Below are 140,294 nucleotides of genomic sequence, written 5' to 3' on the forward strand. Positions count from 1 at the left end.
AAACTAACAACTCACTGATGACTAATGTTCTCTCATGGTGTAAATATGGTAAACTCAAAGGACATAAATATAAGCTGGAAAATGTTATCAAAATGTATTTGGCAAGCAGCCCCCAGGCCATGCCTGTTCCTGACAAAGGAGTGTCATTCCACCTGCTTGAATGCCTTTCTGATATAAATTAAGAAAGGTGTGCCCAAAGAAAAGCACATTTACATGCAAGAGATACAGTCAGCAGGAGAGCAAGTAGGGAAAGATGACCACTTAATGATCTTGCTGTGGGATAGAAACTCCACCCCCAGGAAGCCCTCCTGCCCCTTGAAGCAGAGTCAAAGATTTTGGAAAGATACAAGGAGTGAAAAAAAATAATTTTAGCTTTCACCAGAGGAAACAAAGGCACCAATCATTCTGAGCTCTGTGGAGAGTCAGGGCCAGAGTCTAGTCAGCTGGGCTGGAAAAGGAGACTTGGTAAGAAACATCTTTGAGCAAGAGATGAGTTTGTTATATCAGGGTGTATCTTAGTGGTGTATTTTTACTTTTGTTTTCTTGTCACCCTTTCTGTCTTCATTCCTTATACCTGGTATCACTTAAACCTCTCACTTTTTGTTTAATAAACTTGTTTTACATCTAAATTCAGTGCTTTGATTAAAAGGATGTGTGTTAATGCCACTTAAGGTAATAAGCTGCTAGGTACTGTCTCTTTAAGGGAACAACAAATGAATAACTTCTGTAAGCATTCAGCAAGAGAGCTGGACACTACTGGGCAGATGATTTGGGGGAAATTTGGGACTGGGAGGTTGCAACGTTCCCCTCTGGTGTTATCGGGACTGGTGATCTGTAGGTCACTCCAATCCTTGACTCTGGGAGCCAGCTTTACCCTGCTCTGCTGTGAGAACCCCCACTCCTGGGCTGCTCCCAGCTACTTGCAAGCAAATGACACTAGCACATGTCTCCAGTCCCAGACACAGCCCTAGAAACCTCCATCTTGCAGTGTCTAGTTATGCCTGCTGGATGCTGCAAGCTTGTATGAGTTCATCAACTTAAAGAAATTGATATGTAGCAGGCTTGTTATCCCAAGGGGAGTCTCTGACACACTTCAAACCAAACACATTGCTTCAGGTGGAAGAAAAACATTTATTAACTACAAAGATAGATTTTAAGTGATTATAAGTCAAAGCACAAAAGTCAGATTTGATCAAATGAAATAAAAGCAAAACACATTCTAAGCCGATCTTAACAGTTTCAATGTCCTTACAAACGTAGATGCTTCTCACCACAGGCTGGCTGGTTGCTCTTCAGCCAGGCTCTCCCCTTTGATCTTCCCTTCAGTCGCTTGGTGTGGGGTCTATAGATGTAGGGGAGAGAGAGGAAGAGCATGGCAAACATCCCTCCCTTTTATTATGTCCTTTCTTCCCTCCTGGGTTTGCTGCCCCCTTCAGAGTCAGGTGAGCATTACCTCATCGCAGTCACAAACTGACCAAAGGAAGGGGGTGACTCACTCAAACAGATCCTTTTGTTGCTGCCTAGGCCAGCGACCTTTGTTCCTGTGAGGCTGGACTGGGTTTGTCTCATACCTGCCCTGATGAGGTGTGAACTGCCTCTCTGCTCTTGGAGAGTTTTTGCCTGGGCTTATTTTAAGCCATTGGGATTCATTTTCAGCCTCATAACTAGATACAGTAATGTTATAGGTTATAATTTCATGTAACAATTACTATAACATTATACCAACAATGCTCAGTGCATCATAAGCCTTCTGAAGACACCCAACATGACAAACTTTGCATTGGATACCACACAATCATTTTACAAGGATGAACATGGGGGTACTGGGTGTTCCCCCAAGGTACAGAGCATCACAGAAGTGCGTTAGGGTCACCTTGCGTGATGTAATTCGGCAGTGGAAGCCAGGGTACGCCTTGCATGCTTGTATGCTAGTTGTTGGTGTCACGGCTGTGCGCAACACCAGCACAGCATTTAAGGCACTCAGAATGGCGGGGCGGGCAGTGACACAACCCCTTACTGGCCTGGATTGAACACCAAAGTGTTACAGCTGCACTGCCTTTTTGTTATTGTTTGGTTCTGTATATATTTAGTTATTTCTAGGGGTTTTTTCCCCCAGTTTTAAACACAAATTGTGCTTGGGGTGTGTGTGTCCCCCTACAAACTTCTTGCTTGAGTGCTTTGGCACTTCCGTGGGTTATGCCTAAAACTACAAGGTTCAAGCCCTGTCACATGCACTCTAGTTGACTCCATTGTCTGAAACACTCGCGTCCCATTGAAGTGTAAAGTCTCTGTGGGGTTTAAAGGCAGGTCTCGTAAAGATAGAGAGGTTAGGTTGAAGCTCCTCTTAGTGGAACACTCCCTAGTTCAGTGGGGTCCACTCACTTGCACCCCTGAACATTGGCCTCAATCTCTCAGGCTACTCTGCTGACTTCTGGAGCCTCAGAGGTGGTTCCAGAGATGAAGACCTCTAAAAGTAAGAAGACCAGAGACTCTAGAAAGAGGGCTATGTCACCTCATCAAGCTGACTCTTGGGAGACCTCAGATCCCATAATGTGTCCCACTGAGGCTCCAGCTGATGCCAGTACCGAAGCTTTTGTACCACCTAAGAAGTCCTAACCAGAGAAGCCTTCAGCTAAGCAGCACCAAGAAGCCCCTATCTCAGTAGCATCTCACATCTTTTGGCACCAAGATGCATCTAAAACTGGAGACCACCAAGACTGGCACTTGGTTCCCTCCCCAGTACCATCTTTGGAGCATCAATTCTCCAAGCTCAGAGACTTAGTCTCATCAGCATCTCCAGTACCACATGCAGCATTTGCAGCTCTACACTGATCCCCATTCCAGGTTCCTTTACCAACTCAGGCTAGAACTGTAAGCTACGACAGTCCTCCAGCACCCTTCAGATTCTTTTCCCCTGAGGATAGCCTCATCTTGTAGGAACCAGAGTCCTTTCTTCTAAGGAGCACCACAAGGGCTCCTTTCCCAGTTCCACTCTTGGCATCTGACAAGAGAACCCTCCTATATCACATCACCTTCCCCACCCCCCTTTTCAACTCAGTGATGACATTTTCAGACTCTAAGGTCTCCATACAGGGCTCTGTTTTGGCATCATATAACCATATTCCTCTAGGAATCTACACTTCCCAGAGCCCATCAGATGTCCTCGGTCCCTTGTACACTAGTACTATTGGGGACCCTTCCCCTAACCACCTCCTCAGTGGGTTCACTGGAACCCCTGGGCATGTTACAGAGACCAATTTTATAGAGCATTACCCCAGAGGAAATACAATCAGTCAGGACCACAACACTCAGAGGCACAGCAAGATCACCTGCAGTACCATGTGTCCCCTTGCTATCCGATGAGATGCAAGAGGAACAGGAGCCACCAAACGAAGGCCTGCCCCCTTTGGACAAATCCTTCTCATTCCCTGAAGAGGCAGTAATACTGCCACCGTCCACCCACACTGAAGATTTTGGGGCCTTTCAGGACTTAATGAGCCATCTAGTGAAATCTCTCCAGATTCCTTTAGAGGAGACCAGAGCCTCAAGATTCCCTGTGTGACAGGTTCCCCCCAGGGTGCCACCTGGAACTGGGGTACCACTGAGTCCCCTGACCAATGTTCCCTCTAATTTTTTCCATCCATGTGTGGAATAAATTTTGTTATGTGCATCAAGGTATGTGCAGATTTGTGCCACCAGTAAAAACAAAAAACCTAGATATATATATATTTTTTAAAAGTTACCATAGGGATATTACTCCAGCCAGGACCGTTTAGGCATTTTAGAAGTCACTACTCAAAGAATTAAATTTAAGTGTAAGAGAAATAAAAATTATGAAATGCACAGACCAGTCAAAATACTAGAACAACACACTTTGAAAGAATAAAATTACAGAGAATATATGGTTTCAGAGTAATATATGTACATATATGTATATGTAATATATGTACATTGCAGGAAGTACCAAGAAATAACAACAATAATACAAGTATGTGTTGGGAGAGGAGTGTGAAAGAGAGAGAGAGAGTGTGTGTGTGTGTGTGTCAGACAGACTATGTGAGCTGGCTGCTTGGGAAATCTCAGAAACAGTGCACTGTCTCTTTAAGAAAGGCAGTCACTCATCCTTCACCACAGCAGCTCCAAGTCTTGACACAGGCTGTATCCCCGTTCCCTTGCTCTGTGGAGATGGGGTACAGGGGCAGGGGGACATCCTGACATCAGCACCCTCCCTCCCCCACTCTGCACAGCCAGCAGAAGGGTCCCGGGAGCAGCTGCAGGATGAAGCAATGTGGGGGGAGGGGCACCTGAACACATGCTGCTGGCCAGCTGGGCGGCATTTGAATCTCCCCTGGGCAGCCACACAAGCATGTAGCTTACAGGGAACACAGCCCCTGACCCACTGGCCTGGGCTCCCTCTCACACTGTACTGCACTGTACTTAATATACTAAATAGATGGGATATGAAAAGCAGATTATTACCCTAAAAGATGATACAAGCAGGCTGCAGATTCTTAAGGGGCAGGCTGCACTTGCTTTACAGCTTGGAATCCCCAGGTATCTCATTCACACACTAGAAATCCCATTAGCCTGGGTCCAGCACTTCCCACAGTTCAGTCTTTGCTTGTCAGGTGTTTCCCAGAGTCTTCTTATGGGGGGAGTGAAGAACCACAGATAATGTCACTCTCTCCCTTATATAAATTTTTGCATATGGCGGGACGTTTGGTTCCCAGACCAGTTGGGGAAAAATACTGACATGTGGTCTGATCAAATGTCCTTCTGGAATCATATCAGCCATTACTTACAGGCTATTTGGAGCGTTCACAGGAACGCTCCCCAGGTGGGAGATAAGCTTCTCCTAAGGTCCACTGTTTTTTCCAAATGGCCCATTGCCCTGAATAGGCCCTTCCCCACCAACTATCCAGTCTGAAAGCATCTTGTCTAGTGGTTGTTACCCAGGTGTTACCCTCTGCATTTGAAATGCAAAGACACGGTCAATATTCATAACTTCAGATATGTACATGCATATAAATAGGATAATCATATTCAGCAAATGATAACCTTTCCAATGACACCTCATAAGAATTATCTTGCATAAAATACATCATAATTATATCATAATCATATCATATCACTATGAAGAATATGGGGTGCAGGGTCACACCGTGGTGGACATTTTACACACCACCTCCCAAGATAAGATCATCCTACCCACTAATAAGGCACCATTATCGCCTGCATGCACTTCATGGTAACTGACTGCCACTATTTCGCCCACTTGTAAGTGGGCAAAAAAAAAATTGTTACATTCCAGCCAAGGGAATGGAGTACTACTTTTCCTATCCCAGCCCCAACTACCTGGTTATGGACACAATCAATGAAAGGAATCATCAAGCAAGCTCCAGATCCTCTCCATCCAACAGGGAGTCCAGATGCCTAGATCTCCTGGGTAGGAAGAGCTATGTGTTGTTGGCTCTTCAATTTTGAGTCGTAAATTACCAGGCCTTGATAGCAAAATATGATTTTAACAGCTGTTTATCGTTCACTTATTTTATTGAACATTTGCCAGAAGAGCAAAGGAAATATTTTCAACCCCTCATTTTGGAGGGTCCCTTAATTACCAAAACTACCCTACAGGTCGCTCTCAATGCCACCAACATAGTTTCTTATCCTTAGCCACGACAGTGGTTATGCTGTGAGCATGCTGGCTCTAGAGTTCTGGCCTCCTGAAGGAGGTGCAAAACACTCCTTTGAAGGGCCCCAAGTTCTTCAGCAGTGCCATGGACTCCTTGCCCCACTCCCTTAAGGTTTCAAGGGCTCCCATTGTGGTTCCTGGGAATATATGTGCTTGCAACAAAGAGAAGTTTCAGTAGGTCTCAAACCTGAAAGAGGTACGGTAGTCTGGAAAGGCTACTGCTCTAAGAGACGATTTTGACAATCTCATCAAGAGCCTCAAACAACCTCTACTGCACAACTCTGCCATCTTCCCCCCTTTGGAGGCCGCCTGTCCCACCTACCTAGGAGTATATCACCTCAGACAAGTGGATCCTGGAGGTGGTTGCTAGGGGATACTCCATTCATTTCCACTATATTCTCCACTCCCAAACCGTCCCTCATCAGGAACTCCTCTCATGAGGATCTCCTAAAGCAGGAAGTCTAGTCCTTCCTGGATTTTGGGGTGATGGAGCTGGTTCCCCCAAAATTTGTCCAAAGAGGGTTCTATTCCAAATGCTTCCTGATTCACAAAAGAAAGAGCAGCTGAAGACTGATTTTTGATCTCAGAAACGTGAACACCTATGTCCTATTGCAGCACTTCAGGATGGTAACGCTAGCCACCATAGTGTCATCTTTAGATCCAGGGGACTGGTTTGTCTCCTTTGACCTCCAAGACATCGACCTCCATACTGCTAGTTTCCTCTCCCATGAGCACTTTCTATGCTTTGTCACAGGCTCAGAATATTACCAATATTGTGTCCTCCCCTTTGGGCTCTCTGCGGTGAGGGTTTTCATGAAGGTCCTCTCAGGAGTAGTGGCTCACTTGCATCAGCAGGGCACTGCAGTCTTTCCATATCTGGATGACTCACTCCTATGGGGCTGCACCACCCAAGAGACTCAGTCAGCAACCACCAAGGCCCTAGCCCTATTTTAGTTCCTGGGCTTTCCCATCAATCTAAGGAAGTCTACACTAATCCCAATCCAGGGGATAGACTTCATCAGAGCCACACTAGACTCCCCATCCACCAGGCTTATTTCCCCAAGGAAAGCTTCTTCACTATGACCAGCCTGATCTCTACTCTAAAGCACAGCCCCCAAACAACTGCAAGGGCCTGCCTACAACTCCTGGGCCACATGCTGTCATCCACACTTGTTACACCGCCGGGGAGGCTGCACCTCAGAGGTCTTCAGGCTGGGGTAAGAACTATGTAGACCCCAAACAGACAGGGTCTTTCCAAACTAATCACAGCGCCTCAGCTGGTACTAGACTCTCTCCGGCGGCGGAAAGACCCACTGACGGTCTGCGTGGCAGCCCATTCTCACACCCTCCACGTTCCCATCGGGCCCAGGAGCGGAGTTCGGGGACTGTCTTCCAGAGCATGGACCAAGCCGGGGCCTCACCCAGACAGACTCTGGGCACCCCGAGCCAGCGAAGACGGTTCCGCTGACATGCGGCCAGTTCTCTGCCGCGGGAGGGGAGCGGCAGCCGCTCCCCGGGAGACGTTCTGCCAGGGCGCCGGCCCCGCTGGGCGCCGGCCCCAAGGCCTCTGCTCGCCACACCGGTGCTCAGGCCGAGGCACGGGGCGGCGAGCGGTAACCGGGCAGCGCCCGGACGGGCGAGACCGGCGCAGCCGCTGGGGGTCCCTCGCCTCCGTGTGGCGGCGCCTCTCAGCCGGCCCGGCCCGGCCCCCTCAAGCAGCCCAGGGCGGCTCCCCGGGAGTCAAACATGCGGCGCCTTCTCCGGTCCGGCCGGAAGGTTTCCACTGTGGGGAAGCTTTGCGAGCCCGCCGCGCCCACGGGTCGGGGTCGGGGGGCCGCGGAGGAGGCGACAGCTCAGCCGGACCGCCTTGCCTGGGGCTCGAGCCCGGCCCGGCCGCAGCCCGAGGGCCCAGGCGCGGGCCGAGCCGAGCCGGGCCCCAGCCGGGCCCCGCTCCGGCCCCTCGCGCCCTGGCCCCTCGCGCGCGCCCCGCGACGGCCCCCGGAGGCAGCCCCTCCCCCGCGCTGAGGGGCGGGGGGAGAAGGAGGCGTGGAGGCCCCGCCCCTGCTCGAGGCCCCGCCCCTCGGCATCCCGGGCCCGGCTGGATTACGCTCTTCCCCAGCCTGCTCGTAGCTCGAGCCATCCAGGTAATGCCATGACGTCTAGAGTCAGGTCTGGCAGACGATAGGGCGAGATGTCTATCCTTCTGTGTAGTCCCGTGCGCTGATTGGCTGTATGGGTGGGGGCGGGGTTATCCGCGGCCGCCGTGACAGCAGGAGGGAGGCAGTAGGCGGCGTCCGGCGGCCGCTGGAGCCGGGGTGTGGGGCGGCCCAGGCCCCGCTGCGACTCCGCCCGGGGCACCGGGACCGGCCGGCGGGCGTCGTGCGATAGGCCCTGGGTGCCCCTGGGACGGTGAGGCGGCCCCTGCGGGCGCGGGACTGGGCGCGGGGAGGGAGTGGGGCGACCCCGGCGCTGCGGCAGGGCTGGCGCTGGTGGGGAGCGGCGGGGGCCCTGCGGGCAGGGGAGGAGCGGCGGGGCCCTGCGGGCAGCGAGGGCGGGGTCCTCCGGGGCACAACGGGGGGATGTGAGCGTTGGGGGTTTAGGGAGATAACGGCCGCCCTCATGGGGCGGGGGCTTGCCTCGGCTTGCGACCGTCTCCCCTGCGTAGCTGGGGAATGCTGCGGGCAAGGGCTAGCTGGAGGAGGGCTGGCTGGGGGGCTCTGGAGCCCCACGCTGGTGCTGGAGAAGCTGCTCCCATTCCCCACACCGCCCGAGGTGCTGCGCTGGCCCAGGGCAGCTGGCAGGGGCAGCGTCAAGTCAGTTCGGGTGGAAGCTAGATACTTCCCGCCCTGGACTCCCCGAGGCTGAGGCAGGTTCTCTGGGGCAAGGGACAAGAGCTGGTTGTGCCAGCGTTTCCCTGGGGCTACGAGGCTGTCAGTCTGCCTAGTTGCCCAGTGACATTTGGGATTCCTATCTGCCTGTTGGAGTGTTTAACTGTTGCTTTCTAGCTGTAGTTGTTCCCCTGTCCATTTCGGGTTCTGGTCTTTCGTCTTTAATGCTGGCAATGGTACTTGGTCTGAATTTTAACATGCCCACCTTTGCCATGCTGGATAAGCTTTCACACCTCTCCTCTTCCAAGCATCTACAGAGTAAATAGTGTGATGCCTTAAGTATATTTTGTTCTGTGATTAAAATATGTAATATAATAATGCTTAGCTCTTACATTTCCTTTTTTCATTAGATCTCAAAGCATTTCACAGTCCTTAACGTATTGCTCCTCCCAATACTCCTGTGAGGTAGGGAAGTAAAAGCCATAGGTTTCTCCAAGCTTCACATTTAGATTAGGGCTCTGGTATCCAGTATTGTGTTGTCTTTCTGTTGTTGTTGCTTTTTTATTGTAGGACACTTCCGGGGGTAGGACCTTGTTTTCTTAGCACTCTGCAAACTCCAGCATAGTCAGAATTCAATTGAGTGCTCTCTCAAACTTCTCTGGGGTTCTGTCACCAAATACAGCAAGATTCATCTTGAGTTCTCCATACTGGACTCTGCTCTTCAGCTCTAGCCTGGGGTCAGTGTGAGCAAGCCTCCCTTTGTCCAGGTGTTTGATTTCACATAGGCAGAGTGACACCTGGTGGTGTCCAGTCAATAAAGTTTGCTGAGGAGATACAAGACTGGGTGGTGTTGGTATGTTTTTGGCAATTGAGCCTACGTTATCTTGCAACTTATCCGTGAGTTCTCATATTGAAAGGAAAAGAGGCAGGGTCAGCAGTGATTTCTGCAGATCTGTGCATGTGAATGCTCTTGGGGATGGGGAGCAGCTACGCTCTGGGGCCAATTCAGGAGAAATTATTGCAGCAATGACAATGCTGCACCATCTGCTCAGGATAGGTCTTGTAAGGTCAGTAGCACCTTGTAACTGACTGCCTTGAGCATTGCAAAGAGACTGAATAGTATCAGTGTTGAGGTTTGTTCTCTTTCAGTTGCCATAAAGAGGTTGTTGACTAACTTTTAGGGCTTGTCTCTGTGTCACATAGAATCATAGAATATCATGGTTGAGAAGGGACCTCAGGAGGTCATCTAGTCCAACCCCTTGCTCAAAGCGGGACTAATCCCCAATTTTTGCCCCAGATCCCTAAATGGTCCCCTCAAGGATTGAACTCACAACTCTGGGTTTAGCAGGCCAATGCTCAAACCACTGAGCTGTCCCTCCCCCCAGTCATGGATTGAAACCTGACTGTGGAGAGTCCATGTCAGCATGGCTAAATGGGGAAGGTTGGAGACAGGGCACTAGTAGGAAGTGTGTGTTGGTACCAAGGATTGGCTTTTTAAGACGTGGTAGACTGTTGCATTCTCCAGGGGCCTGGTAGGTTGCCTTCTCTGAAGGAGTTGTAATTTCCATTGTATGGCTCTATTGTTGTTCACTGGCTTTCCCTACTTAGAATAGGCAAGGATCTGTTTCAGAAGTAGTGTCCAGATGTGTTTCAGAGCAATCTAAGGTGTGTATATGTGTGGTGATACTGTGTTCATTCAGAGTTGTTAGGATGGATATTGCTCTCTATTATGGTCTGATCCTCTTATCTTGTCCTCCAAAAGTTCAGATTTTAAAAATCCAAACCCCTGAACGATGTAGTTAAGGCTTTGTCTACACTAACACTTCTGTCAGCAAAACTTTTGTCGGTCAAGGGTGTGAAAAAACACATCCCTGACCGACAAAAACGCTGGTGTGGATAGCAAGTTTCCAGTTTAGAACTAGCCCTTGTGCCACAAGGGGGTGGCAATTAGAAGATACCATCCTACTTTTCCACCCCCAATCAAGAAGGAACTTAATCAAAGGGGCCAGCAAAGCGCATGGGCGTGTTGAAGCCTGACCAAAGAAGAACCCAGCTTAAGGAGTCCAGGGGAGCTCAGAGAGCAGCACAGTCATATTTTAGTATTTGCTCACTTTATACTGAGTGGTTTCTTATTCTGGCATCTCACATGGGCAGAGCTTGGAAGAAGACTGCCACACTTTAACTTATCTTGCTCAGGGGTGTGGAATTCTTACTCCTCTGAGAGACAAAGCTAAGCCATTGTAACTTTTCAGTGTAGCCCACCCCTTTTCTAAAATAAAATCTGAGATTCTGGAGGACAATTTAATATTGGGGGGGCATAACAGTTGTCAAGTATATAAAAGGTTGTTACAAGGAGGAGGGTGAAAAAAATTTCCCCTTAACCTCTGAGGATAGGACAGGAAGCAGTGGTCTTAAATTGCAGCAAGGGTGATTTAAGTTGGATGGTAGGAAAAACTTCTCAACTGTCAGGGTAGTTAAGCACTGGAACAAATGGTCGAGGGAGGTTGTGGAATCTCCATCATGGGAGGCTTTTAAGATCAGGTTAGACGAACTCCTGTCAGGAATGGTCTAGTTATTACTTAGTTCTGCCTTGAGTGTAGGGGACTGGATTAGATGATTGGTTGAGGTCCCTTCCAGTCCTACACTTCTATGATTCTATGCTTGTTGTAATGAGCATTTTACTGAAAACAAACATTGGGACCTCTTATGTTGTAGACCACGTGCTAGAAGACTTATCTGCTAGAAAAGACAGTTGAGTCTGCAGTGGTGTGTAGTCTAGCAATCTGAACAGAGAGCTGGAAATCGTGGGGTTCTGTCACTGATTTAGCCCGCTGTGGCTCAGTCTCCTTGTCTGCATAAAAGGGTCATCTGCCTCTTGGGCTGTTCAGAGACTTAATGTTTGTGGTCTTCAGAAAAGTGATACAAGTGCAAAGTATTGTGACTGATGATAATCTACTACTGTTAGTATAACTGTGTAGTCAGGCAGTCTCAGAGTTTTAACAATGAATCAAGTGGACTCTTTTTCCGCCCCAATTCTTTCATGTAAACATCCTTCAGAAAGGTTTCAGAGTAGCAGCCGTGTTAGTCTGAATCCGCAAAAAGAAAAGGACTTGTGGCACCTTAGAGACTAACAAATTTATTTGAGCATAAGCTTTCATGAGCTACAGCTCACTTCATTGGATGCCTACGGCTGCTACTCTGAAACTTTCAGAAAGAGGTACTTATGACCTAATGCTGATAGCCTCTTTTAGGCAAATGGAGATTACATATTTTTGTTCAAAATGTAGCTTTCCCAGAATTAACATAATTCTAACAATTTCTAGCCCCTCCCAGGAAGTTTTATGTTACACTTCTTCAGCAGAGTATGAACTCTTAAAATGTGGGCCATCATACACACCATGTTTAACACCTGGTTAATTAGCTTAATTTTTGAAAACAAGAATCAAACATTTTTTATCCTACACTATATTTTTAAGCAGATCTAGGGCCTAATCCTTAAAAGTGTTGAGAACCTTCAACTCCCATTAAAGTCAATGGGAGTTGAGGGTGCTCATCTCTTCCCAGGAGGCTTTCAGCACATTACACAAGTAGGCTCTTAATGATTTAATGTTGATGCTATATGTAACAAAGGTTTTGGAAGATAATATAACATCCTCCTCTTCTCTTTCAGTCTGGTGTCACTGCATCATACTCATTTCTTGAACAAAGAAAGAACTTGGAAACTCATACTTTGTTCTTTAATTTATGCAGACATAAATATTATGTTTGTATTTGAAAGGATTTTTCTTATAATTGGTTTTGTATGCCTGTTGTATCCTCTTGTCTTTGTGGACTCATACTGAATCTCATTTGTCAGACTGTGTTGCTGTTGGCATACAAAGAATTGTCTGGCATAATTGGTCAAGCTTATGAAAGTACAGAAACACAGGTGCTTGTTTGTAGAACTACCTGTCATGGCTCAGTTTCACCTTCCTCTGCAACATAGGGCACAGATCACTTGTAGGTTTAGACTAGTGTAAATGGCAGATTTTCTGTAGCTTGAAATCTTTAAACCATGATTTGAAGACTTTAGTAACTCAGCCAGAGGTTATGGGTCTATTACAGGAGTGGGTGGGTGAGGTTCTGTGCCTTGCAATGTGCAGGAGGTCAGACTAGATGATCATGATGGTCCCTTCTGACCTTAAAGTCTGAGTACAGTTGCACCTATGTTCCCCCTCTTGTGGTCCCTTAAGGGCTCCCAGCTTCTCGGCCATCACCTCTGTTGGGCAGAGACATATCTCTCTTTCTCTCCTGACTAAAGTATTTCCAGGCTGCACAGTTCCCTGCCTAGACTGTAATTTCCCCAGCAAGCCAGACTGCTTAAACAGCCCAGCATCTGTGCCTTGCTTTCTATCTGAAGGCTATGATCAGCTGTAGCCACCAGCATCACAAGTTACCACACAGCTCTTTCTAAGCAAGCACATTTATTCTTAAGATGAAAGCATTACAGTGAAAACCTACTAAAAACAATAAAAGAACCTACACAGATGTCCATAAATTTACCAGAGATTATCCCCCAACTAGTACCAGGACTGTAAGCTGACCCTGGCTGGGGCTGACTGTTTGGTTTCCTCTTCATTTTTCTTTTTCCCTATCTGCGACCAGAAGCGGAGAGAAGCAGTGGTAGGAAGCGACTCAGGGAGGGTAACTTACAGGGTATTCCCAGATGTTGAATGCTGCCGACCCTCCTAGGGCCCTGGTTTGGAGTCCAGTGGAGTGGGTGAGCCTGGGCTCCCCTACCACTGCCCCACAACTGAGTGGACGCTAACCACTAGGCCTCCCAACCAACTGACAATCCTATTACAAGCTCCTGCAAAGGGCTTTTTCTGTGGTCACAAGTTCATAACGGCCCTAGCTCAGAACCAGCACAATCATGAATAGTTAAGTCTTCCCTTTATACAGCTGATTGTTCATACACTCGGAATCTGTAAATCCATGTTGTAAGATTAGCAGGTACCCCATCCCAAGAGAACTTGTTTAGTATTGCTCTCCATCACCACTGTCCTCTGCTCCCTCTCCTCTTCTGTGTCCCTTGCTCCAATGACAAACTTGTGGCTGGATGGTGGGTTTGTGACATTAGAGGCACTTCTTCCTCACAGGACAGTTGATGGTGTCATATGAACACGGTTATTGGGTGGGGAGACTGTGACATAAGAGGGCAACGCTTTTTTGAGGCCTGTTAATCTGAACAGCTCTCCAACAACTCTTATTATACACTTACGGGTTATGGACTTTCTAATGACTACTAGAGCAGAAGACCACTTTACCAGGATTTTATTAATTCAGACACACGTGACATGCAGACTCTACAGCAGGGGTCAGCAACCTTTCAGAAGTGGTGTGCCGAGTCTTCATTTATTCACTTTAATTTAAGGTTTTGCATGCCAATGCTACATTTTAACATTTTTTAGAAGGTCTCTCTCTGTCTATATATTATATAACTAAACTATTGTCATATGTAAACAAGGTTTTCAAAATGTTTAAGAAGCTTCATTTAAAATTAAATTTAAATGCTGATCTTACACCGCCGGCTCGCTCAGCCCACTGCTGGCCTGGGGTTCCGTTCACCTAGGCCGGCAGCAGGCTGAGCGAGGCCTGTGGCCGGGACCCCGGGCCAGCAGCGGGCTGAGCGGGGCTGGCGGCTGGGACCCCGGACCAGCAGGTCGCTGAGTGGCTCAGCCCACTGCCGGGCTGGGGTTCCATCCCCCGGCCCCTGCCAGCCGGGGTCCCAGCTGCCGGCCCCACTCAGCCCACTGCCGGTCTGGGGTCTCGGCCCTGTCCACATAGAGTAGGTACCTACTTTCTCCCTGGTTCTGGCCCATTCTCTTCCTCTCTCTGCACTGAGCTGAGGGTGGGAGTGCACTGAGCACAGGGCTGGGGGTGAAGGAGCAGGCTGGGGGTTGGGGTGCAGGGTCTGGCCAGGAGCTAGAATGAGGGAGGGGGCTTAGGGTTCTGGCAGGAGGTTTGGGTGTGGAGTGCTTACCTGGGCAGCTCCCATTTGGTGCGAGGGGTGCAGGTGGGAATATATGTGTGTGTGTGTGTGTGTGCACGCGCTTGTGCAGGAGCTCCCTTTTGGTGCGAGGGGTGGGGGTGGGGATGAGGGGGGTGCAGGAGTCAGGGCAGGGGGCTGGGGAGGGGGGGCTGGGTATGTGTGGGGGATGCTGGAGTCAGGGCTGGGGTTGTGGGGGGGTTCAGGGGTCAGGGCACGGGGCTGGGTGTGTGTGAGGAGGGTTCAGGGGTCAGGGCAGAGGGCTGGGGTGTGTGTGAGGGGGTGCAGGGGTCAGGGCAGAGGGTTGGGGGGTGCGGGCTAGGGTCGTGGGGGTGCTCCCAGCCCCCTGCCCTGAGCGGCTCATGGCAGGGGGCTGGAGGGGATATGCCGATTCCACCCCCTTCCCCAAGGTCCTCGGAGCAGAGAGCGCACTGCGGCTCCGTTTTTCCTTCTCCCCCTCGGTAGCAAGGGCCATCAGCTGATCAGCCGCAGGGAGGGAGAAAAGGAGGGGCAGGAACCCAGCACACTGGGGGAAGAGGTGGGGGGAGGGGGAAGCTTGCCTGCCCTGCAAGGAGAGAGCGGTGGGCGGAGAAGAGTGGGCCGGGCAGGATTTTTATTTGCACGCAAAAAATTGGCACGCGTGCCATAGGTTGCCGACCCCTGCTCTACAGTATAGAACCATAGTAGAGATGTGATGGAATCTTCTCCCCCAGACTCCTCTGATATTGGACACAGTGCACTGAACTGGAATAACCCAGGAGAGATGGGGTTGTGGATGTTGAAGGGAGCCACAGCAGGTACAAAAGATGAAAGGAGTCTGTGATTCCTGTAAGTGCAGGAGATGGCTAAGCCATCTTTAGGATACATACCATGTATGTGTATCCTAATCCAGACTTCACAGCATGCATGCTTGGGTAACTGTCTGTGTGGCTAAGCTTTTTTTAAAAAAGAAGTATACTTGAGGGGCTTTCCTTTTTTGTAAGATATCAGTACGCTTCTTGGCTGAACAAGCTCAGAGAATGAGGTTGGCTGTTACCCAGTTCACAGGAGCACCCTCAGGTTAATTAAATGCAAAACAAACCTTTTAATGAACACTAGTGTTGCACAGTTCAGAACTTATTTCAGGAAGTGCTAATGTTAAGGTTGAACACGAAACTGTAGCTCTCTGTTGCACATGTGCGTTGTAACAATCTTCAGTTGCATGATCTCATGTTCTATCTTTATAGTATCATACATGTGTGTCTAAGTTTGTAGAAAAGATGCCACAGATCAAATCGGGTTCCCCTTGCTGGCCCTCCAGATTGCTGTGAAGGGATCCACCATTGAATACACATGTGTCTTTTGCATCTGGACTCTGAACAGAGCCCAGGCACTGTCCCTGTCTTGGGTCTCGGGGCACACACTTGGGATGCAGAGCCCCTGTCTAGCACCCCCCCATTCTGAGAGTTTAGACCATGTGGTTCCTCTGCCCAGTCCCTGGAACCAGTGCTGATGCTTTAAACGTCTCCTGTAGCTTAAACACAGTCTCTCCCAGAACACCACCCAAGGTGTGAGCCTTCTGTCTCTCCTCTTCGGGGGCGCTGGTGGTAAGAATAACACTTAACACGCACAGAATTCTGTATAAAAGAGTCTAACACCATTGTTCTTTAGTTAACAAATAAAGCATAAGAGAGTACAGATCATTTAGAAAACTTCAAACATCCTAAATGCAGTGCCCCTGGCTAGCTCACCTTTCCCTTGGAGTCCTTGGAGGTTCTCTTTATTCAGAGGAGCAGGCTTCCCCTTTGGGCCCTACATGCAGCTCCTCTCTTCAGCCATTTTCACCAGCTAAAGCTGAAGGAGCAAAGAGGTCCTGCCCTTTTTTAACCTTCCAGGCCCTTTGTCAGGTGACCACCTGGTCAGTCCCAATAGGTGATCTCATTGCTAGCTGTGGTGGGGTGTACAAACCCCACACTGGGCAACACAGAGTTAACAAGCTAATGTGAGCTCAGGGCATGGGCAGGAGGAATAATAGGCCAGGGGAGGCTAAGCCTCTCCTAAGCCAAGCCCTGGCCCTGCCCACACTGCGCCCTGTTCCCAAAGCTGGTGCCAGCTCAGCTCCAGCCATATGCCAGCAGGTGGCTGGGGCCAGCGAGCGGCCTGGCACTGGGGCCAGCCAGCGGACCAGGGCTGTTCGGCCGTGGCTCCTCCAACTGTGCACTCAGGGCTCTGGCAGGCATTGGGGGGGGGGGGGTGGAATCTGGCTCGGGTGGAAGGGGCGAGGCCTCATGGCTAGCCTCCCCGAAGCAGGGGCTCATGCACCGTCCATGGCTACGAGTGCCCTGCCCTGTCAGTGCACCTGTGAGAAATGTCAGAATTTGAAGGAAGAGCTTAAAAGCCCAGTCCAGTCAGTGGCACACTTCTGAGAAGAGAAGGTCTCCAATATTCAGCTCCTGGAGCAAGGTCTGACTAAAGATTAAAAACTGCTCAGTTGATCACTGCCTGGTGACCCGTCCCCGGAGGGAGGAAGGGCGGACCTGTTGTGGATCCACTTGTGATGCCTTTACACTAGCCAGTGAGCCTAGTTGGGCCCCCAGCTTTACAGAGGAGAACTTTACCACATCTGAGAGGCAATTGGTTTGTGTTTAGTGACAACCCCTGGAAGGGGTGGACTGTCTGGGGCTCAGGCCTCCGCCTGAGCCTCTTGAGACTGGGCAGGTGTACAGGAACAGCCACATACCCCGAGAGCAGAATGCTGGTTTACAGCCCTGGGGATGCCCTGGCAAAGGGACCTTGTACTGTAGAATATGGTCCACTGGCTACTGATTTAAAAGTCATTGGCATGTTCTTAAGAGGACAGATGTAAATAAATTGAAAACTAAATTCTTTCCAAAAAAGTTCTGACATAGAATTGTTTTCCTTTGGTTACTATATTAAATAGTAGTTGTATAAAGACAGATGTGTTAATGAAAGATGATTGGTACATGGCTTATGAAAAGTGTTAATATTGTAAGTTAATGGTAATTTCCTGTGTATGCTAACACTTAATATTGTTTGCTGCTTCTTATACAGCAGATGAAGCGTGACTTATGTTTTTCTGTGTACTCATCATTTTAAATTACCTTCAGTCAATCTGGCATAGATGGGTAGTACAAGATGCTATACAAGTGTATTTAAAGAAAATATTGAATCTGAGAACTAATATGTGATCATGCAGTTTGTATCGTGATACATGCACAAAATGGAACTGAGGTAAGGTTTGTATGGACAGCCTTAATATTGACTCTTTAAGACATAAATTTGTTATGCACTGTTAAGGTTGCAGGGTTAGAGTGTGTGTGGATGTATAGTTACATTATAAAGATAAGGTTGAACTAAGTTTTTTGCATTTAATATCAGTGATTCAACTTCTTTATGTGTGAAAAATATGTATAACCATCCCAAGCTCATAACACTTACTCTTGGAGTAATGAGTGAATTTCCATTAAGGAGCTCCACATGGCCCTACTGGCTCCCAAAAAATCTGCCGCAAGTTGGCTTCCTGCTACTACCCTGCTCCCAAAGTTTCACACCATGATTCCAAATCCACCTCTCAGCTTTGAATCCCTGTGGACTTTCTGAAGATCACCGGACCTGCTGTAGACATTAGTGCAGCACACACAATCAAATATGGATATTGTAAGTTCCAGAGCAGCTCCTGTGGCCCCTTTAAAAATCTGAAGGGAGGGCGATCTGGTGTGGGAGTTAGGAAGTAGGCAGCAGATAATCAGGAAAACTGGCTTTGACTCATAGACATGGGCAGGCATCAAGGTCTGTGTGGCCTTGGAAAGTCATGCAGGAGCTCTGAAAGCACCCCCCGGAAGCAGTGGCAGTCAGGCCACTTGATGCATTGTGCAATTGATTGTACACATATTGGCACATGGTAATGGAGCTCAAAGTTGGGTTCCGTGATTCTGCATCACTTACCTCTCCTCCTCTATCCTCACTTGGATCAAAGCAGTTCTGTTATCTGGGGGAGATGCCACCACATTTTGTTCTGTGTTTGTACAGAGCTTAGCACTCTGGGCCCTGGTCCAAGACTGGTGCTCCTGGTTCTACTGCAACACAGATAATACATATGCCTCCAGTGGGTGTGATGATTATGCCACTTTCATCTCCAATTCCACACCTCACCCCACCCAGAGGAAAGTTCTGATATCTGCATGAGAAGATCCTTCTGCTGCATGGGTGAGCCAGGTAGCATGCAGAAGCTTATACCACCATGGATTATAAACTCTCTGGGGCAGGGACAATCTGTCACTGTATGTCTGTACAGCATCTGGCACAATAGGGTCCTGACCTTTGTTGGGACTTTTAAGTGCTACCATATTACAAATAATAAACTGAAACATGATTTTCTTCTACAGACGGGTCTGGGCAGTTTCAGATGCTCTTAAGAAAAGCTGAATGACTGTCACAGCAATGAGTTCTCTGGCAAAAAAACGTGGCCTATATTTTCAAAATTGACTAGCGATTATGGGTGCTTCAGTGTTGGGGGGGGCATCCAAAATCACTACTCACTTCTATCAATATAGGCATCTGACTCTTATGGTTTTGTTATAAAAAGTGCTGACCCTTGTTACCCCATCCAGCTTACTGCTGGTCAAGATGCCTCTATTAGTCTACAGCTTTCACCCAGTATCGTCTGAGGTAGTGCATAGGATTTTTAATAGTTTTTACTCATAAAGATTATGAAAGTGGTTTAAACTACATTTTTTGTAAAATATTAATCATGTTTATTACAGTAGTGCCTACGGACCAACCAAGAATGGCTCCCATTGTGCAAGGCACAGTACCAACAAAGCAATAGACAGTTTCTACCCCGAAGGCGTGACAATCTAAATAGACCAGAGAGAGACAGGGTGGGGACCAGCAGAGGGACCAACATGAGGGCATCAAATGGCATGTTAGTTCCACATTTTACGGGGGATGGATTTAGTTAGGAAGGGATCAGCTAAATGGGAAGGGAAGAGAGATGAGCGGGGGTAGGGGAGGAGAGGGTAAGAGGAGCAGGGGTGGAGTGAAGCTGAGGTGAAGGGACTGTGAGGGAGGGGAAGGCTCGGAGCAAACAGCCTGTCAGCACAGGGCAGTAGAAAGTTCTTTACCGCCCAAATGTCCCTGCTATGGCAGCTTCTGCTCCTTCCTGATGGAGCCTCTGGCTGGTTGGTTTCTCTCTGCAGTTTTTCCCCCAACTAAGGACCACCTAGGTCCTAGTGCCTCCAGAGTATGACAGGTTTCAGAGTAGCAGCCATGTTAGTCTGTATTCGCAAAAAGAAAAGGAGGACTTGTGGCACCTTAGAGACTAACAAATTTATTTGAGCATGAGCTTTTGTGAGCTACAGCCCACTTCATCGGATGCTTATGCTCAAATAAATTTGTTAGTCTCTAAGGTGCCATAAGTCCTCCTTTTCATTCAGAGTATGACAGTTTCCCCTGTACAGTTGTGGGTCAGAGGAAGAGTGATCCTGTGTAGGCTCCATTTTGCCCTCCTCTCCTCTCTCCACCCCAGTGCAACAGTCCCTGGTTTGGTTGCTTCTGTAGCTGCTCCTATTGACTGGAGTCTCATGAATAAATGACTTTCTTCAGAATTTTCCACGGACAACAATATAAAATTAAAATACGGTTGAGCCATGCCTTCCCCATTTTTCACTAACACATGACTCTGTTTTTCCTGTGACAAAACAGTGACACTTCCAATTTTTTTTTTGTCCTGGGCAAACAAGCAGCTTTGTTCATAATTGGTATTTTAACTTTTGCAACACATGGACCATTTTCACACATGGAAAAGGCCATGTGTGAGACAAATTTCAGGTGCAAATATGGCTCAGTCATAGTCCAACAATTGTTATGACTTTTGGACAGTAGGAAGAACAACATTTTTTTTAATATAATGTCTCAAAATGACAAAGAAATTTCCAAAACCGTTTTAATTTGGGGAAGATTCCAAGCATGGAAAAACTTGACCCAAAAGCTGAGAGTTTCAGAAAGCTAGAATGATCAGATGCAGGTAATGGGGCTATATGGGAAATTGTCTTGCATTTTGACCTCTAACACTTGCTACCTTTGGTTGTTCAGAATTCTGAACTTTTTATTCACTTTTTAAGGGAAACTATTCATTTTTTTAAAAAAGAACAAACTTTCAGCAATTTGACAGGTAAATTAAAATTATTTTAGACCCCCCCCTTAACTTGCTGCCCCCAAACTTTTCCCTTATCTCTGTTGTTCCCTCCGTGCAAATCAGCAAGGCTTTTATCCCCAGAATACATGGCATTTCCAGTTAATCAAATATATTACAAATAGAACAGGGAGAGAGAGAATGAGATTTCCAATTGTGATTATAATGTTGGAGAGGAGAGGCTTGGCTTCCTGGCCAATAGGGAGGGAACGTGTGTGAGAGAGGGGAAAATAAGTCAAAATGTAATAGTCTCAAAAGCCCATTTGCCTCTGTGACATAGGACCCTAAATCTCATTGTAAGTAAATGAGGACAGTTAACAATAGAACTGCATGTACGTTTTAGAGCTCTCCAGTTGCTGGGCAAGTGAAGCTAAGCGTCTGTGTTTGGTGGAAAATGGTTTCAAAATACATTCAGTGCAGAAAGACTTGTATATTCAAAATTAATCGTATAGTTATTTTTGTACTGTAATTATGTAAATTGCATTCAGATTAATAATAGTAGGCAGCAGTTTAGGAAAACACATACTAGATGGCAGTGGTTCTCAACCTATTTACCATTGTGGCCACGAGCTGCAGTTTCAGAACCACTCCTATATGGCTACTGAGAAATAACCATGCGTCAATTATGTAAATGGCACGCCCACAGCCAATAGGAGTGCAGGAACTTGTATAAATGAGAGCTGTAGTTCTACATTAGCAAGTGTCCAGGACACCTTTGTTGTGGATGAGGATTCCAGTTCAGTTCATTTTATAGTTTGTCTCCAAGTGAACCTTACTATTCATCTCCAAAGTTGGTGTTCTCTAATTGATCACTAAGGGAGCAGGCGGCTGTCTGTCTCTCTTTTCAGTTGCTTTCTTGTAAAGTTTGGCTGAATTTGGTTCCAGTTTACCTGGGAACCCTCTCCTAATGCTGTAGTTCTTCATTCCAGGTGTTGGTGATTACCATATAATATGCTACTATAGTAAAGAAAGAGCAGAGAACTCTCCTCAATTATGATGTTGTAGCAGATGGCCCTTCTGAGACATTATCAGAATTAAACATGCGTCTAACTTTGGCACTTCCATCAGGCATGGTCTAATCTCTTTCAAATATAAGTCATAATGATAACTCACCCATTTAGTCAGATCATCAGTTTTCTTTTCAATTAGGTGTTGATCTTCCAGTGTTAGAAGTTTGAAACTCATCTTGTCTAGGGACCGAATGGCTAGGCAGCAGTTCTACAGAAAAAGACCTAGGGGTTACAGTGGACGAGAAGCTGGATATAAGTCAACAGTTTGCCCTTGTTGCCAAGAAGGCCAATGGCATTTTGGGCTGTATAAGTAGGGACATTGCCAGCAGATCAAGGGATGTGATCGTTCCCCTCTATTTGACATTGGTGAGGCCTCATCTGGAGTACTGTGTCCAATTTTGGACCTCACACTACAAGAAGGATATGGAAAAATTGGAAAGAGTCCAGCGGAGGGCAACAAAAATGATTAGGGGACTGGAACACATGACTTATGAGGAGAGGCTGAGGGAACTGGGATTGTTTAGTGGAAGAGAAGAATGAGGGGGGATTTGATAGCTGCTTTCAACTACCTGAAAGGGGGTTCCAAAGAGGGTGGATCTAGACTGTTCTCAGTGGAAGCAGATGACAGAACGAGGAGTAAGGTCTCAAGTTGCAGTGGGGGAGGTTTAGGTTGGATATTAGGGAAAACTTTCTCACTAGGAGGGTGGTGAAACACTGGAATGCGTTACCTAGGGAGGTGGTGGAATCTCCTTCCTTAGAAGTTTTTAAGGTCAGGCTTGACAAAGCCCTGGCTGGGATGATTTAGTTGGGGATTGGCCCTGCTTTGAGCAGGGGGTTGGACTAGATGACCTCCTGAGGTCCCTTCCAACCCTGATATTCTATTATTCTATGATTGTCATATACCTAAAAAATCACTTGTTTACTTGGTCTCTGACACGTAGGGAGTCCTTACAGCATAGAAACATTTTTCCTTATTTTCTCATCTTACTGATAGAAACCACCACAGGGATGAATGTTAGGGCAGTGTGAATCCTGCAGGGTTTGGTTCATAAACTCATTCCAGTTTTCATAGGGACTGGAAGCGAACCAGCCCTTAGACGTTTTCTTGGAAGCTAGAGTTCAGACTTCAAGGAGAAACCCACCAATTTCCTTCTCCCTGGCTCACCCCCCTTCTCTGGCACTTTGCCTTTGGGCCTTCATCTTCAGGCTTGGCCCAGGCCTCCCTGGGCAGGCAGATTCTCTGGTTTCTCAGGTGAACTGACTTCATACCATGTTCAGACATCTCAGACACAAAGCTTATTTTTGAGTTTTGATGCAAATATTTAATCCATTTCTAATGAATATAGAAATATAATTTCTATGGCTTCTGTGAGTGCACAGCAGCAGCAAACTACATATCCCATGATCCCTAGCAGTCCATTAAGGAGATTGTATGATAGAAAGAGGAAGTTGAGGGGGAGTTAAGCCTGGCCTACACTAGAAAGTTCTACTGTCAAAACTTGCAATCTGCTGGCACAGCCTGGCTTAATTTTGTGTCCTACTATAAAATCCTCCACCTTCTCAGCATAGTTATGTTGCTAGGTGAAGGGGAATAAGCCCTCTGCTGGTATAGATCTGTTGGCATAGGTACAACTAGAGAAGAACATCCATACTGGGTCAGACCAATGGTCCGTCTAGCCCAATATCTTGTCTTCCACCAGTGGCCAATGCCAGGTGTTTCAGAGGGAATGAACAGAACTGTCAATCAAGTGCTCCATCCCCTGTCATCCACTCCCAGTTTCTAGGAAACAGAGGCTGGGACATTCGGAGCCTGGTGTTGCATTCCTGACCATCCTGGCTAATTGCCATTGATGGACCTATCCTCCATGAGCTTATCTAGTTCTTTTTGGAACCCTGTTATAGTTTTGGCCTTCAAAGATCCCCTGGCAATGAGTTTCCACAGGCTGAATGTGCATTGTGTGAAGAAGTACTTCCTTTTGTTTATTTTAAACCTGCTGCCTTTTAATTTCGTTGTGTGACCCCTAGTTCTTGTGTTATGTGAAGGAGTAAATAACATTTCCTTATTAACTTTCTCCACACCTGTTGTGATTTTATAGGTCTCTATCATATCCCCTCTTCGGCCTGGTCTACACTAGGGGGGATCGATATAAGTTACGCAACTTCAGCTACGTGAATAACGTAGCTGAAGTCGACGTACTTAGATCTACTTACCGCAGTGTCTTCACTGTGATAGGTAGATTGCTGATGCTCCCCGGGGACTCCGCCTACGCTTCTCGCTCAGGTGGAGTACCGGAGTCGACGGGAGAGTGCTCAGCCGTCGATTTATTGCATCTTCACTAGATGCAATAAATCGACCCCCGCTGAATTGATCGCTCCGGAGGTAAATGTAGACATGCCCTGAGTCATCTCTTTTCCAAGCTGAACAGTCCCAAACTTTTTAATCTCGCCTCATACAGAAGCTGGTCCATACCCCTAATAAGGTTTGTTGCCCTTCTCTGTACCTTTTCCAATTCTAATATATCTTTTTTGAGATGTGGTGACCAGATCTGCACTCAATATTCAACATGTGGGCATACCATGGATTTATATGGAGGCGTTATGATATTTTCTGTCTTCTTATCTGTCCCTTTGCTAATGGTTCCTAACATTCTGTATATCTAGCTAGGAACAGTAATAGATGAATGTGTGTTGCTATGTTGGGAAAGTATAAACATATTAACTACAGGTGTGTGAACGTGATTGGACAACTGAACAGTACTCTGCTCATGTTTTATGAAGATGAAGGCCTATCAGCATCTAAATAGCAAAGAGAAGACAATAGGTCTGGTTCACTTAAAATACTTAGTTAACTGTAACTGTTTTGAAATTATTATGGAACCATAGTAATGTCTGCAGAGTTCTTCTAGCGAGACAGTTTCCATTTGGTGCAGTTTTAATTAGTAAATGTAAGTATTTATCAATTTGGACTGCACCCCAAAAACTGATCCAGGGAGAGGGTTGTGCTATAGCCACCAATATAAATATAAGGTGATTTCAAGAAAATCTCTTCCCTCTATGGAATACACTGTGTGAATACCCAGTAGGCTCCAAACTGAAGAGCAAAAGAGAGTGCTGTGTGTAAATATGCACTACGAGCTCTGTGACAGGGCAGTGGTAAAATACACTGCAACCTGCAGGCAGCTGCTAGTTTTCAGAAACAAAGACAATTGAAATCAAGTAAATGAAATAGACTGAAATAAAGTAATTTGGAAAAAATCTCTAAATGTAGTTTTCAAACTGTTTGGTAACAAAATGTATTGATTATAAATGATCAATATTGCCCATAAAAACTGAAATACAATGCAAATAAAATCCTGCCAAGCCTTGAGCTTGACAAGTTTGTTTTTCTAATGTTTTTAAGAGTGTACTCTCTTTGGAAGACTGTCTTCATCTGTGTTTGGAAAACAAGCTCATTTGAAGCCTGACCAGAATTTAAATAAACCAAGTCTTCAAACATTCTCTGGAACATATCTCTACAGTGGCCTCTCTAGGAACTACAGGTTGTAGTCATCTGTCCCCACTGCAAGATAGGCAGGCCTAATTTTATTACTATTGAACACTAACAGTGTGGCAGCTCTTAGAAGCCAGCCAGGCCAGATTGCTAGGTGATATACAAACACCTAGAAAGTGACAGTTCCTGCCCTAAAGTGCTTGCTATCTCTTCAGAAGGTCATGAAGCTGATTTTGGAGTAATTTGTTATGACTATTTGAAATTTCACTCCATGAGTGAGGCAAATAGCCCTTGCTGAAAAAATATAGTAGCGTATGGCATTAAGTCTGCCTCTGGAGCCTGCAAGGAGTGCTGGCACAGCCTCTTCCTTCGCTAAGGCTTGATAAAAAGTGTACTGAGTCAGTGGGACATTTGTTCCCTTGGCTTCAGTGAGCTTTGGATCAGCTCTATCCTTCTGTGATTTACTGCTATGAAGCAGTGCCTGAAGAAGTGAGTTAATGATGGGAATCTTAACTCTGTGAAGGTCTTGATTCTTGTGCAATTAGATTCTCAACCTTAATGTTGCATTAAATAAACACAAGCCAGGAAATCCAGAAGTGGCCTGGTGAGTGATTACCCCATGGATGTGCTCTACAGAACTTGAAAAATACTTTGAGATCCTTCAGACTGAGAGCTTGCTTTACAAATGTAAGTTATTGTCCTGAGCTTTGATGACTTGATTGATGTCATAAAGCACTATAGAACTATTATCTTCATACTGAAAGGGCTCTCCTCAATTGCACGTTCATTCCGGGTCCATACTATTCTTATGACTTACAAGTTTGAGCTAACCAGTGTCTGGAGACCTGAAAATTCCTGGTGTATTTTCCTGCAACTTCCATTTTTGTTTCACTGTAGTAATCTCCTGATGGTGATCCCTCCTTTGTGTGTGTTACTGAGTACATGTTTGTAACAACGTTTAAAAGATGTATTAAAATTATTTATGTATAAATGTGTGTGGAGCCCGGCCAACTATCTCTTCAAATGCTTTCAGAGTATGACGTGGTGGGCTAAGCCAGATGAGTCATGTTGATGAACAGTTTTTTGAAGCTATGCCCCTGAATCATTAATCACAGCCACAAAACTCTCTGCAGCAGTTGGGGACCAGTGTTTGTAGTTGGGTTAAACCAGTTCTGAAGCTTTGTGACCATAGGACTGTCTGGAAACACACACATGTGCACATGCTGGAATAAGGGGGAGGAATGAACCAAAACCACCTCCACCCCAGAATGCAAATGGCAACCGGGTGCTATAGGAATCTGCAGAAACATGGTTTTGTGAGAACCTGTCTGGATCTACCCCAGCTCCATCAGTTGCACAGGGTGGGAAGTGGTGATGACCATTTCAAAACAGCCTTCCCCTCTTCAGAAACCCAAAATCACAGGGATCTGTGGAAGACTCTCCAGAATTTGACTTTCGCCAGGGTCTGATTTTATCTTCTGTAGCCTCTGTGTGTATGTATGTAGTACTCTTACTGTTACACTGCAGCAAAGAATGCAGCCCTTTCTAGTGTATTCTTGAATAAAACCATGTTAAGATGGAGTTTAAGGTTGAGAGCAGAGATTTATGAAATTACCGGTGTTTTAGGGTAAAAAAAAATCACAGTTTAGTTGTAATTATTCCTAAAAACAAGCATCAGGAAATCCAGTTATGGTTTAACTTAAAAGCAATCCAAGCATATTGAGGTAGGGAAGTGCACAATTAAGGTACTTGACTCTGCTCTATAGTGATACCATGCAGTAACTACATGATTATGATTAAGGCACTTAGTGTCTGCAGTCTCAGGTTAGATTAAACTGATTTTTGGAACCATTTGACACCACCCCACCTCCATCCCTGGTGTCAGTTGTAATTTGGATTAAAAAAAGTCAAATTTCAAGTGAAGGTTCCAGTGGCAATGTTAAATTGGACATGCTGCACACAATGTATATTACAGGTTTCAGAGTAGCAGCCGTGTTAGTCTGTATTCGCAAAAAGATAAGGTGCCACTAGTACTCCTTTTCTTAATGTATTTTACGTTGCACACAGAAACGCTGTACTGCACGTATGTAACGTGGGTGAGTTAATGTTACTGGAACATAAACATTTCCCGACTTTATTGTATTCAGGTGTCAAATCTTGCTCACTTTATTCACACAAATGGGACTGCTCAAGTGAGTAAGGCAAGGGGGATTTGGCCGCTAATCACCACTGTAACATTGCCTGAACATAAAGTTTGTTTCTAGTATTGATACACTAAGGTAGCAACCCCCTTTTCCACTCCCAAAATACAGAAGAACTTCATCCAGGTAAAATGGGTTGGAACCAATGCAATTTATCCCGCTTTGAAACCGGAGTAAGCTACACCAATATAAGTGCTATACTATATCGCTGCAGTGCATCTGCCATAGTGTAGATGTGCCAGATATCTCTGTTTGTGCACTGCACAGCGTGTCCACACCAATCTTCCTTCTCATGTACCTAAAGAATTCCTCATTGCTGGAAGATGCTTCCAGCCTTAGCACTTCATTTCCTGACTCTTCTAATCCTGGTTCTGGCTTTGCTTTCTGTGACTTTGAGCAGGTCACTTATCCTCTGTTCTGCAATTTCACCATTTAGGTGTAATAACTGTCTACTTCATAAGGCTCTTGTAAAGCCTAAAAGTTCCCATGCAAATATTAAGGCTAGTCAGTGATGGGAATAGAACTCAGGATGTCTTGGCTCCTTGCCCTCTGCTCCCTCCTGTGTAGGTCATGGAGCCTTCTGGTGGAGGGAACAGTAGTCTTTGAAAGATTTGCCTGGCTTGTCCAATCCATAGACCAGGGGTGACCAAACTTACTGACCCTCTGAGCCGCATACAACAAGCTTCAGAAGTTCGAGAGCCAGGGCACACTTGCCAGGGCTCGGGGCTTCAGCCCTGCTCCTGCTGAAGCCCCGAGCCCAGCAGGTGCACCGTGCAGGGCTGAAGCCCTGAAACATCTCCTCCCCCCCGCCCTTCCCACTGCTCAGAAACCCCTACCTCACCACCCTGGTGCAAGGCAGAGGTCCAGAGCTCTTCCCGCCCCCTTTCTGGTAGATGGAGAATGGTGGGAGACCTGGGGGTTCCACGAGCCACACTTAAACAGTAAAAGAGCCACATGTGGCTCATGAGCCACAGTTTGGCCACCCCTGCCATAGACATTCAGTCACAGATCTTGGCTGTTTGTAACCACTCCTCCCACTGCACCAGGTCAGTCACAAAGTGGGAACCAGATCCATTGTTCTGACTCCAGCAACTGAAGATTTATATTGGGGTGGGGATAGGGGGAGGAGTATTACTTGTGGTTTATTCACAGTGACTCTTACTGTGTGCTGGGTGATGTACAAAGGGAAGCTCAGTCCCTGCCCCAAACAGCTTTACAATAAAATGAATAAACAAAAAGTGCTTATATGAGAACCACCTAATCTTGCTGTATGTGTGTGAGAATTCTGAAATCCTAGACGTAACTCGCACTGCTGAGCTGAATTTCTAACACACGTGGTTTAGCCCTTTTAAAATCTGAGGGAGCTCTACAAGCCAAGTCATTTTTGCTGCAGATCTGTTTAGGTGTTGAGTATGCGAAACTCCCATCTGTAACATTGTGGAGACCTTTATTCACCTTCACAGAACTCAAAGTGCTGAGGTGATCTTATTTTGTAAACTTAAAAAAAAAATCTCTGGGCAGATATTGAGCATGGAAAATTTCAGCTGCAAAGGGCTGTTAGAGAAAGCTATGGGTGACTGAAAAGAAGGGTGTGTTTTTGAAAACAGCACTTGTCACTCACTCCTGGCTCTTGCTCCTTGGTGTTCCCATGATAGGACTGGGTTTGGGTATGATGAGCTGTGGAAATTCTTGAGGCGAGTGAGTGTGTAGAGGAGGTTGAGATCCTGAGGAAGTCAGGAAAGGGATAAACTTGGCTTTGCATGCAACTTGTTCACCTGGGTTTGGAATTGGAGTGCACTGGAGATGTTATCTTTGGATTTCAGTTATTTCCCCACTAACTGTAACTGTGAAATACTAACTGCTTTACCTTCGCATTTATTGGATGGCATTCGTCAGATACATATTAAAGCAGTGACTTCACACTACACCCTGCCATGACCATGCTGAGAAAATCCCAAATAATTTGTGACAGACCACTCATTTCCTGGCAGACAGTAATGTGTGTCAATTCCCCTACAGCACTGAATAGAGGCAGAGAGGTGGGGAAGATTCTGTGCTGCATGTATTTCAGCAAGATGCAGGACATGAAGAAATGCAGTGTTAAATATCCTCAGGATGTGAGGAGGGAGTAAAGGGTCTTGTGCAAATGCACAAAGGGGCATTTTTCTCCTGATTTGAAACAAAGAAAAAAATGTTTTGGCTGAGCAACTCTAACTGACCTTTCCAGTAAAAGCATATATTTTTCACCCATTTAGGTAAAATAGATTTTAAAAACTTAAGAGTGCATTTTTATTATTTGCAAAATAGCTAGTTTGATAATCATGCAAATGACATTATCTGTGATGGGATTTCCTTTTTGCTTCTTTAGACTCTGGGAGATCCTGTGTCTCTTTTTTAAAAGAAAAAAAAAAAGAGAGAGAATGTTACAAACATGTACTTCTAGTCCCAGATGCAGTCAGCCAAGAGGTAGAGGTGAGTTGAATCAAAGCCAAATAGCCAAATCCAGTTCACATTAAAGTCAATGAAAAGGCTCCTGTTGAATTCAGTGGGAACTGGTTTGGGCAGTGGGTCGGGAAGATTCCTGTGAGGATGTGGAGGAAAGGTCTCTAGATAGCTGTCCAAAAATAGTTTTGCTAAACAATTCAAATCAGAAACATTAGAAAACTGTTCATGAGTTCCCTACTGAGGGCCTTTAGTGTCTGACATTTTCCAGTAACGCTCAAATGAGATTCTTATGGAGTGATCAGTAAACCAGAGGTGTGTGTGTTTATGGGGACAGGGGGTACAGTGAGTAAATGAATTATTTATAAATTACTCAGAATATGATTAGCACATAAGACTTTCTGTGAATTGAGGGAGCCCTTTGCTAAAGGTTGTTGCCTACCAAAAGGAAGTCAGGTAGAGATGCGGATTCGCTCCTGGATCTATTCAAAGGCAACACAGCCATTCTGAAAGATACAGTTTTCCACTATGCAGGACTCACTAAAGTTGTTGTAAATTCCTGAAAAGGAAAGTTCATCCAAACAAGTTCTTCTATTTTTAATCTTCTGAATAAGTCTTCTTAGAATCTCCTTAATAGTCGTGCTGTCATCTTCTCTCTGCATGTCCAGCCAAGCATGTAACCAGGGAACAGCCTTTCTGTTGTTTTCTTTGTCTGTTTTAGTCTGATTTAGGCCCACCTATGACTGATAAACTGTGCTGGTTCATGGTCATGGCTGACTTCCATAGTGCAGAGATTTGAAAACAAAACAATTTCACTTCAGTGTAATCGGTTATTTCAGGATCTCCCATAGGTCCAGAGCCCTCTCTGGGTATGCTAGTCAGCTGCCAAACACTGACTTGTCCCAGCAATCACCCACCCACCCCTTTGAGTAAGCTCTCATCTACACCAGCCATGCCTGACACATTCCATGCTATTCTGTGTCCTAACCTGCCAGTGCTTGGGGCAGGGTTTATTGACCGAAAGCTTATGGTTATAAGTAATTTATTTGCATGTATGGAAATTAGTTTATTAATCTGCATACAATGACACACATGGAGCAGAACAAAACTTGACAGCTATGGAGGAAACTGAAGGAGTGCAGGGGTGTGGAGATCCAGGGGTGTGTGTGGAAGGCAGACTGAAAAGGAGCAGAATATGACTTAGGAGGTGCAGAGGAGGAGGGGTGACAGATGGAAAATGTGAGAGATGCAATATTGTAAAGGGAACGGGAGTGACAATGTGGGGGCAGGTAAATCTAGACTGGAGGCGGGACACTGTCAGGGAGTCCGGAGTCGGATATGAGTAAAGGAGGAGACTGGGTGGGCTGGAGAGGAAGGCAGGAAGGGGGATGGAGTAGTGATAAAGGAGAGATAGGGAGAGTGATAGAATGGCAGCTCCCCCTTTTCAGGGATTAGCAGAGGCGAAGGAGTGCCCTCTAAGAACCCAGAGGGGTAAGATGTTTTTGCCCATGTATGTCACCTTGAGTTTTGACCCTGAAATGTTCACACACTGAGGGGGTGGGGGGAGGAGCTGCAGCACAGGTGGACCAAAGGACCAAACCAGAAGGCAAAACTGGAAAAAAATATGGGTGGATATGAATCATTAATTTTGGTGCCTGGATCCTTGACGGAATGATTGGGGTTGGCAGTACCTTCAGACAGCCTCTTTGCAGGCTCTCAGGAAAGGAGTTAATGTAACTCTACCAAGCATTTTATTTCTTCTAAACAGCCAGCTTGTTTTGGAATTGTTGTTCATTTTTGTCTGTCAACTTTGGATGAGCTGCTGTTTCTTCTCCAGCCAGGAAAAATCCCCCTTGGTCTGTGAGAATGATATTTAGTTAATATAATAAGCTAGTGATTGAAGTCACTGATGTTCTTCTGCACAATTTCCCGTGTTGTCATTGAGGCTGTTTCTAAAAGCCTTGCCTCTCTTTATTTCCACTTTTCATTTCTCATGCTCTCTTTGTGGGAAGACTGAATACCACAGAGATGACAAGGAGCACATGAACACAGGCCACAGTTGGGCAGGTCACCATTAAATGATGATTTTGGTCAAGTGGCACCAAAAGTCTGGAAGACTGCCTTAGAATGAGTGGGGGGGACATACCCAGCGCTGCACCATCTGTTGAAAGCCAGTATACTGTGATCATATCAGATCTCACAAGCAAAACGGGGTCAAATCAAGCTGGGCAAGTGCTTAGATGGAAGACCTCTCAGGAGCCACCTAGGTGCTGCAGGAAGTGGTATTGACTAACAGATTTATTTGGGCATAAGTTTTTGTGGGTAAAAAATTTCGTGGGATGCATCTGAAGAAGTGGGTTTTTTACCCACGAAAGCTTTATGCCCAAATAAATCTGTTAATCTTTAAGGTGCCACCGGACTCCTTGTTATTTTTTGTGGATACAGACTAACACAGCTACCCCCTGATACTTGAAGTTTTGGTGATTCAGTAGGGGATCCTGTTCTCTCTAAATTTCCATCAAGCCAATGCCCAAGAAGAATGCTTGGCAGAGTGGCTGGAGGTGCTGAGTCAGACTGTAGATGAGCAGTAGAGTGAACTATTTGATTCAGTTATTTGTTTGTTGCCCTACATATGAGAGAGAGAGGGCATGGCTACACTTGCAGATGTGAGTTAAACCCGCCTTCGTACAGCGCAGTAGGGAAAGCTCAGCGGTCTGTCCACACTGACAGCTGCAAGTGCACTGGCGTGGCCATATTTGCAGCAGTTGCAGCGGCATTGGGAGCGGTGCATTGTGGGCAGCTATCTCACAGAGCAGATCTTCCCATTCTGGCGCCGTGGCTTGTGGGAAGGGGATGGGGAGTGAAGGGCATTCTGGGTCCTCTCCCAATGCCCCGTGATGCATCGGTTCACATCCCAGCATTCCCTTTGTTTCCGTCCACATTTGGCGCCATCTTTCAACATTTTTTGTACTGCGTGCTCTGTCTTCCCTTTTTCTCTGCGGGAATGGAGCCCAAACTGCTGAGGAATATGCTGACGACTCTCGCCAACGCATCACTTTTGGCAGTCGAGTTATTCCTTAAGATCCAAAGTGACAGTGAGGACTCTGACAATGATATTGACTGGAGTAACACAAATGACACGAGTTTGCTTGTGGCATTCACGGACATGCTCACCACCGTGGAATGCCGCTTTTGGGCTCAGGAAACAAGCACTGAGTGGTGGGATCACTTCGTCATGCAAGTCTGGGATGATGAGCAGTGGCTGCAGAACTTTCGGATGAGAAAAACCACTTTCATGGGACTCTGTGAGGAGATTGAGTGCTGCCCTGACGGTGGAGAAGTAGGTGGCTATTGCAGTCTGGAAGCTGGCAACTCCAGACAACTACCGGTCGGTTGCTAACCAGTTTGGAGTGGGGAAGTCGACTGTTGGAATCGTGTTGATGCAGGTTTGCAGGGCCATTAATCACATCCTGCTCAGAAGAACCATGACTCCGGGTAACATGCATGGCATTGTGGCAGGCTTTGCTCAAATGGGTTTCCCTAACTGCGGAGGGGTGATAGATGGGACGCATATTCCAATTCTGGCACCAACCCACCTAGCCTCCGAGTATGTTAATCGGAAGGGCTATTTCTCTATGGTTTTCCAGGCACTTGTGGATCACCGTGGGCGTTTCATTGACATTAATGCAGGCTGGCCCGGAAAGGTGCATGACACACGCGTCTTTCGTAACACTGGCCTTTTCAGGAAGCTGGGACTTTTTTTTTCCAGACCAGAAGATCACCATAGGGGAAGTCGAAATGCACATTGTGATCCTTGGAGACCCTGCTTACCCTTTGATGCCGTGGCTCATGAAACCCTACATGGGGAGCCTTGACAGCAGCTAGGAGCAGTTCATCAACAGGCTGAGCCGGTGCAGAATGACTGTGGAGTGTGCTTTTGGCCGTTTAAAGGGTTGCTGGCGCTCTCTGTATGGGAAGCTGGACCTGGCTGATAACAGCATCCCCGTGCTTATATCCGCATGCTGTACCCTCCATAACATTTGTGAAGGGAAGGGTGAAAGATTCACTCAGGCATGGAACTCAGAGGTTCAACACCTGAAGGCTGAATTTGAACAGCCAGAGAGCAGGGCTATTAGAAGGGCCCAACGTGGGGCTGCAAGGATTAGGGATGCCTTGAGGGAGCAATTTGAGGCTGAAAGCCAACAGTAGCGTCTGGTGTGGTGCCCTGCACGGGAGTGAAGTGCGGTAGGAATCTGTGTTTGCTACGTATGATACGCTGACTTGTAGTGCCTGTTGGTTTCCTGGGCTACGGTTTCTTTTATGTTCTGCAATAATAAAGAATGTTTTCAAAGCCAAAAAATCCATGTATTGAAAAGAAACACAACACAACTGCTTGGGAAACACAAAGGGCAAGGGGGTGGGATGGGGTGGGGAACGGTACAATCACAGATTTGCATATGTAATGTCTGGAGTGCTGTGCGATGCATGCTGCGCTTCAGGATGACTACACTGCACGGTGATGGGGGTTGAGTGCAGTGGGTCAGGGTCGTAGTTTTCAGGGCTGGGTGGTGAAGGTGTTGGAGGCAGCGGGTGGTGGCAAGAACCTGGATGTTGGGGAAAGTGGTTCGGAGGTGACATGGGAGCATAAGGGAAAGAGTTTGGGGACAAGGGCTGCGGGGGCAGAGGAGGCGGGTACAGTAGTGCTCCGCCTGCATGGCTACGAGCGCCTGGATCAAGTCCACTTGGCGCTTCATGATGCTTTGTCAGCCACTCTGTGCTTTGGTGCCAGCGATCCGCATTCTGCTGGCGGACCCTCCTTTCACTCTCCCGCCACTCCTGCACTTTTTTATTTTCATTAGTTGAATGCTGTGTGATTTTATGCAGCATGTCCTCTTTGGTTCTACTTGGCCTCTTCCTGATTCTTTGCAGCCTCTTGGCCATTGATAACACGGACGGCTGAGATCTCAAGGTTGCATCTGTAAAGGCAAAATGCAACACTTAACAGAGGCAGCATTGTTCACACCAGACAGAGCAATGATTCCCCTGTACTCAAGGTCAAGCACAGTCTACGTAATAGCATAATTTGCCCGTCCCAAAGTGAGCGCACATAACCCACAGGAGCCCCAAAATGGTGAGTAAGCACAGGGTCGAGTGACTGATAGTTTCACGGCTGTAATGCCCTCTGGGTTTCATAGAATCATAGACTTTAAGGTCGGAAGGGACCATTATGATCGTCTAGTCTGACCTCCTGCACAATGCAGGCCATGGAATCTCACCCACCAACTCCTGTAACAAACCCCTAACTTATGTCTGAGCTACTGAAGTCCTCAACTCGTGGTTTAAAGACTTCAAGGTGCAGAGAATCCTCCAGCAAGTGACCTGTGCCCCAGGCTGCAGAGGAAGGCGAAAAACCCCCAGGGCCTCTTCCAATCTGCCCTGGGGGAAAATTCCTTCCCGACCACAAATATAGCGATAAGCTAAACCCTGAGCATGTGCCTTGGGGAAAGCCAGCAGCCGCAGGGGGCCCCTATACTGAACACTGTCCCCTCATTTTCCACGGTAGTTCGTTCTGAAAGAGATCTTGCTGCTGAGGGTGACCTGGGAAGCAAGGGAGGGTTTTCTGTTATAATGCGGCTTCTGCCCTGGCCCATATGCAGCTTGCCTGTGTGCAGCAATGGTCCCCTTGCCCCTCACGGCACAGTGGCACGGACAAGTTAGCCTGACTGGGACAAGGACCACAGTGGCTCTCCCGAAAAACCTGCGCAAGCACATCGCCCAAGTTGTGGCTGAGACCTTTGAAGAAATCACTGAGGCCGATTACCGCTATGTGAGAGAGCACAACAACGCCCTATTCCGCATCTAGGCATGCATGCAGCCCTAACCCTCCTCGCCCCAAGAGCCCGCACCGAATAACTTCCTTCCCAAAACAAAAGCCGCTTACTGGGAACCTCCTCTAGTGTTTGTCCTTCCCCAAGCACCAGCCGCCGTGACTGGCTACCCTCTTCCTGGCTTGAGAACAGCTCCTGGTTGCATGCATCTAGGGATGCTGGGGTGTCTTCCTCCGCCGGAGCACTCTCGCTCCCGCTTTGCTGCTGCTGCTGCTCCTCCTCCTCCTGCCTTGTTGCATTGGCCTCTGAGGTGTCCATGGTGGTACTCGGCGTGGAGGTGGAGTCGCCCCCAAGTATCGCGTCCAGCTCTTTGTAAAAACAGCAGGTCACAGGGGCAGCACCAGAGCAGCGGTTTGCCTGTCGGGCTTTGCAGTAGGCATTCCGCAGCTCCTGCAGTGCGTCCTGGTCATGGCCCCTTTCCAGCATGGCCCTTGATATCTACCCGAAGGTATCGTAATTTCTGTGGCTGGAGCGCAGCTGGGACTGGACAGCTTCCTCCCCACAAACACTGATGAGGTCCAGCACCTCGCCGTTGCTCCATAGTGGGGTTCGCCTGGCCCGTGGAGGCATGGTCACCTGGGAAGATGCGCTGAGAGCACTCCACGCCTGGCTGAGCAAACAGGAAGGGGATTTTCAAAATCCCCAGAGAATTTAAAGGGTGGGTCTGATAGTTGGTCACCTGAGGGCAGGGCAGTAGAGCTCAAAGTGATGACCAGCGTGGCTAGATCAGTCATTGTGGGACACTTCTGGAGGCCGATCACAGCGCACTATAGGACCAGGGCGTCCACACTGGTGCCGCAGCGCTCTAGTGGGGGCGCAGCAAACGTTATTCCACTCGCTGAGGTGGAGTACCAGCAGCACTGTAGCTGCGGAGACAGGGCGCTCTGCATGCCTTGCCAGTGTGGACGGGTAGTGATATAGCGCGCCTGGGGCTCCTTTAATGCGCTGTAACTCGCAAGTGTAGCCAAGCCCAAAGAAGCTACGTTTGGCTTGGTTTTTAAACAGCAAAGCTGGTATAGTGAGAGCAGGAGAAGAATTTGAGGAAACAGTGAACAAAATCTCATAACATTCAGGAGTCTGATCCTGGGGTGTTATTAAAGGGAGTTTCAATTATTACACCATATTTTAACCCACCAAGCTTTTCAAGAAAAGCTCTGCAAGCTAGCCACAGACTTATTTTGTCTATGAAGCGCTGGGTATATTTATAGCACCATTTGAGTCATCAATAATAATGACCTATGTACTGTTGAGACAGGTCACTGGGACAATGAAGTTAAGTGTATGGACACAAAGAAATGGAAACAGAAATTAGAGTGGGAAAAGACTTGTTGGGTCACCTTATTTGTCCAGGACCTGTACAGAGTGGCTGAAAGAAGAATCCCCTAGGATTTAGGACAAAAACTACGGGTAAAAGTCACAAAGCTCTGTGTATGCAGAGTTTGGAAAAGCTGGCACAGACTCAGGAAAAGCCTGTTTAAAAAGGGTTAGGAGTGAAGATCTTAAAACACTTTATGGGATGATGGGAGAAGGGCAGAGACTTGGAAACTCTTTGCACTTCAGGACTGGAACGAAATGGGGAGAATGTAAGTGGAACTTTCACACAACTTTTGCAAGAGATTCTCCTCTGAGGTCACAGAGAGAAAATTAGCAGAGGGGAAAGGTGTGGTTCCTCCCTGGAAATTGACTCTTTAAAGGTTTGTTTAGACTCGAATGTAAAGGTGTGGTGTTAGCTAACATGATTCAAAAGGCAAGTGTAGACCAGCCATGCTGCCTTTAAATGTTCTAACCTGGTCCACTTAAAGCCTGGGGGTAGACTGGGAGGGGGAGCTTTAATTAGACAATAATGTATCTTAGTGTGCCTTGTCTACATTAGACTTTTCAAATATGTTAGCTAACACATTCTAGCATCACACCTCTAAATCTTAGTCTAGACGAGGCCAAAATGGCCCCATGGGGCTCTCTGGTTAATGTCCCATCATTTCCACATTGTGTGCTCAGTTTTACAAGCTAGGATGGCTATTCTAATTGCGGGTACTGTGAACTCTCCCTGGAGGAGCAAAATACATAACATCCTCCCCAAAATGGATGAAAAGGCCACTTCATTTGGAACCTCAATTTTATGTTAAGGCAGCCTCACAAAATTCTACGTCTACATTTCAAGGACAAGTACAGCCTGGTAAAATATCATTAATGGCTTTTCTTTATCACAAGGGTGGACAAGTCAGTTTTGTGCCTAGGCCAGTAAGGACAAGTGTGCAAGGCTTTGTTTAGGGTTCCAGTCCCATGTATGTAGGAGGACAAGGTAACAATAGCACAGTTAGTGATGTTGAGGCCAGAGCAGGATCCTAAATGACTTGGAGTCAGGCTTCCCCTCTCCCGTTGCTCACTGACTGCAGGTAGCTGATTCTGTGTGACAGACTTGCAGAGCAGTGTAAGAAACAGCACACTGGGGGAAGGTGAGTCTGATGGCATGGGTGCTGTGTGCCTCAGGAGGAGCAGGAGAGGCTGGTTGTGAGAGAACCTAGCTGGAGCTTGAAGGAGGAGTGAAATGGCTTAGAAACCTCTTCATTGGCTTTGTCTCGTTTTGTTCCAGGCCTATCATGACTGTGAGATTCAGTCTCTGAAGGAGTAGGTGCTCTTTGTTGCCATGACGACAGGCGACTGCTGCCACCTACCTGGCTCACTGTGTGACTGTCCAGGAAGTGCTGCTTTGTCTAAGTCAGTGGAGGACTCCGACATCGGGCGACCACAGTATGTCACCCAAGTGACTGCAAAAGATGGCCGGCTGCTCTCGACAGTGATCAAAGCACTGGGAGCACAAAGGTAAAGGAACGTTGCTCACTGCTTGCGCTGGGTGGATCAGCCTTTTGCTCTTAGCTATTACTATATCCCAGCCCATTTGCCCAGGAGCTTCATGGTAAACTAATATGGGGGATGATATCTGTGTAGCCAGACCTGTCCAGGGAAATAGACCCTAAAATGGAACCTAATACTAAGCAAATACATACAGTTAATTAGGCTCTCAAATGTCCATTGCATCCTAACCAGACTACCTAGCACTGACCAAGCCTGGGCCCTGTGTGCTACTGGCATCAGCTGGGGCTGCAGCGAGGTGAGACATCCACCACTAAAAAAGCCAGGGACTAGGCTAACTGTCATGATTATTTAAGCACGAAAGACTTAAGACAAAATGCAATCCTTGCTCCAACAAGCTTATGATGTAAAAAGTGCACATGCAGACTGTACAATGCCCTTTCTCCCCAGCATACTGGAACAGCAAGGCACTTATATCTGAAGAAATCATGATGTCCAAATGTAACTAGTGTGGGATTCTTGTATATTTGAATATCCCAGCCACTCACAAAAACAGGCAGACAGAACAGAGGGTCGGTATGATGTGCCTGGGAGTCATAGAGGGTGATGTGTGTCAGCTGAGTCCATTCATGTGTCTGATAGAATCTAACCAAGCTAATAAAATTTAAAGCTGTATCTTTATAGAGCATTTGCCAATTTTTTTTCCACATCTGACTTCCAGTTTTGTCCTCTGCAGACCAGACTGTGTCTTAGTAGGCCTCCGGGATTGTTGATTCAACAAGCAAATGGCAGCGAAATGTGCTGAAACTTTTTGGTTAAAAAAAGTGCAGATAAGCTGGGCAGTCTCCCTCTGCAGAGAACACAGACCTCACATTCAACTCAGCTAGTGAGTTGGTCAGAGATCTTATTTTCAAATCCTACCTGAGTGTCAGTTATTCTATTCCATTTCAAATCTCTCCACAAACTACAGATAAAGAATTGATGAAGTGTGGAAAATGGTGACTCTATGAATATGTGGAAGGAAAAGCTAGACGCAGACATTGACAAAGGCAAAACTGAATTCTTTGTCTAACAAACCTGGAGCAGAATGGTAGAAGTGAGACTTGAACTTCTTTTCTTGGGGACTGCAATGGGAGTTCACGTTCCTCTCTGCAAACAGACCATCTGGGTTTTATGGGCCGGGATGTAGGAAGTCTGGCCTAGTAGTCAGAGAAGGAATAAGCTCTAGTGAGCAAAGCATCCAGGGTGGGGAAGGAAGTCAAAGGTCAACATCAGTTTTAACTGCCAGTTACCAGAGTCATGGGTCAAGCCAGAATCAGGAATCGAAGGTGAGGATCAGAGCCAAGGTCAGCTGCCAAATGCCAGACCCTAGGGTCAAGCTGGAGTTGGAGCCAGGACTGGTCAATGAGGGTTGGAGGTGAGGCAGGGAGGAGCCAGGAACAGGAAGAGAGGTAAGAATCAAGTGTGGAGCAGGAGCACAGTAGGAACAGGAGCGAAGGTTCGGTAAAGCAGGAGCAGAGCAGGAATAGGATTGGGTGCAGGAAGCAGGCACAAGCAGGGTTCAGTGCAACTACAACAGGAAACTTCTTTGTTGGTTGGACAAACTTCGTGTTCCTCCTCCTTGTTTAAATAGCATAATTGGATCAATCAGTGGAGCCAGGCAGTCTTTCAATCAGAGCTCCCATGGGTGGTGCCTTGACTGGGGCTATCGCCCTAGTAGCTTCTCAACCCACCTAGTTTCACTAGCTATTGGGTGGAGGCCAGGATGTGACAGTTGTCTGGGGGCTCCCAGGCCTGGGTTCAAGATCTGGGAGATCACATCACCCCCCTTCCTATCGCAGCAATAGGATGGGCTTTTCAAGATGGTTCTTGTGGAATATTTTTACAAATTTGGGGGCATGGACATTTTCAGCAGGCTCCCAGGAATGCCCCTCAGGCCTGTAACCCTCCCAATCAATCAAATGCCACAGCTTACCCTACTTGGTTTTAGAATCGAGCACTTCATGGCCGATATACTCTTCATGGTCCTGTACCCACGTTGGAATGGGGGATGGCTGGATCCGGTGGGGAAAAGGGTTAGCCACATATGGCTTCAATAGGGATGCATGAAATGCTGGGTGGATTTTGAAGGAACGAGGCAGGTAGAGTTTGAAGGTGACAAGGTATCAACCCTGTTAGTGGATTCGATACGGGCCAATGAATTGGTGATTGAATTTATGGGATGGTTTGTTGCTATGGAGGAGCTCTGCTGAGTGCCATACTTTATGGCCTACAGTGAAATTGGGGCCTTTTTGTTGCCATTGGTCCTCATATCGCTTGTAGTCCTGTTTGGCTTCCTCAGCCGGGTTTTTAGCTCCCCATGGGTACGATGGATCAGTTGTACCCCATCTGAAATGGCTGGAATAGGGGAGGTTGGGGGTAGTTAAGGATGGAATTGGGGATGGAACACGTAGTTTGCAATAAAAGGGCTTTGTCCTGTGTAGGCGTGTTCAGTGTTGTTATATGTGAACTCCGCATAGGATAGCGGTGAGGACCAGTCATTCTGATGGTGGTTGCTGTAGCTCTGGAGATACTGCTCCAGGATTTGGTTCACCCTTTCTGTCTGGCTATTCATTTACGGGTGATAAGATGAAGAAAGACAAGCGTGTACTCCAACTAATTGGAGGACCTTCCGCTAGAAGCAAGCAACGAACTGAGCACCATGGTCAGAAATAATGCGCTCAGGGAGTCCAGGAAGGCAGATGATCTGGTTTCCCTGTAGCTGGGCAATCTCCTCGAAGGAGGGTAACTGGGTGCAGGGCACAAAGTGGGCCATCTTCCTGAGGGTGTGTGATAAATGAAGGGGAGTGGGGGAAGTACCTCCCTGTTATGGACATCCAGCTAGCCAGTTAGCTATAAAATCCCTCTTAATAGCTGTTCTCTACTTGCTTTACCTGTAAAGGGTTAAAAAGTCTTACTGCTATGCATAAGTAAAAGGAAGTGAGTGGGCCCCTGACTAAAAGAGCCAATGGGAAGGCTAGAACTTTTTAAAATTGAGAAAAAACTTCCCCTTTGTCTGTGGTTGTTCTCCTGGGGAGAAGGGGACAGAACAGTAATGCTGAAAGAAGCTTTGGGCCAGGTATGAAAAATCATTTGTATCATACCTAAAAACAACGTACTTAAAACCCCAGATATGTAAGTAGATCAGGAAATGTCTAGGAAGATGCAATTAGGTTTATCTTTTTTATTTCTTTTTGGCTTGTGGATTCCTCTGTGCTAACCCCAGGTGCTTTTGTTTTGCTTGTAACCTTTAAGCTGCACCTCAAGAAAGCTATTCTTGTTGCTTAATTCTTGTATTTGCTCTTTTTAAATCTAGCAGTAGCCTGAGTTTTCCAATGTATTTTCTTTTTTTCTTTAAGAACAGGATTGGAGTTCTGTGTCTTAAGAGGTTTGTGCACATGTAGTTTTTGTTTGTTTGTTTGTTTTTAATAAGCTGGTGGCAACAGCTCATTTCCTTTGTTGTTTTTTTTTCTCAGCTCTTCCCCGGAGGTCGGGGTGAAAGGGCTTGAGGGTACCCCACAGGAAGGAATTCCCAAGGGTGCCTTCCTGGGTTCTCAAAGGGGTTTTGCACTTGGGCGGAGGCAGCATCTACTGATCCAAGATCAGAGAAAAGCTGTAACTTTAAAAGTTTAATACAAGCCTGGAGTGGCCAGTATTACTTTTTAGAATCCTTGCAGCTCCCACCTTCTGCACTCGAAGTGCCAGAGTGGGGAATCAGCCTTGACAAGGTGATTGAGAATAGTTAAGATGGCTATATACCTATTGTACTCAGGTAGCTCCATGATTAAGTCTTGTGAGATGGTCGAGGGTTGGGCAAGCTCTCAAGGTTTGTTATGTGGCACCTTAGTGCAGACACGCAAGTCACAGGAGGCTACATATGCCTGTGAGGCTACCAAAAGAAATAGTAGGCCAGGTGCTAGGTTTTGGAACAGCCAAAATGCCCCAAACGGGGGAATCGTGGCACATCCGCAGGGCTGCCACATGGGGGCTGCCAGGGGGAACATATATGCATCCCTTCACAAGGTCAGTCTGTCTTGGGTCTCATGCACTTCCTGGTCGATGGCTTCTTGATCATCGAGGGAAGTCCTCTTGGCAGAGGCTGAGCAGATTAGGACAAACTAGAAACTCAAGTTGCAGTGGGGGAGGTTTAGATTGGATATTAGGAAAAACTTTTTGACTAAGAGGGTGGTGAAACACTGGAATGCGTTACCTAGGGAGGTGGTAGAATCTCCTTCCTTAGAGGTTTTTAAGGTCAGGCTTGACAAAGCCCTGGCTGGGATGATTTAACTGGGAATTGGTCCTGCTTCAAGCAGGGGGTTGGACTAGATGACCTTCAGGGGTCCCTTCCAACCCTGATATTCTATGATTCTATGAAACTGGTCTGGGAGCATTGACACAGTGAGGAAATTATTGGACTTTAGGATGTAGGAGATCTCTTGGTTGGGTTTCTTCTGATCAGCATAATACTCCACATTTCAGGTCAGGGCATCTGCTTTGCCATTCCTACCACTTGCATGATAGGAGATTGTAAAATGGGAGAAGAACAGGACCCATTGGAGCTGTCTGTGATTGAGGGCTTTGACTTTCTATAAATATTCCAAATGCTTATAGTCTGTGTATACTTGGACCGGCTGTTGGGCCCTTTAAGGTAGTGTTGCCACTCCTTGAAGGCTGGCTTGATAGCCATGAGTTCATTTCATAATTTTGCTTGGCAGGAGTGAGCTTTCTAGACTAAACGGCATGCGGATTCATCACTTGCTGGCACCCATGCCTCTGGGAGAACACTGCTCCAGTTGCTACGTTAGAGGAGTCTCCTTCCACAATGAAGGCTCGTGTAGTATCAGGGTGGGCTAGTAAATGCAAGTTTTATGTAGTAAAGCGGTCAGAGGGGCAATCTGCTCGAAGGCACATTGGGCCTCCAGAGTCCAACTGAACTGGATGTTCTTATGGCATAAAGCGGTCAGAGGGGCAATCTCCTCTGAGAATTTCAAGATGAACCAGCGGTAGAAATTCATGAAGTCCAGGAAACGCTGAGCTTTGTGGATGTTCCAAGGTACTGCCCAATTTCAGACCGCTTTTATCTTTTTTGGATCCATTTTAATTCCTTCCAGGGACAGGATGAATCCCAAGAAGTCAGTAGAAACACAGTTGAAGGCACATTTTTCCAACTTGGCATACAATCAATCCATCTTGGCAAAGCCTCTCCAAGACAGTGTGAACATGAGTTGTATGTTGTTTGGAGCGGTCTGAAAAAATAGGTATATCATCAAGGTACATTACTACATATTGATCTAGGATGTCCCAGAATACATCATGAAGTACAGTATTGGAATGTAGTGGGGGCATTTGTAGTGGGGGCATTTGTCAGCCCGAATGGCATAACCAAATATTCAAAATGGCCATAGCGGATCCAAAAGATAGTAATCTCCGTGCCTAATGCACACAAGAATATATGCGCCCCAAAGGTCTAGTTTTGTGAATATTCGAGCAGCCCCTACTTTGTCCAACAGCTCTGGGATTAGGGGCAGCAGGTACCGATTTCTCACTGTTATCTGGTTCAAGGCCTGGTGGTCTACACAGAAATGGAGGCTTCATGAAGAGAAAAGGTACCCCAGCAGATGAGGTGGATTTACAGATGAAACCCGTGGCCAAATTCTCCTGGAGGTATGCATATAAGGTAGCTAGCTCAGGTTCAGACATGTCATAAAGCTGGCTGAATGGGACTGTTGCTCCAGGCTGTAAGTTTATAGGACAATTGTAGTCCCAATGGGGAGGTAGGGAGTCCGCATACATCAGCAAAATCACTGTATTTGGTGGGGAGTTAATTGAGGATTCCACCTCCCATATCTGTTAGGCCAATCACTACTTCCCCTGGGGCCTGGGTGTCTTCTGGGTGTTTCCCATCCATCAGATCCCAGCAGTGCTGTTGACAGAACTTTGAGGAAAAGGAGACTCATGACTCCTGCAAGTGAATGAGGGGATTGTGATGGGTTAGCCAGGAGATACCCAGAATCAGGGGGAAATGTGGGAAGCGTATTATGTTAAATTGCAGCATCTCTTGCTGCCCCCAGATTGTGACCTCCAGGGGGATGGTTTTAGTGACTACAGGCCCTGAGGATATTGGGGAACCATCAATGGTTTCTATTAGGTCTGGACAGACTTGAACTATAAGGGTCTGGTCTGTTGTCTCATCCATAAAGTTTTCTGCGGTGCCTGAATTGATGAGGGCCTTATGCACAGGGAGTTGCCAAGGCTGGGGCAGGATTCTTAGCCTATCGGGCCCTTGGAGTTGTGGCCCCACCTGGTGGGATTAGGTTCATGATCCTGTCAGAACTCAGCCTTGGGAGTGGGGTTGTATCTTGCCTATGTGCCCAGCTCAGACCAGGACTGGGTTGGCTTGTTCTCCAGACCCTTTTGTGTTAGCTTTCGGGCCAGGCAGGTGGAGACGAAGTGGCCTGGCTGGCTATAATAGAAGCACAGATTAAGGTGTTGTCTATTGGGTGGAGGCCAGGATGTGGTAACTGTCTGGGGACTCCCAATCCTGGAGGTTTCTTCAGGGTTAAGTTGCCAGCAGGCAGAATCCATCTGCATCTGCTTGGCATGCTAAATAGTGTGGTAGTTGTGGCAGGCGCATGCATGGGAAGTGGAAACTCTCACTTCTCTTCTCTCTACCCAGGCTCAACAGATAGTGATCGATGGCTCCATGTCTAGTTGGCAGCTGGTATCAAGCGGAGTGCCCCAAGCATCGGTCCTGGGGCCAGTTTTGTTCAATATCTTCATTAATGATCTGGAGGATGGCGTGGATTGCACCCTCAGCAAGTTTGTAGATGACACTAAACTGGGAGGAGTGGTAGATACGCTGGAGGGTAGGGATAGGATACAGAGGGACCTACTCTAGACAAATTGGAGGATTGGGCCAAAAGAAATCTGATGAGGTTCAACAAGGACAAGTGCAGAGTCCTGCACTTAGGGTGGAAGAATCCCATGCACTGCTACGGACTAGGGACCGAGTGGCTAGGCAGCAGTTCTGCAGAAAAGAAACTAGGGGTTACAGTAGATGAGAGGCTGGATATGAGTCAGCAGTGTGCCCTTGTTGCCAAAAAAGCTAACGGCATTTTGGGCTGCATAAATAGGAGCATTGCCAGCAGATCAAGAGATGTGATCAGTCCCCTTTATTAGGCATTGGTAAGGCCTCATCTGGAGTACTGAGTCCAGTTTTGGGCCCCACACTACAAGAAGGATGTGAAAAAATTGGAAAACGTCCAGCAGAGGGCAACAAAAATGATTAGGGGACTGGAACGTATGACTTATGAGGAGAGGCTGGGGGAACTGGGATTATTTAGTCTGCAGAAGAGAGAGCTGCTTTCAACTACCTGAAAGGGGGTTCCAAAGAGGATGGATCTAGACTGTTCTCAGTGGTAGCAAATGATAGAACAAGGAGGGATGGTTTCAAGTTGCAGTGGGGGAGGCCTAGGTTGGATATTAGAAAAAACTTTTTCACTAAGAGGCTGGTGAAGCACTGGAATGTGTTACCTAGGGAGGTGGTGGAATCTCTTTCCTTATAGGTTTTTAAGGTCAGGCTTGACAAAAGCCCTGGCTGGGATGATTTAATTGGGGATTGGTCCTGCTTTGAGCAGGGGGTTGGACTAGATGAGCTCCCAAGGTCCCTTCCAACCCTGTTATTCTATGATTCTTCTCACGCCTTTCCCACAACTGGTTGTCAAGTTGTATAGTCAGCTCTATAAAGGTGTCCAGGCCCGCTAGGGTTTCCACTGGGGCCGGAGCATCCTTGAGCTCCTCACTCAGACCCCATTGGAAGTGGAATAGGTGGGCCACCTCATTCCACTCTGTGTCCGGTGCCAGTCGGCAAAAGTGAGCTGCATATGCGGCAGAAGTACCCTGCCTCTGCTGGGCAGCCTCAGCCATTAGAGCATGGTGGGGGTCAACAGTGCCTGTAGGAAGGTGTCCGAACTGGTTAGTACTGGATGAATGCCCTCTAATAGTGGGGAGTCCAGTCTAGTGCCTCCCCCGTTAGCAGGCTGACTACCAGGCCTACCTTGGCCTGGTTGGAGGAGTACATTTGCGGCTAACGTCAGAACTGGAGGCGACCCTGATTTATAAACCCTTTCCATGGTGCCTATTGAAATGTTCTGGCAATGGAGTCACAGGCCCTTGTGCGAAGGGTGCACTGGTCCCTCTAAGCTGTGCGCGTGCACAGTGATCCGAAACACCGTGTGCACAAAAATTTGCACAGAAGCACAAATTGCATAGAAGAAATTTTTTGCGCACACAGCCTGTCAAAAATTAGAGGGAACATTGACCCAGAGGTCAGTGTTCTCGGCATGGAGTTGAAGAGCCTGTTGGTGTAGTGCTTGATTCTCCTCAGTCAACTGAGAAAGATGGGCCTGTGTTGCCTGGTAGTCTGCCTGGAGGTGGGGTACCCACTCAGTTCTCTAGTTCCCTTTGTGAAGAAAGAGTGAGCCTTGCTGATTCCATTCTGCTGAGCCCTCCCTAAGAAGCAGTATGAGCAAGCTGTTATGGACTGGGATTCAGGCAGTGTGCCTAGTAGAGCAGGAGTCAGGTCCAATGGGTGGAGCAGACATACAGGGTGGGGCAGGAAGCTAAGCAGCACCAGAGTCAACTGCAAGTTACTAGAGCCAGGAGTCAAGCCAGAATCAGAACCAGGAATCGAAGCTGAAGGTCAGAGCAGAGGTCAGATGCTAAGTGCCAGAGCCAAGGGTCAAACAGGACGGGAGTCAGGGTCAGAAGTTGGAGGCCAGGCTGGAGCCAGGACTGGATTGGAGGTGAGACATAAGGGCAGGAGGAGAGGCAAGGATCAAGCACAGAGCAGGAGCACAGTGGGAACAGGAGTGAAGGTGGGGGTAAGACAGGAGCCAGGAGCAGAGCAGGAACAGGGTTGGGTGCAGGAAGCAAGCACAAGCAGGGTCCAATAGAGCCACAACAGGAAACCACCTTGTTGCTGGGACAAACTTAGTGTTCCTCCTTCTGGTTTAAATAGCGTAGCTGGACCAATTGGTGGAGCTAGTCAATCCTCCAATCAGAGCTCTCGTGGCTAGTGCCTTGGCTGGGGCTATAGCCCTAGCTTCTGAGCCCATCCAGTTTCAGTAGCCATTGGGTGGAGGCCAGGATGTGGCAGCTGTCTGGGGGCTCCCAATCCTGGATTCAAGACTTGGGACATTCCACTGGGTGGGAAACAGCTCATGCCTTTAAATTAGGTGGGGGAATGAGGATCAGTTAAGCAAACTCTGTCTGGAATTCCAGAGCATAAAAATGCAATCGTATCTGTAAATTGTGCTGCTTTAGGGCTCCTGGTGTGAGGGTGTCTATATGGCTGTAATGGAATCCTACTCAGCCATTGCTATTTCAAATCTCTGCATTTTCACAACTACTTAAGGTGTTGGTGAAGTCAAACAGAGCCATGTGGCTGAATCTGATTGTGAACATGGCCAAACCAAGAGCTAAGTAACTGCAGAACAAAGTGAAATACAGTAGAACCTCAAAGATACCAACATCAGAGTTACAGACAGACAGGTCAAGTGGACACCATGGGGAACTGGAAGTAAGCTATCAGGCAGCAACGGAGACCAAACCCCTCTCCCTCCCCAAACCCCACAAATAAACCAGCAAATACAGTACTATACCATGCCTGTATTGCATCTTAAAGGTAGGCACATCTGAACTGCCTGTCCCCGTCCCCACTCCCTACTAACCATGGGTTGGGGCAGCCACTTACAGGTAGGAGGTGGTGAATGCTGTTTTCCCCTTTCCTTCCCCCCTGGCTGGGAGGGGAACAAGCTTGCAAGCTCAGAGTCCGGGAAAGAGACTTTCTGAGCTGCTACTGAAACGTGTTGTGGAGTGGAAGCTGCTGGAGCCAGAACTCCTGCCTGCGTGCTGCACTCTGGAGGAGCAGCTCTGTTTTAAAGGACCACAGCCTGCACTGTTTGCCCACTGACACTGCAGTCTCCCAGAGTGCCTCTCTCATTAACTTTGCAGCCAGGGGGCTAGAACCAGTCCTCACCCCCACTCACCAGGCAGCCACTGCAGAACTCTGAGCCCTTGCTCTGAGCAGTCCACCCTGAGGAGCGTTCCATAACAGCTTGTTCAGAGTTATGAACAACCTCCATTCCCGAGGTGTCCGTAACTCTGAGGTTCTACTGTACTGAGTGCTGCTGCTGCGTTTATTTGGCTCAGATAAGTATGTGAAATGGAAGAGTTATTGAAAGCAAAATAGGAAGAGATGGAAGGAACCACACTACTGATAACGTAAACTCTGTCCTGCCACAGTAACTGACCTCAAGATCTCATGAAACCAAACAATGCCAGGAACAGCGTGACCGATCTTAAAACCGTGAGAGAGAGAGACGGAGCTAGGTCAGGGTTGCAATCTCTCCACAAAATGGAGTCACATTTGAAATATTTCCTTTGTAGTGCCAGCAAAATTTTGCCTTTTTATTTTGAAAGCTTTTCAGATGTTATCCACTGGATTGCTTATTGGTAGCCAAGGTTATATTAGGACACTGGAAATCTGAGATTTCTCAAACAGGAAGAGTGTAGATAAAATATCTCACAGATGCAGTTCTTAGCAAATAATACAAAAGCATGAGAGTATTTGAGATTTGGGGTGGTTGTTTTTTTTGTTTTGTTTTTTTGTTTTTATTATAAACTACCTCAGTTGTTAATGCTGCTTATACATTATCTGAGCCATATTTATATAGCACCATAACTGGATTTGGTGCTTGACTGAAATAAGACGCTGCCCCATGCCCTGAAGAATTGCACTGTGGATCAAAAGAAAGAGGCAGAAGTAGGGAGAGCCAAGATACTTTTATGTTTTGCATGAGGCTTCTAAGCTATAGTGTTTTTTTTCATCCAAGTCCTGGCTAGGGCAAGCAGAGAGGAGTAGGAGGCCCAGGAATGGAGTCAAGCAGTGTCAAGTGGGATTTGAAAGCAAGCGAGGGTTTGTGGCACGTTGGCAGAGGGTTCCAGGAGCCGGAGGCAGAAGGAGGTGGGAGTAGATAGAGCAAGGAGAATGGGCAGAATACAATGGGGGATGTGTATACTATGGAATGTTCAGTGCCCTGGTGAGCTCTGAACTTGACATGGAAGGTGACAGGTTGGTGAAGTGATGCCAAGGTGTGGCAACGTGGTCAGAGTAGCAGGAAAGCGCTTTGACCACATCACCCCACCCTGATATCACTTCATCAGTCCCCTGCCACTTTCCACATTGAGTTCAGAACTCCCCGGGGCATTGCACATGACTGTTGCTTGTCGTGAAGGCTGGATAGTCATTGAGGCCCGAGAGGAGCAGTTGATGGAAGTCCAAGTGAGTGAACTGTGGCATGAGCCAGGTTTAGCAGTATGGGGGAAGAAAGACGTCCTTCAGTGCTAGCACAGACTGGGTAGGACAGAGCTGCACCTCCGAAGTTCTACCCACTGGCAGCAGTGGGAGAGGGGTGCTGACTCTCCCCAATCCCTGCAAGTGTCAACCAAAGGCCCTGACCTACCCTCTCTCTAGCAGAGAAGCTGGGTGCAGGTGACACCTGCTGCTTCCTGCTCTCCCCACTCCCTGTCCTCACATACCTCCCAAATGCTGACTCCAACAGGAGGTGAGAGGAGGTCATTAAACCCAAACTTAGCCTTGGAACAAGCAGACAAAGAAAGTTATTAGCCAGGCACAAGGCCTTCTATGTACAGTCTGTGTTGGAGCACTGACAAGAAATAATACAGCAGTAGAGGGCTAAGAGCCTTCACAGCAGCACAACAGGCTAAAACGTGGCTTACAACCCTGCCACCCCCACGCCCCCCATAAAGGAGTTATTAATTTGGGCCATTTATATTAAACTTACTAAGCACCCAGCTGGAATTGGGAACAGTTTTGTGGGATTGTGTCTCAGATTACCTCCCCTTTCCTGGCATGTTGCCCCGCCTTCTGCTCCTTGGCATTTCCTCCAACATGACCTTTCTGTTGCAGTTTCACTGCAGTGTTTTCCTGATGCTGTGGAGAGGTGGGATTCCAAGACCACTTTTTCTGTTTCTGGCATCCTGTGATCTCTAAAACACTTCTTATATTTACATTAAATTTCAACCCTCGGCAATGTAACAATTAACAATGAAATGTAAGACCAGATCCACGAGAGGGATAAAGAGCAATGTAGCCAGGAAGTCAGCATGACCAGGCCAGACTCCTTGAAGACAGATTATTTGCATTCATTTCACTTCCATGCAATTTAATTTTATGTGTTGCATTGATTCATCACTGAAAATGCAAATTCCACCTAAACCGATATGAATCTATGAGGCAGAAATTCTCCCTCATTTTGCCAGAGTTCTCTGTAGATTTTGTTGTTTCAACCCATTCTTTTGTGCTTCTCTGTCCCTTTCTTTCTGTAATTGTAAATACTCTTATGAGCTACTTGGACAATGCTCCTGTGGTGAGCAGCTTTGGACTGTGCTAACAGTGCACAATAACAGAATTCCAGAAGGACCCAGGGAAAGGTACCCTCAGGACTATATGGACAAACTGAACTATTTTCATTTCGATCAACAACCCAGGACCATTGCTTGGAAAACTTAAAAGGCCCTGAAAGTATTTGCACTAGTCGTCCAAAGCTTTTCTAGTCCTGACAGGTCAGAAGATACTTGACCTTTAAAATCAAATCTCTCTGATTACTGTGTTGGCTTCCTCCACACTTGATTCCAATATGTCTGTCTTTGGTGATATTTCAAACCACAAGGGGAATGATTAATGCATTGTATTATTACTAAAGTGTAGTCTGTGTGCTAGGCCTGGCCTCTGTAGATATGTAGGAAGAAATAGCCCCCTAACCCTGCAGAGCTGACACTATATATGGACAGTGTACAAATGGAGGGTGGAGTTGGTTGCAGTGTGGTGGACAGAGAAGCTTAGTATGCCACTAATTTTGCTGGGTGGTCTTTTATTTATTAGCACATGGTATGCCTTTTGAGAGCATGGCTCCTGATCTGTTTTTATTTCAAATGCAACCTTGTCTTTAGTTCTTGCTGGGTTTGAGACAGCAGCTGCCAAAATGTGAGTAGGTGGGAGGGGGAAAGCAAGTGATAGTCTCAATTATCTGATTTTTAACATTGTGATTTCATGACTTGGATATTCATGATTGCTGTGTATGCTGTAGAGCTGAGACCCTAAGCTCTTTAGGGAGATATTTCTGTTTACAGCGTATGCTTGAAAATGAAGACTCTGAATCGGTCCATAGCATCTTAATCTGGTGCTTTTCAGAAGCTTCTCCAGCAGTACAGGTAGCCATTGTGGACCCTGGTCCACTGTAATTTTTGCTCCCTCATTACATACTAACATAGGCTAAGATGTAACTTTTAGTAATTCTCATGCAGTTACTGACATGGTCCACATGCTGTCATTTACTGTGTATCTTTTTGAAGCTATTTCTGCTGCTGCCACAGCAGTTTGCTTTGAAGATTCCCCCAATCTCCAGCACAATGCAGCACCTTGTCTAGCATTATAGCATGCCCTTGCAGGGAATGGCGGGATGTCTCAATGTTCCCTGGGCATGGCTGTGCCATTCTGCCCAGTCTGACAACAATTTCATCCCATTATTTGCCTCTTCTTTAGTGATGGTCCCATCTGTCGAATCTGCCATGAAGGTGGAAATGGGGAGGGGCTGCTTTCTCCCTGCGACTGCACAGGAACACTGGGGACCGTGCACAAGAGCTGCCTGGAAAAATGGCTCTCCTCCTCCAACACTAGTTACTGTGAGCTCTGCCATACTGAGTTTGTCGTAGAGAGAAGACCAAGGCCCCTCACAGAGGTACCACTTTCCTCCTGCTTGGCTTTTCATATGTTATTTTTCTTTACCTTTGAAGGAAAATGACTGATTTAACAGTATTTAATTCAGTACTCTGGATACCGTTAGGTCCCTTGGGCCCTAGATTCAGCCTGTCTTTTAAGCTGTGGGGAGGGATAGCTCAGTGGTTTGAGCTTTGGCCTGCTAAACTCAGGGTTGTGAGTTCAATCCTTGAGGGGGCTATTTAGGGATATGGGGCAAAAATTGGGGATTGGTCCTGCTTTTGAGCAGGGGGTTGGACTAGATGACCTCCTGAGGTCCCTTCCAACCCTGAGATGCTATGATTCTGTGTATTTAGCAAAACATGAATCATCTCCTTCCTTCAGTGTTTTTTAAAAATCGAACCTGCATAGTTTATTTTTAAAAGTTGCATAACTTAGTGTAGGCCCTACCTATAGATGAAACAGTCTCCCAGTCACATGGTGGGTCATTCTCAACCAGAGGTTTGTTTTGGACATAGACAATTTTGATCATGTCTTTTTAATGCACTATAACCAGCATTGAGTAAAAAAATTACTGAGAAATAGTCATTTTTCCTCAATTTTAATAAAACTAATATAATGTGAGGAGAATATATGACACATTATAAAAATGGCCTGACATAGTAACTTGAGCTGTAAGAAATCTGTGGAAGAGCAGAATTCATGCCTTTAGTCTGACTGGGAGTTGGCTGAGAGACAGGTGTATGTCCTAGAGGAGGGTTGGAGAATGGGGGTGAGGTTAGGATATTTGTTGTTTAGCCTCCTTATAGGCAGACACAATTGGGTGAATGAGGAGGCCAGAGAACTATAAATTTGCCTTTATGATAGAGACTGCAAACAAAAACACTGTGGAAATGCAGAATTGTTGTTTTCATTTGCCCTGTTGTCCATACATAGGTAGAATTCTGTCTTCTTCTATGTGGTGTCCCCTTTATTAAGTTAATATTCATGTTAATGGCTTTGAGAAGTCATTTTTCGTTCCCTATCCTCCTCAATATTTTGGCATCTAATATCTCAATGTTGCATTAACGTAGTTCTCTTGCATTTAATTTCCTTGGTGTATCTTGTCCATAAATATGATGCATGGTACACTTTTGATGTTGTATGTCATGGACCAGTCCTTAGTGAGTGACCCTGACATACATGAAACCATTTGGTTTGTAGGTCAGAAAGTTCGGTTCCTTCCCCTCTTTAGATAGGTTTTCTCTGGCTGGTTGTAATGTCACATCTCCTGCTCATTGTAGGGGTCATTCCATACAGGAGAGGAAGATATCTTAGACCAATTGATCTTTCAGACTTATCAAATTACTGTGCAGCTACTATACTATACCTGCTGAAGAGCTTGGGACTGACTCCTGCTTAGGGTGAGCATATCTAAAACATCACTGAGCTTGCAGATGTGTTTCCCCTGGGATGAATAAATAAATTGTGAATTACAGTACAAGGGGGCAGCAGCTGAGTTAGTCAGAAAACATGATTTTACTAAATAGACCTGATGAGGTTTCAAAGCTAAATAGATTTGAAACTTGTTAGAATCATAGGGGTAGAAGAGACCACAAGGGTCATCTAGTCTAACCCCCTGTCAAGATTTGTTTGCAGGATTTGTTGTGTCTAAACCATCCCAGACAGATGGCTATCCAGCCTCCTTTTGAAACCCTCCAGCAAAACACCTTCCACAATGTCCCTAGGCAGTCTGTTTCATTGTCCTAACAGTTAGGAAGTTTTTCCTGAGATTTAATCTAAATCTGCTATGCTGAAGTTTGAATCCAGTGCCTCTTGTCCTGCCCTCTGTGACAAGAGAGAACAACTTTGCTCCATCTTTTTTATGGCAGCCTTTCAAGTATTTGAAGAAGGGAGACTGTCCCCCCTCAATCTCTTCTTTTCCAAACTAAACATATCCACTTTCTTCAGCCTTTGCTCATATGGCTTGCATTCCATCCCTTTGATCATCTTTGTTGCTCACCTCTGGATCCTTTCCAATTTCTCCACATGCTTTCTACACATTGGTGACCAAAATTGGACACATACTCCAGCTGAAGCCTAACCAGCACCGAGTAGAGCAGTACTCTCACTTCCCGTGACTTGCATGCTATGCCTCTGTTAGTGCAACCTAAAATTGCATTTGCTTTTTTTTTTTTTTTTTTTTTTTTTTTGCAACAGCATCTCATTCTGACTCATGTTGAGGCTGTGATCCACCACAATTCCCAGATTCTTCTCAACCGTGCTGCTGCCAAGCCAGTTATCCCCCACTTTGTATTTGTGCATTTGTTTTTTCTTCTCTGTGTAGCACCTTACATTTGTCTTTGTTGAATTTCATTGTGTTGTCTTTAGCCCAGTTCTCCAATTTATCAAGATCCATCTGTATCTTAGCTCTATCCTCCGAAGTGTTGGCAGCCCCCCTATCTTTGTGTCATCTGCAAATCTGATCAGTGTGCTCTGTTCCTTCATCCAGGTCATTAATACAGACTTTAAACAGCACCGGAACCAGAACAAACCCCGTGAAACCCCACCTGAAACCTCCCTCCAATCTGACATAATTCCATTAATGGTTACTCTTTGTAGTTTTTTAACCAATTATGTATCCACCTAATGGTAGTTCTGCCAAGCTCTCATTTCTCCAGCGTACCTATCAGAATGTCATGTGGGACTGTGTCTAAAGCTGTGCTGAAGTCCAGATATATTATGTCCACTGCATTCCCCTTATCCACCAACCCAGTTATCCCGTCAGAAAAGTAAATCAAGCTGGTTTGGTTTGATTTGTTCTTGGTGAATCCATGCTGACTGCTTGTGTTACCCCCTTCATCCTTCAGGTATTCGCAAATTGAATGTTTTATACATTGCTGTAGTAGCTTCCCTATCAAAAGTTAGGCTGACTGGTCTATAGTTCCTTGGCTCCTCCTTTCCCCCCTTTTAAAAATGGGCACTACATTAGCCCTTCTCCAGTCTTCTGGGACCTTCATTGTCGTCCATGCATTTGCAAATATTATTGCCAGTGGCTCTGAGATTTCTTCAGCTAATTCTTTCAGTACCCTCGGGTGAATAGCTTCTGGCCCCACAGATCTGAATTCATTCAAATTGGTCTGAAGATCTCTGACGTGTTCTTTGCTTATCTGATCTTCATCCCTTCCCCTTTATTGTCTATGGTAACTTCACTAGTCGTCTGGTCACATGTTATTTTCTGTGAGAAGACTGAAGCTAAGTAAGCATTGAGCAGCTCTACCTTCCTATCATCTTCCATTACCAGCTCACCTTCTCCATTAGCAGCAGATCCACACCATCCTGGATCTTTCTTTCTTTTTTTTTTTTCTGACGTTTGAAGAACTCCTTCTTGTTATCTCTAACATTCCTTGCCAGCTGTAACTCATTGTTTGCCTGGGCTTTTCTGATTTTTGTCCCTACACGCTCATACTATTCCCATGTATACTTCCTGGGTGAAATGCCTGTCCTTCCATTTCCTGTATGTATCCATTTTGGTTTTTAGATTGTTAAAAAGCTCCTTGTGCAGCCATGTTGGCCTCCTCTGGGTCGTCTTACCTTTTCTCACACTGGAATAGCTTGATGTTGAGCCTCTAGTATTACATCTTTTAGGAGCTGCCAGCCCCCTTCGGCTCCTTTTCTTCCTAATTGGTCTTTCCATGAGATGGTGCCTACTATTTCTCTGAAATGGTCGAAATCCATGTTTCTGAAGTCCAGTGTCCTTGTTTTGCTGTTCTCATGTCCTCCTTTCCATAGGATCTTGAATTCATCAGAGCATGATCACTTCTTCCCAAGTTCCTGACCACCTTCACATTTTCAACTAATTCCTCCCTGTTCGTCAAAACCAGATCCAAACTGGATGACCCTCTGCTTGTTTCGAAAGTTGTCACCTACACATGTTCAGAATTTGCAGTTTCGCTGTAATAGTTTTCCAACAGATGTAAGGGAAGTTAAAATCCCCCATTAATACTTGCTCATGTGTGTTAGCTAATCTTGTTACCTGCTTGTAGAATGACTCATCCACTTCCTCTTCCTGATTTGGTGGACTTGTCAAACACTAGTCAAACAAACGGTCACAGCAGACAGATACTCAGATATTCACCCCACCAGCTCACAACACAGCCCCCCAATACAGCACCTACCTCAAGAGCACTCACTGTAGCTCCTCTCGGATAGTTCCCAGGCAAACTCCCTCTGTTCGCTTCTCCTCTGTTCACTAATCGCTAGGTTCGCAGCTGGCTGCCTTTTTATAAGACTACAAAAGGTTTTCTCCCTCCCCCCACCTCCCCCCCTGCTGGTAATAGCTCATCTTAAGTGATCACTCTCCTTACAGTGTGCATGATAAACACCCATTTTTTCATGTTCTGTGTGTATATAAATCTCCTCACTGTATTTTCCACTGAATGCATCCGATGACGTGATCTGTAGCTCACGAAAGCTTATGCTCAAATAAATTGGTTAGTCTCTAAGGTGCCACAAGTCCTCCTTTTCTTTTTATAAGACTGCTGGCTTGAAGCAGCTACCCCAGCTCAAAGCCTCTCCTGGTTCACACTTCAGTCAATCACTCAAGACCTACCTGGAACAAAGCACTCCCAGTTCACACTTTTCAAACAAACACACACACACACAAATCAGTACATGACTAGGTGGTAGTCTGATAATGCCTGTTGTTACTAGTTATGATGGCAACAACAAAGAAATGTCATATTGCCAAATCACCAGACAAGACGTTGCTTAGCTTGGAGAGCCATTGGCTGAGAGTCCTTTAAAAGAGTCTGCTGAACACTCACCTTTAGTGGATCTCACTGATCCAGCTACTCTTCTATCCCATCACCTACGGAAATTCCTTGTAAACTTCTCCCCCCACTATTCACTTCATATTGGGGTTGGGCAGCTTGGAGAAGGAGTGGATGGGGCCTTTATCAGGACTATTTGTGCAGCTGGCGTGGAGGTTTACTTTCTTATTGTCTTTTGTTTTTGTAAACTTAAGAAAGTCTCCCCTCGGGGGTTCCCCCAGATCTGTTGGTGACTACTCTGCCAGAAGGAAAACTCCATAATAGAAGAATTAGGAAACCTAGTTCAGGTGCCCACAGTTCCCATAATCCTCCCCCTTGTGTGTGCTCCCATTCCCATCAGGCAATTTCACTGTGATCTTGCTCCACCCAGGCAGGGCTATAGAATGGGATACAGTAAAGATGTAAAAAGAACAGGAGGACTTGTGGCACCTTAGAGACTAACAAATTTATTTGAGCATAAGCTTTCGTGAGCTGAAATAAATAAAATGTATTTGTCCCAAGGATTCTGCTACATAGCCTGGTGGTTTAGAGCTCACAAGATCTTATACTCTGTAACATTTACTAGGGCAGGGTCTGTATCTCAGCTGTGAAGATACATACTACTGATATGCCCAGCAGCACTTGGGTTATTTAACCTTACACAGGGCCTAATTTTCCATATCAGGTACCTAAATAGGACATCCAAATCCTGCACTTAAGTGCTAGTAAAAGCATCCAATGCATAAAACAGAAACATATGTGTTGATGTGAGCTAAGTGCAGCATTTGGACATCCTGTTTAGGCACCTTCTGTCTGAGAGCCATCTATCTTTAGTGACATTTTCAGGTTTGTGATTGGTACAGGTTCTGGGGAGACATAAAATAGCTTTGTAAAATCTAATGGTGTGGAAACTCATTGCCAATTTTGGTATTTATTCAAGTCAACATTCGGAGAGGCCTGCATTTGGGGGTGGATCTCAACAGAGCCATTGCTTGACCATGCAGGCACTTCTAATGGCCATTGGTAAGAGGCCAGAGCATGTGAAAGATGATGAGTTTAAATTCCAAGGTGGATGAATTAACGGCCAAAGATGATAAACTTTAAAGTCCTATTGATGGCTTCAAGGAATACTCTGCCCAAATGGATTCTGCAGCCATGATGACATAGTATGGATACATTCTGAAAACACAGAGGCAGTGCACTGAAAGAAAACAAAGTTTTGAGTTTACAACTAAAAATGGTCAAATCCAAATGAGACACAAATGTCAGTTGTGGTCACCAGGAGGTGAAGAAGTCCTTTATTCTAGATGTGACACTCAGCTTGTTGCCCTGTCAAAGAAAGCTAGTAGGTTGGTTTGATGTGATTTGTTCTTGACAAATCCATGCTGTTACTTATCACCTTATTATCTTCTAGGTGTCTGCAAATTGATTGATTATTTGCTCCATTATCGTTACGGGAACAGAAGTTAAACTGACTGGTCTGTAATTCCCCAGGTTGTCCTTATTTCCCTTTTTATAGATTGGCACTATATTTGCCCTTTTCCAATCCTCTGGAATCTCCTGTCTTCCATGACTTTTCAAAGATAATCGCTAATGGCTCAGATATCTCCTTGGTTAGCTCCTTGAATATTCTAGGATGCATTTCATCAGGCCCTGGTGACCTGAAGACTTCTAACTTGTCTAAATAATTTTTAACTTGTTCTTTCCCTATTTTAGCCTCTGATCCTACCTCATTTTCACTGGCATTCACTATGAGATATCCAATCACTACTAACCTTTTTGGTGAAAACCAAAACAAAAAGGTCATTTAGCACTACCATTTCCACATTTTCTATTATTGTCCGCCTCTTTCCCCCCCCCCCCAATTGAGTAACGGTCCTATCCTATCCGTGGTCTTCCTCTTGCTTCTAACGTATTTGTAGAATGTTTGCTTGTTATCCTTTATGTCTCTAGCTAGTTTAATCTTGTTTTGTGCCTTGGCCTTTCTAATTTTATCCCTAAATACTTGTGGTATTTGTTTATATTCATCCTTTGTAATTTGATCTAGTTTTCACTTTTTTTGTAGGACTCTTTTTCTGAGTTTCAGATCATTGAAGATCTGGTTAAACCAGGGTGGTCTCTTGCCATACTTCCCATCTTTCCTGTGCAGTGGGATAGTTTGCTCTCGTGCCCTTAATAATGTCTCTTTGAAAAACTGCCAACTCGCTTGTACTGTTTTTCCCCTTAGACTTGCTTTCCATGGGATCTTACCTACCAACTCCCTGAGTTTGCTAAAGTCTGCCCCCTTGAAATCCATAATCTTTATTGTGCTGTTTTTCCTCTTACCATTATGATTTAGTCTTTAATTACATGATCACAGACTGTTTTTTTCCACATGCCCCACCTCACTGAGTGCACAGGAAGGACTTGCTCTGCTGAGTGAATCAGGGTTGGACAGTGAAGGAGCCTGTTGTCTTTGTACAAGTCCCTCTACCTTGTTTATTTGTTGCAGAAGTTGGAAGATGTTGCTATTTGCAGAAGTGGGACAGGCAGGAGACCTGCCCAAAACTAAAAGCCTACCCCTCAAAGAGGGAGGAACTACTAAGCCCAGGCCACAGCTGAGTATTGGAAGGTGTGCAGTGAATGAGGCAGAGGAAGAGAAAAGATGGTCTCGTGATTTACACAGTCGAATGCTGCCCTGGAGAATTGGATTCTATCCCTGCCTCTGTCACAGAGTTCCTGTGTGATGCTGGGCAAGTCATTTCAATCAGATTTTTCGCAAGTGGATCACGAATTGTGTTCCTCATTTTCTGGGTGCCTGACTTGGAACCCTGTAGTCTGATTTGCTGAAGTGCTGAGTGCTCACAGCTGCAACTGAAATCAGTGGGAGCTGGGCTTTCGTAGAATCGCAGAATATCAGGGTTGGAAGGGACCTCAGGAGGTCATCTAGTCCAACCCCCTGCTCAAAGCAGGACCAATCCCCAACTAAATCATTCCAGCCAGGGCTTTGTCAAGCCTGACCTTAAAAACCTCTAACAAAGGAGATTCCACCACCTCTCTAGGTAACGCATTCCAGTGCTTCACCACCCTCCTAGTGAAAAAGCTTTTTCTAATATCCAACCTAAACCTCCCCCACTGCAACTTGAGACCATTACTCCTTGTTCTCTCATCTGGTACCACAGAGAACAATCTAGATCCATCCTCTTTGGAACCCCCTTTCAGGTAGTTGAAAGCAGCTATCAAATCCCCCCTCATTCTTCTCTTCTGCAGGCTAAACAATCCCAGCTCCCTCAGCCTCTCCTCATAACTCATGTGTTCCAGCCTCCTAATCATTTTTGTTGCCCTCCGCTGGACTCTTTCCACATCCTTCTTGTAGTGTGGAGCCCAAACTGGACACAGTACTCCAGATGAGGCCTCACCAGTGCCGAATAGAGGGGAATGATCACGTCCCTCGATCTGCTGGCAGTGCTCCTACTTATACAGCCCAAAATGCCATTAGTCTTCTTGGCAACAAGGGCACACGGTTGACTCATATCCACTGTAACCCCTAGGTCCTTTTCTGCAGAACTGCTGCCTAGCCACTCGGTCCCTAGTCTGTAGCAGTGCATGGGATTCTTCCATCCTAAGTGCAGGACTCTCTGCACTTATCCTTGTTGAACTTCGTCAGATTTCTTTTGGCCCAATCCTCTAATTTGTCTAGGGCCTATCCCTACCCTCCAGGATATCTACCACTCCTCCCAGTTTAGTGTCATCTACAAACTTGCTGAGGGTGCAATCCATGCCATCCTCCAGATCATTAATGAAGCTATTGAAAAAAACTGGCCCCAGGACCGACCCTTGGGGCACTCTGCTTGATACCAGCTGCCAACTAGACATGGAGCCATTGATCACTACCCGTTGAGCCCGGCAATCTAGCCAGCTTTCTATCCACCTTATAGACCATTATAAGGGCCCATACTTCTTTAACTTGTTGGCATGTACAGTGCTGTACGATGCTAAGAACTATGAAGAATTGGGTTCTAAGCATCTCAAATTGGACACCCAAAACTTTTCATCTCTCTGTGCCTCAGTTCATCTGTAAAATGGAGATAATATCCAGTCATCTCCCAGGAATGTTGTGAAGGTAACTAGATTTATATTTGTGAATCCCTCAGATACTGTAGTGATGAGCACCATGAAAAAGCTCGTGAGGAAATTAATAATTCTCTGTTCAGAGCAGGATTTGAATAGCGTACAGATAGATGCCCTGGAGTCTCACACTGAACAATGATGATAAAACAATACAAAATATTGAATACCTTCTCATTAAGTGAGCGCCATCTGGCCTATGCCCTAAATGAGGCAGGGGTTCTGTGGAGGAAAGATTTGAATTATATGATCACACACTATATCTTAATGCGGGAGTGAATTAAGGTTGTAGGGGCAATCTTAATTCTGGCATTTCCTAATGTTTGCTTGCCATTGCTACATGGATGATCTTTAAACATAGTTTTTTGTATGATTGTAGTTGTGATCTGAGCACACTGGTTTCCAGCCAGTGTTGTTCTAGCTCTTTCAGTCTTTAAAGTCTTTAAGAAAAGACTCCTGACTATAAGAACTCAAAGTGCATAGAATTACTTTGAACCAGATGTTTCTACTTTAGTAAAACCACGTCAAGTGCAAACAAAAGGCATAATTACTCTATAAAAAGAAAAGAAGGACTTGTGGCACCTTAGAGACTAACCAATTTATTTGAGCATAAGCTTTCGTGAGCTACAGCTCACTTCATCGGATGCATACTGTGGAAAGTACAGAAGATCTTTTTATACACACAAAGTATGAAAAAATGGGTGTTTACCACTACAAAAGGTTTTCTCTCCTCCCACCCCACTCTCCTGCTGGTAATAGCTTATCTGAAGTGATCACTCTCCTTACAGTGTGTATGATAATCAAGGTGGGCCATTTCCAGCACAAATCCAGGGTTTAACAAGAACGTCTCTGAGGAGGGGATTACTCTAATAATTACTCTATAGGATTCATCTTCAAAAACACATCTCGTATTTCAGGTGTTCAGAGAGGTTTTGCAATAACTAGGAAACTCCTTCATTCTAGAGGTTTGCTGCTTATGAACAAAAGAAGTCTTTGGTCTGATCAACTGTAGTAGCCCAGTACATCAGTTAGTCTGTTTGTATATCTGCTGCTCGTGGAGTCCATTTGCTCTTATGGGATGCACTGTAACAACTGTATAAGCTCTCTCTTTTAGGCCTTCAGGCAGAACTATGTGAGTTGAGTCATTCATTGCTGAGTCTATGCCTCCTTTCTCCCTAGGGGCCATTCTTCAAGATGCTGCTGGGTCTTTGTTTATATTGACATGGGCAGCCTTTTCTGGGAAAATATCACTGTTCTGCATGGACTTCATTAATCTCTCTGGCTGCTGCTTACTGCCGAAGCACTGAGTGGTCTGTTAAAGGCTTTGGCACTTCCCTCTGCATTCACCCCTCCCTGTGTCTCTCTCCCCTTCCCTGGCTGGGGAGAGGGGGGGACAAGGGGGAAAGGATCCACCAAAATACTTTGATACCTATGTTTCTTTTTTTGTAAATGGTTTTAAGCTTTATCTATTTTCCCCATTTGTGCCTGAGCCTTGTCTGTTTGCCCTTCCTGTCTCTCAGATTGTCAGTGAGTGCGTAACCGTCTGTGATTTCCTTCGTGTTTGGAGTAGGCATGTAAAATAGTAAGTGGTTAACCAGTTAACTGGTAAGCATTAGTCTTGCCAATTAACCTGCCCTAATGGTTAAACCCAGGCTGGCCAGAGCAGCCCCAGCCCTAGCAGTTCACCAGTTAAACTAAAGGATTAAAATTATATAAACGGCTAACTTTTTAAAATAATATTTACATCCCTAGTTTGGAGCCCTTTGCTGGTTTCCTGTTGGAGGCTATTTATAGTGCTAATTCGCTCCTCTTTATTTTAGCTATTAATTTAAACATTTAAAATAATTTTAACCGTTTCCTGACCTCTGCTGCAGTGTTGTAAATGGGCTAACTAGAAACTTTGCCTAGCTACCTGCTATTAATAGGACATGCCACCCAGTCCATACCTGAGTCAGTGAGGGACTGCCATTGGCTGCCAGCATCCTGATCCAGGAATGGATGATTTCCAGTCTCCTTTGCTACAAGCTGCAGCTCCAGAAGCTCCCAGCAGTTACAAGTGCTGCCTAAATATAATAACTCACTCCTGTCATTAGGAAGCTCATGCTCCTCGTAATGCTGACGTGCACTGAGTAATCAAGGTTTCCGGGGGAACAAAACAGGTGTCTGAACTGATTTCCTATTCTCGTTCCTGGGTTAGGCAGATGCACTGTTGACTTCACAGCAGCAGCTGTTAACAAGCCCAATGACAGATCGGTCCAACTGAAAGAGGAGCACACTTTATCTAAGAACCTAGAGAGAGAAATCCTGTGAAGGTCAGGGCCAGTGAGAGAATGGGCACATATTTTTGTGACTCGTGCTGAAGGGCCATAACTTTTCTAAAAACAACTACTTAAAGGTATCATGTTTGGGCAATAAAATCCACCCTGAACCATCACTGGTCTATCCCCAGACCAACTAAGGTCTTAGGGTCTTTGTTAAATCCAAATATTTCAGTATGTGTGTTTCAGTAACCATTTTAAATTCCAAAAAGTTTTTCACTTGCCAGTCACCCTTGGGCCCATAAATATTTTGGCATTCATACCTTGTTCACGTATTTACAACATTGCCAACTGATCTCTTGTAAATCCTTGCTTTGAAATGTATGAAGCGACCCAACAAAGAGCTCTGTTTCTGTATCATCATCATCCGTTTTGTCCTCCAGCTGCATGTCTATTATTGTATGTTCTGGTATTTCACTGCAAAATAATTGTGTTTTACTGCTACTCTGAAACCATTCATGACACTGTAACCTTTTGACTGGTCACTTTGCACCATGTTGGAATTGCTTCCATGTTTGTTACATACAAATCTGGGTTTGCAGTTTGTGTACCCTTCCATTCTGTCTTTATGCCATAGCATCCATTTTAAATTAAATGCAGTCGGATTTTTTTTACTGCATGCAAACAGTTAGGAAGCACAGTTTTCACACACCCTGCAATTATCTGCTGTACTTTGCAAGAAATTTACTTAACTTTGAAATAACCTTGCTTTGACCTGCTTATCAGTTATACTACAAATAATTCAGTCTCTAATTAGTCTGTTAACTGATCAGATTCACCTAAATTAGTTATTTTATGAAGGTCAGTGGTTTTTGTCTTGCATGAATCTCAGTATTTTTGAAGTTTTTAAATGAGTTTGTCTTGCGGTTTCATTCCCCTTTCTGCTCCAGTTGCAGTGTGTTGCATGGGCCTGCCAACGGTGGTAATTTGGGGAATCTCTACAACTGATTAATTCTGTTCAGTGTTGTGGAGTTGTTATGAAATTGCTGTATCGTGGAGTGCCTCTTTCTGTGTGTCCTCCACTGCTGACAAGGCTTTAAGCCAGGGGTGGGCAAACTTTATGGCTCAAGGGGCACATCTGGATATGGAAGTTGTATGGTGGGCCATGAATGCTCACGAAATTGAGGGTTGGCATGTGGGAGGACGTGAGGGCTCCGGCTGTGTGTGCGGGCTCTGGGGTTGAGCCAGAAATGAGGTCCAGGGTACGGGAGGGGGCTCTGGGCTGGGGCAGGGGATTGGGCAGTGTGTGTGGGGGGGTGAGGGCTCCAGCTGTGGGTGCAGGCTCTGGGGTGGAGCAGGTTGGGACCGAGAGATTCAGAGGGCCGGGAAGGGGGATCAGGGCTGGGGCAAGGGGTTGGATGGTAGGAGGGGGTCAGGGGTACAGACTCTGGGCGGCGGTTACCTCAAGCAGCTCCCGGAAGCAGTGGCATGTCCCCACTCCACCTTCTACGTGGAGGTGCGGCCAGGTGCAGTGCCGCCCAGAGGATTCAGGATGCCTGGGGCAAAGCAATTTTGGGGGCCCCTTCTATTAAAAAAAAGTTAGTTTTGCCGCCCCAAGTGGTGAAGAAAAATAAAAATAAAAACCCAAGTCATGCTGCTGAAGAAAGAAGAGGACAGGAGGACCCGCTGCCGAATTGCCACAGAAGACTGAAGCAGAGCGATTGAGCTGCCGCTGATGAGGAAGAGAGGGATTGAAAGACCTGCTGCTGAATTGCCGCCGAAATTGCCCCCGCCCTGTCTGTGGGGCCTGGGGCAAATTGCCCCACTTGGCCCCCACCTCCCTGGGCGGCCCTGACCAGGTGGCTCTGCACGCTGCCCCATCCACAGCCACCACCCTGCAGCTCCCATTGGCCCCGTTTGCTGGCCAGTAGGAGCTGTGGGGGCGGCACTTGGGGCGTGCGGAGCCCCCTGGCTGCCCCTTCACGTAGGAGCTGGAGGAGGGACGTGCCGCTGCTTCTGGGAGCCGCATGGAGCAAGCCCCCAACCCTGCTCCCTGGCAGGAGCCTGAGGGCCAGATTAAAATATCTGAAGGGCCAGATGTGGTCCTTAGGCCGTAGTTTGCCCACCCCTGCTTTAAGCAGTCCGACCTCAGACCAGGCACAGTGGGAGGTCCTTAGAACCCAGCAGCCTCCTATTCAGGGAGAAGCCACTTCCTGCTGCTTGTCTGCTGGGGGCTGACATCCGTGGTCAGCTCCTAAACAAAGCAGACAGAGGTGACAAAGCAGGGGCTTATAAAGGAATCACAGAGGGAAGACAGAGCCACACAGGGAGTTTTGGGCAGGAGAGAGGAAGGGGACAGATCAGCCAAGGTCAGAGAAGATGGGCTGGGGAGAGAAGGCTCCATGTTTGAAAACACAGGCCATGCACTGCTGCAGAGGATCCTGGATGCCCCAGACGACTCTGACCCCAGCCCAACGAATGTTCTGGAGTGGCGAGGAAAAGGAGGCGAACAAATGCGTGCAGTTTATTTTTCTACAGATCAGTGTATTTCTCATGTGATTAAAGGACAGTATTAGAATCCTGTGCAGAGTGGCTGTGCATTTGATGCATTACACTACCATGTGCATTACACCTACCATGAACTGTCTGCCCAGAATACCGACATGGCTGAAATTCTAGAAGACTGTGTGTTTAAACTATATGGGGGGCTCTGAAGGCTAAACTCTGGCCCTGGGGCTGGGCAATGGACCACTTGGCACATTTCTCAGGAGGGGGTGCTAGAGGTTCTGCGCATAGGGACCTCAAGAAGGGGCAGTACCTGGACTCTGCTGAGACTCTGAAAGCTTAAAATGCCCAGGGATCCAGCAGCTAAATCCCCTCACACCAGTTTGGGTTACGGCCAAGTGGGAGCACTGTACTGGAACTGGAACAGGTAGAGGATTTTACATTCTCTTATTTTCTTTTTAATGTCAGTAGCATCCAGTCAGGTTTGGAAACACTGCAGCCTCCTCCTCTGGTTCTCTGCCATGTTCCTTTCCAGTTCTTGCTGACTTCTTCCAAGAGAAAATTAACAAAATACAATGTGACCTTCCCGTCCTACAACTCTGTCATCCTCCACAGATGCCGAAGTTTCTTGTCTGCTGTCCTCCTCTAGCCCCTCCACTTGCCCCAGAGACCTCTCCCCTCCCATCCTGATCACCCTTGCACCTATTCTCATCCATTCCCTTACTCTCCTCTCTCTCCTCTGCCTCTTTCCCCTCACAGTACAAGCACGCTTTAGTCTCTCCCAAAAAACAAAACAAAAATCTTTCCCTTGACCCTACTTGCCTCTCCATCTTCCTTCTCCCTTTCATCCCTAAGACCTTTGAACACACTTGATAATTGTTGCCTGGTGTTCCTCTTTTCCACTTCCTCTCCAATTTATTTCACTGAAATTGCTCTTACCAAAGTCTCTGATAATCAATTCCAAGCTAAAGTTCAGAACCAGTACTTCATCCTCATTCTCCATGACCTGGCTGCTGACTATGACGCCATCAACCATGCTCCTCTTCTTGAAATCTTGTTCTCACATGGCTTAGAATCATAGAATATTAGGGTTGGAAGAGACCTCAGGAGGTCATCTAGTCCAATCTCCTGCTCAAAGCAGGACCAACACTAACTATATCTCGTCAGCCAAGGCTTTGTCAAGTTGGGCCTTAAAAACCTCTAAGGGTGGAGATTCCACCACCTCCCTAGGTAACCCATTCTAGTGCTTCACTACCCTCCTAGCCCTGGTCTACACTAGGAGTTGAGGTCGAATTTAGCAGTGTTAAATCAATTTAACCCTGTACCCGTCCACATGACGAAGCCCTTTTTTTCAACTTAAAGGGCTCTTAAAATCTATTTCCATACTCCACCCCCGACAAGGGGATTAGCGCTGAAATCGGCCTTGCTGGGTTGAATTTGGGGTACTGTGGATGCAATTAGACAGTATTGGTCTCCGGGAGCTATTCCAGAGTGCTCCATTGTGACCTCTCTGGACAGCGCTCTCAAGTCAGATGCACTGGCCAGGTAGACAGGAAAAAGCCTGCGAACTTTTGAATTTCATTTCCTGTTTGGCCAGCATGGTGAGCTGCAGGTGAGTGCAGAGCTCATCAGCAGAGGTGACCATGATGGAGTCCCAGAATCGCAAAAGAGCTCCAGCATGGACCGAACGGGAGGTACGGGATCTGATTGCTGTATGGGGACAGGAATCCATGCTCTATGATGAGCTGCATGCCATTTTAGGGGATTCAGCCACCACTACCCCAACCATGTTGTTTGACTCCTTCAATGGAGATGAAGGCAACACAGAAGCAGATTTTGAGGATGAGGAAGATGATGATGAGGTTGTAGAGCTCACAGCAAGCAAGCAGAGAAACCGGTTTTCCCGACAGCCAGGAACTGTTTCTCACCCTGGGCCTGGAGCCAGTACCCCCCAAACCCACCCAAGGCTGCCTTCCGGACCCGCCAGGTGGAGAAGGGACCTCTGGTGAGTGTACCTTTTAAAATATTATACATGGTTTAAAAGCAAGCATGTTTAATGATTAATTTGCCCTGGCATTCGCGGCTCCACTTTACCACTCCAGGCCAGTAGCATGTACTCGGGAATCATTGTAGAACAAAGCATTGCAGTGTATGTTTGCTGGCGTTCAAACAACATCCTCTCTTTATCTCTCTGTGCTCTCCTCAGGAGAGTGATATCATTCATGGTCACCTGGTTGAAATAGGGTGCTTTTCTTAAGGGGACATTCAGAGGTGCCTGTTCCTGCTGGGCTGTTTGCCTGTGACTGAACAGAAATGTTCCCTGCTGTTAGCCACGTGGAGGGGCTAGCCCCGTGGAGGGGCTAGCCACATGCTGTGGGGAAGCAAAATGCGATCTTGGAACGAAAGCACATGTGCTATGTATGTAATGTTAACAGCAAGGTTTACCGTGAAAGAGTGTACCCATTGTTCTATAAAATGTCTTTTTAAATACCACTGTCCCTTTTTTTCTCTCCACCAGCTGCATGTGTTTCAAGTATCACAGGATCTTCTCCTTCCCAGAGACTAGCGAAGATCAGAAGGCAAAAAAAATGTTCTCTGAGCTCATGCTGTCCTCCCACACTGACAAAGCACAGACGAATGCGTGGAGGGAGACAATGTCAGAGTGCAGGAAAGCACAAAATGACCGGGAGGAGAGGTAGCGGGCTGAAGAGAGGGCTGAAGCTGAAAGTGGCGGCAGCATGATGAGAGGAGGCAGAATTCAATGCTGAGGCTGCTGGAGGATGAAACTAATATGCTCCAGCATATGGTTGAGCTGCAGGAAAGGCAGCAGGAGCACAGACCACTGCTACAGCCCCTGTGTAACCAACCGCCCTCCTCCCCAAGTTCCATAGCCACCTCACCCAGATGCCCAAGAACGTGGTGGGGGGGCCTCCAGCCACCCAGCCACTCCACCCTAGAGGATTGCCCAAGCAACAGAAGGCTGGCATTCAATAAGTTTTAAACTTTTAAAGTGCTGTGGCCTTGTCCTTCCCTCCTCCACCACCCCTCCTGGGCTACCTTAATAGTTATCCCCCTATTTGTGTGATGAATGAATAAAGAATGCATGAATGTGAAGCAACAATGACTTTATTGCCTCTGCAAGCGGTGATTGAAGGGAGGAGGGGCGGGTGGTTAGCTTACAGGGAAGTAGAGTGAACCAAGGGGCGGGGGGTTTCATCAAGGAGAAACAAACAGAACTTTCACACTGTAGCCTGGCCAGTCATGAAACTGGTTTTCAAAGCTTCTCTGATGCGTACCGCGCCCTCCTGTGCTCTTCTAACCGCCCTGGTGTCTGGCTGTGCGTAACCAGCAGCCTGGCGATTTGCCTCAACCTCCCACCCCGCCATAAACGTCTTCCCCTTACTCTCACAGATATTGTGGAGCGCACAGCAAGCAGTAATAACAGTGGGAATATTGGTTTTGCTGAGGTCTAACCGAGTCAGTAAACTGCGCCAGCGTGCTTTTAACGTCCAGATGCACATTCTACCACCATTCTGCACTTGCTCAGCCTGTAGCTGAACGGCTCCTGACTACTGTCCAGGCTGCCTGTGTATGGCTTCATGAGTCATGGCATTAAGGGGTAGGCTGGGTCCCCAAGGATAACTATAGGCATTTCAACATGCCCAACAGTTATTTTCTGGTCTGGGAATAAAGTCCCTTGCTGCAGCTTTTGAAACAGACCACAGTTCCTGAAGATGCGAGCGTCATGTACCTTTCCCGGCCATCCCACGTTGATATTGGTGAAACGTCCCTTGTGATCCACCAGAGCTTGCAGCACTATCGAAAAGTACCCCTTGCAGTTTATGTACTCGGCGGCTTGGTGCTCCGGTGCCAAGATAGGGATATGGGTTCTGTCTATGGCCCCACCACAGTTATGGAATCCCATTGCAGCAAAGCCATCCACTATGACCTGCACATTTCCCAGGGTCACTACCCTTGATAGCAGATCTTTGATTGCGTTGGCTACTTGGATCACAGCAGCCCCCACAGTAGATTTGCCCACTCCAAATTGATTCCCAACTGACCGGTAGCTGTCTGGCGTTGCAAGCTTCCACAGGGTTATTGCCACTTGCTTCTCAACTGTAAGGGCTGCTCTCATCTTGGTATTCTTGCGCCTCAGGGCAGGGGAAAGCAAGTCACAAAGTTCCATGAAAGTGCCCTTACGCATGCGAAAGTTTCGCAGCCACTGGGAATCGTCCCAGACCCGCAACACAATGCGGTCCCACCAGTCTGTGCTTGTTTCCCGAGCCCAGAATCGGCGTTCCACAGCATGAACCTGCCCCATTAGCACCATGATGCCCACATTGCCAGGGCCCGTGCTTTGAGAGAAGTCTGTGTCCATGTCCTCATCACTCTCGTCACCGCGCTGACGTCGCCTACTCGCCCGGTTTCGCTTTGCCAGGTTCTGGTACTGCATATACTGCTGGATAATGCGTGTGGTGTTTAATGTGCTCCTAATTGCTAAAGTGACCTGAGTGGGCTCCAGGCTTGCTCTGGTATGGCGTCTGCACAGAAAAAAGGCACGGAACAATTGTCCCCCATTGCCCTGACGGAGAATTCAAATGGGCGGCGGAGACTGCGGGAACTGTGGGATAGCTACCCACAGTGCAACCCTCCGGAAGTAGACGGTTGCCTCGGTATTGTGGACACACTCCGCCGACTACATGCACTTAGAGCATTTGTGTGGGGACACACAATCAACTGCATAAAAACGCTTTCTACAAAACCGACTTCTATAAATTCGACCTAATTTCGTAGTGTAGACATACCCCTAGTGAAATACTGTTTCCTAATGTCCAACCTAGACCTCCCCCACTGCAACTTGAGATCATTACTACTTGTTCTGTCATCTGCCACCACTGAGAACAGCGTACCTTCATCCTCTTTGGAACCCCCTTTCAGGTAATTGAAGGCTGCTATCCAATCCCCCCTCACTCTTCTCTTCTGCAGATTAAATAACCACAGTTCCCTCAGCCTCTCCCCGTAAGTCATGTGCCCCAGCCCCCTAATAATTTTCGGTGCCCTCCGCTGGATTCTCTCCAATTTGTCCACATCCCTTCTGTACTGGGGGGACCAAGCCTGGATGCAATACTCCAGGTGTGGCCTCACCAGTGTCGAATAGAGAGGAATAATCACATCCCTCGATCTGCTGGCAATGCTCCTACTAATACAGCCCAATATGCCATTGCCTTCTTGGCAACAAGGGCACACAGCTGACTCATATCCAGCTTCTCATTCACTGTAATCCCCAGGTCCTTTTCTGCAGAACTGCTTAGCCAGCCTGTAGCAGTGCATGGGATTCTTCCTTCCTAAGTGCAGAACGCTTTACTTGTCCTTGTTGCACCTCATCAGATTTCTTTTGGCCCAATTCTCCAATTTGTCTAGGTCACTGTGGACCTTATCCCTACTCTCCAGCGTATCTACCTCTAGCCCCATCTTAGTGTCATCTGCAAACTTCCTGAGGGTTCAATTAATCCCATCATCCAGATCATTAATAAAGATGTTGGACAAAATCAGCCCCAGGACCGACCCCGGAGCACTCCGCTTGATACCAGCTGCCAACTAGACATCGAGCCATTGATCGCTACCCGTTGAGCCCAACAATTTAGCCGGCTTTCTATCCACCTTTTAGTCCATTCATCCAATCCATACTACTTTAACTTGCTGGCAAGAATACTGTGGGAGACCATATCAAAAGCTTTGCTAAAATCAAGATATATCACATCCAGCACTTCTGTGACTCTGTCCTCTCCTAGTTCTCCTGCCTCTCGCTGCTCCTTTGGTATGTCCTTTGAAAGATCCTTTTAAGGATTTTTAACAGAGTAATTAACCATTGGAACAACCTGTCAAAGATCATGGTGGATCCTCCATTACTGCCAATTTTTAAATCAAGATTGTATGTTTTTCTTAAAGATCTTCTCTAGGGATTATTTTGGGGAAGTTCTCTGGCCTGTGCTATATAAGTGGTTAGACTAGATGATCATAATGGTCCCTTCTGGCCTTGCAATCTGTGACTCTCCTCATCTCCTTCTCACCATCAACAACAATTTTCTCTGGGGGGATTCCATGGGGCTCTGTCCTTGGTCCCCTTCTCTTCTCTCGACACCTTATCTCTGGACAAACTATGATGAAATAACTGGTTCTGTGGATGAGGGGAAAGCAGTGGACGTGTTATTCCTCGACTTTAGCAAAGCTTTTGACATGGTCTCCCACAGTATTCTTGTCAGCAAGTTAAAGAAGTATGGGCTGGATGAATGGACTATATGGTGGATAGAAAGTTGGCTAGATTGTCGGGCTCAATGGGTAGTGATCAATGGCTCCATGTCTAGTTGGTAGCCAGTATCAAGTAGAGTGCCCCAAGGGTTGGTCCTGGGGCCGGTTTTGTTTAATATCTTCATTAATGATCTGGAGGATGGTGTGGATTGCACCCTCAGCAAGTTTGCGGATGACACTAAACTGGGAGGAGTGGTAGATACGCTGGAGGGTAGGGATAGGATACAGAGGGACCTACTCTAGACAAATTGGAGGATTGGGCCAAAAGAAATCTGATGAGGTTCAACAAGGACAAGTGCAGAGTCCTGCACTTAGGACGGAAGAATCCAATGCACAGCTACAGACTAGGGACCGAATGGCTAGGCAGCAGTTCTGCAGAGAAGGACGTAGGGATGACAGTGGACGAGAAGCTGGATATGAATCAACAGTGTGCCCTTGTTGCCAAGAAGGCCAATGGCATTTTGGGATCTGTATAAGTAGGGGCATTGCCAGCAGATCGAGGGATGTGATCATTCCCCTCTATTCGACATTGGTGAGGCCTCATCTGGAGTACTGTGTCCAGTTTTGGGCCCCACACTACAAGAAGGATGTGGATAAATTGGAGAGAGTCCAGCGAAGGGCAACAAAAATGATTAGGGGTCTAGAACACATGACTTATGAGGAGAGGCTGAGGGAACTGGGATTGTTTAGTCTGTGGAAGAGAAGAACGAGGGCGGATTTGATAGCTGCTTTTAACTACCTGAAAGGTGGATCCAAAGAGGATGGATCTAGACTATTCTCCGTGATAGCAGATGACAGGACAAGGAGTCTCAGGTTGCAGTGGGGGAGATTTAGGTTGGATATTAGGAAAAACTTTTTCACTAGGAGGGTGGTGAAGCACTGGAATGCGTTACCTGGGGAGGTGGTGGAATCCCCTTCCTTGGAAGTGTTTAAGGTCAGGCTTGACAAAGCCCTGGCTGGGATGATTTAGTTGGGATTGGTCCTGCTCTGGGCAGGGGGTTGGACTAGATGGCCTCCAGAGGTCCCTTCCAACTCTGTTATTCTGTGATTCTAATCTCAACCACCAATACAAATTCAGTTACCATCTCTATGCTGATGACATGCAAATCTACCTCTCTACATGAGGCCTGTCTCCTTCTGTCCAAACTGAAATCTCAGTCTGTCTCACCGATATCTCCTGGATGTCTAGCCATCATTCAAGCTCAATATGACTAAAACAGAGCTTCTAATCTCCTCACCACTCCCCAGTATCTCCTTTCTGTCACTCCTGCCTGTCACTCAGACCTCTAACCAGGATGTCATCTTCAACTCAGACCTCTCTAGATCCTCACATCCAGATTACATCTAAACCTTGTTGATTCTTTCTTCATAACATCTCTAAGATACAGCCTCTCCCAAGGGCGGCAGGGCCTTCCCAAAAGCAGGGGGACCAGGGGGGTCATCCCCCGAAGTCCCACCCCTGCCCCTGGCCAAGCTGGAAGCCGAAGAGGGGACGAGGCGCCCGCCCAGGGTGGGGCCGAAAGCAGCCCCCTGTTCCCACCCCTCAGGCTCCATGCCCAGGGCAGGTGCAAGGACCCAGGCTCCCCACAGCTGCCCCTGTGGCAGCTCTTACCCCGACCCAGCTCCGGCCTCGGAGCCACAGCCCAGCCATGGTAAGAGCCACGGGGGCAGCTATAGAGGGCCGCCGTGTGGACCCTCCATCTGCCCAGAGTGGGCAACCCAGGGGGTGGGGACATGGGCTGGGAGGGACTGCTCAGGCCCCCCGCACCATAGGCAGGTGGAGGGTCTGCCACAGCTCCCCACACCTGTGGGCAATTGGCGTGTGGACCCTCCACCTCCACCTGCCCTAGGATGATCAGGGGACTGATTTAGACTCTACCCCACAACTCCCACAACTGCCCAGGCTGGCCTCCACCAGCTGCTGGCCTGGCCGGGGGGTGTGGCCTTTGGGGGAAGAGGAGGGGAAGGAGGCGACCTCTGCCCTGGCAAAAGTGGATGGGCCATGCCCCTCCCTTTCCAGCTCCCGCCTTGTGCCAGTGGCCTTTCCCCTTCATCCACAAAGCTAAAACTCTGACCCAAACTCTCATGTTCTAGGAGGGGGGACTGAAGCCCAGTCCCACCCTAGCCACCGCCACCGCCCTGGGTGCGGGAAGGGGCCAAAGCTAAAGCCCAAGGGCTTCTGCTCTGGGCAGGGGGAATGTAACCTTAGCCTCTCTTCCCAGAGCTAAAGCCCTCAGGCCATTCGGCTTCGGCCCCAGGCCCCAGCAAGTCTAACACCAGCCTTGGTGACTCCATTAAAATGGGATCTTGACCTACTTTGGGTTCCTGACCCACAGTTTGAGAAACCCTGTACTAGAGCAATGTATAAAACATTCAATTTTCGAATACCTGGAGGATGAAGGGGTAATCACTAGCACCAGTATGGATTTACCAAGAACAAATCATGCCAAACCAGCTTGATTTCCTTCCTTGACAGGGTAACTAGTTTGGAGAATAGGGGAATGCGGACTTCATCACGGCTTTTGACGCAGTCCCACATGACATTCTGATAAGTAAGCTGGAGAAATGCGAGCTTGGCAGACCTACCATTAAAAAAGCTTTAGCAAAGCTTTTGACACGGTCTCCCACAGTATTCTTGTCAGCAAGTTAAGGAAGTATGGGCTGGATGAATGCACTACAAGGTGGGTAGAAAGCTGGCTAGATTGTCGGGCTCAACGGGTAGTGATCAATGGCTCCATATCTAGTTGGCAGCCAGTATCAAGTGGAGTACCCCAGGGGTCGGTCCTGGGGCCAGTTTTGTTCAATATCTTCATAAATGATCTGGAGGATGGTGTGGATTGCACTCTCAGCAAATTTGCGGATGATACTAAACAGGGAGGAGTGGTAGATACGCTGGAGGGGAGGGATAGGATACAGAGGGACCTAGACAAATTGGAGGATTGGGCCAAAAGAAATCTGATGAGGTTCAATAAGGATAAGTGCAGGGTCCTGCACTTGGGACGGAAGAACCCAATGCACAGCTACAGACTAGGGACCGAATGGCTAGGCAGCAGTTCTGCGGAAAAGGACCTAGGGGTGACAGTGGACGAGAAGCTGGATATGAGTCAGCAGTGTGCCCTTGTTGCCAAGAAGGCCAATGGCATTTTGGGATGTATAAGTAGGGGCATAGCGCGCAGATCGAGGGACGTGATCGTTCCCCTCTATTCGACATTGGTGAGGCCTCATCTGGAGTTCTGTGTCCAGTTTTGGGCCCCACACTTCAAGAAGGATGTGGATAAATTGGAGAGAGTCCAGCGAAGGGCAACAAAAATGATTAGGGGTCTGGAACACATGAGTTATGAGGAGAGGCTGAGGGAGCTGGGATTGTTTAGCCTGCAGAAGAGAAGAATGAGGGGGGATTTGATAGCTGCTTTCAACTACCTGAAAGGGGGTTCCAAAGAGGATGGCTCTAGACTGTTCTCAATGGTAGCAGATGACAGAACGAGGAGTAATGGTCTCAAGTTGCAGTGGGGGAGGTTTAGATTGGATATTAGGAAAAACTTTTTCACTAGGAGGGTGGTGAAACAGTGGAATGCGTTACCTAGGGAGGTGGTAGAATCTCCTTCCTTAGAGGTTTTTAAGGTCAGGCTTGACAAAGCCCTGGCTTGGATGATTTAACTGGGAATTGGTCCTGCTTTGAGCAGGGGGTTGGACTCGATGACCTTCTGGGGTCCCTTCCAACCCCGATATTCTATGATTCTATGATTCTAAATGGATACATAACTGGTTAAAAAACTGCAAACAGAGTAACTATTAATGGAATAAGAAAAGGAGGACTTGTGGTACCTTAGAGACTAACAAATTTATTTGAGCATAAGCTTTCGTGCATCCGACAGACTAACACGGCTGCTACTCTGAAACCTGTATTAATGGAATGATGTCAGATTGGAGGGAGGTCTGAAGTGCGGTTCTACAGGGATCTGTTTTGGGTCTGGTGTTATTAATCTTTATTAATGACCTGGAGGTAGGAATAGAGAGCAGACTGATCAAGTTTGCAGATGACACAAATCTGGGTGGGGCTGCCAACACTTTGGAGGATAGAGCTAAGATACCGAGGGTTCTTGATAAATTGGAGAACTGGGCTATAGACAACACAATGAAATCCAACAAAGACAAATATAAGGTGCTACACCGAGAAAAAAAACCCAAATGCACAAATACAGAGTGGGGGACAACTGGCTTGGCAGCAGCACTGTTCAGAAGGATCTGGGAGTTGTGGTGAATCACAACCTCAACATGAATCAGCAGTTCGATGCTGTTGCAAAAAAAAAAAAAAAGGCAAATGCAATTTTAGGTTGCATTAACAGAGGCGTAGCATGCAAGTCACGGGAAGTGAGAGTACTGCTCTACTCGGTGCTGGTTAGGCTTCAGCTGGAATACGGTGTCTAATTTTGGTCACCAATGTATAGAAAGTATGTGGAGAAATTGGAAAGGATCCAGAGGTGAACAACAATGATGATCAAAGGGATGGAATGCAAGCCATACGAGCAAAGGCTGAAGGAAGTTGGTACGTTTAGTTTGGAAAAGAGGAAATTGAGGGGGGACATGGTAGCAGTCTTCAAATACTTGAAAGGCTGTGTCATGGAGTCCCCGGGCGATGCTCTGGAACTGCTCCCTACGAAGCCAGTCAGGACTCTGGGGAAGTCTCCTTTCTGTGAGCAGACTGTCTTCAGGACACACAGCTCACACAACTTCCACCTTCCTGGGTCTGACCTCAGAGCATTCAGCATCCTCTGCCCCTCCGTGTGCTTCCCACAGCAACTCCACCCAGGCGGGGTCCTGGGGAAGCCAGAGGGTCCTGCCCCCCAACTTCGCAGTCAGACGTGACTCTCAGCCAGCCAGTAAAACAGAGGTTTATTATACCACAGGAACATGGTCTAAAACGGAACTTGGAGGTGCAGAGAACAGGATCCCTCAGCCAGGTCCATTTTGGGGGGCAGTGAGCCAGACAACTGCGTCTCCATGTCCCCAGCCAGCCCCAAAATGAAACTCTCTCCAGCCCCTCCTACTCTGGGCTTTGTCCCTTTCCCGGGCCAGGAGGTCACCTGATTCCTTTGTTCTCCAACCGTTTAGCTCTCACCTTGCAGGGGGGAAGGGCCAGGCCATCAGTTGCCAGGAAACAGGATGTTGGCCATTCTCTGGGTCCAGACCCCTGCACACACCTGCCCTCTAGGGCTCTGCAACAATCATACACCCTTATCCCACTGCCTAGATACTTAAGAACTGCATAGGGGAAACTGAGGCACCCCCACAATATTCAGAGGAAACATTAGGAACAGTCCCGCTTTGTCACAGGCTGCCATAAAAAAGATGGAGAAATGTTCTCTTTTGCCACACAGGGCAGGACAAGAGGCAACAGGTTCAAACTACAGCCCAGCAGATTCAGATTAAATCTCAGGGAACCTCAGTCGCTGGCTTTTCTCTGCTGTATAGACATGTCCTGTGAACTCGACTATTGCAACATCTTTTTCTCTGGCCTTGACAAATGCAATCTTGCCTCATTCACATCTATTCAGAATGCTGCTGCAAAGATCATTCTCCTAGACTGTTGCTTTGGCTGTGTCTCCCCTCCTTTTGCATCCGTCAGTTGGCTTCCCCTTCTCTATCACATCAAACATAAACTGCTTGTCTTCACATTCAATGCCCTTCACAGCCTGTCCCCACCCTACCTATTATCTCTATTGTAACCTCTGTTTCCCATGGGAGCTCCTTCTACAATGTATTCCTGGGTACCCACTGCTGCAGAGGCAGACTGAGCCGACAGGGCAGTGGTTAGGCACCCCACGTGTACAGGTTGAGGACATTGCAAACAGGGCTGGTGATTTGCTAAGAGAAGGGGAAATGAGAGTGGAATAAATACTACAGAGCCACTTAAACTGACAGCTGCTTAGAGAAGTGGTTTGCACTAATCCATTTATGTCTCCCTGTTCTTCAGAAGTGGTTTAAGAGGATTATGGCTCAATAGCCCACTTCTCACCCAGTCCATCACCACCACCCTGCAAGCCATCAGACCTCCATGTGCTGCCGAGTTAGGAGCATGCAGGTCCTTGCTGGTTGGACAGGTCCGGGCATGTCTCTTGGGCACTGGCATCGGTCAGAGAGGGGAGCCCCAGAAGCAGGCCTTTTCTTGCTCTGCCCTCTTGGTGCAGCTGTGCCGCGGCTCCGGGCCATGCGATAGCAGTGAGCTGCAGCTCTCTGTCCCCTGCCTCTCTCTGCTGGAGTACTCGGCCTGCAGCAAAGCTGCTTCCTCCTCCTCGGCACTGCTTGGCCAGGCTCCGGCAGTGACGCTCTCACTCTTCCCTCTTCTTGGGGTATTTTGTTGCTCACCGCGCTACACAAGGTGGGATCCTGCTCATTGCCCTCCCCCTTTGAAGTGTGCTTCACTGGGCCATACTGCAGCCACTGGCTTCCTTCAATACATTTCTTCACTGAGTGGCACCAAGCAATGCTACAAGCCCAATTCCTGTCATGTGGAGCTGGGTGTTCCATGAGAGGAGACTGCAGTTTTGTTTCAGTTCCAGCTGAAGGCATTTCCACCTACTGGGGAGGGAGTAGCTTTGCTCCAGGCCGAGACCTCCAGCAGAGAGAGGCAGGGGACAGAGAGCTGCAGCTCACCGCTATCGCATGGCCCGGAGCCGCAGCACAGCTGCACCAAGAGGGCAGAGCAAGAAAAGGCCTGCTTCTGGGGCTCCCCTCTCTGACCGATGCCAGTGCCCAAGAGACGTGCCAGGACCCCTCAGACTGCACGCTCCTAACACAGCAGCACATGGAGGTCCGATGGCTTGCAGGGTGGTGGTGATGGACTGGGTGAGAAGTGGGCTATTGAGCCATAATCCTCTTAAACTACTTCTGTAGAACAGGGAGACATAAATGGATTAGTGCAAACCAATTCTCTAAGCAGCTGTTGATTTAAGTGGCTCTGTAGTATTTATTCCACTCTCATTTCCCCTTCTCTTAGCAGATCACCAGCCCTGTTTGCAATGTCCTCAACCTGTACATGTGGGGTGCCTAACCACTGCCCTGTCGGCTCAGTCTGCCTCTGCAGCAGTGGGTACCCAGGAATCCATTGCAGAAGGCGCTCCCTCTGGAGTCAGAGGTTACGTTAGCTTAAACTGCCCTTACCCTGCACTGAATGTTTAATTATAGCGTCACCTACAGCATAACTGCTTTTTGCGACTCTCTTATTCCCAGTGAACTCACCCCACTGCAATCCCCTCTGCTACAGTTCTTATGCCTGGATGGCCACTGGCTCTCTTGGGGTGTCTTCCCTTCCCAGTACTGTGACTCTCTCTCTGGTGCTCTGTCGGTTGGTTTGGTCTCTTGTTTTGCTGTTTGTTTTAATAATTTTTGAATGAGAAGAAACCCAACAGTTCTGGAGCATGGACCTGTTATACCAATAAAATAAAAACCAGCAGGATCTTATTAAAGGGGAAAAGGCAAAATGCCACATTTATTGTGAATACAGAAAGAATCATAGTAAGCAGTTAGTTATAGCTCTAACATTCCATTCAATTTCATATTTATTCACACATTCATTCATACACACACACACACAGGTTCTGCAAGGTTGTTATCATAGTTACCAGCTTTAGAGTTGCTCATGCCAAGCCACTGGCCAGGTGGCCTGGACATGAGGCGGGAGCAGGGCCTTATTAGATGCTCCTCTGATGCTCCTGGAAGTTGGTTTGCAGAATCAGACCCCAAAGTTCTCACTTTCTAGAGTCCATTTTTATAGGAATTTCTTCCTATGCCAGTCTATGGGAATTGCTTCATCATGCTGTTGCTGAATCTATCAGCAGATGGCACATTTCTGACGGCTCCATGCTGCCAGATGTTATCTTGTTCTTTGGTTCTCCCATTCTTGAGGCTGTTGCGTGGATTCCAGTCTGCCCTCCGGGTGTCCTCTGGTTATTTCCACTTGACGCCTTCTTCAGCTGATGGACACTGGATTCTTAGGCTGGCACCTCCCTGATCATTCAGTTATTATCCACACCAAGCATCCATCCACATACATCCTCTATCTCTATTTTAATCACAATTATTAAAGCGAGATGAATACAAAAGGGTGGGGAGTCTCTGGGTGCTGTTTCTGTTGTTACAGAGTATTGCTTTGAGTCTCTCTCTGTGTGAGTAGTTGTTGTTACAAGGAATTGCTTTGAGAACAGACTCTGTCTTAGAATGTACTAACGCAATTAGCAGCTTGCAAGTTTCACACATAGAGGGAGAGAATCATAGAATCATAGAATATCAGGGTTGGAAGGGACCTCAGGAGGTCATCTAGTCCAACCCCCTGCTCAAAGTAGGACCAATCCCCAATTAAATCATCCCAGCCAGGGCTTCGTCAAGCCTGAGCTTAAAAACTTCTAAGGAAAGAGATTCTACCACCTCCCTAGGTAACGCATTCCACTGTTTCACCACCCTCCTAGTGAAAAAGATTTTCCTAATATCCAACCTAAACCTTCCCCACTGCAACTTGAGACCATTACTCCTTGTCCTGTCCTCTTCTACCACTGAGAATAGTCTAGAACCATCCTCTCTGGAACCATCTCTTAGGTAGTTGAAAGCAGCTATCAAATCCCCCCTCATTCTTCTCTTCTGCAGACTAAACAATCCCAGTTCCCTCAGCCTCTCCTCATAAGTCATGTGTTCCAGACCCCTAATCATTTTTGTTGCCCTTCGCTGGACTCTCTCCAATTTATCCACATCCTTCTTGTAGTGTGGAGCCCAAAACTGGACACAGTACTCCAGATGAGGCCTCACCAATGTCAAATAGAGGGGAACGATCACGTCCCTCGATCTGCTCGCTATGCCCCTACTTATACATCCCAAAATGCCATTGGCCTTCTTGGCAACAAGGGCACACTGCTGACTCATATCCAGCTTCTCGTCCACTGTCACCCCTAGGTCCTTTTCCGCAGAACTGCTGCCTAGCCATTCGGTCCCTAGTCTGTAGCGGTGCATTGAGTTCTTCCGTCCTAAGTGCAGGACCCTGCACTTATCCTTATTGAACCTCATCAGATTTCTTTAGGCCCAATCCTCCAATTTGTCTAGGTCCCTCTGTATCCTATCCCTGCCCTCCAACGTATCTACCACTTCTCCCAGTTTAGTATCATCCGCAAATTTGCTGAGAGTGCAATCCACACCATCCTCCAGATCATTAATGAAGATATTGAACAAAACCGGCCCCAGGACCGACCCCTGGGGCACTCCACTTGACACCGGCTGCCAACTAGACATGGAGCCATTGATCACTACCCGTTGAGCCCGACAATCTAGCCAACCTTCTACCCACCTTATAGTGCATTCATCCAGCCCATACTTCTTTAACTTGCTGACAAGAATACTGTGGGAGACCGTGTCAAAAGCTTTGCTAAAGTCAAGAAACAATACATCCACTGCTTTCCCTTCATCCACAGAACCAGTAATCTCATCATAGAAGGCTATTAGATTCGTCAGGCATGACCTTCCCTTGGTGAATCCATGCTGACTGTTCCTGATCACTTTCCTCTCATGTAAGTGCTTCAGGATTGATTCTTTGAGGACCTGCTCCATGATTTTTCCGGGGACTGAGGTGAGGCTGACTGGCCTGTAGTTCCCAGGATCCTCCTTCTTCCCTTTTTTAAAGATTGGCACTACATTAGCCTTTTTCCAGTCATCCGGGACTTCCCCAGTTCTCCACGAGTTTTCAAAGATAATGGCCAATGGCTCTGCAATCACAGCTGCCAATTCCTTTAGCACGCTCGGATGCAACTCGTCCGGCCCCATGGACTTGTGCACGTCCAGCTTTTCTAAATAGTCCCTAACTACCTCTTTCTCCACAGAGGGCTGGCCATCTATTCCCCATGTTGTGATGCCCAGCGCAGCAGTCTGGGAGCTGACCTTGTTCGTGAAGACAGAGGCAAAAAAAACATTGAGTACATTAGCTTTTTCCACATCCTCTGTCACTAGGTTACCTCCCTCATTCATTAAGGGGCCCACACTTTCCCACTGTTAATGAAACAGTACCAAAAACCAAGAGACCTCTTAATTAGTAATACCCTGGAATTTAAACTACGGGGAATCAAACTCATTTGTGATTCTAATACAGAACTTCTTTAATATGATCCAACAGACCAAGCGGGAATCCAAAAGCTTGGTCTGCATTACACCTCACCATAGAAACCTTAGGTATGGCTAGCACCTACAGATTCCTTCCTTCTTTTCTTTTCTTTTTCTTTATGGAAGGCTAAATATAATATAATCCTCAGAGGAGAGCAACTCCTGTTGTAAAACTTGGTGTCCAGCATAAAAATTAAGCAGCACTTTTACTAAATCAAGACCATTCTGCAAGAAACAAATAATGAGGTATCAGTATCCTCTGTCTGGAGGGAGAGAAAGAGCTGGGTTCTTACTAAAACAGCTTCCTACCTTCTGATTGGTACACTAGAAAGAGAACATTTACACAGGCTCACCCTCGTAACACAGAACAAGGGTTCATTGTGATGGAAATCACTGCATCACCAAATGCACAGAGGGAGAAAGTGAGCAAGTCTGTAAAGAAGGGAGAGTGTCCTGGCAAAGAGCATCTGTCTGGTGAGTGTCTCGCGGCCCGGAGCCCTTGCTTTGACTGGTGTCTTTGGGACTGTTGTGCAATGCGGCTGCCAATGGCTCTTCACACAATGGAAATGACATTGACTTTGAGCTTTGTCAGCGTGAAACAAAGGTTTCAGCTCTTTTGCCCACAAGTTTATTTGTGGAAATAGCAAAATCCCTTCCCCAGCCAATGTGACTGGGCTGAGATGGGGGAAAGAGCAGTTGAGTCCCTTGTGGGAGGCTTTCCCTAGTACATGGGGTCATTTTACAGCTGAGTCAGAGCTTTTGACCCAAGGTGCGCTATAAGAGAAGGTGGGTTTGAGTTGCCTTCCCCTGACTGTACTTGGTTTTCCAACGCTCAGCAGCCAGCCTGCCCTGTTCAGGCAAGAGGCTTTCAGTCCACATCCTGCGTGGTGGGGTTTTTTCTCATCCTGGTTTCCTACTTAGTTAATTCAGCAGGGATTATTCCCCCCAAGTTTGCTGCCTCTGAGGTGATGACAGCATCAAGAATATCTTATTTGGAGTTAATCATCCCCTAGACAGAAGGGTCTGGGTAAGCATCGGTAGAGTCACTGGACTGCAGGGCCTAGGAGAGGCCCAAGGTGAAGCAAAATCATGGAGATCTCTCAATTTTAAAGCTGGCAGAGAAAGGCAATTCCATTTAATGGAGGATTTTAAAATTTGGTTTAATTAGGAACAAAACCCAAAAATGTTTAGTCTTCAGATGGGAATGGCATCCCACCTCCAGGCAGTCCGCCTGGTGGGCTTTGGACCTGGGAGCCCAGGGTCCCCAACAGCCTACCAGGCAGGCTGCTGAGGACCCAGGTAGGCAAGCTGGTGGAAAACCAGGTAGGTTTCCATCAGAGCCCTGACTGAATTCCATCAGACCTTCAGCAAAATCAAACTGAGTCCGTGGTTTAGTCAGAAATTTTCTAACCAGCTCACTCTGTTTTGACTGTTGTGGCATGTTTAATATCACTCAGATTCAGCACCTTTGGAGGATGTGTTTGCTCTCTCTAATTCAGTGAAAGAAATGTCTCCTGCTGGCAAAGTGAACAGGAACTCCTGCTTCCTCTCAGCTCCCTGCCCAGGTCCCAGAGCCAGCTTGATTGGATTGCAGGCCTAAAACAAAACCTCTCAATACAAGAGATGAATCCTCACTGCTAAAGCAATGAATCCTGCATGAAGTGTTGGGCAAGAAGATGCTGGCTCATTTGCATTGTAAGATTACAGTAAGCATCACCTAGAAAGAGCTGCACTCAACTTCTAAGATGCCTTGTCTGCCAGCAGCAGCCTGCCCTTTGCTGCTGTTTGGAGAGCAGCACTCTGCTTTGAGTGCTCTTAGTCAGGTGTTCCCCTCTGCACATGCAGATGTGTTAACACCTCCCGTATGCTTGGTTAGTGTTTAAAAACATGCTCTGCATTTTTAACCAGTTTTTATGAGGCCTTGTGCGTTGTTATTGTTATAAAGCACCAGGTGCATTTATAGGATGCAAATAATGAGAAGCAAACACACTATAGCTCCTATTTCGCTCCCACACGTGCGTATGTATTAGCTCTTGTGTGTCACTGCCTAATCATCTCTTTCCTCTTCTTCGTGTAGTGGCTGAAGGATCCTGGCCCTCGTAATGAGAAGAGGACCCTCTTCTGTGACATGGTGTGTTTTCTGTTCATTACTCCCCTGGCAGCAATCTCGGGCTGGCTGTGTCTTCGTGGTGCCCAGGATCACTTGCAGTTCAACAGCCGGCTGGAAGCCATTGGACTGATAGCACTTACTATTGCACTTTTTACTATCTACGTCCTTTGGACACTGGTGAGTGAACAGTGAAATGTAACAGTTGCCAAGTGCCACCCAGTACCTGAGCCCAGGGCCCTGTTACATTTAAAGTGGTTTCTCAGTTACGGGAATTGAAAGCAGAGCATCCCAGGAGTTTAGTTTGTTTTCCCAGAGCTCAGTCATGGATGTGTCTGCAGTTCCTCCATAGCTGCCCAGTCCTTAGTCCATACCAAGAGGCAAATCTTTGGCTGTTCCCATTAAATACAAATAAATGAAATTTTAAAATGTAACGTGCTGAGGTCAATGACACTTGGAAATGAGTTTCTGCCAGTGCATGCTAACTCACTGCATATCATCAGGAACATCTACAGATGGACATTAGGGCAACAGCCCTTTTGGTGTAGTGTGTGCAGTGTGGGATGTAGACGTGGACAGACCAAGCCTGACATTAGCATGGGGACCGGTTTGGTTAGCAAGAATGGGGAGAGGAGTAAGAAGCCCTACTGTTCTTTGTCTTCCTGTTTTCAAATAAAAATCCCAGGATCTTGGCACTCCGGTAAAAACAATACTGTGGATAAGAACACAGGAATCTGCACTCCTGTCAGCCTGGTCAAAGGCTCTATTAAATATATCAGTGAGGTATAGTCAGGCTCTGTCCAAGAGCAGCACTGTCATGGCGAAGAGGGGAAAGGAGCACTAGTCTATAGAATGGTTTGTGGGACTCCTCTTGGAGATCAGCTGGGGTCACTGAAATTCCAGTAGGAAGCTACCGAAAGGATTTTTTAAAAGCTCTGAGAAAATGCACAGGGGCCACAAAGTGGTTTGTTTAAAAGTCAGACTCCAGCCAAGCTGGAGGAGACCTGCCCTCTTCTTCTCACTTGAGAAATTGTACCTGTAAGTCTCTTGTAGCAGAGCAGTCCTTTCTTCTTTGAGTGATTGCTCATGTCCATTCCATTGTAGGTGTGTGTGCTCGCCGCATAGATTCATAGATATCAAGGTCAGAAGAGACCATTATGATCATCCAGTCTGACCTCCTGCACAACGCAGGCCACAGAACCTCACTCATCCACTCCTGCGATAAACCTCTCACCTATGTCTGAGCTATTGAAGTCCTCAAATCATGGTTTAAAGACTTCAAGCTGCAAAGAATCCTCCAGCAAGTGACCTGTGCCCCACACTACAGAGGAAGGCAAAAAACCCCCAGGGCCTCTTCCAATCTGCCCTGGAAGAAAATTCCTTCCCGACCCCAAATATGGCGATCACTGATCAGCAAGATTCACCAGCCAGGTACCCAGGAAAGAATTCTCTGTAGTAACTCAGATCCCACCCCATCTAACATCCCATCACAGGCCATTGGGCCTATTTACCACCAATATTTAAAGATCAATTAATTGCCAAAATCATGTTATCCCATCTTACCATCTCCTCCATAAACTTATCGAGTTTAATCTTGAAGCCAGATAGGTCTTTTGCCCCCACTGCTTCCCTTGGAAGGCTATTCCAGAACTTCACTCCTCTGATGGTTAGAAACCTTCATCTAATTTCAAGTCTAAACTTCCCGATGGCCAGTTTATATCCATTTGTTCTTGTGTCCACATTGGTACTGAGCTTAAATAATTCCTCTCCCTCTCCGGTATTTATCCCTCTGATATATTTATAGAGAGCAATCATATCTCCTCTCAGCCTTCTTTTGGTTAGGCTAAACAAGCCAAGCTCCTTGAGTCTTCTTTCATAAGACAGGTTTTCCGTTCCTTGGATCATCCTAGTAGCCCTTCTCTGTACCTGTTCCAGTTTGAATTCATCCTTCTTAAACATGGGAGACCAGAATTGCACACAGTATTCCAGGTGAGGTCTCACCAATGCCTTGTATAACGCAACTAACACCTCCTTATCTCGACTGGAAATACCTCGCCTGATGCATCCCAAGACCTCATTAGCTTTTTTCACGGCCATATCACATTGGCAGCTCATAGTCATCCTGTGATCAACCAATACACCAAGGTCCTTCTCCTCCTCCGTTACTTCTAATTGATGCGTCCCCAGCTTATAACTAAAATTCTTGTTATTAATCCCTAAATGCATGACCTTACACTTCTCACTATTAAATTTCATCCTATTACTATTACTCCAGTTTATAAGGTCATCCAGATCCTCCTGTATGATATCCCAGTCCTTCTCTAAATTGGCAATACCTCCCAGCTTTGTATCATCCGCAAACTTTATTAGCACAATCCCACTTTTTGTGCCGAGGTCAGTAATAAAATGATTGAATAAGATTGGTCCCAAAACCGATCCCTGAGGAACTCCACTGGTAACCTCCCTCCAGCCTGACAGTTCAACTTTCAGTATGACCCGCTGTAGTCTCCCTTTTAACCAATTCCTTATTCACCTTTCAGTTTTCATATTGATCCCCATCTTTTCCAATTTAATTAATAATTCTCCATGTGGCACCGTATCAAACGTCTTACTGAAATCTAGGTAAATTAGATCCACTGCGTTTCCTTTGTCTAAAAATGTTACTTTCTCAAAGAAGGAGATCAGATTGGTTTGGCATGATCTACCTTTTGTAAAACTATTTTGTCCCATTTACCATTGACCTCAATGTCCTTAACTACTTTCTCCTTCAAAATTTTTTCCAAGACCTTGCATACTACAGATGTCAAACTAACAGGCCTGTAGTTACCCGGATCACCTTTTTCTCCTTTCTTAAAAATAGGAACTATATTAGCAATTCTCCAGTCATATGGTACAACCTCTGAGTTTACAGATTCATTAAAAATTCTTGCTAATGGGCTTGCAATTTCATGTGCCAATTCCTTTCATATTCTTGGATGAAGATTATCTGAGCCCCCCGATTTAGTCCCATTAAGCTGTTCGAGTTTTGCTTCTACCTCAGATATGGTAATATCTACCTCTGTATCCTCAGTCCCATTTGTTATGCTACCATTATCCCTAAGAGCCTCATTAGCCTTATTAAAGACTGAGGCAAAGTATTTGTTTAGAGATTGGGCTGGATATTGGGCTGTAAGTTTTTTCCTCAGTGGTATCCATAGCGGACCGGCTCTGGCGCCCTCTAGAGTGGCGCACGTATGTGCTGATATAAGGGGCACTGCCAGCCCTGTCCCTCCCTCAGTTCCTTCTTACTGCCAATGTCAATGGTAGAATGCTCCCCTTGCTCTATCAGGTGGTTCTCTTTCAGTGTTCTTTGAACTTTTATTGTGTAAACAGTTGTAGACAGTTATCAGTTTCCTTATAGTGTTAGTGTATTTAGTTATTCATAGTCCCCTGAGGGACTTAGCCCAGGGACGGGGCATGCCCTGTTCCCCGGGTTTCAAGCTGTGCAATCACTGTAAGAAACCCATGCCAAGCAAAGATCCACATCTTAGTTGTTTGAAGTGTCTGGGTGAGTCCCACATTCGTGAAAAGTGCCATATTTGCAAAGGATTCAAGCCCTGGCCCAGAAAGGAGAGAGACATCAGGCACCACGCTCTCCTCATGAAGTCTGCTCTTGCACCAGCCTCAGAGCCAGCACATTCGGACTCGGTGCGAGTACTTCGGCATCGACAAGAAGTGTGCCCTCACCACTGGCTGCCTCCTGACGCCGGTCCTTGTCACCGGTACCAGCCAAAAGGCACAAGAAGCACACCAGGAGGGGACACTCCCAAGAGTCCCATAAGGACAAGGGAGAAGAGGAGCCTGGACCGAGTTGGGCCATTTCGCTGTCACTGGAGAATAGCCAGGTGGCATCCTCGCCTATTGGGCCTAGTCCATCCCGTGACCTGCCTCCTACCCCAGGGAGCGGTAGAGGCATGTGATACCTCATGGTGCTGTCCACCCTAGAACCCTTTCAAGTGGCAAAAGACATCTTCTCCCTCCTGGTGCCGCCTGCTCCTCGGAAAGAGAGGCTTAAGGACCCCTCCTACCCACCCGTTTCTGAGGGAAAGCCCTCAATGGCACCCCTGCAGAAGTCACTCCCATGGCACTATACCCCAGCCCACTTGCCAGGACCAAAGCCGCATCCCAAATCGCAGACCCACGGCTACTCAGCAGGTTCCTAGCAATCCACACATCAGTCACTGGGTCCGTCACCCAAAAGTTGCCACTTCCTGGTTCACAGGCGCTGCTCACCAGAGCCTCGGCGCTCCCCGCCCAGAGTCACAACACCACTCTTCGGAACGACGTCAGTTGCCGGAGCCCCGGGGACAATCACCGGAGCCCTGTCACCAGAGCCAGGTTGCTGGCCACCGGAATCCAGACATCGGTTGCTGGAGCGTTGTAGACAATCTCCATGCTCCCGGTCACCGGAGCCTGCGCACCATTCCCGAAGCAGGTGGCATCGTTCTCCAGATTATTACCGGGCATATGAGCAGCACCGCTGATTGTCGGATACGCGACATGGCTCAGCAGGGTCCCGATACCACTACCCGATTGGCAGGCACAAGACCGCCAGACATAGTGGGGAAACCTACCCTACGGTGATGCCACCATGGTCACCAGAGGAAGATTGTTCCTCCTTGGGCTCTAAGAGCAAGGAGTCAATGGCCTCCAGGGATCAACTGCCACCTGCACGGCAAACAGGTTCTTCCCAGAGCCAAGCTGCAGGCATGTGGCTGCAGGGTCAGTGGCCTGGGCCCTGGCAAGTCTATAACCCATGGGCAATTCCCCAGGCTGGGGGACCTCAGTCTCAGCCCTCAGTCTCAGGGGCATTGGAAAAACCTTCGGCCTTAGTGTCTCAACCGCTCCTGGGCTCGGACATCATGTCGGTTCAAGGGGCCCAAGAACTACTTCCTCCAGTGGACGTGGTTCCCTAGGCAGGGGACATAGAACCCGCCCCTCTTCCTGGGCTGGCCGCCACCACCTCATTGCCTGATGAGGCAGTAGCTGACCTGTTGCAGACTGTGCCTCAGGATGATGTCAGAGCCCACCAGGAGCTGCTTAAACGGGTGGCAACCAACCTGGGACTGCAGGCGGAGGAGATGTCCGAACCCACGGATTCCCTATTTGATGTCTTTCGGCTGCAGCCCTGGCAAAGGGGCTCTACCCATGCACAATGGGGTAGTAAAGATTGTAAAAGCCCTGTGGCAGACCCCATCATCCCTGCCACCCATGTCTAAGTGGGCAGAGTGCAAATACTATGTTTCTGCAAAGGGTTTTGAGTACTTATATACATAGCCCTCTCCTGGGTCTCTGGTGGTCGCGGCTGCCAACTAGCACGAAAGGCAGGGGCAGTCCTGCTCAACCCCCAAAAAATTAAGATGCCAAACGACTTGATCTGTAGGGCAGGAAAATTTATTCTAAAGCAAGCCTACAGCTTTACATCGCAAACCACCAGGCTCTGCTCGGCAGGTATCACTTCAATGTATGGCAGTCCACAGCCAAGTTTGCTAATTCACTCCCGGAGGACGCCAAACGGAAGTTCGATGCCACACTAGAGGAAGGCAGGGCAATTGAAAGAGTCTCCCTCCAGGCTGCCTCAAACATGGCAGACTCTGCAGTGGCCATGAGAAGGACATCATGTCTTCAATCATCTAGTCTGTTGGCGGAGGTCCAACAGTCTATTCAGGACCTCCCATGCGACGGCTTGGCCCTGTTTTCTGAACAAACAGACAGCAGATTACACGGCCTAAAAGACTCAAAGGCCACTCTTTGCTCGCTGGGCCTGTACACTCCAGCCCATGCTAGAAAGAGATTTAAACCTCAGCAAATGCAGAGGTTGATGGGCCAGACCAGAGTGGAATCGTACTGCAGAAAGAGATGGGGATATAGGCGTCACCAAGGCCAATTGCCTGTGGTGGGGGCTCATTTGGGCTCGAGCCGTGCCCCTCCCAAAAACAAGCCGTCATTTTGAGGGGACGCTCGAGGACAACCTCCCAGCCTGCAACCAGGATCTGTCTCACCCTTTATTTTCCCACCATTTGCTACCTTTCCTCCTGGCTTGGACCACCATAACTACGGACAGCTGGGTCCTCAATACAGTGGCAGCGTGGTATATCCTCCAATTTTGTTCTATCCCCCCTTCCTACACCCTTCCCCATCTCTCCTCAGGGACCCTTCTCATGAGCAATTGCTCGCCCAGAAAGTGCAAGCCCTCCTGTGGCTGGGAGCCGTGAAGGAAGTGCCAGCAGAATGAATTGGGAAAGGTTTTTACTTCTGGTACTTTCTGATTCCGAAGGCCAAAGGGGCGCTACAGCCATCCTGAACCTACAAGACCTCAAAAAGTATCTTGAGAAGTTGAAGTTCTGCATGAACTCCCTGGCCTCCATCATCCCCTCCCTGGATCCTGGAGACTGATATGCTGCCCTCAACCTAAAAGAAGCTTACTTTCATATCTCAATATTTCCCGGCCACAGGAGATTTCTACGTTTTGTGGTCGGTCAGACACATTACCAGTTCTACAAGGACAAGGTGCAGCTGCGGCCCTATCTTGCCTTCCTGCCAAAGGTGGTGTCGCACTTCCATGTCAGTCAGGATATCTTCCTCGGAGTGTTCTTTCTCAAGCCTCACACGACCAATGAGGATAGATTTGGAGTTCATCCAGCCCTTCTGCAGATCAGCTCAGCTCTTTATTGCAATAGCTGACAGGATGAAGGGTCTTCCGGTGTCCCTTCAGAGGATTTCAGACTGGATCACCACCTGCATCCGCACTTGTTACAAGTTGGCATAGGCTGTACCTCCACAGATAGTGAAGGCCCACTCACCTAGGGATCAGGCATCTTCAGCTGCCTTCTTGGCACATGTTCCTATCCAGGACATCTGCAGGGTTGCCACATGGTCTTCGGTACACACATTCACCATGCGTACCCCCTTACCCAGCAGGCCAGAGATGACGCTGGATTTGGCAAAGCTGTGTTAAAATCGACACAGCCTGACCGCCTCCAGAGGTACTACTTGGGAGTCACCTACAATGGAGTGGGCCTGAGCAATCACTTGAAAAACGGTTGCTAATCTTTTGCTACTGTTCTTCGAGATGTATTGCTCATGGCCATTCCATGACCCACCCTCCTTCCCCGCTGTCAGAGTTCTGGCTAGAAGGAACTGAGGGAGGGAGGGGGCTGGCAGAACCCTTATACCAGCGCATACGCGCGTCACTCCAGAGGGCACCAGAGCCGGTCCCCTACGGAGACCACTGAGGCAAAAACTACCGGCACCAGAGCCCATGGCGAGCACACACACCTACAATGGCATGGACACGAGCAGCACATCTCAAGAACAACGGTTACGAAAGGCTAGTAACTGTTTTTTCTTACCCACAGTATGCAGAGTTCTCTATTGTAGCAGAGCAGCCCAGCAATACAGCCTTAAAATTGCCTGTCACTGCCTTGGAGTTAACAAGTTACCATAGACCTCTGGGAATCTGTGACTGACATTGTTTCTGGGCTCTCTGCCCCAGCTGTGCATGGGATGCTAAGGGCATTGTTACTGGGAACAGGTTCTTCCTGCGTGCTCCCCACTTGCCCAGCTCCAGGGCATGTTGAATCTGTCAGTCAGGAGCACATGGCCTGAGAGAGGGGGAAATCAGTCTGAATTTGACATCTAAAGGCAGTGTCGTGTCATGTTGTATCTGTGTGCCCACCCCCACCCCCACTTTCTGAAACACAAAGAACTGACCAAAGTCTGGGGGATAGTTCCCAGCCTTCTGTTGTTGGAGCCTTCCCCTCCCCACATAGATTGTTGCCCCCTTTCTTCAGCGTTATGCCCCTCACTCCATTTTCTGTTCAGTTTCTCTGTGGGTTTGTGAATGTGACTCTTTATTTTGTTTTTGTTCTCTCTCTCCATCCCTTTTCAACTCCCCAAACACACACACACACACACGCTCTCTGCTGCCATATGGCCAGGAAGGGAGAACATTGGAGGTGGGGAGCAAAGAGGGAGTTGATGGTTCACAACTCTGTGGGCAGGCCATGACAAGTGTGTTCCCCTCCCCTTCAACTTTGGGAATCCCAGGTCTGGTGTGAAAACTTAGCCCAAATCGCGCTGCAGCGTCCTGATTTGAAACCGTTTGTGGAGTCCCATGTCCATCGTCCCAGCCTGCTTCTGGGCTCCTGTTCCATCCAGCCATAGGGCCTGGCAAACTTCAGTTGCATCACTTCTGGGTTCAGGCTGAGTCCTGGGCTCAGCTGTGGGAGGAAATGTGGGTCCCTCTGGCAGCAGGAATGTTTTCAGAGGGAAATGAGGAAAGGCTGAAGCGCAACCAAAGTGTAGTCACTGCAGGCAGGAAAACAAGTTACTGCAAGAACTTCAAAAAACAGAGTATAGGGCCAAGCTCCCCCACCGCCTGCCACTTGCAGGGATTTGACCATATGAGATTCACTCACCCTCCTGATCCTGCTATAGACCTGCCTTGCTGAATGTTCCCTCGCAGAATGCCTGGTGGGACATTCATTCTAATCCCAGATCTGGCACTCTGGTTAACTCGTGCACAGGAATAAGATTCCTGTTGCAGTCCCTTAGAGGGACACCCTGTACTTCCATGGTATCTCCATAGATCCTCTCCAGAGGGCACTGGGACTGGTGTAAACCAAATCAAGCAAACTCTGGCCCAGGAATGTGTGCTCTCAGCAAATCCAGCTGGTCTGTGTTACTAGTTAGGAACAATTTCTTAAAATAAAAAAACAACAAAAAACAAGGTCTTGAGTTTGCAAACAATCAGTGAAATTCCTCAGCAAAGGCTTGAAGCTCAAGGCTTGAAGAGGTGTCTTCCAGCCACTTCAGGCACAGCTTTGTCTCCCTTGGCTTCAGCGGGCTGTGGAAAGAGTGCAGGAATACATTTTGCTGGGCTCAGGAAGGCAGCTAATGCTACCATTATATCTCACTAGCTGTTCCCAGCATTGTCTGCTCCTGGGCACAGACATTCAGCTCCCATCCATTCCCTGGCAGGCCCAGGCAGCTCAGTAATCAGACCAAAACTTTGTTGTCCATCAGGTTTCATTCCGTTATCATTGCCAGCTGTATTCGGAGTGGAGAAGGACCAATCAGAAAGTCCGCTTAATGATTCCGGACTCCAAGAGCCCTTATCCTCTCCAGCATTCCCTGCTCTCCACCAAGCTTATGAAGAAGAATGCAGATGAAACAACTGTGTGAGTTATCCCATGCCAGATATCCTCCGAATAGGGCAGCTGTGAGCAAGGCGAGGACGAGAGCGGCTTTGCAGGAATGTCGGCAGAGAAGCGGATTGAATCTTTTTCTGCGGACAAGGTGTGTGACAGCTGCAGCGACCTGGCAAAACAATCATCCCAACCAAAGGGACTTTGCACTCAGCAAGTACTTTAGTTTGAGGCAAACAAACAGATGATAAACATTTGACTGTGTGAGATGGCCCCAAAGGGCTCTGAATCCACAGAGACAGAAAGCCAGATGTGTTTATCTGCCAGAATTCTTTCTTAAAACTAAATACATTAAGTGGAAAAAAATCCCTCTATATAGCTATATATAAATATTATTTTTAATGGCCATGCATATTGTGTTTCAGTCCTTTTGTGTTGATATAGACATTTTTCTAAGCTTCAGTATAGAAGCTGGCAGCCTGATCTCATTCAGAGGTTGAATCTGTGCCATTTCTCAAAATGAGCATATAAAGAACACTTCTCATTGGACATTGCTAAAAGTTCCTGTCTCCTTTGCACTAAATGGATTTTGAGATCATTGCAGCAGGTTTTCTCCTTTGTTTTCTGTAGTGGTGGTATTGTCCTTTTGGCAAGGTTGTGTGTGCTTTTAATAATTATTATAATCCCAGAAGGAGTAAAATGACATAATACTGAATGGAGATATTTTGTATTGTAAAATACTGTAATCTTGCAAATTTCACAATGTTTCAGAATATGAAAACTCTCACTTGAAGCTGTGAGCTCATAAAATATGAAATTATCACTTTATCCCTAGGACTCTGCTGTGTTCAGCTGTTGGTATACTATTACTCCTGCTAAACATAACACAGTGACTGACTCCAGGTGCTAAGACGATATGATCCTAAAAATCACTGCATGGGCCAGAGACAGCCCATTCAGGAGCCCCTCATGTGCTTAAAACCCTCTAAAGGCTGAGAGAGGAGCTGTCGCCACCCCCAAAAGAGCCGAGTTGGGTTCTCAGTGGCTAATGTATTCTGTTCATGTTCCCTAAGATCAACATGTGCCCTGCTAGAAGTCTGAGATACACTACCATTAGCTCCTGCGTGGATCTCACGGGACATATTCATGTTCTGCATCCCAAGCAGCAGGGAGGGAAACCGTCAGGACTCCCTGCGTAGTGACCTTCCATGCACACAGCCCCTGGGGCTGCTATTTGGAGAGTCACTGGAATTGCTGCCTGGACAATCAATGGCCCTAACTCAGGTATTTTCATGGGTTTTCAGGGCTGAATGGACTCCCAGGTCACTCTCTAGTCCAGGGCACGGGTTTCTCCTCTTGCCACCTAGTGCATCCAGTTGCCTCTGCAATAAGCTTAGCAAATAGCCCTTGACACCTTGCAGTGGAAGATCTGCCAAGGGATTTCCAGCAACTCTTCGTTCATAGCTAGTGTAAATGTTCCTCTTCCTGGCTTTGGCCTTCAGTCCTTGCCTCATCCTCTTCCACCTCCCACTTCTGTGAGCCTCAAACAATCCCTCCTCTATTTAATATTCTACTGTACACAGTGCCAGTCTGCAGGTGTTCAGTAACCATGGTCCAAGCGAATGCAGCCTGGCAAGTGCTCTGATTATAGAGAGCTATTTCGGAGAGCAATATTCTGAGATCCAAATACTGCAACTATTAAGGGAAATAGCAAAGAGTAGGCAGGTTTGAATTATCGAGCTGTACTTGCATCCATGCATCATGATTCTGAGACTCGAGTTGCTGAACTCAGAGGTGGAATTTAGCTTGGATAGCACAGTTCTGAGCCTTAGTCCCATAGTTCCCAAATTGCTGGATTCTAAATCCAACCTGCCCTTTTCCGTTCTCTCTCCTGCCTGGCTGAGCTGGATCCTTTTGCCAGAGCGGCCCCTCTCCCCTCCCTGGCTTTCGGTTTGGATCAAATTAAAAAAATCCTTGATGGGCAATGCTTGCCTAACTGATCATATGAAATGCTCAGCTCTCTCTCCTGGGGTCGATGGTTCCATGTGGCCAGGGCTTTGCTGTGTGGCTGGCTTCCCTCCTGTGTCTGCCTTGCACTATTCATTGGTGATTGGGTGGTAGGTTACTGTGGGACATCTTTCACTCTTTTCTCCCAGGGTTTGGTGCGGGTTTGTGCATGTTCCCATCACTGATTGAGGGAAAGTCTCTTCTCTCGTCTGATAGCTCCTTGGTACCTGGGACAATAGTTCTCTCCTTTGTCACATCCACACAGTACAGAGGCTTTGCTCCCCTCTTCCCACTGCTGCCTTTCTCCCCAGCTTCCTGGGAAGGCCCTTGTCTCTTCCCTTCTGCTGGTTATCCTTCAGTCTAGACTCTCCAAGGAGGCTGGCATACCCTGTTGAATTCCTTACAGCCCTGGTGAGACGTGAAAGGCTCCTTCAGCAGAGGTGCAATCTGAGGGGCTTGTGGGTGGCTTCACAATAGTAATCAAAATCCTGTTGGTGTTTGTGCGAAATCACGAGGAGCCCATTCAGACTCCTAGCAGCTCCTAAATGCAGCTGCAGGCTGCTCCACAGGTTTGGCCAGGTCTCTCTAGTGCTTTCCAAGAGCCACGTGAACTCACTGACACTGACTGCACGGTTATTGGAAAAGCACAGCCACACTTCCAGGCTTAACTGCTCTTAAGTAGTAGCTGCCTCCCGCTCCTTGCAGTTTTCTGCATTAGTGTGTTGTACATGTTCCCCCGGGGTGTGAGATCTGGTTACAGCCATTCACTGTGCAGACACCTGTGTCTTGGGTGCATTTTTCTCCAAATGTGTTCCCTTTTATTTGACCTCCCCAGATCCAACCAGCCCCTGGGAGGTGGTTCCTTTGACACATCTAGCACAGACGTAAGTCTCAAAATTCAGCTCACAGTCATATGTGCATTCATGATAATAGTAAATAAATAGCAAATAAATTGGTTAGTCTCTAAGGTGCCACAAGTCCTCCTTTTCTTTTTGCGAATACAGACTAACACGGCTGTTACTCTGAAACATGATAATAGTAATGACTCTAATGTAACCAGTCTTTCAAATAGAAACCCAGCGTTGATACAAATCTGCAACTGTGAAACCTGGGAGTCCCTCTCTTGGGTGATGGGGGTGGCTGATCCTCTCCCATGGAAGTGTAGCTTTATTTTCTCTCTGCAGCCTTGTATTTATAGTACTTTCCAAGTAATCTGAGTTGTTGCATGTGCCCCTGTAAAATGGTGATACCCACTTTTGAATCCTCTAGGGCCTCCTCCTTCCCAGCGGAGACATTTAGCTCTTGTGGAGTCTGGAAAATCAGCGTCTCTGCTCTCGCACGTTTTAGTGTCCCGGAGGAAATACACCGTGTGATTATGTAAATAAAAGTGAAACAACTTTTGTGGTTGTTGTGTTGTTATTGGAAGAGGCAGGATGTGCTCAGTGACAAATGCTTGCTGGAAAGAAACAGCCTTCCAGTCTCACTTACCAGGCCATGATTTAGAGCACTGTGAAGACTGTCGCAGCCCTGCTTCTGTAAAGCTCCAGAGTTTCGAAACCTATGCTGCTAGGCTGCAGCTGAAAGCTGCCTTCTGCCTAAAGGCACCACACACAAGCCCCTTCCTCGGCTTCAGAGTCCAGAACAACTCAACGGAGGACGAAGGCCATACTGGTTAAAAAACCAACCTGGTTTAGAAGGGAAGTGTTGGCAACTCTAAAAAAATGACGTAACAAATGGAAGAAAGGGGAAGTTGATAGTAATGAATATAAATCAGAAGTTAGGACTGAAAAGGGACATAAAGAGAAATCTGTGGCCAGCAGAGTTAAGGATAATAAGGAGGAGTTTTTAAAATATATTAGGAACAAAAAGAAACCTGGCAATGATATTGGTCTATTACTAGATGGAAATGGTAGAATTATCAATAATGCAGAAAAGGCAGACGTGTTCAATAAATATTTCTGTTCTGTATTTGGGGGAAAAACATGATACAGTCTCATCATATGGTGGTAACACTCTTTCCCTTGCACTAGTATCTCTGGATAGCAGTTACTGATGTTAGATATTTTTAAATCACCGGGCCTAGACAACTTGCACCCAGGAGTTTTAAAAGAGCTGGCGGAGGAGCTCGCTGGATTGTTAATGTTGATTTTCAGTAAGTCTTAGAGCACTGGGGAAGTTCCAGAAGACTGGAAGAAAGCTAATGTTGTGCCAGGTTTTAAAAAGGGTAACCAGGATGACCTGGGTAGGTGTAGGCCTTTCAACCTGTCGTCAATTCCAGGCAGGATAATGGAGCAGCTGATGCGGAATTCAATAAAGAAGTAAAGTAGGCTAATGTAATTAATGCAAATCAGCATGGGTTTATAGTAAATAGATCCTGTCATACTAACTTGATACTTTTTTATGAGATTATAAAGTTTAGTTGATAAAGGTAATAGTGTTAACATAATATACTTAGACTCCTGCAAGGCATTTAATTTGGGGCTGCTCAATATTTTGGTTAAAAAACGAGAGTGATATGAAATTAACATGGCACATACTACATGGATTAAAAACTGGCTAAGTGATAGGTTTCAAAATGTATTTGTAAATTAGGAGTCCTCATCGAGAGGCTATTTCTCCAATGGAGCCCTGCAGCAATCAGTTCTTGGCTGTATGCTATGCCACTAGCAACGACCTTGAAGGAAATAAAATCATCACTGATAAAGTTTGCTGACGACACAAAAATTGGGGGAGTGGCAAATAATAGCGAGCAAGTCACTGATTCAGAGCGATCTGGATTGCTTGGAAATTGGGTGCAAGCAAATAATACGGGTTTTACTATGGCTAAATGTGAATGTGTAGAATCGTAGGACTGAAAGGGACCTCAAGAGGTCATCTAGTCCAGTCCCTTCCACTTAAGTCAGGACTAAGTATTATCTAAGGGCATGTCTACACTACAAAGTTAGGTCGAATTTATAGAAGTCAATTTTTTAGAAAGCAATTTTATACAGTCGATTGTGTGTGTCCCCACTTAAGACCATTAAGTCGGTGGAGTGTGTCCACAGTACTGAGGCTAGTGTCGACTTCTGGACAGTTGCACTGTGGGTAGCTATCCCACAGTCTCTGCCGCCCATTGGAGTTCTGGGTTGAGATCCCAATGCCTGATGGGGCAAAAAATATTGTCACGGGTGGTTCTGGGTACATGGCATCAGGTCCCCCATCCCTCCCTCCCTCCCTGAAAGCAACAGCAGACAATCGTTTCGCGCCTTTTTTTCCTGGGTTACCCGTGCAGACGCCATACCACCGCAAGCATGGAGCCCACTCAGCTCGCCGTCACCGTATGTGTCCTGGGTGCTGGCAGATGTGGGACTGCATTGCTACACAGCAGCAGCTCATTGCCTTGTGGCAGCAGACGGTGCAGTACAACTGGTATCTGTCCTGGTCGTCTTCTGGGTGCTCTTGGCCGGCCTCGGTGAGGTTGGTCGTGGTGCCTGGGCAGATATGGATGCTCCTGACAGATCTCGGTAAGGTCTGTTGGGGCGCCTGGGCAGATATGGGTGCTCCTGGCAGACCTCAGTGAGGTCTGTCAGGGGTGCCTGGACATAAATGACTCAGGTCATTCTCTTTGTTAAGTTTTGTCTAATGGAGATTCAGTCCTGCCTGGAATATTGGCAGAGGGATAGCTCAGTGGTTTGAGCATTAGCCTGCTAAACCCAGGGCTGTGAGTTCAATCCTTGAGGGGGGCCATTCTGCTTCAGGCTGCTTTCCCAGCCAGCAGAACTGCTGCTATCAAGGGTAGTGACCCTGGGAAATGTGCAGGTCATAGTGGATGGCTTTGCTGCAATGGGATTCCCTAACTGTGGTGGGCGACAGACGGAAGGCATATCCCTATCTTGGGACCGGACCACCAAGGCAGCCAGTACATAAACCAAAAGGGGTACTTTTCAATGGTGCTGCAAGCACTGGTGGATCACAAGGGACGTTTCACCAATATCAACGTGGGATGGCCGGGAAAGGTACATGACGCTCGCATCTTCAGGAACTGTGGTCTGTGGGAATGGCTGCAGCAAGGGACTTACTTTCCAGACCAGAAAATAACCATTGGGGATGTTGAAATGCCTATAGTTATCCTTGGGGACCCAGCTTACCCCTTAATCCCATGGCTCATGAAGCCATACACAGGCAGCCTGGACAGTAATAAGGAGCTGTTCAACTACAGGCTGAGCAAGTGCAGAATGGTGGTAGAATGTGCATTTGGACGTTTAAAAGCGCGCTGGTGTAGTTTACTGACTCGCTTAGACCTCAGCGAAACCAATATTCCCACTGTTATTACTGCTTGCTGTGCGCTCCACAATATCTGTGAGAGTAAGGGGGAGACGTTTATGGCAGGGTGGGAGGTTGAGGCAAATCGTCTGGCCGCTGATTACGCGCAGCCAGACACCAGGGCGGTTAGAAGAGCACAGCAGGGTGCGCTGCGCATCAGAGAAGCTTTGAAAACCAGTTTCATGACTGGCCAGGCTACAGTGTGAAAGTTCTGTTTGTTTCTCCTTGATGAAAACCCACCCCCTTCGTTCACTCTTCTTCCCTGTAAGCCAACTGCCCTTCCCTCCCCCCTTTGATCACCACTTGCAGAGGCAATAAAGTCATTGTTGTTTCAAATTCATGCATTCTTTATTAATTTGTCATACAAGTGGGGAATAACTGCCAAGGTAGCCCAGGAGGGGTGGCGTAGGAGGGAAGCACCGGGTGGGGTAGTGGAGGAGGGGAGGATGGAAGTACCATCCCTGACAGGTGTTTTTCTAACCAGCTCTTAAAAATCTCTAATGACAGAGATTCCACAACTTCCTAGGAAATTTATTCCAGTGCTTAACTACCCTGACAACAAGTTTTTCTGAATGACCAACCTAAACTGCCTTTGCTGCAATTTAAGCCCATTACTTCTTGTCCTATCCTTAGAGGTTAAGAAGAACAATTTTTCTCCATCGTCCTTGTAACAACTTTTTATATACAGTACTTGAAAACTGTTATCATGTCCCCACTCTGTCTTCTCCAGACTAAACAAACCTAATTTTTTCAATCTTTCCTCATAGGTCATGTTTTCTAGATCTTTAATAAATTTTTGTTTCTCTTCTCTGGACCTTCTCCAATTTGTCTACATCCTTCCTGAAATATGGCGCCCAGAACTGGACACTGTATGTGTGCAACTGATTGTTCCTTACTAAGTGGAGTACTTGGCATTTGTTATTATTGAATTTCATCTTATTTACTTCAGACCATTTCTCCAGTTTGTCCAGATCATTTTGAATTTTAATCCTATCCTCCAAAGCACTTGCAACCCCTCCCAGCTTGGTATCATCCGCATACTTTACTCTCTGTGTACTCTCTGTGCCATTAGCTAAATTATTAATGAAGATATTGAACAGAACTGGACCCAGAACTGATCCCTGGAGGACCCCACTTGATATGTCCTTCCAGCTTGACTGTGAACAACTGATAACTACTCTCTGGCAACAGTTTTCCAACCAGTTCTGCACTCACCTTATAGTAGCTCCATCTAGGTTGTATTTCCCTATGTTGTTTATGAGACGGTCATGCGAGACAGTTTCAGAAGCCTTACTAAAGTCAAGATATATCACATCTACCACTTTTCCCCTTCCACAAGGCTTGTTACCCTGTCAAAGAAACCTAGTAGGTTGGTATGACAGGATTTGTTCTTCACAAATCCATTCTGACTGTTATTTATCACCTTTTTATCTTCTTGGTGTTTGCAAATTGATTGCTTAATTATTTGCTCCATTATCTTTCCAGGTACAGAAGTTAAACTGACAGGTCTGTAATTCCCCAAGTTGTCCTTATTTCCCTTTTTATAGATTGGCACTATATTTGCCCTTTTCCAGTCTTCTGGAATCTCTCACATCTTCCATGACTTTTCAGAGATAATCACTAATGGCTCAGATATCTCCTCAGTCCGCTCCTTGAGTATTCTAGCATGTATTTCATCAGGCCCTGGTGACTTGAAGACATCTAACTTGTCTAAATTATTTTTAACTTGTTCTTTCCATATTTTAGCCTCTCATCCTACCTCATTTTCACTGCCATTCATTATGTTAGACGTCCAATTGCTACTAATCTTTGTGGTGAAAAGCAAACCAAAAAAGTCATTTAGCACATCTCCCATTTCCACATTTTCTGTTATTGTTTTCCCCCCACCCCCATTGAATAACAGGCCTACCCTATCCTTTGTCTTCCTCTTGCCTCTAATGTATTTGTAGAATGTTTTCTTGTAATCTCGTTTTGTGCCTTGGCCTTTCTAATTCTGTCCCTACATACTTGTGTTGTTTGTTTATATTCATCTTTTGTAATTTGACCTAGTTTCCACTTTTTGTAGGACTCTCTTTTGAGTTTCAGGTAATTGAAGATCTCCTGCTTAAGCCAGGGTGGTCTCTTGCCATACTTCCTATCTTTCCTATGTAGTGGGATAGTTTGCTCTTGTGTCCTTAATAATGTCTCTTTGAAAAACGGTCAACTCTCTTGAACTGTTTTTCCCCTTAGACTTGCTTCCCATGGGATCTTACCTACCAACTCCCTGAGTTTGCTAAAGTCTGCCAACTTCCTGGTGCAAGTGCTGGAAGAACCAACTAGGGGCCATGCTCCTCTTGACCTGCTGCTCACAAACAGGGAGGAATTAGTAGGGGAAGTAGAAGTGGGTAGCAACTTGGGCAGTAGTGACCATGAGATGGTCAAGTTCAGGATCCTGACAAAAGGAAGAAAGGACAGCAGCAAAATATGGACCCTGGACTTCAGAAAAGCAGGCTTTGATTCCCTCAGGGAACTTATGGGCAGGATCCCCTGGGAGGCTAATATGAGGGGGAAAGGAGTCCAGGAGAGCTGGCTGTATTTTAAAGAAGCCTTACTGAGGGTACAGGAACAAACCATCTCAATGTGCAGAAAGAATAGCAAATATGACAGGCGACCAGCTTGGCTTAACAGTGAAATCTGTGGTGAGCTTAAACACAAAAAGGAAGCTTACAGAAAGTGGAAACTTGGTCAGATGACTAGGGCGGAGTATAAAGATATTGCTCGAGCACGCAGGGGTGTAATCAGGAAGGCCAAGGCACAACTGGAGTTGCAGCTAGCAAAGGATGTGAAGGGTAACAAGAAGGGTTTCTACAGATATGTTAGCAACAAGAAGAAGGTCAGGGAAAGTGTGGGATCCTTAGTGAATGGGGGAGGCCACCTAGTGACAGATGATGTGGAAAAAGCTGAAGTACTCAATGTTTTTTTTTGCCTCGGTCTTCACAGACAAGGTCAGCTCCCAGACTGCTGCACTGGGCAACACAGTATGGGGAGGAGGTGAGCAGCTCTCAGTGGTGAAAGAACAGGTTAAGGACTATTTAGAAAAGTGGGACATGCACTAGTCCATGGGGCCAGATGCAATGCATCCAAGGGTGCTGAGGGAGTTGGCTGATATGATTGCAGAGCCATTGGCCATTATCTTTGAAAACTCGTGGTGATTGGGGGAGGTCCTGGACGATTAGAGAAGGGCAAATATAGTGCCCATCTTTACAAGAGGGAAGAAGGAGAATCTGGGGAACTACAGACTCCTCAGTCCCTGGCAAAATCATGGAGCAGGTCCTCAAGGAATCCATTTTGAAGCACTTGGAGGAGGGGAAGGTGATCAGGAACAGTCAACATGGATTCACTAAGGGCAAGTCATGCCTGACCAACCTGATTGCCTTCTATGATAAGATAACTGGCTCTGTGGATTGGATAAATGGACTATAAGGAGGATAGAAAGCTGGCTAGATTGTTGGGCTTGATGTCTACTTGTCAGCTGACATCAAGCGGAGTGCCCTAGGGGTTGGTCCTGGGGCTGGTTTTGTTCAACATCTTCATTAATGATCTGGATGATGGGATGGATTACACCCTCAGCAAGTTTGTGGATGACACTAAGCTGGAGGGAGAGGTAGATATGTTGGAGGGTAGGGATAGGGTCCAGAGTGACCTAGACAAAGTGAAGGATTGGGCCAAAAGAAATCTGATGAAATTCAACAAGGACAAGTGCAGAGTCCTGCACATAGGATGGAAGAATCCCGTGCAATGCTCCAGGGTGGGGACTGACTGGCTAAGCAGTTCTGCAGAAAAGGACCTAGGGATTACAGTGGACAAGAAACTGGATATGAGTCAACGGTGTGCTCTTGTTGCCAAGAAGGCTAACTACATATTGGGCTGCAATAGTAGGAGCATTGCCAGAAGATCGAGGGAAGTGATTATTCCCCTCTATTCGGCACTGGTGAGGCCACATCTGGAGTATTTCACCCAGTTTTGGGCCCCACACTACAAGAAGGATGTGGAAAAGTTGGAAAGAGTCCAGCGGAGTGCAACAAAAATTATTAGGGGGCTGGAGCACATGACTTATGAGGTGAGGTTGAGGGAACTGGGCTTATTTAGTCTGCAGAAGAGAAGTGTGAGGGGGGCTTTGATAGCAGCTTTCAACTACCCAAAGAGGGGTTCCATAGAGGATAGAGCTAGGCTGTTCTCAGTGCTGGCAGATGACAGAACGAGGAGTAATGGTCTCAAGTTGCAGTGGGGGAGGTCTAGGTTGGATATTAGGAAAAACTATTTCACTAAGAGGGTGGTGAAGCACTGGAATGGGTTACCTAGGGAGGTGGTGGAATCTCCGTCCTTAAAGGTTTTTAAAGCCTGGCTTGACAAAGCCCTGGCCGGGATGATTTAGTTGGTGTTGGTCCTTCTTTGAGCAGGGGGTTGGACTAGATGACCTCCTGAGGTCTCTTCCAACCCTAATCTTCTATGATTCTGTGATTCCTTGAAATCCATTATCTTTATTTTGCTGTTCTCCCTCCTACCATTTCATGATCACTTTCACCCAAGCTGCCTTCCTCCTTCAAAATCTCAACCAGTTCCTCCCCATTTGTCAAAATCAAATCTAGAACAGCCTCTCCCATAGTAGCTTTCTCCACCTGAAATAAAAAATGATCTCCGATACATTCCAGTAACTTGTTGGAACTGCTCCTGTAGCTCAAGCAGTAGATGTGTGCGCTCTGCTTCTGCGGGGCCTGGGTTCAAATCCTGCTGACAAACCATGGGGTTGGGGGGAGGGGATAGCTCAGTGGTTTGAGCATTGGCCTGCTAAACCCAGGGTTGAGAGTTCAATCCTTGAGGGGGCCATTTAGGGATCTGGGGCAAAAATTGGGGATTAGGTTCTGCTTTGAGCAGAGGGTTGGAGGTCCCTCCGGAGGTCCCTTCCAACCCTGATATTCTGTGATTATCTGTTCCCTTCTCTGTTGTTTTCCCAACAGATGTGTGGGTGGTCCCCCCTCACCATCAAATGCTGTAGTTTGGATGATTTTGTTAGTTGTTTAAAAAAAGCTTGATCCACCTCTTCTTCCTGGTTAAATGGTCTGTAGTACACCTTTCTATGACATCACCCTTGTCTTTTACCCCTTCTGTCCTTACCCAGATACTTTCAACACGTCTTTCTCTTATTTCTATCTCAACCTCAATCCAAGTGTATACATTTTTGATATACAAGGCAACATCTAGGAACAAAGAATGTAGACCATGCTTACAGGATGGGGGACTCTGTCCTAGGAAGCAGAGACTCTGAAAAAGATTTGGGGGTCATGGTGGATAATCAGCTGAACGTGAGCTCCCAATGCAATGCTGTGGCCAAAAAAGCTAATGTGATCCTGGGATGCATAAATGGGAAACTTGAGTCGGAGTAGAGAGGTTGTTTTACCTCTGTATTTGATACTGGTACAACTGCCTATGGAATACTGAGTCCTGGTTTGGCGTCCAAAATTCCAGAAGGATATTGATAAATTGAAGAGGGTTCAGAGAAGAGCCATGGGAATGATTAAAGGATTAGAAAACCTGCCTTATAGTGATAGACTCAAAGAGCTCAGTCTGTTTAGCTTCACAATGGCTGGAAGTTGAAGCTAGACAAATCCAGACTGGAAATAAGGTATAGATTTAACAGTGAGGGCAATTAGCCACTGGAACAATTTACCAAATGGCGTAGTGGATTATCCATCATGGGCAATTTTTAAATCAAGACTGGATGTTTTTCTAAATGAGCTGCTCTAGGAATTATTTTGGGGCAGTTCTCTGGCCTCTTCTGTACACAAGGTCAGCCTACATGATCACAATGATCCCTTGTGGCCTTGAAATCTGAGTCTCCTCAGCGCAATGCCAGGAGCTGTCTGACAGGAACAGTTTCCTCTTTTGTTCCAGACTCTCCCTGTTAGCTCTGCTTACACCTTTACACCTCAGTAAAGGTTTCAGAAGTTTCTACGCTTGGCTTAAAACCATGACAGCAACCCTCTGGTCTCTGTTCAAGCAACACATTTACTTGGTGTCCATGCACCCCAGGCATGGGACAAGCTTTTGTTGTACTGAGTGGCCAGAGGGCCTGTGGCCCTGTTTGCACCACAGCTCCAACAGAACCCTGCTCTGCATTGGCCCTACAGGGGAGGGGAAGGGACCAGCATCGTAGCTGCACTACTTCATATGTTCTCCTTATTCCTAGTTCCCCAGCGACTGGGATCCCATAATGCATGCCTCCGTATTTACAAAGGGAGTCCTCTGTATCAGGGACTCCTCCTTCCCCCAGTGCTACTCGTTTTGTGGCACTTCTGCCTGGGGTAAGGGGTCATCCCTTACTGGGGACCGTGTCTAATGCCCAGCACTTGCTGCCCCCTCACCCTCCTGTGCCGTCACGCAGCTAATGGGGGATAAGGGCACACTCTTGTGTTAGCTAGCCCTGGCATCCGGTTATCCTGCTAAATCCTTGGGTGAGCTGCCAGTTGGTCCAAGTCTAAAGGCAGGGTCCTGATTGGAACTGGGAAAATTAAGACCATCCAGCTGCAGCTTGCCAGTGAAGTACAGCTACCTCTGGGGTGGAACATGGCAGCTGTTTTGCAGGTCACAGCAACAATACCCAGCAGTTTATGACAAGGAGCAGCAAAGAAAGTCCCCAGGTTCAAGGTAGGAAATTCCCCAGGGAGTGCAGGTGGGACACTGGGTTGTTCCCCAGCGCTGGAGTCGGTGATTGGAACTGCTCATGGCTACATGGGGATCTGGGCTGGAAAACAGCACATGAGCATCCTGCAGGGGTATTGTTGCTGTTCTCTGCGCATCCCCTCCTGATTCCCATCGCCCCTTCCTGCATTCCTGGGGCCCTGCTGAGCTGCCACAGCTAATGGCAGCTCAGTCCAAGGCGAATGGAGACGTGTTTGCTTTATAACCCCTCTCGCTGCGGTGCTAGGCTCCCTTCAACCTCCTGTAACGCAGGGGCCCACGTGCTTTTCACACAGGCTCCCTCTCTCCCACGCCCTCCACCCCTGGCAGCTCTACGCAGACTCACTATCACGTCCCATCTCCCTGCCAGCATGGGAACAGCCTGACCCATCCCACACTGCCCATGCCCACACCATCAGTATCAATGATCAGCCCCTCCCCCCATAACCCAGTCTCCTGCCCCCAAGCTCTTCTCACAAATCTCTCCCTCCAGCGGGGGACAGGGCCCCCCACTCAGAACTGATTTCCTCCTTGCTCTGTCAGTTCCTGGTCTGCCCAAGTCACAGCCCAGGTTCCTCAGTCGCCCCTCATTAGCTGAATCCCACCAATACACATTGTCCCCACACACCCAACTGCCCCTTCTTCCAGCTCCCTCCTTGCACCTTCCTGCCTGCTTTCCCCACCCACCCTCCTCCAGGCTCTTGATCCAGCCACCCCCTTTTCTGCTCTCCCATCTTTTGCCCCTTGGGCCAAAGTCTTCCCCCACTCCTGCTTTGCCCCCCAACCCAGTCTCTCTGCTCTCTCAGCCTGGCTTCCCCTGAACTGACCGTTTGGCCTGGATCCCACACTGGCAGCACCGTAGGGGCCCTCAGTGGGGACTCCTGGAGGGGCATTGCTGCCCATGGGGCGTTTCCCCAGTGGGTGTTTAGTGTGTTATTTTCAGCTGCCTGGCTGGTCACAGGCTTATAGCAGTGTTGCAAAATAAGTACTCTTGGCCCACTGAGCCAGACAGAAGGAAAGAGGAGGAGGATGGGGAAGGGGGAAGTGAGGTGTAGGGAAGGAATTGAATACATTCAGTGAGATGGAGAGGACAAAATCTCACATCCCAAGTGGTGATGGGGATTTAGCCAGAGCTGGTAGTTTCGTTTAGGTCCCTCTCTCTGGTCCAATCTGGACAGGACATCTCTCAGGCTTAAGGCAGGAGAAGGCAAAATTGTGTCATGCTGGATGGGGCTCAGGACGGTAGCCCTGATGGCGACGCTCACTCCTTTCCCTTCTTTCAGTCAGATGTTGTTGGTGTTGTTCAGTTTCTCCCCGCCCCCCCCCAGTCTCTTTCTGAGGACCCCCAAGGGCAGCAGTAGGCAGAAAAGCCCATCCCCTCACTATTTTGTCCCCTAATTAAACCTAATTTCCAACTCACCAATTTTGTTCCATTGATTTGCGCTCCTACACGTCTCATGTTTACCAGGCATGATTTTTACACAGTTACCTCAGAGGTCTGTTTGTTTAGACAAATTCCATTTCCAGCTCCCTTTTGCACATTTTCCCATTAACATTTGTTACTGTAGGTTATTGTGACACTCTGCATTTCCACTCTTTGCACAGTTAAGGTCACAATTAGGTTTGCTAGGCATCTAGTTTTCAACTGGAAAGTCCAGTCGGAAAAGGGACCCTGGAGGCTCAAGTCAGCACAGCTGACCAGGCCACTAGAAGGCTGGTAGGCTGCAGTGGCCAGCTCCGCACGGCTCCTGGAAGCAGCTGGCATGTCCCCCCGGCTCCTAGGCAGGGGGCGGCCGCAGGGGCTCTGCGGTGCAGGCACTGCCCTGAGTGCTGGCCCCGTGCCTAGGAGCTGGAGGGACATGCTTCCCGGGAGCCACCTGAGGTAAGTGCTGCCTGGAGCCCGAACCCCCTCCCCCAGCCCTGAGCCTCCTCCTGCACTCTGAACTCGTCAGCCCCAGCCTAGAGCCCCCTCCTGTACCCCAAACCCCTCATCCCCACTTAGAGCCCAACCCCTGCCCCAGCCCAGTGAAAATGAGCAAATGTGGGGGAGAGCGAGTGACGAAGTGAGCCGGGGGGGTGCACGCGCTCGGGGAAGGAGTGTTCGGTTTTCTGCAGTTAAAAAGTTGACAGCCCTACTCACGGCTAGGGCAGGGTTGCAGGCCCAGTTGTCCCAATACGCCTGCCCTTGTGGCTGTAGCAGGTTGGAGCTGTGCCTGGCAAATGCAGCAGAGTCACAATCACCAGCAGCTGCATAGATGAGCTGGGAGCGTTACCTCAGGAGCCCAGAGCAGGCCCAGGGCTGGGGGAGGTGGAGCTTGTAGCTCTGGATTAGCCTTGGCCCCCCACATTGCATCTCCCAGGAAGAGCTGGAGAGGAAAGGACACTGTAAAGAGCCAAACAGGTGCGTTTCCTGCCTGTCCCCACTTAGGCCTGATGCCTCTGGGGCCAAGCTGCAGCCTGGCTCATCCTGGCGGTAGAACAGCATCATACACTGCAGCAGGGCCAGCTCCGCCATCTCACAGCCCCAGGTGGGAGAATCAGGCCCAAGGCTCCTCTGCCATCAGGCTGCGGCACCATTTCAGACTGCAGGGGAGGGCAACTTTCGTTGTGATTCCAGGGGGTACTTAGGCACCTGAAAACTCCAAGTTTTTTGCAGCTAACTTAGAAATTAGCTCACCGGAGCACTGTATCTAATTCCTTTATAAAGGAAGGAAAAAATATACTAGCACCAATTAAAGCCATATTTTAAGTTATGTAAATTTCAAACTATGAGGCGATAATACAGCAAGATATTCCCAATCCCAAGCCTTGAGGAATCAGCTTTAACGCAGATATCAGAGACACACGTTTGATACTTTGTATGTCCCAAATATAGTCCCCTATACGTTATCTTTAGTAGCGATATGCACACTGCCCTGTAGTTAACCTCAGCCAGCTCTGCCATGGAGAGCCCTGTCCCTGTAGGGGGAGACGCACCCGAGGGCACATGGCACCCGCCCATGTTAAGGTACCAAAAAACCAAAACAAAAACCACGCAACCTGGACAGCTGGCAGCATGCACTTCCATTCGGTGGACAGCATCCAAGGCCAGAAGGGACTACGGTGATCATTAATCTGACCTGCATAGCAGAGGCCAGAGACCTGAGCACAGATCTGTTAGAAAAACATCCCGTCTTGATTTGAAAATTGCCAGTGACAGATAAGCTGTTTAAAGGGTTCAAAAACCTACCTTGCAGTGATAGACACAATCACTCCCATGGCTCTTCTCTGAACCCTCCCCAATTTAGCAACATCCTTCTTGAATTGTGAGCACCAGAATGGGACACACTATCCAGCAGCAGTAGCATCAGTGCCAAGTGGTAAAATAATCTCTCTACTCTGGCTGGAGATTCCCCTGTTTATGCATTTCAATGGAGCACACGTACCACCAGGGCACCTCTTCATGGCTGGGTCTGAGGATTAGCTCTCACCTGGTCCAGTGACTCTTCTGGCTGTTCACACCCTGGCCCCTCTCTCATTCATAACCCAGTTTTACAGGCAAGTCACTGTATAGTCTTCCTCTTTTGGTAGCACTATATGGGGTATCAAAGTCTCTCTGGATCAGCTATCCAGTTGGTGTCTCCAACAATCCTGTGCCACTTCCTAGTGGCTGGTAGGGAAACCCAGACCCACTCTCTACACCGGGTTCCAACCCAGTGGCCCTTTAACAAGCAGCCAGAAAGTCTGCACAGTTCTCTTGCTTGCTGCTGTTTTCCTGGCCTTCTTCCTAGCCACCACACTGTGACCAGCCCTCTCCCTGCAACCTCCTTCTGCTGTAAACTTCCTGGCTTTCTACAAGCTGCGCCCAGCGGCAACAGTTAGCCTTTAGCAGGCCCTGGCTCTCCCCCAGGTGCAGCCTCTATGATTAATTGGCCCCTTCAGGGCCAAGGTGTGGTGAACCTCTCCCCACCTGCATCCAAAGGTCACATTAGCCTTTGTGGTCACAGCATTGCACTGGGCACACACATTCAGCCAGTTATCCACCCCAACCCCCAAATCTTTTTCAAAGTCAAGCCCTCTTACAGATTTCCTGCAACAACTGCCTCAAACAAGGGGTGATCCTGGGAAAACCTGGCCAGGTGGCAACTTTATGGTAAGAGCCTACATAGTGCAGAGAAGCTGGTGGGCAGGGGACATGAATCTCAGCCAGGGAGAATATCTGAGCCCTGCAAGCTGTTCATTCTGCTCTCCACTGGCTGGATCTACTTGTGCTTGGCTCATTGCCAGGACAAGCAGCTTTCATTAGTTTGCAGTGGCTATTTGTCCTGGGGATACAGTCGAGTCTTGCCCCCTGCAGGTGTGTGTCAGCACTGAGGGGAGGGAGCTTGCATACTGCAGAGGCTCAGCTGGAGACCAGGCCCTGTCATGCTGCTGCTTCTCAGTTCCCTTTTCTGACCAGCTTCTGTTGCTGGCCTCAGTGAGAAGCTACAAGGTCTGCCCTCCTCCAGGACCATCCATGCAGGGACCTTGCAGCCCTTTGCAAACATGAACGAAGAGCATTGTGAGGTGGGGAGGTAGCATCATCCCCATTACACAAGTGGGGAAACTGAGGCACAGAGACGGGGAAGGGTCACCCATCAAGTCACTGGCAGAGCTGGGAATAGACCTATGCTCCTGATTTCCAGGCTTGAGCTCTATCCACTGGACCAAGTTTCCTCTCTCCTCCCTCCCAAACTGATCCACTTCCTTGTGGCAAACACTGACATCCTTAAAAAGAACAGGAGTCCTTGTGGCACCTTAGAGGCTAATAAATTTATTAGAGCATAATACCTACCTCCTGAAGTGAAGAAACAAATTGACAAAGCCAGAAGAGTACCCAGAAGTCACCTACTAAAGGACAGGCCCAACAAAGAAAATAACAGAACCCCACTAGCCGTCACCTTCAGCCCCCAACTAAAACCTCTCCAATGCATCATCAAGGATCTACAATCTATCCTGAAGGACGACCCATCACTCTCACAGATCTTGGGAGACAGGCTAGTCCTCACTTACAGACAGCCCCCCAACCTGAAGCAAATACTCACTAGCAACCACACACCACACAACAGAACCACTAACCCAGGAACCTATCCTGGGATAGGGAGCTGGGATTGTTTAGCCTGCAGAAGAGAAGAATGAGGGGGGATTTGATAGCTGCTTTCAAATACCTGAAAGGGGGTTCCAAAGAGGATGGCTCTAGACTGTTCTCAATGGTAGCAGATGACAGAACGAGGAGTAATGGTCTCAAGTTGCAGTGGGGAAGGTTTAGATTGGATATTAGGAAAAACTTTTTCACTAAGAGGGTGGTGAAACACTGGAATGCGTTACCTAGGGAGGTGGTAGAATCTCCTTCCTTAGAGGTTTTTAAGGTCAGGCTTGACAAAGCCCTGACTGGGATGATTTAACTGGGAATTGGTCCTGCTTTGAGCAGGCGGTTGGACTAGATGACCTTCTGGGGTCCCTTCCAACCCTGATATTCTATGATTCTATCCTTGCAACAAAGCCCGTTGCCAGCTGTGTCCACATACCTATTCAGGGGACACCATCATAGGGCCTAATCACAATAGCCACACCATCAGGGTGTGCACATTCACCTGCACATCCACCAATGTGATATGCCATCATGTGCGAGCAATGCCCCTCTACCATGTACATTGGCCAAACTGGACAGTCTCTACTCAAAAGAATAAATAGACACAAATCTGACATCAGGAATCATAACATTCAAAAACCGGTAGGAGAACACTTCAACCTCTCTAGCCACTCAGTAAAAGACTTAAAGGTGGCAATTTTGCAACAGAAAAGCTTCAAAAACAGACTCAAGCGAGAAACTGCTGAGCTTGAATTAATATGCAAACTAGATACCATTAACTTGGGCTTGAATAGAGACAGGCAGTGGCCGGGTCATTACACACACTGAATCTATTTCCCCATGTTAAGTATCCTCACACCTTCTTGTCAACTGTCTAAATGGGCCATCCTGTTTATCACGACAAAAGTTTTTTTTTCTCCTGCTTATAATAGCTCATCTTAATTAGCCTCTTACTCCACCTTTTCATGTTATCTTCTTACTAGATGTTCCATTCTATACATCCGACGAAGTGAGCTGTAGCTCACGAAAGCTTATGCTCTAATAAATTGGTTAGTCTCTAAGGTGCCACAAGTACTGCTTTCTTTTTGCAGATACAGACTAATATGGCTGCTACTCTGAAAACTGACCTCCTTGTACATTTCACCTAATGCTTGTCAATTCTGTCCCTTGCCAGGAGGACTGGGCCTGCTCCTACCAGCACCCGCCTCACCCTCGAGAGCAGCATGGTTGTGGGGCTAGTGCTGGTTCGGAACGTAGGAGCTGCCCGGCTGGATCAGACCCCGAGTGCAGTGTCCTGTCTGTGTGGCTGACACCAGACAATCCAGGGGAAGATGCGGGTCTCATCTGGCCCCTAGTAGTTAGAGCCTGGCTTAAAGCAAGAGTTGGACACTCTCTTGCCAAGCTCTGTGTTTTAGTGTCACCCATTATAACACTGGTGGAGCCTGTTCTTCCCCTAAATGTCCAGACCCTCTGATGCTAGGTATGTTCTTGGCAACATTTTATGCTTGCGGCCCCCTCCCTCCAAGGTTTCAAAAGGCTTTATGAGGAGGGATGGGCCATTGCCCCACTTCCACAGAAGGAAACCACAGTCCAGGGAGGGGGACTAGCCCACAGGTCTCCTGACTCCCAGGCCTTTCCTTTAACCACTGGGCAACACTGTTCTATGATGGCAACTGTTCTATGATGGTAGGGATGGCCTGTGATGCACACAACATCCTGTTTTGGCAGCTGAACAGAGTGGAGTGAACGCACCCCATAAAGCTGGCCCTTCTCTACAATTGAGAGTTTACAGCAGGGAATCCAGCACCCTCCACGAAAACCTTGCACAGGAACAAAACAAGAAAAGCCAGTTTCTTGGTGGCGCCAGATACCGAGGTGCCAGGTTGATCCAAGCAGCAGCAAGGCCCAGCAACCTACGGCACAGAGAGAAACTGCCCTTTGGCTGGCAGAGCAGAGGTTACAGGAGCAAGCAGCAGTGAGGTGCTGCTGACTGGGCCTTTCAGCCCTGCGGCATCTGGCTGACCCCACAGAGGAGGAGAGACCCTCCGTGGAGCATCCCATTCTGGTCACACCTAGTAACAATCACACCTGGTGATGGAGCACCAAACGCAGAGGGACGGGCTGGCTGCTTGGGGCAGCTCTGGGTGCGTTTGCCCAGAGGGGCAGCTCCTGGGCTCAGAACTATTCATCAGTCTTTCCATGCTGAGAGTATCCTGCCGTCACCCAGTGCTTTCCACCTGGGGTCCCTGGAGGCCCCTCCTGACTCACCAGGACCTAGCTGGGACCCCTCCCCCCATTTATAATGTGAAAGGCGGGGGGGGTCTCATATCTGTGGCACCCTTGTCTCCCCACCCCAAAGCGCCCGCGGTGGTGCCCCACCCTGTCCTGCTGTAATAGGCAATGCCTAGAGCAAGGCTCATGAGGATGGGACCCTCCCTCAGGGTACCCTTCACATCACAGGGCCGGCGTAGCCTGCCGCCAGGACCGTTACACGGGCCCGTCCTAGGCGTATGCACTGGGGCTAGGACGGCCGGAGGGAGGGCTGCGTGTGGCGGTCACAGTTTGTCCAAGCAGCTGCAAGGGCATCGTCCGCCAGCCCAGGCCCGGGGGGTGCGTCTCCCCGAGGCCAGACAACACAGCAGTCAAAGCTCCTACCCCCCCTGCGGGCACTCACAGCCCAGGCAGCTTTAGCTGGTGCAGGGGCAGCTAGAGAGAGATGGGGCTCTGCAGGGTACGGCAGCTGGGTAACAAAACGCCTGGGAGCTCCCTGCAGTACCCTCTGTGACTAGCTACCTCAGGCAGGTTGGGGACGTGGCCTGCGGTGCCACCAGTGCCGGGACAGCCCCAGAGGTGGGAGCGAGTGAGGGCCCAGCGCAGCCTGGAACAGCGGCTACTGTGGTGCCTGTCTACACTAGGGCCCCCAGCTGGAACTGCAGACCTCTCCCAGGGGCTCAGAAGCCGCAGCTCATCAGTGCCCACTAGCCATGGGCCGTGGGGAGAAAGGACACTGGGTACAAACCCAAAACAGGTTTCAGCGTAGCAGCCGTGTTAGTCTGTATCCACAAAAAGAACAGGAGGACTTGTGGCACCTTAGAGACTAACATTTATTTGAGCATAAAGCTTTTGTGAGCTACAGCTCACTGCATCGGATGCATTCAGTGGAAAATACAGTGGGGAGATTTACATACACACTGTAATGAGAGTGATCACTTAAGGTGAGCTATTACCAGCATGAGAGCAGGGGGAAAACACCTTTTGTAGTGATAATCAAGGTGCGCCATTTCCAGCAGTTCACAAGAGTGTGTGAGGAACAGTGGGGGGTGGGGTGGTGGGGAAATAGGCTTGGATAAAGACTGGGAGTGGATGGGTCATTACACAAAAGTAAAACTAAGTTACTTGTATCCAGTTTGCAAATTAATTCCAATTCAGCAGTCTCTCCTTAGAGTCTGTTTTTGAAGTTTTTTTGTTGAAGAATTGCAACTTCTAGGTCTGTAACTGAGTGACCGAAGAGATTGAAGTGTTCTCCAACTTGTTTTTGAATGTTATAATTCTTGACGTCTGATTTGTGTCCATGTATTCTTTTACCTAAAGACTGTCCAGTTTGCTGGCACATGATGGCATATATCACATTAGTAGATGTGCAGGTGAACGAGCCTCTGATAGTGTGGCTGATGTGATTAGGCCCTTTGATGGTGTCCCCTGAATAGATGTGGACACAGTTGGCAACAGGCTTTGTTGCAAGGATAGGTTCCTGGGTTAGTGGTTCTGGTGCGTGGTTGCCGGTGAATATTTGCTTCAGGTTGGGGGGCTGTCTGTAGGCAAGGACTGGCCAGTCTCCCAAGATCTATGAGAGCGATGGGTCATCCTTCAGGATAGGTTGTAGATCCTTGATGATGCGTTGGAGAGGTTTTAGTTGGAGGCTGAAGGTAATGGCTAGTGGCGTTCTGTTATTTTCTTTGTTGGGCTCATCCTGTAGGAGGTGACTTCTGGGTACTCTTCTGGCTCTGTCAATCTGTTTCTTCACTTCAGCAGGGGGGTATTGTAGTTGTAAGAATGCTTGATAGAGATCTTGTAGGTGTTTGTCTCTGTCTGAGGGGATGGAGCAAATGCAGTTGTACTGTAGAGCTTGGCTGTAGACAATGGATCGTGTGGTGTGGTCTGGATGAAAGCTGGAGGCATGTAGGTAGGCATAGCGGTCAGTAGGTTTCTGGCATAAGGTGATGTTTATGTGACCATCGCTTATTAGCACCGTAGTGTCCAGGAAGTGGATCTCGTGTGGACTGGTCCAGGCTGAGGTTGATGGTGGGATGGAAATTGTTGAAATCATGGTGGAATTCCTCAAGGGCTTCTTTTCCATGGGTCCAGATGATGAAGATGTCATCAATGTAGCACAAGTAGAGAAGGGGCGTTAGAACAACGCTTCCTCAGCTCTCGTCCCCTAAGTCAGCCATGGCATCCTGTGGGGCCATGCGGGTACCCATAGCAATGCTGCTGATTTGAAGGTATACATTGTCCCCAAATGTGAAATAGTTATGGGTGAGGAGAAAGTCAAAGTTCAGCAGGTTTGCCGTGACATTATCGGCGATACTGTTCCTGACGGCTTGTAGTCCATCTTTGTGTGGAATGTTGTAGAGGGCTTCTACATCCATAGTGGCCAGGATGGTGTTATCAGGAAAATCACCGATGGATTGTAGTTTCCCCAGGAAGTCAGTGGTGTCTCGAAGATAGCTGGGAGTGCTGGTAGCGTAGGGTCTGAGGAGGGAGTCTACATAGCCAGACAATGCTGCTGTCAGGGTACCAATGCCCGAGATGATGGGGCTTCCAGGATTTCCAGGTTTATGGATCTTGGGTAGCAGATAGAGTACCCCAGGTCGGGGTTCCAGGGGTGTCTGTGCAGATTTGTTCTTGTGCTGTTTCCAGGGCGTTTCTTGAGCAAATGGGGTAGTTTCTTTTGGTAGCCCTCAGTGTGATCAGAGGGTAATGGCTTGTAGAAAGTGGTGTTGGAGAGCTGCCGAGCAGCCTCTTGTTCACATTCCGACCTATTCATGATGACAACAGCACCTCCTTTGTCAGCCTTTTTGATTATGATGTCAGAGTCGTTTGAGGCTGTGGATGGCATTGTGTTCTGCATGGCTGAGGTTATGGGGCAAACGACGCTCCTTTTCCACAATTTCAGCCCATGCACGTTGGCGGAAGCACTCTATGTAGAAGTCCAGTCTGTTGTTTCTACCTTCAGGAGGAGTCCACCCAGAATCCTTCTTTTTGTAGTCTTGTAGGAAGGTCTCTGTGGGTTAGTATGTTATTCAGAGGTGTGTTGGAAATATTTGTTGAGTCGGAGATGTCGAAAATAGGATTCTAGGTCAACACAGACCTGTATCATGTTTGTGGGGTGGAGGGGCAGAAGGAGAGGCCCCGAGATAGCCCAGCAGAAGAATCTGTCCTAAGAGTATATAGTTGGATAGATTAACAATATTGCTGGGTGGGTTAAGGGAACCACTGTTGTGGCCCCTTGTGGCATATAGGGGTTTAGTGTCCTTTTTCTTTTGTAGAGAAGCAAAAAGTGTGTTGTAAATGGCTTGTCTAGTTTTTGTAAAGTCCAGCCACGAGGAAGTTTGTGTGGAAGGTTGGTTTTTTATGAGAGGATCCAGTTTTGAGAGCTCATTCTTAATCTTTCCCTGTTTGCTATAGAGGATGTTGATCAGGTGGTTCCGCAGTTTCTTTGAGAGCGTGTGACACAAGCTGTCAGCATAGTCTGTGTGGTATGTAGATTGTAATGGATTTTTTACCTTCAGCCTTTTTGGTATGATGTCCATCTGTTTGCATTTGGAAAGGAAGATGTCTGTATCTGTACGAGTTTTTTCATGCAGTTGATTGATTTCCACTCCATATGGCTAAATTCAGTGCCTTGCATAATGACAGGTTTCAGAGTAGCAGCCGTGTTAGTCTGTATCCGCAAAAAGAAAAGGAGGACTTGTGGCACCTTAGAGACTAACCAATTTATTTGAGCATAAGCTTTCGTGAGCTACAGCTCACTTCATCGGATGCATTCAGTGGAAAATACAGTGGGGAAATTTATATACATAGAGAACATGAAACAATGGGTGTTACCATACACACTAACGAGAGGGATCACTTAAGGTGAGCTATTACCAGCACTGGTGGGGGCAGAGACGGGACCTTTTGTAGTTATAATCAAGGTGGGCCATTTCCAGCAATTAACAAGAACATCTGAGGAACAGTGGGGGAGGGGGAGGGAAATAAACATGGGGAAATAGTTTTACTTTGTGTAATGACCCATCCACTCTCAGTCTCTATTCAAGCCTAAGTTAATTGTATCCAGTTTGAAAATTAATTCCAATTCAGCAGTCTCTCCTTGGAGTCGGTTTCTGAAGTTTTTTGGTTGAAGAATTGTCACTTTTAGGTCTCTATTAGAGTGACCAGAGAGATTGAAGTGTTCTCCGACAGGTTTTTGAATGTTATAATTCTTGACATCTTATTTGTGTCTATTTATTCTTTTGATTAGAGACTGTCCAGTTTGACCAATGTACATGGCAGAGGGGCATTGCTGGCACATGATGGCATATATCACATTGGTGGATGTGCTGGTGAACAAGCCTCTGATAGTGTCGCTGATGTGATTAGGCCCTATGATGGTGTCCCCTGAATAGATATGCAGGCACAGTTGGCAACGGGCTTTGTTGCAAGGAAAGGTTCCTGGGTTAGTGGTTCTGTGGTGTGTTGTGTGGTTGCTGGTGAGTATTTGCTTCAGGTTGGGGGGCTGTCTGTAAGCAAGGACTGGTCTGTCTCCCAAGATCTGAGAGAGTAATGGGTCATCCTCCAGGATAGGCTGTAGATCCTTGATGATACGCTGGAGAGGTTTTAGTTGGGGGCTGAAGGTGACGGTTAGTGGCGTTATTATTTTCTTTGTTGGGCCTGTCCCGTAGTAGGTGACTTCTGGGTACTCTTCTGGCTCTGTCAACCCAAAACAGACATTGAATCCCAGTGCCTGCCTTGCAGCACCACCTGCTGGGTGTCACTAACACTGCAGATGCCACCATACTTGGGGTTATATTGTACAGACATGGCCGGTCCCTCCTTCAGAGACACCCCTCCCCTATGCCTTCTGACCTTCCCCCAGGAAGCATTAGCCTGCTCTGGGGAGAGGCCAAGCCGGGAGCCCCACAGGCCTCCGGGCCTGCCCGTCTCATTGCAGTCTGGCTCCCCTCCATCCCTGGGAGCTGTGCAGTGCTGGGCATTGTGCTGCCCTAATGAGGACCCAAAGGGTACGCAGAGCCTCCACAGTGCCCTTACATCCTATACTTCCACAGTCCCTCTGCCCTGACAGCCAGATCTGCCCACAGCTGTTTGGTTGGGAAATTTCCCACTCTGCAGCTGGGAAATTTGAAAATTATATTTTCATTTTTTTCCCCTTGTGCAGCTAATGAATCCCTGAATAGACAGGACAAGTGAGTCACCGTCCCAGCTCCCGGCATTTCCTGAAAAGCAGCCCTGGCTGGTTTTGACTCAGCTAGGAAAACATTCTCTGGCAACAGGGTTCTGGCTCCAGCTGCTTTGCTGATGGAAAATCATGTCTAGTTTCAAGAAAAGTCTCAAGTTTCTTCCTATTCTTGCCCTTGAAAACGACCTCTTGGGCAAGTCAGTGTCACCATCTCCTGGGTCTCAGATGCTGTGGAGTGATGGGATGTTGCTGAGCAGATGGAGGGACGTGAAGAAACTTTGGACACTCAGCAAAACGGTCTCAAAGCCTTTTACTCAGCAGACAGGCCTCCCCATTCAGCCACTGGTTCCAGACCCGCCCCCCGTAATGGTCAGTGAGACGACCCAGGACAGGAAAGTAGGAGGTTGTTTATTCCTGGAGTTACAATTCACCAAAGTCACAGGCTTGGCACCGGCCCATGTGATGCTAGAGGTCAGACTACAGGGCAGGGGTGGGCAAACATTTTGGCCTGAGGGCTACATTGGGGTGCAAAACTGTATGGAGGGCCGGGTAGGGAAGGCCATGCCCCCCAAACAGCCTGGCCCCTGCCCCCATCCAACCCCCTTTCACTTCCTGCACCCCCTGAGAACCCTCCACCCATCCAACGCCCCCTGCTCCTTGTCCCCTGACCACCCCCTCCCGGGACCCCTGCCCCTAACTGCCACCCGGGACCCCACCCCTTATCCAACCGCCCCCATACCCCATCCCCTGACTGCCACGCCCCCATCCACACCCGGACATCACCCCATATCCAATCCCCCCTGTTTCCCGTCCCCTGCCCTCCCGAACTTCTGCCCTATCCAACTGCCCTTTCTCCCCGTCCCCTGACTGCCCCCCCAGGACCCTCTGCCCCATATCCAACCCCCTAGCCCCCTTACCATGCCGTGTTGCCCGGCTGGAGCCAGATGTGCTTCCCTGCATGAGGGCGGACAGCAGGGGAGGGGTCGGGGTCTCGCCTCCCTGGCGGGGAGCTCAGGGGCTGGGCAGGATGGTCCCATGGGCCGGTTGTGGCCTGCAGGCTGTAGTTTGCTCACCTCTGCTACAGGGTGTAATGGTCCTGCCTGGCTCGAAAACAATGACTTGATGACACCTGGGTGTCCAGAACTTGAGGCATTTTAAATCAGGGGCCACTTTCAGACTTGGCCTTTAGTTTTCTGGTCTAAAGCCTCTCTCCACCCCCCATGTCAATCGGGTGCATGAAACATGGCGCTCCCTCCCCCCCCCCCCCGCCAGTTTGTCCCATTACCAGGGTTCTGTTTCAATTCACCCTGTGGCTACAGTGTGAACATAGTTTACACGACATGGCACGCCCCCCTTGCTTGGCTGCCGCCCTTTGCCTGTCAGCCAGAGTCAAGCGCTGTCGGGAGCTGGTGCATCTCAGAGAAGGGTCACTCATGCAGACCTGGCGGCCGTGGATGACTTTATCCAGTAAAACAGGGGCAAGGCAGAGTCAGGGAGAAGTGTTGCACCTTTCCCTAGATCAAGGAGTCAAAGAGCCAGAAGGAAATGTTACGACCATCCACTCTGACCAGCTGCCATACAGTTTAACCCAGGGGGTCCTGCAGCAAACCCATATTTTGTGGCTGAGCTAGAGAAGATCTTTTGAGATGTGTCCAGTCTTGATTTAAAGAATCTGAATGACAGAACCCTCTCATCCCTGGGGATCTCAATGGAGAATTGCCCTGGTAGAAATGTTCCTGAACTGTGACGGTGTATTCCATAAGGCTTTACGGAAATATGCTTATGAATGTATATATGACATAGCTGGAATATGTTTTATGCTACATATGCCATGTAACATATCTCCGTAAAGGTTATGATCTACTGATTTATTCATCCTATTTGTATGCATGCCATTATTGTGTTCAAAATTATGAATATTGGCTGTATACATGTTTGATTTTAAATAGCCTTAGTAAGGCATTTGGTCAGCTTCTTGAGAAAGGAATGTGCACATTAAATACCCAGTCAAGAAGCACTTAATGAACAATAGATCTTGGAAGGCTCCAATCCAAATAAGAAGTCTTTCTGGAGACATTCAGGATAGTATGTGGGCAATGGCTGCTGCCTGTAAAAACCGAGTCATGCATGGACATGTGACTCCAAAACTCCATTTTGTAGCTGGATTCTACACAGGGGGAGGTTTAAGAGAAAGTCTATTTAAACCCCTGGGAGAGCCCTCCATTTTGTCTTCAGCTGGCTCAAGAGATCATAAAATCATAGATTATCAGGGTTGGAAGGGACCCCAGAAGGTCATCTAGTCCAACCCCCTGCTCGAAGCAGGACCAATTCCCAGTTAAATCATCCCAACCAGGGCTTTGTCAAGCCTGACCTTAAAAACTTCTAGGGAAGGAGATTCCACCACCTCCCTAGGCAACGCATTCCAGTGTTTCACCACCCTCTTAGTGAAAGTTTTTCCTAATATCCAATCTAAACCTCCCCCACTGCAACCTGAGACCATTACTCCTCGTTCTGTCATCTGCTACCATTGAGAACAGTCTAGAGCCATCCTCTTTGGAACCCCCTTTCAGGTAGTTGAAAGCAGCTATCAAATCCCCCCTCATTCTTCTCTTCTGCAGGCTAAACAATCCCAGCTCCCTCAGCCTCTCCTCATAACTCATGTGTTCCAGACCCCTAATCATTTTGGTTGCCCTCTGCTGGACTCTCTCCAATTTATCCACATCCTTCTTGAAGTGTGGGGCCCAAAACTGGACACAGTACTCCAGATGAGGCCTCACCAATGTCAAATAGAGGGGAACGATCACGTCCCTCGATCTGCTCGCTATGCCCCTACTTATACATCCGAAAATGCCATTGGCCTTCTTGGCAACAAGGGCACGCTGCTGACTCATATCCAGCATCGCGTCCACTGTCACCCCTAGGTCCTTTTCCACAGAACTGCTGCCTAGCCATTCGGTCCTTAGTCTGTAGCTGTGCATTGGGTTCTTCCGTCACATCGCGAATCTTAGCCCCTGGCAAGCAGCAGACTTCTCGGTTTTCCCGGTCAGGGCAGCAGATAGATGACTCAGTCCCCCGGAGGAGAGAGTCCCTGACCACCACCACCTGCCTTCTCCTCTTGGGAGTGGTGGTCGTGGAACTCCCAACCTCAGGACATAGCATCTCATGGCTTCCAACCAGCGGAGTCTCCTTCTGCTTTCTCGCCCCAGACATATCATCTGGTCCACTCTCCGCAACGATACCTGTGGAGAGAACATGAAAGCGGTTAGTTACCTGTGTCTGTGTTACTGGAACCCGGACATTCCGCTTACCTCTTCTGGAGGTCACATGTTGCCAAGCTTCTTCACTGGCCTCTTGGCTCCTCTGTGCAACCTGCTCTATATCTGTAGAGCTTTGTGCCCCTAGAAGTCTATCCTGAGTTTTGTCCAGAAAATCCTCAGTTTCCCGTATGCAACGCAGGGTTGTTATCTGTTGCTCCAGACCTTCAATCTTCTCTTCCAATATGGAGACCAGCTTGCACTTTGTACAGACAGTCACTTCTGTCCTGTGGAAGAAAGACAAACATGGCACATCCAGTGCAGGTCACAACAGCTGAACCCCCCCCCCCTTCCATATCACCTTCCTACTATGAGCTTCCTCAGAGCAGGGGTCACTGGGCTCACTCCAGGCAAACTCCCAGGCAAACTCCCAGGCAAACTCCCAGGCAAACTCCTGCTGTGAGCTGCTCTGCTGTCCCAGCTGCTCAGCTGGTTCGCGAAGCTCTGGCTATTTTTAAACAGCCAGGCTTCCCTGATGCAAACAAACAGACACCCTACTGCCCGCCCCCTGCAGGCTAGCAGCCAATCAGACACTCACTCAGGCTCTCACACTGCCCCCCCAGCAAACACACGCTCGGATACTTCCTCAGCAAGCAACCAAACACACACTCGGATACTTACCAGTCCCAGGCAAACTCCTGCTGTGAGCTGCTCTGCTGTCCCCCGCTGCTCAGCTGGTATCCTCAGATATCCTTAGTGTGGGGGCGGGGGGGAGGGGAGGCTACCTGAAAGAAACTGGAACAAAGGACAGTAACTACAGGAGGTGTGAGTGATTCCTGGACCCAGACTAGAAGGAGACTAGTCTGTAAAAGGAAGATTACTGGAATTCTTCTGGGGGTGAGGTTTTTATCTGTACTCAGTTTTCTTACTGAATTAGACATAGACTTGCATGTTCTATTTTATTTTGCTTGGTAATTCACTTTGTTCTGTCTGTTACTTGGAACCACTTAAATCCTACTTTCTGTATTTAATAAAATCACTTTTTACTTATTAATTAACCCAGAGTATGTATTAATACCTGGGGGGCAAACTGCTGTGCATCTCTCTCTCTACCAGTTATAAAGGGCGAACAATTTATGAGTTTACCCTGTATAAGCTTTATACAGGGTAAAACGGATTTATTTGGGGTTTGGACCCCACTGGGAGTGTTAGACAGGAACACTTCTTAAGATGCTTTCAGTTTACGGCTGTTAGGGGACGTGGTTCAGACCTGGGTCTGGGTTTGCAGCAGGCTAGCGGGCCTGGCTCAAACCAGGCAGGGCACTGAAGTCCCAAGCTGGGAGGGCAGGGAAAGCAGGGGGAGAACTAGTCTTGGCACATCCATTGGCAGCCCCAAGGGGTTTCTGTGATCCAATCCATCATGGTAGCTTTTCTGACTTATTCTGTACCTAACAAGAGGAGTCTCTTCCAGTGTCCCAGAACTCTGACAGCACCGAGAGACCTGCTGGAGACAGAGCACATCTGCTGTGCACAGAGCCATGATTCCAATCCAGCCAGTTCTGCTGGGGATGGCACCCTGCAGCCCTGGCAGGTGGGGACTGTCAAAGATCCCTGCAGTGCTGTATATCATTTGGGCAGACAAAGTGTTGTGATATCTGGCAGGGGGTGACTGGGACATTGCTCAAAGAGGGCAAGGGTCAAGTTGCCAGGGCTGTTGTGTAGAACTGAGGGGCTGTGTGTTGGGATTGAGGCACGTGAGGGGCAGAGAGACACTGAAGGTGGATTGTGGGGAGTCAGTAGAAGATGTGGGCTGCAGGTTGAGCCTAGGAGTATCAGGAAGAGAAAGGGTCTGTGGGTTGGGACTCCAGTTCGTCGTCAACAGGAAGGGGCTGCAGGCTGGGACTGACTTAGGCTACAAGCCACAGCCTATCATTTAAATCAGCTTCTGTACCAGATGACTGGCAGGTAGCTGATGTGACACCAATTTTTTAAGAAAGGCCCCAGAGGCGATTCTGGCAAAAACGGGCCAGTAAACCTGACTTCAGTGCTGGGCAAACTAGCTGAAACTCGAGTCAAGAACAGAATTGTCAGACACACAGGTGAACATGATTTTTTTTTTTGGAGGAGGGGTGGGGGAGGAAGCAGAAGAGTCAGCATGGTTTGTGTCAGGGGAAATCACACCTCACCAATCTGCTAGAATTCTCTGAGGGCGTCAACAAGCATGTGGACAAGGGTGATCCAGTGGACAGAGGTCCCTCACCAAAGTCTCTTAAGAAAAGTAAAGGGTCATGGGATAAGAGGGAAGGTGCTCTCATGGATCAGCAACTGGTTAAAAAGACAGGCAACAAAGGGGAGGAATAAGTGGTCAGTTTGCACAGTGGAGAGAGGTAAATAGTGGGGTCCCCCAGGGGTCAGTCCTATTCAACATATTCATAAATAGGGCGCTACTAAATTCATGGTCCATTTGGGTCAATTTCAGTCATAGGATTTTAAAAATTGTAAATTTCATGATTTCAGCTATTTAAATCTGAAATTTCACAGTGTTGTAATTGTAGGACTTGTGCGGCAGGGTTCCCTCTAATTTTTTACGTACATGTGCGGAATTAATTTGGTGACATGCACCGATACAGAGGGGATGTGTGACCAGTCACCTTCATATTGGTGCACATAAAATTCATGTGGTGGCGGCGAGGGATTCGGAGTGTGGGAGGGGCTCAAGGCTGGGGGGAATCAGGGCTCTGGCTGGGAATGCAGCATGCTCTGGGGTGGGGATGAGAAGTTTGGGGTGCGCGAGGGGCTCGAGCTGGAGCGGAGGGTTGGGGTGCAGCATGCTCTGGGGTGGGGATGAGAGGTTTGGGGTGCACGAGGGGGCTCAAGCTGGAGCGGAGGGTTGGGGTGCAGGGGTGTGTGGGCTCTGGGGTGGGGCCAGGGATGAGGTGTGCAGCTCAAGGCTGGGTGAGGGGTGCCTCTCCCTGGCTACGGCAGCTCCGGTGGGGCTTGGCCAGGCCAAGGGAGGGCACCTCTCCCTGGCAGCTCCAGCAGGCCTGGGCCGAGGGAGGGGCGCTGCACCTCTCCCCCAGCCACGGCAGGTCTGTGCTTGGGTCGGCAGGGAGGGGTGCCTCTCCCCGCTGCAGCCCTACACGGGGCTTAATAGGCAGCTGCGCAGCTTACAGGGAACTTAGTTGTGTGGTGGTTGCAAGGTTATTGGGGGGGGGGGAGGGGGAGGGTTGTGGAACTGCTACCCTTACTTCTGCGCTGCTGCTGGCGGGGTGCTGCCTTCAGAGCTGGGTTCCCAGCCAACAGGTGCCGCTCTCTGGCTGCCCATCTCTAAAGGCAGCGCAGAACTAAGGGTAAAATAACCTTGTGACCCCCTCCAACTCCCTTTTGGGTCTGGGCCCCCAATTTGAGAAACACTGGTCTCCCCCATGAAATCTGTGTAGTATAGGGTAAGAGCACACAAGAGACCAGATTTCTCGGTCCATGATGCATTTTTCGTGGCCGTGAATTTAGTAGGGCCCTATTCATAAATGATCTGGAAAAAGGGGTAAACACTGAGGTGGCAAAATTTGCAGATGATACAAAGCTACTCAAGATAGTTAAGTCCAAAGCAGACTGCAAAAGGATCATACAAAACTTGGGTGACTGGTCAACAAAATGGCAGATGAAATTCAATGTTGATAAATGTAAAGTAATGCACACTGGAAAACATCATCCCAACTATAGATATAAAATAATGGGGTCTAAATTAGTTGTTACCACTCAAGAAAGATCCTGTGGATAGTTCTCTGAAAACATCCAGTAGTGCCCCATATGCCAGGGAAGCAGGCGGGGCCTGTAATGGGGTTCACTCACCACTGTGGCACCTCTTGCTGGCTGTCTAGGAAATTAGCTCAGCACTCTCTCCAGGTGGTGTTTTGCTGCCATCACTCCTGCTCTAGGACCCACATCTCTCCAAGGTCTGCAACATCCTCTTCAGCAACACAGCCCTCCAGCCATGCCACACACTGTCCTCCCCCCTTGCAGGGGGACCTGCAGTCCATTGTTCAACCATTTCCTTTAGTGGCTACTGCAGCAAATTGGCATGGCCGCAGCATCCTCTTTGCCCTTGCCTCAGCCTGAAAACCCCCGCAGCCAGCCAAGAGCTGTCTCTCACATCCCTGCCCCTTCCAGAGACACAGACCTTTCTCTCTATGTGCCCAGCAGCTCCTTTTTTATATGGGCCTGCTTGACACTGATTGGCTGCTCCCTTCAGCCCTTCTCTGATTGGCTGCCTCCAGCATGGCCTCCCTAGGGCTGCTTTTAACCCCTTTTCTGCCAGTGAGAGGCAGCCACCCCATCACAGGACCCCTCCCCCTGCACTGCCCCATGTGCCAGGGACACAGGCCAGGGACCCTTCCCCAGCCCTGCCCATGTCATGGGTGGAAATTCCTTCTGGAGCTTGGCTTGGAAGAGCAGTCTGCCCCTCACTCATGCACAGGCCTCACAGGCCTCTGAACTCCAGCTGGGGCCCCTGATGCAGCTGGGGCCCAAGCCACTGTCCTCACATTTGCGCACCTGGGGATTGGCTTCTGCAGGGCAGCCCTGGGCAGAGCCCAGCCAGGCTTCTTTGCCTTTCTAAACCTTGCCAGGGCATCCATGCGTTGTTCTTCCCTGCTGAGGTCAAATCCATCCTCCTGTGAAGCCCGGGGATCTTCTTAGGTGGCTCACCCCCTCCCCTTCCCCCTGCAGCCCCCTCTGTCAGAGCTTTCAGCCTTTCCTCAGAGCCAGGGCCCCCAGCACTTTGCCCAGTTGAGCAGCTTTTATAGCTACTGGCACTGCCGGGGATGGGAAGGTGCCAGCATCTCCCTGGGGCCCAGTCTTGTTCACTTGCCACCCCTGAGGGGCCACCTAGGCCCCTCTGGCCCAGCTTTGCAGCAGGTGCATGGAGCATGCCACCCTCCTGCTACTGGTGGCCAGAACCTGCGCCCCTTTCGGTGTCAGCACCTTGTGCCTGGACCAGCCATGCAGAGGACGCTTTACGAGCCTGAGATTCAACATGTGTCTCTGTACATTGACTCCTGTTAAACACACCATACACACACGTCACATGGCCTGGGTCAGCGGTGCTAGGCACAAGACTGCCAGTGCTGGGGCCAACAGCAAGGCTTACCCAGCCCCCGCCCTTGCTCATTACATCTTACCCAGTGCACTGTTAGGGAGCCTTTCCTGTCCCCCCTGCACCCTGGAAGGCCTGGTGTAGCTCAGGAGGCCTTTTCTTGTGGCCAGCCTCTGCCTCGCACTCACTCTCCTTTGCATTTGGGGGGTTCTTGTGGCCCTGCGTGCCCATGTGCTCACTGTCCGCTGTTCCCTGGCCATCTGGGTGGTCCCATTCTCAGGGGCGGGGTGAGACATGGCTGGGCTCTTCTCCACTTGTCCTGCTTTGGAAATAAGATCAAAAAAGCAAAACCAGAGATGTCCCCACCCTGCCTGACCTCAACACCCACCGAAGCAGTTTGCTCCATGGTTTTGCCGATCCAGGCTGAGAACAGCCCATGCCTGCACCCGCACCAGCAGTTACTGCTAATCCTGGGTAAAGCAGGGTGGGGGAGGAGAGCTTCCCCCATGCAGACCCCAGCTCTGACCCTCTGCCAGTGGTCGCACAATGCCCCAGCCCAGCTGCACATGCCCCCGTCCCTGTGTGCCACCCATTCACTGGCTTCCCTGTCGTATGGGTCCCCAGGGTGGTGGGACTAGGCATGTACTGTCACATCCCCCCATCAGCACATGGCCACACACCCAGAAGGCTTCTGCCCCAGACCAAAGGTCCCTGCCTGGAGGCCCCAGTACTCCGGGATTCTAGTTATAATCCCCAGGGAGGACCCAAGGCAGGTGGCAGGACAGCAACTGGAACCCCCACATTACCCTGGGGAACGCGCCGCTCCCATCGGCAAGCCTTGCTGTCCTGTCAGCCTGAGCCAGAGCTGCAGGAAGGGATCTGCTCCATGCAGATTCCTGTGACTCCTGAGCACAGACAGCAGGCGCCCAGCGAGGAAGTGGGGCAGGGCTGGAACCTGACCCCAGCAGATAACAAGGCCAGAGGAAACTCTGTCTCCTTCCTGCCTGAGTCAGGACAGTGGGGCGTTTTGGGTGGGGGAGGAAGAGCTGAGCAAGGAGAGCAGCCGGGACAGTCACCAGGTATCAATGGGCCTGACTATCCCAGCACTGCACTGGGGATTGAGACCCAGCAGTCTGAGCCACCCAGAGCCCTCCCTCTGCTCCCCCCGGCTCATCCCTCTCCCAGGTAAAGCCTGGGGGAAGACATCCTACTAGCCTAGAGCCCACAGGCCCAGTCACTGCGCTAGGTGCTGTATGAATGCATGGCAAGACAAGGGCTAGATTCACAAAGGGACTTAGGTGCTGTTAAAGTCACCTCCCTCCTACTGCCATCCAGTGTGATTTACAGCCCCAGGTGGGCACCCTGGCTCCCTCTATGATGCCTGGGGAGAGTCAGCGCCTAGGAAAGGGATTCTCAATAACCAGCATGCTGCGCCGGGAGCTGCCTGAGCCAGCCAGCGGGCAATGCCAAGGACAGGGGGAGGCTTAGGGCCCAGATCCCCCAAGGCACCTCACTCCCACTGATCACAGCCTTAGGAGCTGACAGTCGGACCTGAGAGAAGCGCCTCCGTCTGCTCAGGAGTCTCAGCCACAAACCCTCTCTGAGTCAGCCCCATCTCTCTCGCCACACCCCCCCCCAAGAGCCCCAGGCCCATTGTCCAGGGGCCAGTGCCTGCACCTGGGGTGTGGGGGGGACCTGGCTCCAAATCAAGCAGAACTGATTGAACCAGCCTGGCTGCTGTTCCATGCTGGCTCTCGTTCGGTCTCTCCTGTTGGAGGTGTCCCTCTTGGCATGAATAATGAAACAGTTGTTGGGCTCGGGCTCTGTCGCCCAGAGACTAGGAGCACTCACCTGGGAGCTGGATTCAAGTCCCTGCATTTGAATCCAGCCCACAGTTCCTGGCCTTAGAGCCCAAGGGCCCATTTCTGCAAGGCTCATGCACATTGCTGTACTCACGTGAGGAGTCCCTAAGTCTCTGCAGGGTTAGGCCCTGATTTAGACAGGAGCGGGGGTGGGTAAGCAAGGCAAGCAGGTTAGGGTATCCCCCGGCTTGGGATGAACACGACTTGATGAGGCTGAATCATTTGCAAGTTTTATTCCCCCTATTTCTATTCTGTTTTTCATTCCTCTGCCCACTAGGGTTTGGAGATTCGGAGCAGGAAGCACATTCCAGAGACAAGGACAGGTCCTGCCTCTAGGGTGACCAGGTCTCCCGATTTTACAGGGACAGTCCCGATATTTGGGGCTCTCTTTTATATGGGCGCCTATTACCCCTCACCCTGTCCTGATTTTTCACACTTGCTCTCTGGTCACCCTACCTGCCTCCAGCCCCATCTCAGTTAAATCAGGGCTTGCTCATGTCAGTGCGCGGATGCCCCCAGGGTCCCGCGGTCCCACCCAGGGGAGGCACGACCCAGCCCAAGGCAACGCTTTGGGATGCTTTTCATTCCTCGGGAATTGAATGTGATGGGCTAAACTCAGCTGGGGAGTGAGATGGAGGGGGGCACCATTTGCACCATGACTGAATTTGGCTCAGTGGTTTACTCCCAGGCTGAGCCCATATACCTGCTCTAGGGGTGCCTGATCGATCACAACCTCGCCAATCTCCAGGGCTCAGAAATCCTGAGTCAGGGCACCCAAAACCATGAGATTTTAAAAATTAATCATTTTGGAATCTTTGTCTTCAGGTTTTTGAGCCTTTGACGGTTCTGCAAAAGCTGGAGCATCTTGGGTAATTGTGTGACTCCAGAAGCTGGGGCTTTAGAAAATCACTAAAGATCAGGAGCCTCACAATAAAACCATGACAGGAGGCTGCACAGCTATAGGAAAAAGACAAGGAGTACTTGTGGCACCTTAGAGACTAACCAATTTATTTGAGCATAAGCTTTCGTGAGCTACAGCTCACTTCATCGGATGCATACCGTGGAAACTGCAGAAGACATTATATACACAGAGACCATGAAACAATACTTCCTCCCACCCCACTCTCCTGCTGGTAATAGCTTATCTAAAGTGATCACTCTCCTTACAATGTGTATGATAAATTAGGCCATTTCCAGCACAAATCCAGGTTTTCTCACCCTCCGCCCCCCCCCCCCCACAAACTCACTCTCCTGCTGGTAATAGCCCATCCAAAGTGACCACTCTCTTTACAATGTGTATGATAATCAAGGTGGGCCATTTCCAGCACAAATCCAGGTTCTCACCCACCCCCTCCAAAAACCACACACACAAACTCACTCTCCTGCTGGTAATAGCTTATCCAAAGTGACCACTCTCCCTACAATGTGCATGATAATCAAGGTGGGCCATTTCCAGCATAAATCCAAGTTTAACCAGAACGTCGGGGGGGGGGGGGAGGGTAGGAAAAAACAAGGGGAAATAGGCTACCTTGCATAATGACTTAGCCACTCCAAGTCTCTATTTAAGCCTAAATTAATAGTATCCAATTTGCAAATGAATTCCAATTCAGCAGTTTCTCGCTGGAGTCTGGATTTGAAGTTTTTTTGTTGTAAGATAGCGACCTTCATGTCTGTAATTGCGTGACCAGAGAGATTGAAGTGTTCTCCGACTGGTTTATGAATGTTATAATTCTTGACATCTGATTTGTGTCCATTTATTCTTTTGCGTAGAGACTGTCCAGTTTGACCAATGTAAATGGCAGAGGGGCATTGCTGGCACATGATGGCATATATCACATTGGTGGATGTGCAGGTGAACGAGCCTCTGATAGTGTGGCTGATGTTATTAGGCCCTGTGATGGTGTCCCCTGAATAGATATGCGGGCACAGTTGGCAACGGGCTTTGTTGCAAGGATAGGTTCCTGGGTTAGTGGTTCTGTTGTGTGGTATGTGGTTGTTGGTGAGTATTTGCTTCAGGTTGCGGGGCTGTCTGTAGGCAAGGACTGGCCTGTCTCCCAAGATTTGTGAGATTGTTGGGTCATCCTTTAGGATAGGTTGTAGATCCTTAATAATGCGTTGGAGGGGTTTTAGTTGGGGGCTGAAGGTGACGGCTAGTGGCGTTCTGTTATTTTCTTTGTTAGGCCTGTCCTGTAGTAGGTAACTTCTGGGAACTCTTCTGGCTCTGTCAATCTGTTTCTTCACTTCCGCAGGTGGGTATTGTAGTTGTAAGAATGCTTGATAGAGATCTTGTAGGTGTTTGTCTCTGTCTGAGAGGTTGGAGCAAATGCGGTTGTATCGCAGAGCTTGGCTGTAGACGATAGATCATGTGGTGTGGTCAGGGTGAAAGCTGGAGGTATGTAGGTAGGAACAGCGGTCAGCAGGAGAGTGAGTTTGTGTGTGTGTGTGGGGGGGGTGAGAAAACCTGGATTTGTGCTGGAAATGGTCCACCTTGATTATCATGCACATTGTAGGGAGAGTGGTCACTTTGGATGAGCTATTACCAGCAGGAGAGTGAGTTTGTGTGTGTGGTTTTTGGAGGGGGGGTGTGAGAAAACCTGGATTTGTGCTGGAAATGGCCTACTGTGATTATCATACACAGTGTAGGGAGAGTGGTCACTTTGGATGAGCTATTACCAGCAGGAGAGTGAGTTTGTGTGTGTGGTTTTTTTTTGGGGGGTGTGTGTGTGAGAAAACCTGGATTTGTGCTGGAAATGGCCCACCTTGATTATCATACACATTGTAAAGAGAGTGGTCACTTTAGATAAGCTATTACCAGCAGGAGAGTGGGGTGGGAGGAAGTATTGTTTCATGGTCTCTGTGTATATAATGTCTTCTGCAGTTTCCACAGTATGCATCCGATGAAGTGAGCTGTAGCTCACGAAAGCTTATGCTCAAATAAATTGGTTAGTCTCTAAGGTGCCACAAGTACTCCTTTCTTTTTGCGAATACAGACTAACACGGCTGTTACTCTGAAACCAGCTATTGGAAAGTGGTTTTCCGAGCACTACGGCCAGTTCAGACTAACTGCTTCCTCCAGTTCCACAGGTAAAGAGCCATTCTGCAGCCAGGTAACTTTTATTGTTTAACTTTGGAACCTTAGCATTCTTCTAATGTAGCTTTTACTTCTCTGTAATAGACAATGAGTTGTGTTGCCATTATAATGAATAACAATTATCGGTTACTTAGCTAAAAGTTTGTCCATTTTGTAGTACTGTTAATACTGTCATTCTTAGAAGAAATGGAATTACTTAGTAATTTTAAAAGAATTCAATTACTAAGCAAAATATACTTAATTAATTTAGGTTTCAGAGTAGCAGCCATGTTAGTCTGTATCCGCAAAAAGAACAGGAGTACTTGTGGCACCGAGAGACTAACAAATTTATTTGAGCATAAGCTTTCGTGGGCTACAACCCACTTCATCGGATGCATAGAATGGAACATATAGTAAGAAGATATACACACACACACACACACACAGAGAACATGAAAAGGTGGAGTAAGAGGCTAATTAATTAAGATGAGCTATTATCAGCAGGAGGAAAAAAAAACTTTTCTCGTGATAAACGGGATGGCCCATTTAGACAGTTGACAAGAAGGTGTGAGGATACTTAACATGGGGAAATAGATTCAGTGTGTGTAATGACCCGGCCACTGCCTGTCTCTATTCAAGCCCAAGTTAATGGCATCTAGTTTGCATATTAATTCAAGCTCAGCAGTTTCTCACTGGAGTCTGTTTTTGAAGCTTTTCTGTTGCAAAATTGCCACCCTTAAATCTTTTACTGAGTAGGCAGAGAGGTTGAAGTGTTCTCCTAGCGGTTTTTGAATGTTATGATTCCTGATGTTAGATTTGTGTCCATTTATTATTCTTTTGCGTAGAGACTGTCTGGTTTGGCCAATGTACATGGCAGAGGGGCATTGCTGGCACTTGATGGCATATATCACATTGGTAGATGTGCAGGTGAGCGAGCCCCTGATGGCGTGGCTAATGTAATTAGGTCCTATGATGGTGTCACTTGAATAAATATGTGGACAGAGTTGGCATTGGGCTTTGTTGCAAGGATAGGTTCCTGGGTTAGTGTTTTTGTTGTGTGGTGTGTGGCTGCTGGAGAGTATTTGCTTCAGGTTGGGGGGCTGTCTGTAAGCGAGGACTGGTCTGTCTCCCAAGATCTGTGAGAGCGAGGGATCATTTTTCAGGATAGGTTGTAGATCCTTGATGATGCGCTGGAGAGGTTTTAGTTGGGGGCTGAAGGTAATGGCTAGTGGCGTTCTGTTATTTTCTTTGTTGGGCCTGTCCTGCAGTAGGTGACTTCTGGGTCCTCTTCTGGCTCTGTGAATCTGTTTCTTCACTTCAGCAGGTGGGCATTGTAGTTGTAAGAATGCTTGATAGAGATCTTGTAGGTGTTTGTCTCTCTCTGAGGGATTGGAGCAAATGCGGTTGTATCTTAAGAGCTTGGCTGTAGACAATGGATCACGTGGTGTGTCCTGGATGGAAGCTAGAGGCACGTAGGGAAGTATAGCGGTCGGTAGGTTTCCAGAATAGGGTGGTGTTTATGTGTCCTTATTACCACAGTAGTGTCTAGGAAATGGACCGCTTGTGTGGATTGGTCTAGGCTGAGGTTGATGGTGGGATGGAAATTGTTGAAATCATGGTGGAATTCCTCAAGGGCTTCTTTTCCATGGGTCCAGATGATGAAGACGTCATCAATGTAGCGCGAGTAGGGGCGTTAGGGGACGAGAGCTAATGAAGCATTGTTCTAAGTCAGCCATAAAAATTTTGGCATACCTTGGGGCCATGTGGGTACTCATAGCAGTGCCGCTGTCTTCAAGGTATATATTGTCCCCAAATGTGAAATAGTTGTGGGTGAGGACAAAATCACAAAGGTCAGCCACAAGGTTTGCCGTGACATTATCGGGGATACTGTTCCTGATAGCTTGGTCCTCATTGAAAATGGCCTTGACAAAGTGCAGAGATACTGCCAGATGGGTTGGCTTGTGTCACCTAATCATTAACTGCTATTGCAAATGTCTCTCTAGAAAATGGTTTCTAAAGAGAATGAAAGAATGGACAGGTTGATACCGAATGACTGATTTAGCTTGGGAGCTCTTGAGAACAAATTAAGTTTACTCAAAAAATGAAAAAACAGGCAGAATTGTGTCTAACACCTTACTCAGCCCTCAAAAGTTAGGAACTGCCAGAATTAAGGTGCCTGTGTTTTCATTCGGCCCCGTTGTGGGTGTGTGTTATGATACAGCCTTTAATTACATGATCACATACTATTTTTCCACAGGATCCTGCCTCATTCATTTCCTTAGACATGTTCTCCTGCTTCAATTCCACATGTGAGGAGTGTTGAAGGTTATGTCTCGAGATGGGCCCCTTGTGGTGAGGGCAGGTGTCTTGCTTCCCTCAGATGTCATTGTCTGGGCAGCAGCAGCCCTAGGGTCCCATTCTGGGACATGGGGTACAGCCCTTCGGCTGCATCTCTAAGTGGTCCACCCCCTGCCACAGATATGGAGCAGTCCTAACAAGAGGAAAATACTTCCACAGCCCTCAGGAGGTCAGACCCCTTCCTCGTGCCTAGGTTGGGAAAACTGCAGGCCCTCTCATCACCCACTCTTCTGCATTACTAAAGGTTGGGCTGGGGTTTAGTTCTGGGGTCCAGCTTCTCAAGTCACCCTTCCATTAGTATCACAGAGCCCTCACCAGGGGCCCTAGCTCTGCTTTCTTCCCAGCAAACTGCACAGAGTGTCACCCACAAGAGCCAGCCCCCGGGCCTGACAAGCCTCACTGATGCGATGGAAGGGGGCTGAAGCTGACCACAGGAGTTCTTTAATCCCTTCTTGGCTGCAGGTGTTGGACGGGTCATCTGCTCCTCCACAGGATGATTCAGAAATTCAACCTCCACATGTCATTAACGACAATAGATATTGTTCTGTCTCTTGCCCTTTCCAAAGATTCAGGCTCTGCAAGCTCATCTCGGCAGCCTCTGTGGGAGAGCTGATTTTCCTTCTCCCAGACTAGGTACAAATGGAGAAAGGCATAGGCGCTGACTCCATCGGTGCTCTGGGACTGGAGTACCAACAGGGAAAAATTGGTGGGTGCTCTGCACCTACCCGCAGACAAGCTCCCCGCCCCAGCTCACCTCCGCCTCTGCTCTGCCTCCTCCCCTGAGCGTACCATGTCCCCACTTCTCTCCCTAGCTCCCAGCGCTTCCTGCCAGAAAACAGCTGTTTTGTGGCAGCAAGCGCTGGGAAGGAGGTGGGGAGGAGGGGGAAAAGCGGCATGCTGGGGGAAGAGGCGGAGTCAGGGCAGGGATTTGGGGAAGGAGTCCAATAGGGGCAGGGAGGAGGCAGAGACTTTGGGGAAGGGTTTGGATGGAGGTCGGGGCAGGACCGGGGGGGGGGCGGTGTTTGAGCACCCACCGGCACTGGGAAAAGTTGGCACCTATGGAGAAAGGTGCCCTTGTCTTACAGAGGTGTCTGATTTTGTAACAGTCCTGTTACCACAAAACCCTGGATTTTTAATATAAACATTATGAGCCTGATTCTTACTTCCCACAGATTTTACACCAGTGTAAACTCATGGACTTCCACAAAGTTATTAACAATTGACACCAGTGTCACTGCAAGAGGAATCTGGTCCAGCCAGTCTATCCCGGCAAGAGCATGTGAAGCCAGCAGCATGGCTAGATCCTTCGATCCAGAACAGGGATATCATGATGTACCTGGCAAATTGGACAGCTGCTGCAAGGGAAAACGTGGATTTTTATCACTAGCTGTTTCCAGTACTAACATGATTCTCAGTCCCTGGCCATAGGAAACCTGCTCAAACCAGGCAGGAGAGGCAGATCCAGTGACAACTAATGCGATCGCTAGACACACTATGTACTCCTGGCTATACGTGAGAAAAAGGAAAGAGATCATCTCAGCTCTGCACTGTGACTCCATGCTGTCAGCATGGTGAGGTCAACGCTGAGATCAGCACTAGGCCCAAGTGGGAAATGCCACCTTGTACCTTTCTGAAGGACTGCCCAGTGCTCCCATTAGGAACTGAGCCCTTCTGTGCAGTTTCTTGGCCGGGGAGCCAAGAGGGGAGAGAGAAAACCGCTATGAATTAATAGAAAGGGATTCAAGAGACAACACTGTTCAGCAGGGGGCTCTCCTTCACCCTCTCTCAAACTCCCCTGTTTGTGGTCCCTTGGTTGCTTAGCCACTGGCTTTTAAGGCCTTCCCTCCTAGGTCAGGCCTACCCCCTCGTTAATCACACAGTGGGAGGATGATCTCAAGGATGATCAAGGGAACAAAGGCTCAGACTGTCCCCAACCAATAATCGCAATTGACCCCGTAACTGAAATAACCTGGAAGAAAAAGACAAACAGCCAAACAAACTCACTCACCCCAAGGTTAGTACTCGCACCTTATTTGTTCAGCAGGGGGATCTCGTCTTCGTCCTCTCTCAAACTCCCCTGGTTGTGGTCCCATTCGCTAGTTCCCCTTGGTCGCTTAGCCTCTGGCTTTTAAGGCCTTCCCTTCTAGGTCAGCCCTTTATCTTCTAGTATAATGCTCAGTTTCAGGCATTTATACAATCTGACATATGTGCTGACATTTCTGAGGCTTGTTTGAAGCCTAAATTGTTTTTTTTAAATAGAGCTTAAGCCTTAGTGAAATTGTGTTAGGCTGATTCTGAAAAAACAAAAGGACTTTTGCACATGAAGAGTTTATCAGGGTCCTTTCTCATGTGCACTCAAGTAACTAAACCCCAGATTTCAGAGTAACAGCCGTGTTAGTCTGTATTCGCAAAAAGAAAAGGAGTACTTGTGGCACCTTAGAGACTAACCAATTTATTAGAGCATAAGCTTTCGTGAGCTACAGCTCACTTCCTCAGATGCATATCGTGGAAACTGCAGCAGGCTTTATATATACACAGAGAATATGAAACAATACCTATTCCCACCCCACTGTCCTGCTGGTAATAGCTTATCTAAAGTGATCATCAGGTGGGCCATTTCCAGCACAAATCCAGGTTTTCTCACCCTCCACCCCCCCCCACAAATTCACTCTCCTGCTGGTGATAGCCCATCCAAAGTGACAACTCTTTACACAATGTGCATGACAATCAAGTTGGGCTATTTCCTGCACAAATCCAGGTTTTCTCACTTCCCCCCCACCCCCATACACACACAAACTCACTCTCCTGCTGGTAATAGCTCATCCAAACTGACCACTCTTCAAGTTAAAATCCAAGTTAAACCAGAACATCTGGGGGGGGAGGGGTAGGAAAAATAAGAGGAAACAGGCTACCTTGCATAATGACTTAGCCACTCCAAGTCTCTATTTAAGCCTAAATTAATAGTATCCAATTTGCAAATGAATTCCAATTCAGCAGTTTCTCGCTGGAGTCTGGATTTGAAGTTTTTTTGTTTTAAGATAGCGACCTTCATGTCTGTGATCGCGTGGCCAGAGAGATTGAAGTGTTCTCCAACTGGTTTATGAATGTTATAATTCTTGACATCTGATTTGTGTCCATTTATTCTTTTACGTAGAGACTGTCCAGTTTGACCAATGTACATGGCAGAGGGGCATTGCTGGCACATGATGGCATATATCACATTGGTGGATGTGCAGGTGAACGAGCCTCTGATAGTGTGGCTGATGTTATTAGGCCCTGTGATGGTGTCCCCTGAATAGCTATGTGGGCACAATTGGCAACGGGCTTTGTTGCAAGGATAAGTTCCTGGGTTAGTGGTTCTGTTGTGTGGTATGTGGTTGTTGGTGAGTATTTGCTTCAGGTTGCGGGGCTGTCTGTAGGCAAGGACTGGCCTGTCTCCCAAGATTTGTGAGAGTGTTGGGTCATCCTTTAAGATAGGTTGTAGATCCTTAATAATGCGTTGGAGGGGTTTTAGTTGGGGGCTGAGTAAACCCCAGATGATTTACATGTAAGCAGAGTCTGAATGAGCTCTCCTCTGACATCTAGTGGTGAGCTGTGGAAAAAACCTTCAGGAGGTGATCTCATTTGCATGGACACACCCACCTTCCCTAGGTGCTCAGCATGATAGGATTGCTTGCCCAAATGATCATTTGTGGTTTGTGTTGGATTCCCCCCGGTCTCCCTGTTATTGGGGCAGCAGGTTTGTAGAAATTTTGGTGGTGCCCAAAGGGGGGTGCCCCCCCACCTGCATAAGGCTCTGCGAGGGAGTTTGGGTGCGGGGAGGAGGTCTGAGGTGCAGGCCCTGGGCTGGGGCAAGGATTGGGGTGTAGGATGGTTGAGAGGTTGGGCTCTGGGATAGAGTCTGGGTGCTGGGTACAGGCTCTGGGATGGAGTTAGGATGTAGGCTCTGGGTTGAGGCAAGGGGTGGGGTTGTAGGAGGGAGTTTGGGTGCAGGAGGGGGTGTGTGGGAAGGGGGTGGGGGTACAGGCTCTGGGCTGGAGTTTGGGTGCTGGGTGCAGGCTCTGGGCTGGGGTAGGGGCTGGAGGTGCAGGAGGGGGTGAGGGGTGCAGGCTCTGGGAGGGAGTTTGGGGGCTGGAGAGGGTTGTGGGAAAGGGGAGGGGGGTGCGGCGCTTACAGGAAGGGGACTGCCATCACATGTGGCTTTCTTCCTCCCCTGCTGCCCCTCACCATAGCCACACTGGGGGTGGGGGATGGGGCTGCCCCTTGCCCAGTGTTGGGCAGGAGTTGTGGCTGGGGGGGGGGGGGCGCCAGGGGAAGATCACAGGCCCCAACACTCACCGAAGCCCCAGCAGCTGCTCAGGTGAGTGAGGTCCACCCCCGATGTCTCCCGCCGGAAGCCCCCTCAGCGTCTCCTCTGGGTGGGTGCAAGGGGAAGGGAGGACTGCCAGCGTGTGCGTGCTCCCTCCCGATGCGCAGCAACAGCAGCTGCCTCAGCCTGCCATTGGCACTGCTCTTGTGCTGTGCTGGAGCCTTAAGCAACAGCCCTATTGGGATCCAGGAAGTGGGCAGGCAAGGGAGAGCCATGCTGCTTTCATGCAGGCAGGGATCCTCCGGGGCCCAGTGAGGCGGGCGGTGGGGTGAGGCAGGTGGGGGCCGGGGGCGGCTCCAGGCAGGGCTGGGGGAGAGACCCAGTTCCAAACATTGGTGGAGCAGGGCCCCCAACCCTGGTGCCTGGGCACCACAGGTCCATACAACGTGCCGCCCCTGGGGGCGGGAGTGATAAAGGGTTGTCATCCTTGTCGTGTGAGCTCAGGCCCCAGAACTGTCCCCGGCCCACCCTGATGGAGGGACTCACCCTCAACGCAACGGCGCTGGCTAGGCAGGGGACATGGGTTCCAAAGCCCGGTGAATTGAAAGGACGAGTGAATGGGCTGCGTAAGGGCTCTAGAACCTCTTTGAGCTTTTCTCTCGCCACAGAATAACGAAAGAGCTGGCTGCGGCTCGGCTGAGCGTCCCGTCACACGCTACAGCGCTGAACTCCCCCATACCGAGGTCGAGGTCTTAGAGAGACTTGGGGACAGCGTGCACCAGCGCCCCCCAGCAGCTAAAGTCACCGAGAGCTGCCTTCGGGGGAGCCCTGAAGCCATCCTGGCGTGGTCTGGTGGAGAGGGCCGGAGCCCGCAGGCAGGTGTGCGGTGGGGGAACAGCTGTTTGTCTGGCCCCTGGCTCA

The 140,294-nt window shown here is 48.0% G+C and overlaps 1 protein-coding gene and 1 long non-coding RNA gene across 2 annotated transcripts; one reads left to right on the forward strand and one right to left on the reverse strand.

The window, feature by feature from the left end:
• The first annotated feature begins 7,956 nt into the window (after window positions 1-7,956).
• On the forward strand, window positions 7,957-97,237 carry MARCHF2 (membrane associated ring-CH-type finger 2). The gene is made up of 5 exons (XM_084614180.1): window positions 7,957-8,101; window positions 38,366-38,595; window positions 52,253-52,448; window positions 84,613-84,822; window positions 93,709-97,237. Exons 2-5 carry the CDS (start codon window positions 38,420-38,422, stop codon window positions 93,865-93,867), a joined length of 741 nt encoding a protein of 246 aa, XP_084470306.1. The 5' UTR covers window positions 7,957-8,101; window positions 38,366-38,419; the 3' UTR covers window positions 93,868-97,237.
• On the reverse strand, window positions 90,060-93,702 carry LOC311512824. The gene is made up of 2 exons (XR_014709574.1): window positions 93,102-93,702; window positions 90,060-92,991 (listed from the first exon to the last, which is right to left on the reverse strand). It is a non-coding gene; the product is annotated as an uncharacterized lncRNA (long non-coding RNA).
• Window positions 97,238-140,294: the final 43,057 nt, after the last annotated feature.

The sequence above is a fragment of the Lepidochelys olivacea genome (assembly GCF_965140295.1).
Source record: "Lepidochelys olivacea isolate rLepOli2 genome assembly, chromosome: 25".
In the NCBI taxonomy this organism is placed as follows: Eukaryota; Metazoa; Chordata; order Testudines; family Cheloniidae; genus Lepidochelys; species Lepidochelys olivacea.

Bases quoted from the DNA above. Each gene is read 5' to 3' on its own strand.
- MARCHF2 (XM_084614180.1), top strand. From the start codon at position 38,420: ATGACGACAGGCGACTGCTGCCACCTACCTGGCTCACTGTGTGACTGT. The intron at 38,596-52,252 runs GTAAAGGAACGT...CCTCTTCTTTAG, and splicing joins AAAGCACTGGGAGCACAAAG to TGATGGTCCCATCTGTCGAA. The intron at 84,823-93,708 runs GTGAGTGAACAG...GTTGTCCATCAG, and splicing joins TCTACGTCCTTTGGACACTG to GTTTCATTCCGTTATCATTG.